The sequence below is a fragment of the Diadema antillarum genome, unplaced genomic scaffold, assembly GCF_040938485.1.
Source record: "Diadema antillarum isolate AM-2024a unplaced genomic scaffold, OU_Dant_1.0 scf00000167, whole genome shotgun sequence".
Lineage (NCBI taxonomy): Eukaryota > Metazoa > Echinodermata > Echinoidea > Diadematoida > Diadematidae > Diadema > Diadema antillarum.
Window position 1 is genome coordinate 904,160 of NW_027271056.1, and position 144,179 is coordinate 1,048,338.

At 39.3% G+C, this 144,179-nt stretch overlaps 7 protein-coding genes and 1 long non-coding RNA gene across 8 annotated transcripts; 3 read left to right on the top strand and 5 right to left on the bottom strand.

Moving 5' to 3' along the window:
- The first annotated feature begins 1,815 nt into the window (after positions 1-1,815).
- LOC139722590 (C3 and PZP-like alpha-2-macroglobulin domain-containing protein 8) lies at positions 1,816-55,602 on the top strand. Its single transcript, XM_071633893.1, has 39 exons — positions 1,816-2,534; positions 8,243-8,394; positions 10,288-10,310; positions 12,860-13,025; positions 13,665-13,717; positions 14,316-14,388; positions 15,422-15,535; positions 18,481-18,565; positions 20,851-20,959; positions 21,259-21,486; positions 24,514-24,681; positions 25,257-25,385; positions 26,138-26,309; positions 27,190-27,362; positions 27,913-28,062; positions 28,866-29,003; positions 34,617-34,674; positions 35,337-35,460; positions 36,334-36,565; positions 36,823-36,973; positions 38,047-38,165; positions 38,338-38,389; positions 39,673-39,876; positions 40,479-40,570; positions 41,148-41,289; positions 41,911-42,000; positions 42,576-42,752; positions 43,361-43,599; positions 47,848-48,094; positions 48,583-48,803; positions 49,204-49,365; positions 49,847-49,909; positions 50,790-50,989; positions 51,480-51,567; positions 52,207-52,387; positions 53,983-54,100; positions 54,788-55,023; positions 55,374-55,523; positions 55,574-55,602. The coding sequence occupies exons 1-39, from the start codon at positions 2,458-2,460 to the stop codon at positions 55,600-55,602; spliced, it is 5,385 nt and encodes a 1,794-aa protein (XP_071489994.1). The 5' UTR covers positions 1,816-2,457.
- Positions 55,603-55,639: 37 nt separating this feature from the next.
- Positions 55,640-57,509, top strand: LOC139722523 (uncharacterized). The gene is made up of 3 exons (XR_011710285.1): positions 55,640-55,754; positions 55,998-56,029; positions 57,421-57,509. It is a non-coding gene; the product is annotated as an uncharacterized lncRNA (long non-coding RNA).
- A 5,583-nt stretch (positions 57,510-63,092) lies between these two features.
- LOC139722524 (uncharacterized) lies at positions 63,093-65,346 on the bottom strand. Its single transcript, XM_071633810.1, has 4 exons — positions 65,264-65,346; positions 64,662-64,802; positions 64,032-64,221; positions 63,093-63,300 (listed from the first exon to the last, which is right to left on the bottom strand). Exons 1-4 carry the CDS (start codon positions 65,296-65,298, stop codon positions 63,214-63,216), a joined length of 453 nt encoding a protein of 150 aa, XP_071489911.1. The 5' UTR covers positions 65,299-65,346; the 3' UTR covers positions 63,093-63,213.
- An 823-nt stretch (positions 65,347-66,169) lies between these two features.
- Positions 66,170-70,246, bottom strand: LOC139722591 (SAC3 domain-containing protein 1-like). The gene is made up of 6 exons (XM_071633894.1): positions 70,206-70,246; positions 69,019-69,190; positions 68,465-68,527; positions 67,884-68,012; positions 67,208-67,369; positions 66,170-66,350 (listed from the first exon to the last, which is right to left on the bottom strand). Exons 2-6 carry the CDS (start codon positions 69,156-69,158, stop codon positions 66,170-66,172), a joined length of 675 nt encoding a protein of 224 aa, XP_071489995.1. The 5' UTR covers positions 69,159-69,190; positions 70,206-70,246.
- A 2,356-nt stretch (positions 70,247-72,602) lies between these two features.
- LOC139722525 (peroxisomal membrane protein 11A-like) lies at positions 72,603-82,726 on the top strand. Its single transcript, XM_071633811.1, has 4 exons — positions 72,603-72,794; positions 75,353-75,468; positions 79,404-79,567; positions 80,363-82,726. Exons 1-4 carry the CDS (start codon positions 72,709-72,711, stop codon positions 80,684-80,686), a joined length of 690 nt encoding a protein of 229 aa, XP_071489912.1. The 5' UTR covers positions 72,603-72,708; the 3' UTR covers positions 80,687-82,726.
- A 3,387-nt stretch (positions 82,727-86,113) lies between these two features.
- Positions 86,114-100,020, bottom strand: LOC139722526 (organic cation transporter protein-like). Its single transcript, XM_071633813.1, has 11 exons — positions 99,855-100,020; positions 98,325-98,585; positions 94,488-94,591; positions 93,748-93,902; positions 92,886-93,054; positions 91,435-91,570; positions 90,907-90,995; positions 90,007-90,215; positions 89,481-89,589; positions 88,868-89,077; positions 86,114-88,002 (listed from the first exon to the last, which is right to left on the bottom strand). The coding sequence occupies exons 1-11, from the start codon at positions 100,017-100,019 to the stop codon at positions 87,903-87,905; spliced, it is 1,707 nt and encodes a 568-aa protein (XP_071489914.1). The 5' UTR covers position 100,020; the 3' UTR covers positions 86,114-87,902.
- A 6,546-nt stretch (positions 100,021-106,566) lies between these two features.
- Positions 106,567-115,434, bottom strand: LOC139722592 (organic cation transporter protein-like). Its single transcript, XM_071633895.1, has 11 exons — positions 115,270-115,434; positions 113,071-113,331; positions 112,405-112,508; positions 111,442-111,596; positions 110,665-110,833; positions 109,795-109,933; positions 109,038-109,126; positions 108,183-108,391; positions 107,670-107,778; positions 107,082-107,291; positions 106,567-106,657 (listed from the first exon to the last, which is right to left on the bottom strand). Exons 1-11 carry the CDS (start codon positions 115,432-115,434, stop codon positions 106,567-106,569), a joined length of 1,701 nt encoding a protein of 566 aa, XP_071489996.1.
- Positions 115,435-124,489: 9,055 nt separating this feature from the next.
- LOC139722593 (cholinesterase-like) lies at positions 124,490-130,902 on the bottom strand. The gene is made up of 10 exons (XM_071633896.1): positions 130,726-130,902; positions 129,985-130,161; positions 129,101-129,266; positions 128,544-128,621; positions 128,152-128,270; positions 127,572-127,739; positions 126,808-127,235; positions 125,960-126,151; positions 125,051-125,235; positions 124,490-124,602 (listed from the first exon to the last, which is right to left on the bottom strand). The coding sequence occupies exons 1-10, from the start codon at positions 130,900-130,902 to the stop codon at positions 124,490-124,492; spliced, it is 1,803 nt and encodes a 600-aa protein (XP_071489997.1).
- Between the last annotated feature and the right edge of the window lie 13,277 nt (positions 130,903-144,179).

Genomic DNA, 144,179 nt, shown 5'->3' on the forward strand with positions numbered 1-144,179 from the left:
TATCTTCACCAAATCTCCCTTTCTGAAAGATGAAATTAAATCAAATTTAAAGTCACATCAAATTCCTGTTTTACTGTCATGTCATAACATATACCTTGAATATTACTATTAGGGGAAAAGGCTGCTAAATGACAGACCAAAACCATGACTATGGTTATTTTGTTTACAAAGCAGTGGAAAATTGTGAATTGATATCATCTCCTTGGGTAACTTGCGTAAGTGGATGCGATCAATATCACCGTTCGGTGAAAAAAGTGTTGAAAGTCCTTTATTTTTATTGACAAAATTAAGTCAACTTTATTTTGTGGTCATCACTTTCAGGGGTCAATGGTCAATGGAGCTTCTCCCCCTTATACCCCTTGCGAGGAGAAGAATCTCGGGCTGAACACTTGGATAGTCACGGGGTTTTGGTGTGGGTTTTATTTCAATCGTTATTTTTTTATGTTGTAAGAGACACAAAAAATGTGTTTCATGGCCCCTGTTATGTCCTATGTTAATTATAGTGGAATCTTCCATCTTTCTATTTGCTCCTATTCTTCTTATTAATGTCAAATAAACATGGAATAGAATATACTCATCTATTTTGTCAGTGTTTTCCTCTACTCAAAGACGCACGTGCACTTGCGTCTATGTGTACAGGAAAACAACAAAAATATGACACACACCTACAACATTCACACAATATTTTCTATTAATGTAATTATGGTCTATTGCAACGGAATTCTGCTTACATTCAAGAAGTTTACGGATTTAAATTTAAACAAAATATTAACAAGTGTTACATGTATTTTTCCCCACCATTGATCATTACTTCTATTGCCCCATACCACAATATTGCTATATGTAGTATCAACGGCATCGCTCTTCCCGCAAAACCAGTTCTCGTACTGCTTCTTCATGATATTTAGTTGCTCCTTCTCCTTCAACTTCCGCATATACTGCTACTAGGCTACTTGGCTTAAAACCAGTTCTATTTCCACTGCTGCCACACCTTACAACCACTGCGCCGCCACTACCATCACCACCAGGCAACAGTTGATACTGATCTGCCTTACCCTAGCCAGGGAGGTGAGAGGACCCTCCCTGCTAGCAGGCCTACTACAAGTTCCTTCTCTTTGTCGATAGGAATAACCAGCGAAGTTGGAACCTCCCTACTGAAAACAATTTAGTGCTGGACTTATTCTTAAAATGTCATGTGACTGTATTCTTGTAAAATATTGCGGCGGTTTCTTTTCTATTTTTGGTTGTTCGTAAATAATCGACGCCTGCACTGCTGCCAGAGTCTTAAGATTGTGTCTGAAAGGCGTCTGGATGCTTGTAAAGGTCTCGTAAACCTTGGCTCTTCAAGGTTGGCTAATTGATAAGACTTAACCGCTACCCTTCCAATCGTGATGGGCCTCTTCGTACGGTAGCTGGCACTAGTTATTGCGGACATCCGATTTTCCTTTCTTCGCAGCATTAGGCCTCGTTAACATATCACGTCACGACACTCCTCCGCAGCACAAGAAAATGGAAATCGAGGTCAATTTGTCAACGTCTTTCGCTAGTCAGGGACTTTCTTCGGAACACAGGGGCCCTGTAGTTCTCCCGTACAGGAGCTATTTGCTGCGGGACAAACCTGCCAAGAAGGTGCGCGGAATCTGACCCGCGCGTGAACCGTATCTCTGCACGGCTCGCTCGTACATTGCCAGCAGTATTTCTCGTTCCAGCGCACGCACACACACACCCCGTTCGCTCTTCCCTTTGTTCGCAAGGGGGAAGTGTTTATCTAGCCTATATCCGACAGTTTCTCTCAGTTGAGCGAGTGGGGAAAAAGGACTTATGACAGCAGGGTCATCATACCACACACAACACAACTTACATGCATCCACTAAGTACATGCTAAGCAGTCAAATCGCTTCATGCAGAAACAGAAGTTGGACGACGACAAGAGAATTCCGTTCTCTTCGCATTGGAGTTTGCACTCCTAAATTCGCTGTGTTTGTCCCGAACGTCGGTTTGCGAGAGAGTCCTGACAGCTACGAACAGAAGTCTCCAAAAGTTTGCCATGAACCTCTGACTTGAATCATATCGCCGAACACACGCTGTTGTTTTCATTGTGAAGAAACACTGCAGTGAATGACAACATGTGACTCTGGGACTCCGTCGAAGTCCTGCCGGTTCTGAAATTACCTCAAAATTAGCAAGGTCGAAAATTAGATTGTCTCTTTTTTTCATCTTTGTTCTTCAACGCATAACTCGGTGTACATCAGAAAAGGACACCCAACGCAACTTCATTTACCTCTACACTGTGCGACACAAGCTCAACAAGCCCTTCGCGGTACCAACTCCGAACCATGACAGACGGAGCAGTTGCCACAGTCTTTGCGTGATTGCTGCGATTCTGTCTCTCAACCCATAACTATTTCAAGACTTTTGCCGTCTCCCTCTGACTGATTTCACTTTTTATCTGTCGTCATGGAGCTGAGGGATGTCCGATTTGATCTTCTTGTTCTGACCTGTCTTTGTACTTTCTTATCAACTCTGGCAGACGGGTGAGTATATCAAGAATCTGTATATCTGCCAGTGCGTGGAAAGAGCGCAGTTGTAAAGATAAACAAAACATATACAACCAAACCATTAAGAGATAATAGAATTATCATGATAGTCTCAGCTGCAGCCCCCTTCCCCTCATGTTTACCTATAGAAATGGGGAAACGACTCCCTGGTCATCATCGGCCCTCCTCGGTCATGTGTGCCTACATATATCTTATTTGTGTAATGTAGTATATTTACCATAATTGCTAATGATGCTATGGAAGAAAATGGCATACGGAAAGGCAAAATAACTACTCTTAAAAAGTTATACTTTGATGTACTCACATATCCTAATAGTGTCTACATGATTTCGTCAAAATACTCTCATAATATCGTGAAAATTACTCTGCAAAAACACCAGATTTATCAGGTCACTAAGTCGCATAATCCTCATCGTTTTGTCAGTATTCTCGTCACTCTGGATTTAAACTTTTAAAGCTTAGAACTTGTGTGTAGCAATTAATGGGAATTGCAAACAGTATTTTTATACATGCCAGAGACTTATATTCCTTCCAGGCTCTCCAGTGTAAAGAGAAAGGAAAGGAGGACACTCTCGTAAAAACAAGAAATGTGTATTTTTATTACCATCTTACTTAAAAGATAGTTTTCTTGTACCAAGGCCATCACAGGAAACTTATTCTTAGCTAGCATACCCTTTAAATCTATTTCTCTCTAAGAGAGGTTGAATAATGCATAATTATCAAGAGAGAAGGAAAATGCTCATTGTTATAAAGATGTTATGAGACGATGAATACTCTACTCTGGGCATCTGGTACTGATGAAATATCCAACCGAGTGTAAGAAGCAGTCCTCCTGCATGCATGGCCAATGACTATCTGATGAGTGGACGAAGAGTTGCAGGAATCGGATTTAGCTAGACATGTTTTGATGCTACTGTTAACACTAATGATTCCAAGGAGAAACTTTTGACGAAGTTTATTTAAGGCAGCTGTTACGTTCGCCACATTCAGTTTGCAGAAATACACGTTCTTTTAACAGCGAGCACTTCGATTTATAGGAGAATATCAACAATTAATGAAAATAATATCATCCAATATCAGTACGGAGAAAAAGATGACTGTCTTTATCAAACAAACACACAACACGTGTCACGAAATGTAACACGTGAACTTTATCGTGGATCAGTGGTAGAATGCTGGATCCGTAGGAAGCAATGATTGTTACAATCGGCCATGATCAAAGGCCAATACGAACTCTTGGCCAGTCCAGCTGAGTTTTGTTCCAACCCCTTTACTCTTTGCATATGGCTAATGCCAACTGAGCTAATGCCAACTGAGAGTTTCATGAAAGTTTTGCAAAGAACAAAATACATCACTCGATATTACCAATCAGCAGTGTTTTCTTTTACAACTATCAGTGTTTCCTTTTACATGTACCTTTACCCGACCCTCTTTCGACACTTCTGATTTTCCCGGATGAAACTTTTGTAAGAAGGAGCATCCATTGTTGTCATTTTGTTGCCCAGGTATAGAAAAGATGGAGACACAGGGAGAAAAATAAAAGTGTAAAAGTCATAAAAGAAAAAGGTGTGTGTGGTCGAGCATGATCTGGAGACAAAAGGCAAATAAAAGAATAAAAAACAATTGTATCACCCGATGATACCCTCCCACGGAAGTCTCATTCATTGAAGTGAATGGAATTGATACAATTTCACTCTGAATGGGTTCTCTTTGAGTGACGAAGAATTATTCACGGTGGTTGGGCTTGAGGAAGAAGATTTGGGGATAATCTCGGCAGAAGGTAAGGCAGTAAGACGTTGATTTTCAAGGTACTTAAGAGTGATAGAAAGTGGTGATGGCTGCACACACAGTGTAGTCCTCTAAATAAGAGTGGGCTTAGTGATAATTGCATTAGCCTGATCCCGTTAACTCGTCGAATAATTGGCGGCCTTATAGTACAAAAACCGCGCCGCCCTCCCCAGCATTGTTGGTTATTCTTTGTAGACTCGTTCATATTTCTAGAGAATTGATTTTGCGATCTCGACAATCGCGGGATTAAAGCCAGCAATCCTCTTCATTGGCGGTAACGAACAAGGAGTGATTTGTTCGGTAACACGGCCTACTGGGGTGGCCTTTGTAAGATTCAGTCGTCTCCTTTCCTACTCAAAGAATAGGAAGCTGTGAGAGAACAGGTTGCTTACTGGCTTATTTTTGACTCATCCTATAGTTCTCGCTCTAAGAGCATTTCAACTGAAATCTATCCAAGAAAACGCTCACTTTCTCTCTCGACAATAGAGAAAGTGTTCGCGCGTAGGCTATACCTCCAAGCATTATATTGACTGCACTGCTGCTGCTAGTGAAGGTTTACTACGTGAGGACTTATGACTTCACGTGTGAGATGAAGACCGGCGTGCACTACTAAGTTATACGCGCGGTATGTCGCCATGGAAACGCGGGTGGAAGTTGGTGGTGTTCCTCTCCGGATATCCCGACTGAGCTTTGAATTGGTAGAGCTTCTGATAGACAGACATCTTATCCAACAAAACAGTGACTGTTGACTGTTATATCGTTCACGTTGCATGATTTGAAGCTGTAATCCTCCCGTTTCGGATAAGGCAACAGATAGTGGGAATGGACTGTCATATAGTGATTAAAGAAAACGTGAACATCATTGATATAAAGATTCTGAAAAAAAAAAAGAAATTGTGGCGGTAATAATGAAGTCATGTTGATAGTTGTATTGATAGGAATGGTGGTATGTGTTCAGAAAGTGAATGTGTTGACAATGATAATGATAGCAATAATGATGAAATACCAGTTACGATATAGTTATTGTAAAAACCTCTGCAACTTACACCATTAAATTTGCTATTTTTCTATTTTATTTAAGAATTATGTATTTAAGATTTACCGAGTGGCGTTTGTAGGTGAATGGCAGTATTAAAGAGACAGTCGCTAGCTCACGTTGAAGGGGAATATGTTTATACGTATACAAATCCATTCAATAAGTAAATCTGCCAACCAACCTATATGAGCTGAGCCAATCGATCAATCAGTACTGTTAGTCCATTAATATCTAATGCCGTTTCTTATACAAAACACCTACAGAGTCGGGGAAAACCATCTATCTGGACTAGTTGTTGAGTGATTTTCCACTTTTTTCTCTCTCTGTTATTGGGAATATAATCCAGATAAATGGCTTTTGTTTGACTTTTGTGTGTATGTATTGGGAATGAATCCAGATAAACGGCCTTTGTTTGACAGGGGTCGTACAGAATGGGGCTGCTGTTAATCAACGGATTTTCTCTTTTTTATCGCAAGATAATATCTGACAAAGTGAACAATAAAACCAGTGACTATCGTCAGCAAGTCCGCATTGGTTAGTCATTCGTGGTAGCTGGGCTAGAAATACTATTTAGTGCCTTAAAAGTTTGGTTCGTAACGAGGGTTAATCCTGTAACAACTAGCAGCGTAAGATCTGGATTGACAATTTGGATAAACATGTTGTCCATGGGACTTCATGATATCAGGATGAATGTTCCCTTTAAATATGAGTCTGAAAAGAAATAATGTTTAACACTTTATAAGCACAAGGGCAAAACGAAATGAATAAAATCCGATGGAAATCAGGAAAGATATGAAATTACGAGGTTGCGCTAATTTCTGCCAAACAATTTTCGAACAGTTGAGATTAATATGTATATAAATATCATGAAGATGAATATCTTGTATAAGGTAAGAGATCGAGAGAGGTATAGAAAGATAGGTGTAATTATGTGTAAATTAAATTAGAGATATAAGAAAGACGTAGAGAGGGGGAGAGATGGAGAGAGATGTGCAGAAATTGCGTGGGAGGTTAACCCTATAGCAACTGAAGATTCCCTATGTAATGGCCTATTGTTCCCTTGAAGGTACAGCAATATCGCTCTCCTTTCGCCAACTTTCTAAATTATGCAAAATAGATCATTGCATGTCGAAGTTTATTTGAAAGCCTATTAACACTTTACAAAGAGACTTATTTCTGACGGAAATAATTCTGACATGCTTTTGTTGGCCTGTAACCTCTTTCAAATAACGTAATTATACATTTTATATGAAAACAATAGATATAGTAAAACAATGAAATAGCGGACGGGCGGTTTCGGGCGGTTCAGTTACTAATGGGATTACACCATCTGAAAGAACAAAAACAGGTAAAGGTTGTGACGTAGTGCGCGTTCATGGTTATATTTCCAAATATTTGCAGCGCAGTGACTATGCCATTGCCATCTTCGAGAAGACATTCTTCGAGGATAAGTTATTATGTGCCGTGAATTACATCAACCCTCGCCGTTACATGCAGACCCGGCCATGTGATGTTTAGATGACACAGTATCACAACAATTGATTAATTTTGGTAATGCAGCGCTTGCCTCATTGAGTAGATTGATTTGCTACATTACGACATAAAATGTATTATCATCAGCGTTCTATGGAGAAACACCTATGAAATTCAGTGTTTACAATCTTCTCCGCTAATTTCGTATGTAGCGATAAGTTTCGACTCTGAATCCACGTGAGAAACCGTTATGACATCATAAGGAAAGTTAGCGACCAATCGCTTGTGAAAAGGGTTCACCACATTTGGCAATAAGGCCCAACCACCAATCTAGCGTACAATGCGACGTTGCTTAGCAGTTGAGTTTTTGCTCCCATTATTTTGTTAATTTTGTCACCTTTTCTGTGTATGTCAAGAGTCGGCTTTTCTAGCGTTGCACACCTATTCCAGCTCTCCATACATTGTTGGTTTGGCCCTTGCAATCAATGTGCAGGAAACGGAAAGGTTATTTCCTGTGTGGGCTCGTATTATAGCACGAAGCCTACCAAGAGATTTCCTCTGTGGAATGCCTAGAAAGGTTGCAGTACAATCGCACTGCTCTGCCACCAGTGCATCCTGGTGGTTTACGTATATACGTCAAACACTTGTAGGACTTAGACACTGGAAAATGCTGTATTCGTGTAGTCAGTTAAATAGTATTTTGTTCGAGTGATATCCACACGATTAGAAGTGAATGTTGCTGATTATCCCCCCTCCCCCCCCCCCAAAAAAAAAATAACCTTAATGCGCTGAAATGAAGGCAGCTGAATAAAAACTGTAAAAGGGCATCATTATATTGCTGTCCTTCATAATTGATATTCATTTTTATGATTGCCATTGTTCTCGTGGTTATTGGGATATATTGAGTGAGGCATTCATTAACGGTCAGGCAGAAGCTACACTCCTCATAAGTTTCTTTGACATTGGGAACGTCTAACTACATTTGATTCTGCCCCCAATTAATGTAGAATTCATTGAACAGGTCGCAGTACTTTTCTGACGGCCTATAGACACAAACACACACCCATTATACACATTGCATAATTTGATGCTTGAATAACGGTAATAGAAAACTTCCACAAATGTGACACAATTCACTGTACAGCATATTGTTTCCGTGATCCCACCGCAAGGCCTTTCTTATGTAACAAAATACTAAAATTAGATATTTCAGCGTGGTTTTTGTCATTTAAAAAAACACAAAGCGCGGAGAAGATGGGACAGAGAGAGAGAGAGAGAGAGAGAGAGAGTTTGAGAGAGATTTTGGTGGAGATATTCGTATGCTCAAAATAGGTACGGTCATAGTAGTGATGAGTACACTGTCATCATTTTCTCATCCCGGCTCCAGGGGCTACCTGGTCGCGTACCCTCTCGCCTTTCGGCCCGGAATGACGGAGCGTCTCAGCGTCACCATCTTCGACACCAGCGATCCCGTTGTCGTTGAGGCACGGATACGATGGCGGAACGAGACCCTGACCGAAGTCGGAGAAACGATCATAGGTAAGTTAAAACACGCTCCGACTTTGACAGATTCCGAAACAAGAACCCCCAACTGTCCTCTCAACCCATCTCATTGTCCAGAGGAGCTACGAGGTATTCTTTCACATCCGCGGTTCATGAAAGCCAGCTCGATGAAGTGTGTAAAAATACATCGTCTTTACCCTAAATTTACGGGGACTGCACATAATGTGAACATGAACGAAATCTGAGATGAAGGCGACAATCATTAGTCACGTATGAAGACTTAAACGAAGATGCAGGGACTTAAAGTGAAGATGCACACAAGTTGGGTCCGTCTGTAGGTAAACGGTATGATGGCAATTATGCACAAACCAGTTTTCCATTTGTTTAATATTCTGTTTGTCACACGGATGTCCCGACACCCGAGTCTGTTGCATTCAAGTGGGCTGTTAGTAGATTAAAACTATCGGAATCTTTTCCTATTTCGGCAGACGTTAATGACAATCTCAGGGTGAAAGGAAAGAAAATGATAATTTTCTTACTGTGTTCTGGTCGATACAAAGAGCAATTAGACTTCAAACTTTCTTCAAATCCGTGCTCGTTGGTGCGGCGGAAAAAAAACAAGTATCTTGCAAAAAAAACAAAACAAAACCGTAGAGTATGCTGTAATATTCGACTTGACAGAAACATTGAGATAAGAGAATAGGGAAAGGCGGTTATTGTCAGCAGAACAAAATATTTCAGTAACTTTTGTCGAGCAGTAATTGCAATCGTCGTGCGCGCAGCTGTTCACGCGACACAACGACTCTCCTGCACCTGTTGTGTAGAGTGTAGAACCAGACCGACATTTTAATTTTACAACGATGGTGTTGGAGTCAAAATGCCGCGACATAGTTTTGCACTTTACATATGTAAGTAGTGTTCATGAGTTTCCTTTGGCGTTCCTCTGCAGGTTTAGATCACTTCTTTAAGCCTTTTGATTCTCGCCTTTAACTCCCAGGCCACGGATGCGTAGCCTTGTAGCGCTGAAGATTGCACGGTAAACACAATATATAACGTGACTTTTACGTTCCAGTAGTACCACTTTTCACAATTCACGCGGCGTCTCAATGACCCGAGTTGACCCCATGGACTAATGGATCCTAGATGGTACACCGATGCCTGTCTGCTTTTACCCTTTTACGACGTCAGTGCTGCTGGGGTTAAAGTTCCAATTCGTAATATCTTCATTTCCCCCCATGAAACATCATCCCACCAATCTTTAGATTAAAAGTGACAGAAAAGAATCGTCCTCCATTTTGTTGATAATATATTATAGCATCCCCTCAGCCTCTGTTGAAACATTAATTTGACAACAGGGAGTTGAGATGAAACACATCCCTGATTACAAGTATTACAGACACAATCTAAGTATAATACAAGTAGTACACAAGCCTGGTGAAGCTATTCCGTTCTCAGTTCTTGTGCTCTGTTCATTGTGTAACTCACTTCTGTTAATGATACAGCCACATATTGTCTTGCTCTCTCTCTCTGACAAAGTGGTCTCAACCATCCGTTTGAAGTCGTTGAGCAAGGTGGAACTACATTCTCGATTTTGTGTGGAGTTGATAGAATTAGATCGGCAACAGTCTCGTGTCGTCTATCTATTTCTGTATTAAAAGATCAACTTTTATATCAGTCTGATGTAATACTTTAAAAAATCGTTGTCCCCAATTCAATCATAGACAGAATGAATCAGTAATCAACAATTAAGTGATGTCTTTAATGGAAGAATCAAACTATAGTGGGTTCAGTAACAGTGATCAATTAAGCATTCTCAGACACAAAATCGTGCCCTTTTTCCCATGCCTGGAACTAAATCGTTCCTCAAACACTGACTCAGTGTTTGATCATTTATGCTTCCTGTCTCTTCTTTCTTTCTCTCGAATCCAGGCAAAGGATACATCTTGATGAAGGTGAGTGTACCTACCACTCCTATTATACATCACACTCGTGTGACTACCTCGTCAGAATAGATCGAGATTTTGACTGAACTTCGAAAAACACATCAGGCATGTCTGGCACGGGGCACGTCCCGTAATTGGACGGCCAACCTTTCACTTTTTTATAGTTTTATACGAACATGAAGATCGTCAGTCTAATGACGCGTGCGTAGCACACAGACATAATCACACTCTTTGTTTTATCACAACATGGATTAGACTATCACTAGTAATAACTAACAGATAACAGATAGTATATTTTATTAGATATCAACATTTTTGTGCATCCTGTAAGCTTCGACCGTCAATCGAACCAGGGAAGTGCTAATCTCACCTTCCTGATCAAACTTACTCGTTGTATGCATCATAGCATTTAAAAATGTCCACGTCTCTCACCTCTCCTGGAAACGATTTTCTTTTTTTTTTCCGCCAATACAGTCGCTATACTTGTTTATGATAGATAAAAACACGACGAGAGTCATGTCGTGCGATCGTAGCTCTAATTGTTCCCCCATGGTCCAATCGACATTCCGTGCTACCAATCCGGTACCCTTTGTCCATATATCAGTCAAAGCGACAAGTGGATGCCCATAGCCTCACGCGAGTAAGGCGAGATTTTCTTACAGGTGACCGACCTCCACATTCAGGGATGGGCCCTGCCCTTTTTCTCCTTACAAACTCTTATGATAGCCATCAATACGGGATCCCAGGGTAACGGGGCTTTGACGGACAGAATTAATGACGTCCCTTCTGGCATCTTTACACACATGCGCACAAACTGACACACCCAATGGGATCGCAGAACATGATTTATAGAAGACTTTTGGGGGAACATCAAGTATTACCTTAATGCACCCCTGGGAGACACCGATAATGAGCTAAGTGTTCTCCGTAAAATGGGATGTGTATATGTATGTGTGTTTGTGTACTTTTTGTTATAGCAGCTCTTCATCTTAACTCGTTGAAGACGGACTGATTTTCGTATAACACGCAATTCCCATTTACCCAGCCCGAGAATATTTGGGACTAGTCTTCTATGGGTTAAAGTGGCACTTCTCTTCATGTTTAAGGTAAAAATCAAATGAGCAGAACAATGACATTTTCATTGCTCCAAGGCAAGTGACTGCTTGTTCTCAGAGGAGTGATATTTATCGGAATTGTTTATACAAATTTGTCGATGGGGTGTCGATATCTTCACCTCACACGCCTTCGTTTTGCTTACATGCAAACGTTCAATGAGTTTCATGCAATTTCAACAGCAAGAAGTTGAAAATCTATCTTTGTACAAACCAGGATAATATCTATGGCAATTTTCTAAAATCAACGTAGAGCTGTAGTCATCTGATATTGATGATGTATTTTGTGAAAGGCGGTAGAGTTGCTAAATTGCTTTTAAACGAAGTAATGATTTCATAACATTTATTCAAATCTGTAGCTTAGCTGTGAGCAGGTGAAATTATGGCCTCATCTTCCTTGCAATTATTCAGGAAATCGAAAGCATTTTTAAAGATATCTATAACTCCAAAAGAACTCAGGAAAAACAAACCTGTGAAGCTTTGAAATCATACTCTTTTTGTTTTATTCCATTATGGTTCTGTTCTTTTTTTAATGACCTTCCTCTTTTCCTCTTCCTTTTTGTTTACTGTTGACACGCTGTGGAGGATAGCTTTCATGTTCCCTTATTATCATTTTTAAACAAAATTGTCACTCTCCAAACTCTGTCTTTCTCTGTTTGATCAGGAGGTGCATGTTCACAAGTAATAGAATCATCTACGTTATGAAGGAAGACACCAAGATTTCTTCAAGATATTAATGGCTTTAAATCATCCCGTATTCATACATGATAGGTTCTTAGGAACATAAAAGACCTAAAACGCATAAAATAGGAAACAAGGAATAGAATTGAGTATTTTAACCTTTTTTTTCAAGGACCATCTCTAACCAACAACAGACCATGTCCATTGAACGTACGTTTCGTTGAGACAGTTGTATACCCCAGCCTGACGTTCGGACGTCCTGTAGAAGCTTTTCTTTTACATCCCACCTGCCGTGTATGATACCTTCTCACGTCTCTTCTTTACTGCATCTTTGCACGTCCCTGTAGAGCCTACAAGTCCAGCCATCAGGTCACATCACGTCTGATTTAGTACCAAGAGAGGCAAGGCTTGTCAATTGTTGTTATTGAAACTTTGTAGAATGATGTAGACAAATTGTGATGTGACGATGTGACAAGGTACGTTGGTTACTGCACAAGAGGTTAAGGTTAGGGCAGGGACAAACGCACTAACTCGTGACCCGGCCAGCAAACTTGATGCGTTCCTTTGAAAGAAAAACAAAAACAAAAACATACACGAAAAACACATGCAAATAAAAAGAAAAACAAAGCAACGTGATGCTTGGCAGGGATTTTTTTCTCCTCATACATTGTCATAATCATCTTGGTTCTCTCTGGTGCATACATGCCACGACCTCAAGTTGCCCTGTATAGATAGAGTGAAGCTGTTGTGTCTGTCTCTCCGCAGCTGCCAGATCACGTGAGAGGAAAAGCGGTTCTGGAGGTATGCGGGAACTGTCGGCTCGGAGCCCGGGGTTATCACTTCAAGAACTCCTCCGACATTACCATCCTGGAGAAAAGCACATCGGTCTTCATTCAGATTGATAAACCTGTGTACAAACCCAAACAAACTGGTGAGCGGAGACCTGTTTCATCTGTTGCTATAGCAACAAGACAGATACATTTTATTCCATTAGTATCTTGACTGTTCGCAGGGTTAGCAACTGCATGAGTTCGTTATTTTGTGATGAAAGAAGTGATAAAGGAATCGAGTAATTCTAAGACTGAATGTTGTTAATGATCGTCTTGTGTAACTCACTGGTATCTTCAGGCTTGTTGATACCTTCCCGTCCCGTCGACCAATTCCACCCTCTCGACTCGTCACCCAGAGGGGCGTGTCGGCTGTATGATGATATCTCTTCGACTCAAGCACCTCCTCGTAACTAACAAGTCAAGTACTTCATCTTACTCTTGACCCTTAAGATGTAGAGTAGATGTCAGTGTCCTCCAAATATGCGAAGCGATAAATCTCAGCTAAAAGTTACAAGCGCTTCAACAAAATTATTGATATCCAACTTGCGGTCTTGTCTCCAAAAGGACTGAGATAGGAGTGTTTGAAGTCGCCAGAGAGGCCCACCGAGATGACCTGTTCGACATGCTTACAATTTGTACATCGTAAATTCAGACAGTTAAGCGGCACCATATGAGGTGTCAGTACTTGAGTAACAATGAAAGGCGACACTGATTTGTTTCTATCTGTTTGATTTATCTAGTTTTCATCAACTTGTTTACAACGGGACCTGATCTAAGACCAAGAAACATTCCCGTAAGTGTCCTCTTGAGCATCGCAGTCTACTAAATAACGAAATTTCCGCGAATTCATTTTTTTCCTAGCTCTTTTCCCCCCGAGTATACTGTAAAAACAGGTCTCTGTCGCGTCTGATCGTTCATGGTCCTACAACTTTATTTTCAGTGCGAATATTCGTTACTCGTTATACGTGGATAGCACATCGTGTAGTAATAGTGGAATTTCTGGAAGGTGAAATTGCAGGTTACGGCATCCACCATTACGAGGCAAATATATACGCTCAGTGTATATATACATCAAACTTACTAGACTTTGTTTTTACATTAAACCGATAACTGCATATAGGATGTTTATATATAATGTGCATTTTTAGTCAAAGAATGCATTTAGACAACACATAGACACACAGGTTTAATGGCAAGTGTAGCTTCTCATAATTATTATGTGGAAATTCTCCTAGTAACCATCTTAACCAGTCGATGATCATGATGATGCCATTGTTACGTCACTTTTTCGTCCACTTTACCTTGCTTGGTTGTTTAGTGCATTTTACAATGAAAGATGTCATTTGTTGCTGTAAGTCTCCTATCCAACACTTTATCTCAATACAAACCAGATGTTAGTTTACATCTTGGACCCTAAAGGTTCTCGCATGATACAGTGGAACGGCCTAGAACCGACATGCTGTGGTAAGTGGATTTTTTCCTTTCTGTGTTTATCAAAAACCTGCCCAAATTTATTAAATACGTACCAACATTTATCAAAAACGTAACAAAAAATTTGCGAAACAAACTCGTGAAAGATTGTTCGGTTTTGTGGTTTTCTGTTTCCTTGTGAATTACTGTGCTGCTTTCAGATCGACATGTCATTCTCTTTACCTGCCAAACGTGTAGAAGGTTGTTGACTGTGTTGTGAAATATTTCATCTCATGCCACTATATGACAATACAAGGCTCCACAATGCATCATTATGCATTTTCATTGTAGCTACAACCAAATACGAGATGAGAAAATTAACACTAAATGCCTTTATCAAAGTACATATGAACGAAATGGTTACTGCGTCGTATAACAGTCGGCGTAACATTGATTATAAATTATTACTGTTGATTGAATACAAGTTGGCTAGTGCAGTGTGTATTTGAATGAAGAAGAGCTTAGTTGTCTTTGAAGCCTCTTGTGAAATGACTATGTTTGAGACAAAATATTGATCGGATTTGCAAAGTGGACAGGAATTGTGAAACACTTAAGTATAGAGATTTGTAAACAGAATGTCTTGAGTTCGTATTCTACCTGGTGCGTGCATCCTTAGTATTTGACAAAATGTCTTACTGTCTTACCCGCATTGTCCCTCTTGACCCAGGTCTTTCTGAATGAGTACCTGGCATCGCTGGGGTATAATAATGGTATTTGACCCTCTTGGAGAGCTATGTCAACTCTGAAGGGTCTGCCCAGGGTGTTTAAGACCAACTTATTGTATTGGGATGAAATGGCTTCATTCGTAAAGGTTATTCTCTTTGGCATTAAGACCTACTCAAATTTTCAGAATGAACTTTTCACATTTTCATCCGTCAACACAAATGGTTGTGATTTTTTTTTTAGTCTTCCCTTTTCAGTATCAATTAACAAATAAATGGGCTTGCTGCATTAGTCCTGTTATTCGTTGCGCATTGTATATAAACTGATTAAGTGTCTATAAACTTATCTTGTTCATAACTTCCAGGTATCGTCAATACAAGCTTTCCTATCTCTGACCAACCTGTGCTTGGAACATGGACAATTTTTGTGGAAGTTCAGGGACACACCTTCAACAAGACATTTGATGTAAATAAATACGGTAAGAATTGACATTTATCATTCTGTCTGACATGCTGTAAAGGCTTTCGGACACGCATTGTCGCTAATATCTGCCCACTATTTGTCGGCGTTTTGATGAAAAATAGCAACTGTCAAAGCAGCAGATACGCTCGTTGCACTGCCCACTGCCTCTTGTTATGGTACCTGCTCAATTGTAATAATTAAAAAAGCAAGTCTCTCTGTCTGACAATACTCGTTAGGGTGGGATTTCACGGAGCACGCGAACGATTTGCGAATGACGCGAATGGCAAAATCCAGCATTCGCATTTTAGTCTGCAAAAGATCGCCAAACAAACGTGAGGGTTCGGAAGCGTCGTAAATCGTTCGCGAATGTCGTTTTTACTTCGGCGAGAATTTCAAAAAAGTTTGAAATTTTTCGCGAACCTTTTCCGCACACTTAGTCGGGATTTGCTCGTGAATTGTTCTCGAAAGTGTCTTTAAAGCTTCGTCATATGCGCAAGACCTTCGCAAGACACGCGCGATGTTCGCAAAATGTTCGTGAAACCCCAAACAGACTCCGAAACTTCTGAGAATGTCTCGCGTATGTTACGCGAAATCTGCGAAGTTTTTCCGATCATTTTACGACGTAATCGCAAACTGTTCGCGTACCTTTTGAGACATTCTCGCGAACGTTTAGCGCACGTTTGGGGGATGTATGCCCTGTACGTTTTCTGCAAATAGAAATCGTAGCATACATCTAAACATCAAACAGTTATTAAAGGGTGTGTACAGTTCTGGTCGAGGTGAGGATTTAGCTTTTAACGTTTTGCGAGATATTCAGAAACCACTCTATGAGATGTCAAAGAGCATGCAGTTCTAAGGGGTATCAAAAGTTAATTCGATGAAAATTGGTTTTGAAATGGCTGAGATATCCAAAAACAAGGTGAAACAAAGAGATCCTAATAAAGTTGTGGCATGTCGCCTTTTATTATTAGCACTTTTTGGATATCTCAGCCATTTGAAAACCAATTTTCGTCAAATAAACGTTGAATCCTTCTTAAAATTGCATGCTCTTCCATATTTCATAAGAGGCTTTTCATTATCTCACTTAGGAATGTTCAAAACATGAATCCCCACCTCAACCAGTACTGTACAGTCCCTTTAACAACTATAGTAACAAAAGAAATTATAGACTAGCAAAGAGAAAGCATATTTGATATACAAAAAGAAAATCGCAGAATATACTTAAAATCAATCTTAAGTATGTAAATTTCATTTGAACTATAGAGATTATGTGTTGGAGGAACTGCAAAAAAAAAAAGATCAAATGCTTTACTAGTGGAGATACGTCCTAGGGGGAAAAAATGTAGGCAAACACACGATAGAGAAATGAGAGAAAACGAAAAGAGAAATAGAGGAAAGAAAAAAAAATCAACTCAAGAAAGCTGATTTGAGTTGATTTTTTTTTTATTGCTTCCACCTCTCCTTGCTACATTTTCTCCCATGATTATAGAAAATTGTTCGTTGTTCGCATTTCCGTCGCGTGTTTTTCGTGTACGTAACATGCTGTACTTTAGCAGTGATACACACGACAATCGCACATACGTCGTGGGAACTTCGCACAAATTGCGCAAGAATAGTTTTCGGCTTCATTGTCGGAACACATTCGGAGAAAAACTTTTCCGAATGTTGGATTTTGTCATTCGCGTCCTTCGCAAATCGTTCGCGTGCTCCGTGAAATCCCACCCTTACTTCGTAGATGTTCAAAAAATCCTTGAGTGCAGCTGCAGCAACCCACTGTAAATTGTATGTAATAATTTAGTGTGTGCATTGGCATTGTATGTGTATGTGTGTGCGGGTGTGTTTCGTTTGTGTAGCGTGTCCATGATTGACAGTGATAAAGTTTTCTCTGTCTCTGTCTCTCTATAGGTATTAAATCATATTACATATGCGGTGCGCAAACAGGGGTTTCTATTGTTCGCTCACGCCCGACACGTACACTGTTTGTCTATCACACTGAAATTATGTCAGTCATGACAGGTAGTGCGTAGTTTGACGTGTCCAGGTACACGTGTTACTTACCCTTCTGGCACAGTTTGTCGAACCCTGATTGATTGCCACGCGTTCGGGAACTTCCAGGGTCCTTCTTTTTCTTGTTCTTGTTCCTTTTTTTCATATAATCCAATGGGAGTGTGGGAAGGGATTAGAATAATCTTATATACCTCTCCCATACCCGAGAAAGATGCTGCCATGAGCAATTGCAGCTGCATTCTCACTTATTTGTTGAGAGTTAGTCATCTTGAGCATCGTGCAGTGAAATTCATCCTCATGTGCGTCACTATTTTCGTAAATGAACATTGAAGTATTGTACTGCACTTAGTAGTACAGACTTCGTGCCTTGATTGAATGCATTCAGAAGGAGGGAAGCAAAATTTCACGCCGATGGCAGATAGAGACGTTAAGGACTGTCTCTAACCTGCAGTATGCCATAGGCGATGGATGTAGGTTCTTTCCCCATAGCAACCACCTACTGTCTGTCGCTACATCATAGTTTATCTGTCTAGTCTCAATGTCATAATGGAATCAACACATTGATCCTTGGCGGTTTAACTGTTCCTTCCCACTTTCACACACTCCTTGTTATTCACCGTTTACCAGTCCCTCTTCTAGATTTGCGTAAAACCCGACTCTCAGCTCATCATACTTTAATATCAATATTCTTCATCAACGAGGAACGAGTTCAGGGCCCCTCCCCCACCCACTTTTGACTCTTGAGAAAAGAAAGAAAAAAGGAAGAAGAAGGGAAGAAAGAAAGCATAAGAAACCAACGACTGTCTGAGCGCTCCTCCCTGAGATTCTTTCCATCGAAGGGAAGGGACGGGGTCGGTTTTGTCCTTGAATGAATTTTGCTATAAACGATGTTGATATTCCGCGATTAAGATCATAATCATGGAAACATTCACGTTTTTTTTTGTCTTCCTACAGTACTGCCAAGATTCGAGGTCATAATCGAGCCTCCACGGTTCATCCGGGACATTAGCAAGTGCAGCCGTGCAGCGATTCACGCCAAGTAAGTCAATATTCCTCCTCCAAGATGGATGAGTGTGTTTGCTTTTGCACTTTGGTAACAAAGAAATGATATCATCAAACATAGTCTAAATATTATGTCAGACCTAGGACAGTACCCTCACTATATTCACTTCATTGTAGTGACTTGCGTGCCCTCAGCAGAAGCACTTTGTCATACATCTGTAGGTAGATGTAAACACTGCATCTAATTGTTCCTTTCCAAAGGCAAGAATGTCAAAATTGTGTACAGTACGAAAACTTTTTTTTTTCTCAAGTGTCAAGTAATGTCAAACTGTTCGTCAACTCTCGTTTCTTTAACCCACATGAGAGCACTGGACTGTCGTATTAGCACAAGATATACCAGTAACCATCACATTCGGAACCACGAGGACTTTGGAACAATTAGAATTTTCTAGAATTAGAGCCGTAACCCTTGGCGACAGCTGTCATTCTCATTCCTTTACACAATCCAACAATGGGCGCCAGGCGTGTGCAAGTATTCACAAAAAGCAAGAGCATTCCCATGTCTTGACATGTTTGTTAACTTTCGTACCTGCTTGCCCCTCCCCATATTAGCTAATTTCAGACAAATACCAAAATATTGCATACTTTTGGGTTTCGAGAAGGAATGTGTCATTATTTTCCCTGATTCTGTTGTTGTTCGGCTTCTTCTTTTTTTTTCTGTGACCCCTGACATGACATCTTTGTTTACTTTGATACAGTGTGATCATGACTGTATCCGTACACTCGGATTTCGTGCATAGACTTAGGCCTTAGATATAAGGAAATGAATATACTGTCCTGGACGTTGCCGATACAAAGATACAGGGTCAATTAGAGAAATTAGTCTTCTTATCTTTTCTTCTTTTTTTGTGATACGAGAAATATACCTCAACCGCTGTTGTATATTTCATTTCATTTATCTAATTTACACTATACTACACTTGAGGAATGCACGGCCCATCTGAGTTCAACGCCATCGATGAGTTCTAAAGTTTCCCTGACTTAAACGCGCCAATTTGTGAAGTTCACCCACACATCGCACGCGCACACACACACACACACACACACACACACACGCACGTACACACACACACACACACACACACACACACACACACACACACACACACGCACAACACATACACACATGATGTTCGAATTAACCCCTGGCCGTCCGGGGTTCAACAGGCAGCGAATGGCACAGCCAAATTACGGCCATAAGCAGCAAACCGACGATCATTGATGCAAGAATTCGATTCGTTGCATCCTTGGTGACCCAGTGACTGCGGCCAAAATGTCGACGGATATCATTCCGTAACAAAATTGTGGACCGCTGTGTCGGTCTTTCCTTCATGCTGTGTAACTTCCCCGAAGATGTCAAGTGTAGTTAGGTTGTGGAGTCACAGGACGAGAGAAATCTCGTTCATTTCATCCGTGCATACCGGAATGATCAAGATTAGACTCGAGTTCCTTGTCATTCTGAATCTTGATAGAACGTCAGAACAGAGTGCGTTGACCTTGTTTCTCTCTCTTTCTCTTCTTCTTCTGCCATCTCTTGCGAGTTATATCATTATCAGATTAGGGCCTGTACCGCTTTGCGTTATACTTGTGTGACCAATGATCAAAGGTGCTCGTGCATGGTTCAGTCATTCTCAATCCAAGTATTTTAGCCTAATTTTTTAGTCGCGTGTCATGATATCCTGAGTTTTGGCGGGATCGGTCAGGAAATTACACGGAAATGAGCTTTTGCAGCACATTTGATAGAATGATTTGGCAAATATAAGAGTTGATCTACTTGAAAAAGGAGAAGAAATCATTAGGGAATGTAGTTTGAAACTGTGCAGTGCTGCTTCCTCCATCACCAAAAAGCAAACAAACAATCGATTGTTTTTAAATAACAAAAAGGACTTGTGTTGTTCAAAGAGAGAGGTGACTGACGTCATAAAGTTCGCTATAGAAACAAAATAATGTAAACTGTCACAATATATGTTACCCAGTGGGTATTGGAATCGAATTCACATCGCATTTAGTGAAAAAAAAAAATTGTTTATTTACACAAGCTGTTTGCTCTAGCAACAAAATATCACAGACGATGAATAATGTGACCCTACCAATTTATTGAAAATCACGTGACATAATGACGAGGTCTTGACGCTTTATGAGGAAATTTAAGACCGATAGTTCGAAAGAATATTGTAAACTCAGTGTCAAGTACATGCGTCATAAGTGATTGATGTCGCGTGTTTCGTTCAACGTTGTCATGCCTCTTGTCAATTCCTCTAGGTACACCTTTGGGCAACCTGTTCGTGGAAAACTATCAATCAACATGAACCTCCATGGACTGGGTTACTATGACGACTATCTGGGTCAGAATATCTACCACTTTATGGATGTGAGTAAGGCATGAGAATTCCTCAGTGCTCCTACTTGTCTTCTGAACGTCGCCTCTATGTAACAGCACACTGACGTCATGTTCCCAATACCTGAATGTGAAAAATAAAATAAAGTAAAGTTGATTTACGAATTTTCCTTACTTGTGGGTTATGTCGGTAATATAATTTTGTAATACCTCGTTTTCTTACAGATGGTCAATAATTTACAAAGTTAAATTCACAGGAGTGATAATTGTTTTATTTTGTTCTGGTACACGGTATATGTTTCTTTTCTCTCTCCCTCTTTTCCCCTGCGAAGATAAACGGTACGGCCTATTTCAACATCTGCATTAGCGCCCTCACGAGTGCGCCGCTCAAGCCACACTTCAAGGGAGTCATCCGCGTGGAAGCCAGTGTCACCAGTAGCGACGGGAGTGTCTTCACGGCAATGGACGAGACGTGTATGGTTCATAAACAGCTGGTCTCCTTGGAGTTCTCACCCGATACCAAGAAACACTTCAAGCCGGGCCTCCCTTACAACGGCAAGGTAACAACTCCTGTCTTTGGTTTACTTGTTGTTGTTGTTGTTTTTTTTTCAGCTCGAGAAGCCCTCTCTTCCGGGTACGTCTACTTCCCATCTATTTCATTTGAAAACGCTCTTTAGGTGGTAATACCTTGCGTATCATTTGCCTTAGATTGTCAGATGTAGCGAATGCTACAGGAGGTCTACATGGAAGCTACACGAATCAGGACTATTACATGGTACAATGTAGTTGAATTATCACTAGGAAGCGAAACAGGTGTGCCTCAGTAATCTTCAATGTTAAAACGTAATAGGGTCATTTTAAGGTAGGTCATAATATTTTTGAAACCATGACGTTGATTTGGAAGCGAAGGGAAACCCCTTGGAACCATCCCTTTTCGGTACACGATGGATTGGGCATAAGACATTATTGAAGTGATCACTGAGTGATCAAGTTAACTATATCAACTATTGGATAATTTCGCAAAATAACGTCTTGATATGGCATTGAATCACTCGAATCATTAAAGAAGATTAAAAGAAGAGACCTTAGCTTAGTACTAAAAGTGAAAGTATAATAATCGTTTTATTGCAAGAGAGAAGATCGTTTATTACAAGAGAGAAGAGAAACAAAACAAAATATGTCCGACGTAAATCTGCCATCTTCTGTGACGACAGTAATACGTCACACACGTAACATAACACTGGGTTTTTCTACCTATAGACCTCGGAGGGAAGATTCTCCACCACAATCGCTCGTGCTCGGCTGAATCGTCATTTGAAATACGGTTTGCATGGTAAACCGCGAAAAGCGCGAATATACTTGAAAGTTGACGAATCGCTGAGTGATGGTATTGGTGTAAGCCACATAACAACAACAGCAACAATAATCCGCATTACATTAAGGACAACATTATGGCAAAGAAGAGTTTGAGGTGTGGTTTGTTGAATATAAAGAACATGCCGTTTGAGCAAAGGGGGCGGGGCAAGATTTGTGAACGCTTGCAGTATAACCATGGACCGGCCTTCATGACATGTACTCTAGGTAAAGAGTCAAGGTGATATTAGACTACTTCAAAACCTAAAGTTTGAGAAATAACAAAAGATGTAAACATGTCTAGCGCATTTTCATCTTCATAACCGTCTGTCGATTAGCTAGCTTAGTTAGCCAATCAGTTATCTTGTAAGTTATAGCTTTCAGTTATTCTAATACACAGGTGCTCAATAATTGCAGTGGACCTTACAGCGATTAGAAATGATATAGTTATTAGGGAAGATTTTTTTTTTGTTTGCTTTGCTTTGTTGTTTGTTTGTTTTTTTTTTCATCTGAAGTGTATCAGAACCATTCAGCTACACCCAACTTTCTGCCATGCCCTTACCAGTTCGCAATGGATAGCATTATATGAGATTGAGAATTCTTTGCTCAATTAACCCGATGAAAATACAGAGCTCAGGATGACTGACCAGTTACGTCTCTCTGCACCGGACAAGACAAACTCAGGGGCTCTATCTTCTCACTTTGTGTAGAGCCCCTCCCCCTTTTTTAATAACATTACTTTGATGGGCTAAGTTCCAGTATGGGCACACTTATACGGACCTAAGTAAAATGTACGCAGCGAAGAGTTGCTCTGAATTAAAAAAAAAACAATCATCAGATTGAGATATGACAGTTGCACATTACTTACGAGGCAATACATTTATTTCAACAACTCTGCTTTTACAGGGAATGATAGGCCAGGCTTAGGTAATTCCTTCCCGTCAGCCTCCGCTTTATACCTCTCTTCCGGTTTCCGAGTGTTTGATGAAATGAAGTCAACCTTCAAAAGCGATGACATAACCTTTACTAGAGGGTGGAAGTAAATTTATCGTGCTGTGCAACTGAGTTGCAGTTGAGTCTATTCATAGGTATTTGCCTGGATGAATACATCTGTACACACTCACGCATAAACTTTGCTCTCAAATACAAATAATAAACAAATAATCTTTGCTCTTAGTCGAATTGCACGTATTTGTTAATCACTCGTCTGGTATGGCCAATGAATATCACCCTGTCAAAGTACTGTTTGACTGACCTTGGATATCCATGTCAGCTATATCATAAGAGACAAATTCAATTTGAGCCCATAACAGGCATTCCTTTGAGCCGGATACTGGGCTGTGTGTTGCTGCGTATTCCTGGCTTCTTTGTTTATGTTTATTGCGCAAAATAGCTCGTGAAATGATTACGCTGAATTTCTTCTTTTTCGGGAGACGTCAAGAATATCTGTTTTCCTAGGGCCACATTGTGTGAATCCTGCTCTGTTTTCTTATACTATATATATATATATATATATATATATATATATATATATATATATAAATTGGAGAAAGGTTTTCGATGTCGATTTGTGTTTTTATGTGTATATGTTCCTGTATTTACCTGTATCATGTTACTTAACTGTTTTTTAACTTGCACACTTGTGAAAAACAACTTTGGCTGAAGCATGTACCCGTGTGTAAAGAAAATGAATAAAATGTAATGAAATGGATGTTATGACGTATTTTGAAGTTTCCCCGAAAGACTATACTGTATTATAAAATAAATATAGTAATGGCTAACGTTATTTTGCGAGCGTAATAACCCATACTTGTAGAGTATTTCAATGACAAAATAGCGTGTAACAGTTTTTGAAAAAAAGGAAACATCGACAATAAAAGCTTTTCACATGTCTGTCTATATGTGTATTTATACAAAATTTATTTTATCGCGTTATAATGACAATTGACAACATGATAGAAATTGATTGATGAACCGTGCTTCCATCACGTGCTTCGTTATGGACTATCACAGCCCCACCCAATGCTCTCTAGAAATGAAGAGCAATGCCTTACTGAGTGATGATACAACTTTGTAGTTTCTTCTAGAATGAAAGTGTCTGAACTGCATGCTTTCATGAAGTATGTGATACCCTCATACTCCTTCCACCCCGCAATCAGCAAAGAGGATTACCCAACGAAATACCCCGGTGAAGCATCATGACAAGTGATTTTCTGCTGTCTTCTCACGTCCAGGTTCTGCTGTTTTACCCCGACGACAGCCCGGCCAGCAGTGTCGTCGTTCGCATCAATGTCGAGAAGAATGAGCACGTCATCTTCCGAGACGAGTTTCTCGTCATGGACGGCGAAGCAGCGTTCGAGATCAACGATCTTCCAGACGGTGACGGCTTACTCTGGTTAGACGTGAGTGCTTTTCTTTGTGTATTTTTAAATTAGATGTTTGATAAGGGAATCATGTGAAAGAAACAAATAAACAAACAAACAAACAAACAAACAAACAAACAAACAAACAAACAAACGCCACAGAGGGCGCGATTGCTATGAAATTACTGCGATACCAAAACTCGCATTACGTCGGTCAAAATGACTCTGAAAGCGTATTTCACTTATGCCTGATGTTTTCTTTTCTTACTAAATAGATATTTTGTTTATTTATGCTTATTAATATGTGTATATATACCGCCAATTTGCGGGATCTGTATGAAAGTTTGAAAACGTATTTTGATAAGTTTTTACATCCCTGCAACTGTGTGGTGATGTCATTGGGGAATTATGTACGTCAGGTTGTTGCGGTATCGACAATAAGGCGATAAAGCAAAAGATAAATAGGCTCTCAAATGTTATTCTAATCGTTATCTTGTTAAACGACGCATGATTTTTGGCATTAACTGTCTGTGATGATCGTGTTGCGTGACTCGTCGTTAAAGATGTTTTGGTGTCTCTTTTTTTGTTTTTTGTTTTTTGCTGATTACGAACAGGCGCTGATCGTACGCGTGGATGGGAAACCCGCTGGAAGCAGCTATTCGATGCAGTACCTGTCGCTTGGAAGCTGGTACTCGCCTAGCGACTGTCACCTTCTGATGACTAGCGAACAACCACGGCTTAAGGTGACAAGCTCATTTCTGATTGATCCATATATCGGCTTCCATTCTCCGACCCCGCTATATGCAAAGGATTAGCAGAAAAGAAAAATGTCAAGGAAGACTTCCAGTTCTTGTGGACAATTTTCATTCAGCGAAGATTAAAAAGAAATAGACCTCTTATAAATTCCATTGACACTCAGCAGCAGTCGCTTTAAACTAATGTCAATGTATAATTATTATTGTCACCAAAGGGAAGGTTTATGCACCCTTTCTTGAGCCTCATGTGAAGAGATATTAGAGTATTATGTCATCATCTTTCTTTAACATGGGTAGCATTCCATCCTCTTCTTCCAGCCACTTATATTTTTCTTTATCGAGCATGTGTCTATGAGTCATTTAGGTGCATACTAGGAAAGGTAAACAAGGCCGACTTTTGGTAGCGTTAGCTCAATGAGCCCTGATGAGAGACCAAAGACATTTCGCGTTACGTGTCGGAGACAGTGTAATAACGATTGCTTTCTTTCGGACTTTTGAAGATTTTCTGCTGCTTTCCAAATACAGTGCTAAATTAGCATATAAAAGATATTGCAACATAGCTAGAGATTATTATGTTCCTAGTATATATCTGTATATTGCAACATCATCGACGTTGGCAAGTTGTCACATTGCCATTCCAAGAATCCTGATTTCCCGGTAATTTGTTGCGTGTGCAAATTGGTCCAATTTTAGTACTGTACATAGTAATGATCTGTTGCTGATATCTATTCTTTTGCCAGGTGGGGACGATGGCAACTGTACACATCAAGTCGACATGTCCTTGTAATTTCACCCTCCACTACGAAGTCATGTCGCGCGGTAACATCGTCACGTCCGGGCTTCATACAGCAAGGCGGAAGAGACAGGCGTATGAAATTGACGACCAGGACCCACCGATACAGCTAACCCAAGGTTAGGCCCAATGTTGACATCAAAGTTTGGCATTTTGACAGATTTGATAGTTGTTGATTATTAGAGGGGAGTTTGGTGGGGAGGGAGGGAGTTACTGAAGCAGACCTGACTCACAAAGACATGACGAGGTGAATGGCATTACACAGGTGTTGTGAGATATCAGGCACATGATAATATAATATTGCATGGACGTGGGTTTCATTTTATGCGTGTTTTGTCATAATTTTTTCGTTCTCTTGATACATTGGGTTGGTACTTCCAAGAATTCATTTCTTGTTTTCAGATTCTTAATCACCCAAACAGGAACCTCCTTCTTAGAGGATTTTTCCCCCAAGCATCATGCATTTCTGAAACAGCCTATTTTATTATCCTATCAATGTAATGAAGTATCTTTTCACGCCTTAAAACATGAAGATTCAAAGCATTAGTGCTTCGTAAGCAATCCAGGGTCATATTTCGCCAGGTTTTAGTCTTTGTAATACGTATACATTTCTAACTTTTACAAATCGTACATACCCGTCATGCCTGGAGATTTACGTCTACTACTCATGTGAGTCCACCATAAAACCATACGCATGTGTATACTCTTGAGGTGTCTGCACAATAAGTGGAAGACGGAGAAGTCAGCACATTAATACAAGTGTATGTTTAATACTGCAGACTTCATATTGACCCGTTATTCAAGAAAGGGCCGATTAAGCGTGCGTTTTTTAAAATCTGTCTGCATGTTTTATTAATTCATGACATCAAGTTGGACACTACATTGATGTCGTCGTGTAGACCTTTCGCTGAGACAACGTCTGTCCTGCCTCGTTTGTCACATTGTTGTTATATTCCATCTCTTCCTCCCCCCCCCCCCCCCCCCCCCCCCCCCCCGCAGGTGACGGGAACGAGACGCGATCTCGGCCGGAGACGTGCGACACGTCTCTGAGCTTCATGGTCACTGCAGCCATGTCACCGATGAGTCGCCTCCTCGTCTACTACGTGCGAGACGACGAAGAGGGCGTGGTTGACACGCTGCAACTGGACGTCGAACCCAGCTTTGAAAACAAGGTGAGAATCGGCGACACATAGTAATATCTGTGTCTTTCGAGGAGTATTACTACGCAGTGGTGTTTTGTATTAGTTGCAGAAAATGATTGCCCTTGTTAAGGCTATCATTCTATCCGATCTTTTTTGTTTGTTTGTTTGTATGTTTGTTTGTTTGTTTGTTTGTTTGTTTTTTTGCTGAAATGCAAGGAGGTGAGAGCATGTAGTGAATTTAGTGCTCAGTGCAATCCTAGCTGCGTGCATGCTGCAGCAATACGAGAAGGCGCTGTTTTGCAAAACGCCACTTAGGCACATAATGCAGAACGAAAAGGCAGCTAGGTTATAGCAATTTATCAAGACATTTGTATTTATGGAAAATGTTGGGAGGCGACTCTTTATAATCCGCGGAGGCTTCTTGTTTGGGACAAGAAAGAGAAGATGGCGATTCGTTGGTACACGTCGATTCGCATATTACTGTCCAATGTGTCTCGTTTGGTGCACGTCGCATCTCAGCTGGGCCATTGCCTAATACTATCTCACATGTACAACAGTCTGTGTTTATGCACTCTTTCAGGTGTCTGTGTCATGGTCCAGGAACGAGACGCTACCGAAGGCCCAGGCGACCATGGTGATCTCAGCCAAGCCAGACTCGTGTGTCTGTGTGGCTACTGTGGACAAGAGTGTTCAACTCCTCAAACCAGGATACCAGCTTACACCAGCGCAGGTGCGTGTATATCTGGCTGTGTCTGTCGCTGTACAGCTTATTCCGCACGATCGAAACAAAATTATGGGCACAGCAAAGGTTTTGTGATATCACAAGCAGTTGGAATTTTTGTAACTTAACAAACTAAAAAAAAAACAAAATTTTTTGAAGAGATTCTATGTGCTTTTTTGTACAAGAATATTGCAGCAACTATTATGCGCAAAGCTTTCACTGATTTTTAAAACTAAGTTTTAGTTTGTTTGAAGTTTGGATTACTTGAATGCCTATGATCATCTGCTTATGAGCATGATGTTCTAAGCGAATAGTTTGGTCCATCATATCTAAGTTTAATGTTAGCAATACGTCATTTGAATTTGTTTACTTATTTGATCATTTATTTGTTTTAATGGTAGATTCTATGCCGGGAATGTGTAGATTTCTAATGTAGTGGAATGTTTCACTGTATCTCCGATGTATTTGTTTTTGTCATGCGCTGCGATATGACGTCAGAGAATTCCCAAATGAAAGATTATGCCCGAGAAAATTCCGAAGCACACTATCAGCAAATTCATAATATTATGTAGGTCTGTCTAATAAGAAGGCATATATATTTTGTGAGATAATACAACTGAAATTACCGCAGCAACAACTTAAGTCTTCACAGTTGATTCGTCGTTGCTTGCAATTGAGTTGCAGTTACCGTTAAAGTGCGAACAGTATATGTAAATAGCCTACTACCCGCTCAAAAGTATGAATTGTTAAATGTTGAAAGGTATCGTGACCGAAAGGAAAAATAACAGTCCAGGAATGATACTTTTTAAAAGGTTTTCGCTGAGATGGCCAAATACGACCTGTCAGATGGAAGATACGAGGACACGTTTTGGTGGAGCACGTCCTTCAGAAGGAAACGATCCCCCATGTGGAACGCAATGCGGATGAGGGACGCAGATTACGCCTTTAGGGTGAGTGCAGACGCTCACCATGGATCGTTTTTGTCTTTGTGATCAGTTTGCATGCTGGTTGAGGGTGACATTGTGTGTTTTCCCTCACAAGAAGCTGACTATACTCAATAAAACGTATACCAGATCAAGCAAACAATGAGGGTAAAGAGAACATTGAATGGTAATAATAGAAGTGTCAGTTGTTGTTGCAGTAGCTGTGAAAACTGTAATAATGATTAGGATATTCCAAATGATGATGATGGTGATGAAGTTGATAATGTGATGATAATGATAATGATGATGATGATGATAGTATTAGTAATAGTAATAGTAATAGTGATAGTAATATTAGTGGTAATAGTAATAGTAATAGTAATAAGTAATAGTAATAGGAGTAATAATAATAATAATAATCATCGCCAGTAAATAAGGAGAAACATCAGACGATCTTGGTATATGATGTTCAAGAGTTTATTGGCCGTGACCGAGTCAGCGGTACGGTACAGATACACACGTCGGGTGTAACACGTTGCAAGCACAACACGTGGAAACCGATCAGAGTATGGAACGCCACTTGATACCACCTAACTATAATTATAATCATAATGGCGTGATCCCTTTCTTCATTCCTCTTGTTATTAAAATGATGGCACTACCCTGTACATACAATCTACTCAAAACTACTCTTTCTAAAATAACCTTGATCAACAACATACTGTACGCATCTACTCGAAACTGCTGTTTCTGAAATAGCCTTGATCAACAACATGGTGTCAGGCTATATGCATGAGCAAAACGACAATCATACACACTATCCTTCACATCACATAGGGCCCAACTCTGAACAATGTAGCAATGTATAAACAAAACAACTACATGGTATTAACTTCCTTCTCGCTGAATAACTTAAAACTGTTGCATGACTGTTATCTATAACGGCCTACTCTAAGAATAAATATTGATCACATACATATATAAAACAAATTAAACAATATCTAACCTAACATTAAAACAATTTAGGTTGATTACGCAACTAGTAGATAACTGCACTATCACAAACACACATAATCAGGCCTACCTTACACAATGAGTGAAAATAACATCACTTATAACACAACTATCATGCTGAAGCTCCATTAATCAAAACACTTTTTACCGCCATCAAACTGCTTAACACATCTATAATGTTTGAGCACACACAGTAACTCATAAATAAGTTACACTAAACTCCAAACTTTGACAGAGTGAAATCAATCACAAAATGTTATGTATGGGACTGTACACAGCAACCAATGAGAGAACATACAACTACACTTGTACAAACTGTACCTACATACATAGTTATAGTGTACCTCAATACGTACCCCTATCAAAAATACTCAAAAACACGTCATACCTCACTTCCTCTTTACTCCTTAAGCCAAACACATCCAATGAATCAGCCTTGCAAAAGGAAGAATAATGTGTACAAATATTAATATAACAGCCAAAAATGAATAATATCATCTTAACAACGATTACTTATACTGGGTGTAAAATACTGGAAAAGGGCCACACACATATACATGTATGTGTGTAGATGGGAGAAGTGTGAAAAAAAACACCTGCAGTTGCCCAAGACTATAATGAACAATAAATATAACCATATTTAGTACAGATGCCCACAAAAAAAAGGGAAAAACACTATCCAATATCTACCAATACTGGCTGTCAAATGTGAAACCTATCTAAATATAAAGATTGTCATGAAATACAAAGCAAACTGTTATGACATACCAAAAATGACATATACTGTATTCACATTCATGTAACAGTATGTTACAGATATCCGCATAGGATACTACAAAAGGTGGACAGCGGGTCAGGTCTGGAGAATGGGTACATGTACAGTACCTGCCCCACAGAAAATCTGTGTTCGTAAGCGAAATAGGAATACATGTATATCAAATCATGACAAGGAATGACTGGTATAAAAAGCAATGATCCGGCATGCAATACGGCAACAATGCCTAGAGATGATACAACTTAGAACTTACACTGTATATACAAATGTGCGAGATGTATGAAAATTCAATATGTACAGACGCCAGCATAGGAGAAGCTGGTATACAACCTTTTAGGCATTTTACTCCAGAAATAAAATAAAACCGACATCACAATGTGAATTAACCAGCAGTGAGTACCAATAGGTAATAAACCTAGTACGTATTAAAAACCAGCTCATACACTTTAAAAGACTTCAACACACAGTAGAAAGAGGAGAATGTGCGGTCCCTTCCGGAAAGCAAAATACACGTACAGCTGTACAATGTCACATTTAAAAAAAGAATACTCCCTGTGGACTTGATACTAAGGTAAGTATGGAAATAATGGGAAGTATTGGACTCTTCAATACATGTATAAAACATGCAGACTGTAAGATATGCTGCAAGGAGCTGGCAAATAAAAAAAATGTACCGGTAACAAAGTTATATGTTCATAACTTACTACATATGTATTGACACTGAGCCGCAATGAGACAATGATAAAACACTTGAAACATATAACTTAACATATTCCCTTCATCTGTTAAAAAAGAAAGAATTAAAAATTTTGAAAAAAAATGGCACACTTGTGACAATAATGAACACAATTAACATAACCTTAATGCCAATTTGAGAAACAAAATATCCTGCAATGCGGAGGATATAAAGTAATAGTCTCCCTACATAAACCTATCAGAATTATGTCTACAATTATACTGACCATGGTTTAAGGGAAAGTAAGAAACAAAACAACTTATAGAGTAATACACAGTAGAAGATGACACGGGGGTAGAATACCCTACTTAAGTCCTTCAACCTGGAGTTACTGGGGACAAGGGTGGGTGGTACGGCACTGCGAGGCCAGTACAGGCTGGGGGTGCTGGGGGATGCGCGATCCAAGGCACAGGGGAGCAGTTGACGTTCACGGTTAACCAGTCGGTGATGTCACTGGTAGGAGGTTGGTGAACAGGATGGCGCTTGGTGGTCATCATCCAGCTGGCAAGATGCAGAGCACCATCAAGGGGGCGACAAGAAGGACCTCCTTCAACAGGGATTGAAGGCAGGCGGTGGCCAAAGGTCCAGGGGAATGAACTCCAGGTTGGGCTAGCGTCAAAGCAGGCAGGGTCAGCACTATCCAAGGACAGGTGGAGGCCCAGGGTGTCATCATCGGCATTGGGGGTTCGTGACTGGTCAGCAGCGAGGACAGAAACCGCAGTCTGACTGGTTGATGGGCACACGTCTGGTGACGGAGTACGGCAATCCAGCTGATGGACAGGATCACGAGGCTCTCCAGCAACAACCAGGGCTGACAGCTGGTCACTCCGGTCAAGGGCAGACCGACACTGGTAGCTAAATGCTGCCATGTCACGATAGGCGTTGTGATGTAGCGGAGGAGAAATAGCCACACAATCACTGTTGTGGGGAACACCTGGCGTCTCTCCATCAGGGCTGATGATGGGCCACTTCTGATGATCATCAGGAGGGGTGGCGTTCCTGGGATACAAGGAGGGAAATGTCTCACCAACAGTGGCAAGACTTGCACTCTCAGGAGATGGGTGGAGTCCCATCAGCGTATAATCTATGGGATTCCTAGAGTGAGGCTCAGCACTAATCACAGGGGTACCAGAACTACATTCTGTACACACAGGGGGATCACAGCTAGGCTCAGTGATAGAAGTATCACAAGTGGGATCAATGACTAGGGATTTACATGTAGTGTGTGTACACTCATCTAACGAGGACCCAAAGCTATTCATGGAGACTAGCCCGGAGCACATGATATGTTCACTAGAAGAGGGAGCAGCACCAATTCCACGGGAGTCACACTCAGAGCTATGCTCAGTAACTATGGCAACACTACTGACCTCTGTACAGGGAAAGGCAGAGCTGGGCTCAGTGACAGGAGTAGCAGTGGGACAGTCAACCTCATATCCAATACATGAAGTGGTCAAAATACCAGAGGACCTGCTCGAATGTGTAACCAGACAACCATCCAACCAATCATCCCTATCAGCATGGTCAAAGCTAAGACTGTCACCTACATACACTTTAGTCTGGGTACTAATGCCACATTCATTTTCCCTCTCATTCTCGGGAAAGCACTCACGCCTAGCAGACTGACATACTTCTGACTGACCACCATTGTCACTTTCTTTCTCCATCTTACTCTCGAGAAACCACTTACAATCATCACAGGGCTGATCCCCAACACATTCATCATGTTGTGTCTCATACTCTTTGCACTTCTGTGCAGACACTGTAGGCTTACTAATCTGATTGCCGTGACGGTCAGACTCCATCGACTCAGGCTCATGTGTATGCTCACATTCACATGCACTAGCGATGCTAGTTGGAGTCTCATTCATCTGCACAAGGATATCACACTGCCCGTAAACTGTATGTCCAAATGTAGGCTCACACACACACTCACACTTTGTCTCCGTCTTCACTACGTGGACATCATCACTCATCACTGTGTGCACAGGTGGATCAACACAACCTAAGTTTAACGGCAAATCAGTGTATGTGAATACGAGCTCGTCACCAAACATGATCTTATGTTTTGAGGGTCTAATGGACAAATCGTTGTGTTCCATGAATGGAGCACCTGCTGCGACTGCAGCATTCATATACCCATCCTCAACCACAAAGCCGTCAAACCACATCTCATAACCACTAGCACTGTGGACCAGTCGGAAAGAAGTGAGACCTACAATGCATGATGGGAGGGTAAACGATTCATCACAATCAATGTAGTCGTCATAGCCAAAATCGTCAACGACGATATCTAAACCACACGCTTCAGCAGCCGATTCACTCACCAAATTAATGGGAGAACCAGAATGCAATTCAACCTGTAAAATCTCTTCATAACCTCCCCGAAGGGTAGCAGGGAAATGAGGGACCTTATCGTCAGGCTTGCGTGTCGCTTCGAAGTCCGAAGCGGCATTGCCAACCGGGCGCCAGGGTTGGGCTTTCTCCACCTCCGGCTTCGCGGAGGCAGCAGCGCAACGCCGCTCGCGCTCGGATGCCGTGCCGCTACGAGTGGGCTCGGCCACAGCCGCGCATCGCTGCGTCGACGATGCTGCGGGCATTGCAGTGCGTAGAGCTGCGGCAACTCAATAAACTCGAACTCTAGTGTCTTTTACCTCGATTGTCACACCAAATTATTTGGTGAGCGTCTGACCCCTATTGATTGGGCTGGATTCACCTTAATCTAGGATCCTGGTAGCGTCTATTGATGAATTCATGGATTCGAATCAGCGCTGTCACCACGCCAGTAAATAAGGAGAAACATCAGACGATCTTGGTATATGATGTTCAAGAGTTTATTGGCCGTGACCGAGTCAGCGGTACGGTACAGATACACACGTCGGGTGTAACACGTTGCAAGCACAACACGTGGAAACCGATCAGAGTATGGAACGCCACTTGATACCACCTAACTATAATTATAATCATAATGGCGCATCATCATCATCATCAACATCATAATGTAATCATAATCATAATCATATTTATGATTATAATGATAATGCTGATTATGTACGTATTGTTTCTGTGTCCTTAGTCTAAAATGCACACTGTATGTTGTAAACTCTTTACACAGGAAGCGGGCTTGAGAGTTATGACGGACAAAGTGCAGCTCAGGTTCCAAGGGATTCCGGGTACGTCACAATCACCACATCCTTCGAAAAAGCGCTTTCTTGCTCTAACGAGCGAAAAATTTCATGTGTCTTTTAGCATAAAACCACTGTGACGTTGATATACTTGACTACACGTGACATATGGACGTTCCTTAGCACATCAACATCGGATGATTGGCTGATCTTAAGACGATCAACCTTTCTACTGTTCTACGTTGTTTTTTCTGTTGGTTTACGTTTTGTTTTGTTTTGTTTTTTGATGCCTCCATTTATAACACCTTGTCATCCAAAAAGCTTTTCAATCGGTCACAGAGAAAGCTCGCTCATTAATTATGCTGTCATTAATAGCGTTGGATGAGTTGCTTTCTTGGTACTATGCATCTACTACTAGTAATTTAAATGGCACAAACCTCTCTAATGTTAATGTTTGCGTGGCCTGCAATTTCGGTTACATTTGCTATTGTTACGGTATGATTTTGGAGTTTCATATTTCTGTAAAGAATATTGACGAATGAACAATAATTTGCGGTGAAAAATTGAATAAGGTTTTAACAACCAGCTCTTATTTCATCTGTAATGTCAGCTTCTTAATCTTGCATATGCTTTTACTTATGCTAGTGGACATTCATCTAAATTTACATTTCCGACGTAAAATGATGGAAAATGACCATGTCTTTTTGTAGGATCGCACGAGGCGGACGGACCGGAAGTCACTCCTTTGAAGTCCTGGCGATCTGATCAGAGACTGGATAGGCGGAGACGTGCCTACTTCCCAGAAACGTGGATTTTCAACTGCTTTAACATCAGGTGGGCACTTTCACTACTCAGATTATCTGTTCTCTGGAAATGATTTGGGCTGTGAAAATGACATTATATGATATAATACTGTATAGATAAATCCAGAAGACGCCTAAATATGTACAAAAGTCAACAAGACACACGCACAAATCCGAATCATGATTCCATTCAGTTTTTACACAATACCATACTGTTTGGTCCAGAACTTACTGTGTTATTCTGACAATTGATTTCATCTGCAGCTGAATATTAGAAGGAAATACTTCCTCTAGATGGGTTATGTGTTGGTAGCACTGTTGCTGTTCGCATTTACACTGCAAAAAGTCCGGTGTTAAATAGTGAACACCGAGCTGGTGTTAAATTTTCGGTGCTCATTTATGGTGTTAAATTAACACCTCCGGGTGTCATTTCCAAATTTTAAACTGTTTTTTGAAGAGTTTCTTAGTAACTGCACTTCTTGTTGATTTTTAATTTAAACAAGACGATCAAGAATTTTACATGAAAATACTAGATTTTTTAAAATATGTGAAAATAAATTTACACCACAGTAACACCAGCTGGTGTGGTCTCTTATTGAAGCTGGACGGGTGTTAAACCATTGATATTAACACCAACAAATATCAAATCAACACCATGTGGTGTCATTTTTTAATTAACACCAGTACAGTGTCAAAATAACACCAGGTACAGTGTCAAATTAACACCACGAAGTGTCAGGTGAACACTTTTCAACACCATCACAATGCATTTTCTACACCTGTGGATGTGGTCCTGTATTGAAGTTTGATCGGTGTTAGATTTAACACCCGTGGTGTTAAATCTAACACCGATGTTTTTACAGTGTATGATCGTAAATCATTTCGATCTTGCTCTTATCTCCAGCTCGACGAGACGGGATCACTACATCCCTCTCCAGGTCCCAGATAGCATCACTACGTGGCAGACCGACGTGGTAGCCATGTCCCCCCATCACGGTCTGGGTGTGGCCACCTCGGTACCCCTGGTCGCCTTCAAGGACTTCTTCATCCAGTACACCCTCCCTTACTCCGTCATCAGGGGCGAACAGTTGCGAGTTCCCCTTAGTGTGTTCAATTACATGGACGTGTGTGTGAAGGTAAGATTATAGTATTATGAGAAACTTTTTGTAAGACTTAGTGCAAAAGACGTAAGATCAAATGTCATTTCTTCACATGCTGAAATGACACAAACGTCGATGCTCAATGCGTTCAAATGATGTGTGGCAAGATGACACTTGATTGTCGGGAATGTTTGTTTGTAATGGTTCATTGTGCTCATTTTGAAGCTCATCTCTCTTTCCATGCATTAATTTGGGTTACTAATGTGTGCTTGTCTCAATGTTTTAATACATAGGTGATAACGACGGTGCATATTCAAGAAGGGGTCAAATTTCTGAACTACGGAGGCCGGACACACACGTTGACCCAGTGTTTGCGAGCAAAGGAGAGCTTGACCACACAAATAGAACTAGTCTTCACCGAGCTAGGAAAGAAGAGGATACATGGTAAATAACATAACGATCAAAATGCATCTGTGTTGTCTCTGTGAACTTTATGTTATGACCCCCCATTTCCTCTCCCACCCCACCCCACCCTGTCATTACGGAACAGAGGATAAGATGAGCGAAGTATTTGTAATTATAATCATTATTATGTTACATTATAGGTATTAGACACTAATGTCATCACCATCAACATTAACCTAAAATGTGCTCATTTTCAGTAATTTTCATCATTATGACTATTTTCATCATTATCATCATTCTTGTGAAAATCATTATAAAAATGAACATCATTATGCAGGGCTCGACATTAGCGGTGGCTCGGTAGCCACTAAAAAATTGGTGTCGGGCCAGCAACTTTATCTTTTGGTGGCCCGATAATCGTCTAAAATTAAAAATGGGTTGTTGCTTTTGCTTTCATTTCGGGTCACTTCACATCTTTTTCGAACCACTAACAGTTCACTTTGTAAAGATTTTAGTGGCCCGCAGGGGCCGCCAGACCCAAAAAAAGAAAAAAGAAGAAGAAGAAAAAAAACAGAGGTTAATGTCGAGCCCTGTCATGTACCATCCCGTCATGGTTCTCACGTGTGACTGTTACGATGCTGCTGTTCTATATTTGTCGTGATGATACATGCTAGAGTATGTCAGGACAGGTGCATCACACTGAAAATATGCAATGATGAAAAAAATTTTTTTTTTTTTTTTTTACGGTCATGGAAATCAAAATTGTTTTGGTGGCAGCACCGCGACATAGCCAACATGTATGACCGTAGACTCCTAAACAGGAGGTCTCGAGTTCGATGTTTAAACCCACAATGCTCCCCTTGATCCTGGCATAAAAACTGGATACCCTATAATACTGATACCTCTGGGTAATAAGTGCTTCCAGCGCTAAGGAAACTAACATGGTTGACAAAACAATGAGGTCAAAGCAAATGAATGTCGAAGGTAGAAAATAAAGAAAGTCGTTCGCGAGTACGGAGACGATTAACCGGCGTCCTCATAATAATAGTAAATCAGAGTAGATGTCCATCTCACAAGAACTGACCTATCTCCATCCTGCTTCCTTTGACCAGCCGGTGCAGAGGCGTTGATGACGCTGTCGTGTGACTGCCAAGAGGAGCCAGGGCGTGGCGACATCCCGATGTCCACCCCGCTGGCTCGAGACAAAATTACCAACAGTATTCTCGTAGAGGTAAGACGAGTTCCTTGGTAGCTTTGTTGCAGCTATTTCACCATCCTATTGCCACCATTGTCGAGATAAACACTGACTTTCTTCTAGTAATCATTGACTCTACACTTAGGCGAAAGTGTAGACAAATTTATTCATTTTTGTTGTTTTTATTTATTTTTGTTTCACGTTACAGCCGGAGGGTATTGCCAGAGGATATACTTACAGCGTTTTCTTCTGTCCAAATGGTAAGTGCTGTTCCTAACAATTAAAAGCACAATTACTTTTTTGCAGTTTTTCTAGTTGAGTGTCCAAGCCTCATTAATTATACTATCGAGTACTTCTTTAACGATGCAAGTTCATCAAGTCACTTTCAATATTTTTATGCCGATTTTATTTGAATTTAGGAAATATTTCTTTTTTTTTAATGAGATGTCCTATTTCGATATTATGTGTACGCCAATGTCAATATGAACTGATCTTCATCAGTGAAAAGTGATTAGTCGAATTGGCACCACGTGACAGTCATTGTTTCGTCATATTGTACAGTAGTGCACTAGAACCATGGACCTAATATAACATGGACTATTCACGGCAGTCTTTCTTTGATGTAATGATCGTCACCGACACATGATTATGTGCATCTTAATGAGTACATTCAGGTGTCTTGACAATAACGATTGTGTAATCATGTATCGTCACTAACAAAAGAATCGTTTCCCTCATTTCAGTCTTGTTTCGCTGATGTGCCTTTTTCAGACGGAAATGTCTTTGAATAAATACAGATGATGAGGGGCGGCAAAACCTGAGATCATGACAAATTTTGTGTCAAAAGATGGGCAATTGCTGATTCGCACATTTTCGCACACGCATAAGACCTTGCCTGATGGCAAGATATACCTGTTCTCTACCATCACCATCCCTTTTTGCTCTGGAATAAGCTGCGGAAAAGTGAAATATTGAGATCAAGAACGACAAACATTCTGCCAAAATGTTAGAATGTTAAAAACTGCCTGCTTCTCCCAAGCAAAATTGTTTGAGGCATGATTTCCTAACATACACCACAACTGCACTTTCATTTTACCTGATTTTTGTGAGTTATTTTCTTCTGCGCATATAGTTTTATATTTCTCGAATCTCTGTCTTGTTCTTCTCCCGGCTTGCTGGCGGTGACAATCATGGGATCAAAGCACTGAAGCATGCTAAAAATGTCTTTGTGAGGCTTTTGAGATGTACAGGTGCATGAATTAATTAACGATACGATGAATGTCCTTGTATATTAGGTCCATGACTAGAACTAACCATGAATCATCTGCGGGGGAAACATACGTCAGAAATTCTCTTTATTCACGATATATGCTATGTGATACGTCATTCTAAAATTCTGCTCCCCGAATTCATAAGTAGCCGTCATGCTCGTCCAGTAGACATCTACCTTCAGCCTCGCTGAAATAACTGTAATTAGGCTCACTACATTCGTCATGTATCTTTGCTCGAAATCATGCTCTATCATTGATAATGTTATATGCAGAGCGCATTCACATTTCCACCCCGAGCTACGACGAGTACCAGTTCGTCCACCCGCCCGACGGCATGGAGTTCTTTACCTTCCTCTGTAAGGCTACAAGCAACGCCAAGATCGCCCTCACCGGCGATCAGACAGACAACATATTCTTTGAAATCGTCCTTGGTGGCTTCATTAACACTCAGTCCTGGATCTCGAGGGGGAGGAGAGGTATAGGATTTACACATAGATATATATACTAAAAACACATAGTCTCTATGGCTTTCCATCGCTTCCCTATGTCCACACTGTGTATCCTTTTAACTATTTCTTTCTTTTTTATATTTGCATGTGTTTTTTTCTCCTCGTCGTTCTGTAATTATGTAATTCACCATTTTCTCACTTCCCCTTCTTCCCCTTTTCTTGTCATTATAGATTTTAATAATTGTTTTTTGTGATTAGAGGTTCTATTTGTGTTTAAATGCAATCACTGGAGTATCACTGACTAGTCTTGTAATAGCGAATATTCGGAAGTTCCTGCACGCAGGTTTTTAAACCAATCTATGTCCCGTTTGTATTTAGTATTGCATTAGAGTCAAGTTTCTTAGGATGCCCTTGATAAAGCTGCAAATCACTCGAGTATTCACATCATGCATTTATATCATCAGATCTCTTGCACAAAATAACCAAAAAAAAAAAACCCCAAACAAACAAACAAAACAAAAACAAAACGTGCAATAGATGAGATGACGCCGAAACAATAGATATTTTGTATTGCCCGAAGACAAGTTTGATGACTATGGAATATGCCGTTGATATTGTGTGTGGTACAGGGCCGAAGATCCAAACGGCCTCTACGCCCGGTATAGTGAGCTGGGAGGAGTTTAGAGCATTCTGGATTAGTTGGAGTGATACACAGATACAGGTTTGTTAGTTTCACTCTTTGATTACTTTTTCACTTAAGTGATACATGATCATGCCAAATAACATGACGTACGGTTGTGAAACCAGTCAGTCAGTATTATGCCATTCCATCGGTTTGTTCGCCAGTTCAATTCATTTTCCCGTTTATACAATTTGTTACTTTACAACACGAAATATTGATCTACGCTATTTTTTCCAACAGTTTTCTTCTGACGAGTGTCAAAAGGTATACGAAGGATATAAAAAAAAATCCCCAGCAATCCAGACATTAAGAATATTGTGGAATAGAACTCTGCGATTAAAACATTCCAAAAGATTTCATCTCATTGTACTATACGCATGATGGTGAGTATAGTTTACCAACTCACTCACGCAATCCATTTTCGCATGTGAGTCTAATACCGTGTAGATATCATGAAAAAAACAAAACGTTGAACAGAAAGACTTGAACTTTGACATGCACTATACAACGAGTTGTGATTAAACAGATTTGATGTTAGTTTAGTATTATAACTTTGGAGTAATGATCATCAAATTTTGTTTTGTCTTTTTCGTTCCAATCTTTCCACATATTCTAGATCGGATACGGAGAGACGAAAGTCAACGAGTCTGTCATCTTGACCCTGAATGACCCTTCTCTGGCCACCATGAACGTCCAATATATTGGATTTGCCACCGGATCTGGGTCGCTTGGCGAATTCAGAATATGGAAGAGAAAGGGTAACTATATAATTCAAAGGGAATCTTTCAATGCATAATATGTGTTTGTTTTGACACGATGTCGATGAATAAAAACGTAAGCTGGGCTGCAATAGAGGCTGTTTTACATTTGGTGTGTTTTTTTTCCTTCGTCAAAATAGAAAAAGAAGTTATTGTACTTCACAAAAACTTCATTCAGCATGCTTTAACGTGCAGTTTTCTCATTTTAAAATCGAAATATGATTTTTGCATTTAAGAAGTTGGCAGCCCTGCGTCGAATGCACGTCAGACACTCGATTTATTATCACCTTCGACGTACGATTAGGAACAGCTTAGTGATAAACTTGAAACTCTCCTCATTTTACTGATTTATGATCTGTTTCTAATTTACTCTCAGTGGATGAATCACTCTTATTTAAAAAAAAATGTCTGGGTAGATTAATAGATACATGTTATTGGATTGAGAAAAGATCCCCTTTGTTTAAGAAGTAAAGCTCATACTGAGACAGTTATATATAACGAAAATAAAATGAATTTGAAGAAATTGCAGCGTAAGATCATGTGACACAACGTGCAAGTATATAGTTGCATCCTTTGACAGTATATCGTGTTTCTACGCATCGCATTCTCATCTCTTCTTAGGCAACAGCGAGATATACCACGAGGCATTTACGCTCACCTTACCGCTGAACTTTGTCCACGGGTCCGAGCGGGCTCAGGCCACGATGATAGGTATGTGAACGAGGTAATATAGGCAAACGATTTGTTGTGTGTGAGAATGCTATGCTAGGTACGCGGGTGAGATGATAAGTTTATGAAAAAAGATGTCTTGGTGTATTGATAAATGGATTGGTGTATGAATGATTTGATGATAGAGTGATATGTGTGAGTATTAGTCAAGGCACATGGTAATGAAAGATTTTTTTTTTTTTAATATGAATTAGAAAATACCGGTAAGTACTTTAATCATGGAGCATAACCAGTTTTTTATATGAACGAGAACAGAATCCTGAAGAAGGCAGAAAAGAATAATACAAGTGTATAACAAGGAATGTAGAAGTGCAGAGGTAGAACATAAAGTTTGTTTGCACTGAATATATATTAAAAAAAAAACATGAATATGCGCAATTGTGATACACACACACACACACACACACACAAAGAAACAAACCAAGATAAGTAATTTGCATGACATGTACGGGGATAGATGAAATATGTTAATGTGAAAATATTATGTCCTTCTTCTTACTTTTCCGTTTGTTTTTTTCCTCTCCTTCCCTTCGTCCCCGTTCTTTCTCAATACGAAGCTGACGTCATGGGACCCACCCTAAACAACCTCCACAATCTGATCCGACTGCCGTTCGGCTGCGGGGAGCAGAACATGATTCACTTCGCGCCCAATGTCTACATCATGAGATACCTGCAGCGGACCAATCAGCTGACCGATGACGTCAAAAGCGAGGCAACGAACTTTCTCGTCATGGGTAAAATAATATTACACTCTCCACAGATTTATCCGTAAATATATCACCCCCCCCCCCCATGCAATAGCCAATAATAAGGCTAGTCTCTATGACCTCTTTTAGGAGTAGGCCTACAGCGGATTACCGAACATGAATGACAACCTGTGATGTTGCAACAATAAAGGTTATTCTGCATAAAATGTTACTGGTGAAAATAAGAAGGAAGAAGAAGAAGAAGAAGAAGAAGAAAAGGGCACTCTTGCGTAATCCACTCATATGACTGTACACATACTTTTTTGTGTTGCTTGTACAGTTTTCAGTTATGCCGTGTGAAATTCACTGGGTTTGTTGTTCTTTCAAAATCACTGACGGTAATAAAAAAAGTGATGCTCGAGCAACAACACTGATTCAGTATGCAAACGGTTAGTCATTCAATAACAAATCATCCCCTAACATTTTCAGAAAAAAGTACTCGTCGATGTACGTACATCTCGATCGAACATGAATGCTGGATGATGAGCAGTGCAGACATCATCAAAGTTTGTATTCTGTGACGACGAATATTAAATAAACTTTCTGAAGGTGACTTGTGAATTCTATAATCGGTGTCAATTTCTTTTCTACTTCAGGTTATCAACGACAGCTGACGTATAAACGCCACGATGGGTCGTACAGTGCATTTGGGGAGAACGATTCGTCTGGCAGCATGTGGCTGACTGCCTTCGTCCTCAAGTCATTCGCCCAATCCCGGACGTTCATCTATATCGACCCCAGAGAGATGCGATTCAGCAAGAACTGGGTTGTTTCGCAGCAAGGCGCGGACGGGTCTTTCCCTCCAGTGGGACGAGTTCTAAACAAAGACATTCAGGTAATGACGGGAAAAGAACGATAATCTTTATTTCTAAATAGAGATTAGTATTGATATCAGAACTATTAATACTTTCTGATAATGTGATGATGTTATAATAAAGTAATGCAAGATAGCCCAATGCGCTTTCAGACATTATGGAATAGATATTACGGGAGCCTATGAAAGAGGATGCAACCTTTTGGAGCAAAAGATTAAAGTGGACGTGTTTTAAGATAAATATTTCCGATGAATAATAAGCCATTCTCCATCTGCCCTCCGAAAAAATCATATCTTCGTCACTAGATTATTGTCTGTTGGGTGAACTGAATTTTGTGAAACATGTGCCACCTGTGTCGTCATTATCCTATACTATAATACTCGAAGTTGTTGTTGTTGTCGCGGCCTTATGTATTTCCTGTTTTATTTCGGCGTTGCTGGTTTCTCTATCTCCTCCCGAGCCGTCGGCTCCGGGCAGTTGCGACCGGTGCCGTCGGCCGCAGGAGAGTATCCTACATCGAATGGCGCGGGTTTCGTCCCCTCTCCGCCTCCGTGTCGACGTCGAGGACGAAAAAGAAAAATTAATTAGCTACATGCATAATGCATTTTTGTGCGTGACGAAGGAGCCGAGCGTTTCAATATTCACGGAACCTGCGCTGGCCTCCTGCTTTCTCGATCTTCCATCTTTTAGCTTGCAGAGACACTGGGGGATACTAAAGATGATGGTGCAGCGAAATCTCTGACATTTTGCGGCGGACGCGCACGCGCACACACAATGTACCTCGCAGAACTCTATACACACTCTACACTGTGTGTATATAGTTCTGTGATGTACCTTTGCCTCCGCCTGTTACGTGTACTGAATGTATTGACGATGGTTACACGAATCTGTGTGTGCGTGATATGGACTACAAGGGCATTTACGTACAGTTCGCCATTATTGGCGTCCCCAAATGAAAACAACGAACGTTGGTTATGTAATTGTATTTTGCACAACTGCAGAATACTATATGCAGCTCTGGTACGTCATTTAGTTTGCTCGCCGTTTGCTCTCAAGTCCGGTGTCATTGTACGCAGACTGTTTAGGACGCGGCTAAATGTATTTGCCGATCGTACCCTTACATATCAGATTACACGCGCAGCTGTGTCCATTCGTTTACTGCAGAGCTGCTGTAATCATACATATTCATAAGATGAGCGGACGTAGAGGAAAACCTCGGTTTGCCGACCGCCTATTTTTAAAATTGCAAGTGGAAATAGAATGTGTGGTTCTATGGTCTATCAAACCAAGTTTTGGTGACAAAAAAAAAAGAGGGAGCAAATGAAGACGAATGCAGTGATGTATATATTCTTCTTTCTTCCATAACATGGGAAAAATATTAAAGAAAAAAAATACGAGGTCGTGAGAATCTACTCCCACGGGTGCCTATTAAACCTGATGACTATGATCTCCCCCTCCCCAAATAATAACAATGATAATAATGATAATAATAATAATAATGATAAGGATAATGATAATAATGATATAATAATAACAATAATAGGAGCAATAATTGTAGGCCTAATATTAATTATGATAATGTACAATCTGAAGCAGATGTAGTTCTATATTGATATGATATATCAAGCCAAGTTTTGGTGATTAAAAACAACAAGGAGGGAGCAAAATTATGAAGACGAAAATATCTTATTTTTCTCTCATAATGTGGGGAAAAGAAATATGAAAAAAAAAAACACAAAACAAACCGAGGCCTTGAGACCAGCCGTGGATTCCCGCGGGTGCCCGCGTGGATGCAAGAGCAGGGGGTAATCAAAGTCATAGTGTTAATATCTTCCCGTTTCAACGGGAACAACCTGTGGGCAGAACTTTCGGGGAATCTCATTTGCGTTTTTGGTAATTTTTCCCTGAATGTTTTTGTTTTTTGCCCTGCGGAGGTGGAAATGTGTGTGTGCGTGAGGGGGGGGGGGAGGGGTGAGGGGCAACAAGACAACTGTTGGACTTCAACGGGTGCAAATAACCCTTCGAAACTCAAGTTCTATAATAAAAGCAAGTAGTGGCGGGAATGATCCCTACCAATGGACCGGATCGCCTGGCATATACTACAAAAATGTATTATAAAATTTCTGGGAAGGGTGGTCATTTAGAAGACACCACAATTAACGAAAGAATGAGAAGACTTTTCTTTTTATTTCTTCAATAAAAATGTGCAAAATCGTATTATGAGAAAAAAAAAATAAAACCCCTCAGACCCGTGGATTTCCACGGGTGCTGCTAGTCCTATACTATAATACTCGAAGTTGTTGTTGTTGTCGCGGCCTTGTGTATTTCCTGTTTTATTTCGGCGTTGCTGGTTTCTCTATCTCCTCCCGAGCCGTCGGCTCCGGGCAGTTGCGACCGGTGCCGTCGGCCGCAGGAGAGTATCCTACATCGAATGGCGTGGGTTTCGTCCCCTCTCCGCCTCCGTGTCGACGTCGAGGACGACAAAGAAAAATTAATTAGCTACATGCATAATGCATTTTTGTGCGTGACGAAAGAGCCGAGCGTTTCAATATTCACGGAACCTGCGCTGGCCTCCTGCTTTCTCGATCTTCCATCTTTTAGCTTGCAGAGACACTGGGGGATACTAAAGATGATGGTGCAGCGAAATCTCTGACATCTTCCGGCGGACGCGCACGCACACACACACAATGCGATACATCTCTATGACACAATGTACTTCGCAGAACTCTATACACACTCTACACATGTACCTTTGCCTCCGCCTGTTACGTGTACTGAATGTATTGACGATGGTTACACGAATCTGTGTGTGCGTGATATGGACTACAAGGGCATTTACGTACAGTTCGCCATTATTGGCGTCCCCAAATGAAAACAACGAACGTTGGTTATGTAATTGCATTTTGCACAACTGCAGAATACTATATGCAGCTCAGGTACGTCATTTAGTTTGCTCGCCGTTTGCTCTCAAGTCCGGTGTCATTGTACGCAGACTGTTTAGGACGCGGCTAAGTTGCCGATCGTACCCTTACATATCAGATTACACGCGCAGCTGTGTCCATTCGTTTACTGCAGAGCTGCTGTAATCATACATATTTATATTCATAAGATGAGCGGACGTAGAGGAAAACCTCGCTTTGCCGACCGCCTATTTTTAAAATTGCAAGTGGAAATAGAATGTGTGGTTCTATGGTCTATCAAACCAAGTTTTGGTGACAAAAAAAGAGGGAGCAAATGAAGACGAATGCAGTGATGTATATATTCTTCTTTCTTCCATAACATGGGAAAATATTAAAGAAAAAAAATACGAGGTCGTGAGAACCTACTCCCACGGGTGCCTATTAAACCTGATGACTATGATCTCCCCCTCCCCAAATAATAACAATGATGATAATAATAATAATAATAATAATGATAAGGATAATGATAATGATATAATAATAATAACAATAATAGGAGCAATAATTGTAGGCCTAATATTAATTATGATAATGTACAATCTGAAGCAGATGTAGTTCTATATTAATATGATATATCAAGCCAAGTTTTGGTGATTAAAAACAACAAGGAGGGAGCAAAATTATGAAGACGAAAATATCTTATTTTTCTCTCATAACGTGGGGAAAAGAAACATGAAAAAAAAAACACAAAACAAACCAAGGCCTTGAGACCAGCCGTGGATTCCCGCGGGTGCCAGCGTGGATGCAAGAGCAGGGGGTAATCAAAGTCATAGTGTTAATATCTTCCCGTTTCGACGGGAACAACCTGTGGGCAGAACTTTCGGGGAATCTCATTTGCGTTTTTGGTAATTTTTCCCTGAATGTTTTTGTTTTTTACCCTGCGGAGGTGGAAATGTGTGTGTGCGTGACGGGGGGGGGGGGAGGGGTGAGGGGCAACAAGACAACTGTTGGACTTCAACGGGTGCAAATAACCCCTCAAAACTCAAGTTCTATAATAAAAGCAAGTAGTGGCGGGAATGATCCCTACCAATGGACCGGATCGCCTGGCATATACTACAAAAATGTATTATAAAATTTCTGGGAAGGGTGGTCATTTAGAAGACAGCACAATTAACGAAAGAATGAGAAGACTTTTCTTTTTATTTCTTCAATAAAAATGTGCAAAATCGTATTATGAGAAAAAAAAATAAAACCCCTCAGACCCGTGGATTTCCACGGGTGCTGCTAGTATTATAAGTAATAATGAGCCCATCTTCGACAAGACAACGTTACTTACACGTGACTTATTGATGCCTTCTAAATGGACAGGGTGGTATCCAGGGCAAAGTGTCCCTGACGGCCTACGTGGTGGTAGCTCTCATGGAGGCCGGACTCGACACGCGGGAGGAGCGCCTCGCCGTCGCCACGGCCCAGAGTTTCTTGGAGGACAATGTCCACCCGGAGGCCATCAGTGACCCGTACACCGCCGCACTGGTCGCCTACGCTCTCACACTCCGAAAGAGCACGTACGCTCCGACCGCTGAGCGGATTCTTTCCAACATGGCCATCAGGAGGGGTGAGACCATTACACTCTCTTACAGATGTTGAGAATAAAGAAATTAGTTCCGCTACGTACGAAATTAAGCTCTGCTGTCATAAACTCTGTCAATTAAGACTTACAGATGAAACGAAAGCGAGGAGCAAAATGGACTTCGCATATTCTCAAGACCCTCGAAATTATAGTGACATAGATCAAAGTCGATTACATATTTTTTTTTAAATAATCTCTATTCAACCGTTCCTTGTTGTCATGTGACTCATTCACGTGATGTCATAACTGAACGTTGTAAGAATTATGCTTATTTTGAGCCTTCTAAATGAAGTCAAACCCACACCAGCACTATCCAGTCCTGTAAGTCTCATTATTATCAGCCTTTGAAAGTGATCAACACCTGCCGAGGTTATCGTTAAACCATGTTGACATTAATGTGACATTGTACATTGAACCGATTTCTTTGCATGTTCTGCTTATTGATGACCAGTCCCTCTCACCATATTTTTAAGGTGGCATGACCTACTGGCGACTGAGTGACCAGCCCTTAGAAGCGTTGCCTTTCTTCGCCCACATGGGCAACATCAAACAGACTGTGACGTCAGCCGAAGTAGAGATGACGGCATACGCCCTTCTAACCTACACGCTTCTCGGCGACATTGCCTACTCACTACCCATCGTCAAGTGGCTCACCCAGCAACGGAACTCGCTGGGCGGCTTTTCCAGCACACAGGTACGTTTTGTTGTATTTTTCGTTGTTTGTTTTGATTGTGGGACGTCATGACGTTAAGGACGTCGTTCCAATCCAAGGTATGCTCAATTTGTCTGATTTTCAGTGTTGCTTATAGGAATATTCAAAGCAATTAATGGCACAATGCACAAACAAGTAAGTCCACTTTCAAGTTGGTTACGTAATTGAATACGCTGAATTCATGGCCAATCCTTTGTCATAAGCCACCCTTACTGCTAGGAAAAGCTAGAATCAACAGAAATAGTGGTGTCAACGTGGCAGTAACGTCATTAATGACGGTAGCCAACAAAGAAAGTTTCGTACTATTCTCAATCGCATGCCATGTACAAAGCGCCTTCATAGGGCAACTCCTAGTGTCTGCTTGAATATTGACTCTTCTCAGGATACATGCGTAGCTCTGCAGGCCCTCTCCGAGTACGCCACCCTGGCCTACGTGGGCCATGTCAACCTGAACGTGACCCTGGCCTACACCAACATCCTTGACGCAGTGGAAGAACACTTCTACCTCAACAACGAGAACAGCAAAGTTCTCCAGGTCATGGAGGTATGGAATCTCTTATGACTTTAACTTTGAAACATCTCACGCCATCTTTAGAGTACATTGCAGTGTGTGTCTTTTCCACGGAGAGATACAAGAACAGACAACATTACCAACAAAACTTGACCATAAAAACATCATTACAAACAAGAACTAAACCGGGCCTATTGCCACCTTTAATAGTGCCAGTAAGTTATTACAAAGACACAAAAACTGTACGCACATACACAATATCTAAATAAGCTGCTTTTATCCTTGTTGATTACACTTTTATTCGTTTTTCAGTATTTCATTCTACTTCAAATGATATTTACCGATGTTAAGGAATATTCCAATTACTGCCCTTAACAAAAACAAATTGCCCCATCGCATCACAACCACATGCATAAGTTAACGAAAAGGTGAAGTGATAACGCAAAGTAGCATTTTTTTTTCAAACCATGACAAAATACCGACTTCATGGAATAATCTTTTTCATTCTCTTCAGATCCCAGCTATGTCACATACACTGTTCATTGGAGCTGTAGGGGAAGGATGTGGTCTGATGCAGGTAAGAAAATAAAGTTATACCTTTTCTGGTTAGGAACATAGATTATGATGCTTTGCATTGGTTCCGTCCATCCCGGTAGGGTCATGATGTTATGATGTTAGTGTTTACTAAGAACGGCGTCTACAGTGTACTGAAGCAATGCTAAGTTTTAGTTCTTTTTTTTTGGGTGGGGGGGGGGGGGGACTGGGACTGTATCCTAGAGGTTCATGAGGCGAGAGTGTCATGCCGGATCCTATGGTTTAAACGATTTACAGACCTTGACGTTTTCTAAATTGCGCGCTACCATATCGCAGATAAAGTCTTCCGTTTAACCGCCATGCAATCACAGCTGGTTTTACTAGAATGAGCAGTGTTGCACGAAAGCCCTGTTTCAACAGACCTTACTCCGACAACGTCGTTACAACGTCCGGAGAATAAAATCTATCGCCTCGGGCAATAAAGTCGTAGGAGAAAGCGAGGAGTACTGTTTTAACAGACACACACCGAAAACCTTCATGCGCGAATTCCGGGGTGTGGTTACAATCCATACACGTGATTAGATACCGGTGTGTCATTTTGTTTGGACTATTGCGCAAACGTGTTGAGTGTATCAAAGAAATGTTACCGCAAGAGCGTTTTAAGAAGGGTTGTCGGGTTTATATCGGGGTAATTATCCTAGTTGGCTATAAGGGTAGAATTTGGCAAAGTTTACCGCGACAACTTCGGAGCAAAGATTGGCCGGCCATTGTCGCGGTAACTCTGGTATGAAAGTTTCTGTGAAAACGAGTCATAAGTGCCTCCGGAGCATCACTTCCTCCAAGATAAAGGCTCAATTTTCAAGACTAGTTTATACGATAAGTTGTAATGCATTGATCAATTTATCCATCCGCCGATTCCTTAGGTCGACATGTCGTACAACATCCCTGACCCCAGCAGCAAGGAGGCCTTCAAGCTCAACGTTAAGATGTTAGAGACGGCCATAGCCGGCAACCACATGACTAGGAGGCGGCGGAGGAGTTTGGTTGGAGGAGATGGAGATGGAGCGACCAATGAGGTCGGCGGTCACCATGACTACCGAGTCAGCATGGAAGTCTGTGCCAGGTAGGAGACCCTCTTCGCTAATTCTTTTGAAAAATTAAACAAAGTCATTCATGTATTACTCGTGTCCGTCAATACAGCTGTTCAACCAAACATTAATATCTGAAGAAAAAAATATATCACTGAAAACTTAAATTCATGTGAACCCACGGGGACAGGAACACTTTCCATCTGACACTCCTGTAGTTGTTACAGTAAGTTATTGAATGGTTTGTGAATGACAATACGATGAATCTGTTTAGCTTTACCGTCACGACAATAAATGATGATGTGTCAGCAATCACAGCAAAGAGAGTGTATTGGATTTATGAAGAAGCGTAGTATTCACACCATCGCGCTGCTTCCATAATTATGTCCAATCCGGGAGGAGACGCGTCGTGAACATTAGCGTCGGAGAGCCATTATTATAGTGCTCTGCAGTATACAATATGAGACGACACAAACACTACCCGAACGCACTGATAAAGACCCGTTATCTGTTTATATATTTCAGGTGGCTCCATGCAGGTTCTTCTAATATGGCTGTCATGGAAGTGGCTCTTCTGTCTGGCTTCTCTGCAGACATCGAGAGTTTAGAACGGGTGAGTGATGCTACTTGGCTGAATTGGTATGAATCATAAAATGTCACGTGCAAAATAGTCACGTTCCTTGCACTGCGATGACAAAGGTATTTACGAGTACCTTGGGATTATATCTCCTATTTGAGTATCAGAGATGGGGAACAGAATAAATGTCATAGAAATAGGGACTACTCTACTGCTCGGCAAGAAAATATATCCTGAGACACAGTCGATGTATTATGGACGGTACAAGGTTGAGAAAATAAATGTGTGATCTGCTAAACCTTTCATTGTCTTGTCCAACCTCAATAATGGCTGATAATGTGACAACCATATTCATGGGTAAGTATTGAGACTCTTGGATGAAATGCCAACCGTTTTTATTGTTACGCAAACATCGACATACTCTTTATCCGACTCCGACTCCAAAAGAAGTTCCCGCGTAGACATATGACGACGCTAAAACAAACACACACACACACACACACACACACATCGCCGTATCTGCACAGTGCGAGCGAACTTTGCCCAAATTGCCTCTCTCTGGTCCATGATCAAGTGGTTCCCTTCCTCCATAAAAGCCACTCAGTTTCCTCTTTATGTCCATGCCCATGCAAAGTCAACTTACTTATTAGTGCCTTCTTTTTATCCGTCCATCAGCTGACCCTAGACAGACAAAACAAGCTGAAGCGCTACGAGATCGACGGCCGACGGGTCATCCTCTACTTCGACGAGATCTCCAGCCAGTGCATGACCTGCGTCACCTTCGACGCCTACCGCGACTACGTCGTGGGCAAGATGCAGGCCGTGCCGGTCAAGGTCTACGATTACTACGAACCTCGTAAGTTCAAAGGTCACGAAAACTCACTCATGACACGGTAGCTGTGACTAAACACTACAGATACTAGGTGTTTCAAAAAACATTTCCCACTTTTGATTCTTAATAATTCATAAACTATATATCAAATAACACTGTCATTGATATGAGTGATAGCTGAATACTGTACAATTTGATTGAAGGTGGTTTAAATATGAAAGCATATATCAGTTTCATGAAATCCATGATTAATTTCACAGTTAGGTTCCAGATTTTGCTCAATTTTCAACCCTCTGTACAAAATTTCACTTTGCACAGGGGTCAATGGGTGTGTATGGGAGTGTGTGGTTAACACCCTGACAATGGTCCTGAACAATGGCCAGGGTTTGAATGCTTCATTATTCATTCATGAGAAATTCCACTGTCACAACTAGTCTTTATTCAGCCTCTGGCAGTATCTGAGTAAAGTCAAACATCTGCCGATACTGTCTTTGAGTCGCGACAGTGCTCTCCCTACTTCTGAAAAACGAAATTACAATGAATACCTTCTGTTCTATCGTAAACAAGGTGAAAAGAAGCAAAGAAAATCAATTAGAGTATACACTTGTGTATATGGAGCCTTAAACAAATCTACTGTGAAACAAATCGTCCCAATGATAAATGCTGCTGAACTCTTTACCAAAAATGATCTCTTTTTATCGAAAAGGCGAAAATTTGTCAGACTATTTAATTAGTAGACAGTTGTATAAAAATGAGGAACTTTAGATCATTTATGCTTAATTATATCCCAAATTTAGTGATACATGTATGTGAAGCAAAATGATTGCCAGCTGGAATGAAATGTGGTGTTTGCAAGCACATGGAAACATGTGCTTACTTTTTCCATGTACATGCATTTTACCCTTTACCGTGCATGAATTCAGACTAGCAGTGCCCAGGGCAATCAATATGAATTATTGATTAAGCATTCATGTGCCAGGGAGCGCGAGACTGACGCCTAGTGAACAGGTGGTTCAGGCATGTCCATTGTTCAGGGCCATTGTCAGCACACACTCACATACACATCATCGCTTTCTGTGTAAAGTTCATTTTTGTACAGAGGGTTAAAATTTGACCAAAATCTGAAACCTTACTTCAAAATCAATCTTAGATTTAATGAAACTGATTTATGCTTTCACATTCAAATTACCTCCAACAAAATTGTACACTATTCAGCTATTACTCATATCAATGACAGTTTTATCGAATGAACAGTTTTAGAATTATTAATGATCAAAAGTGGGAAATGTTTTTTGAAACACCTGGTACTAACTGTGTTATGATATGAATCTTTCGTCTTCGCGCTGTCAAGCAATTCTTGCCCATGCTGGTTTGAGTGATCATTCTATTTACAATCAACAGATTCAAGTATAAACCAGAAGTATGTAAAATACAGTTGTTTCATTAAAACAAACGTGATGCCCTTCCCTAGTGCTTGTCAATGATACCCATACGCTTCACAGACCAACATGATTCATCAAATATTTGACAGCATTATTTTGATAGAAATAATTTCATTTATCTGCTTCCTTCAGTTATCGAAAGTTGACATCACGATCTAAACTGACCTTCCGCCCTAGATTACGAGGAAACTCGGTTCTACAATGTGAGCAACGCCAGTCCTCTTGCCCGGGAGCTGTGTGAGGAGGAGCACCCAGACTGCAATCGAGTCGACGACCAGCCAGCAAGCAGGGAGGAGACAGTCGGTGGGTACATGGAGCTTCCTTGTCACCCTCCTCCTCCCATTTCCTCCATGTCCATGATTTGCTTCTCCACTTTCCTCCTTGCCTCCTCCTCCTTTTTCTTTTCTTTCTTCTTCTCCTGCTACTCATTGTTCTCATCCTCCCGCTTCTTGTCATTCTTATGCTCCCTTACTTTCTTATGTTTTTGTCTCTTTCGTCATCAGTTTCTCCTCCATATTCTTTCTTCATCCAACGTCAATCGCCTTCTCCGTTTCCCCACCTCATTCTTCTCCTCTTTCGTTCTCGTTGTTGTTTTTTTCTTTCTGCGATATTACAATGTATCCTTTGTAATATTTCGCTTTAGTTCTGGAGAGGGTCAAACATGATATACCATGTAATAGGTCACATATATTTGATATGACACAAAAAGGTTCACCTTGAAGTGAAATGCTTCATAACGTTTATGGAGCCTTTATACATTTGGAAGTTAGGGATATGTTATCAATACATTTGCATGATATTTATAAGTACTTTGACGGAAGGCGTGACCACAAATTCACAACAGGCCTCTGAGCCAACATCCATTCACTAAGCACCTGCTTAAGTGGATTCGCGTAGTGTGTGATTATATGACTGAACAAGCTCAACGTTCAGTTGTATAGCATGTCCAAATGCATTTCCCAATTTTCCGTCATGATTACTTCGTACCTATAGTGAATAAGAGCAACGCGGATGACGACCTGTGTAACACCGTGTTCAGCGACTGCCACAGCCCGGCCGATCAGCTCCGCTGCGGTTGCCACCGATCCTGCGAGCACGAGCCCGGGTCGCTCATCTGTGGCTCGGACGGCCACGTGTATGACAACTACTGCTTCATGGAGGTTGCTGCCTGTCAGCTGGAGCGACCAATCAGGGCTGTCCCCCTGTACATGTGTCCAGGTACGTTGGTCTCACTTTACTAACGAAACTACCCTATCCATTTGTAATAATCTGCTGGTATATAGGCGAATGTGGAAAGACCGGGAAAATGCGATAAAATTCATTTTGTATTATTCTGAACTGTGAAAGGGGATAACAATGGTAAATCGGTTGCTTTGAATAGCTCAGAAGTTCGAGCATTAATTGCCTCCAGACAGACATTTTATTGTAATGCTGAAAGCAATGTCATTCAAGTCTAGCAGTTTTATCGTTTGAAGTATCGTGAGATTTGATGAACCGCTAGGATAAATGATTGCGAAAGGAAGCATGATAATACATTCATCCTCTTCTGTACTGACTGATATATGCAGACCGAGTTCCAGCCAATCAGGGCAGACGAAAGGGGGAGACAACGTCCGAGGGCGTCCCAGTTCGTCCTACCAACACAGGTGGCATTTTCCCAGACCGTCCCAGGGAAGATGGTGATGTTGGTGGTGGTGGTGTCGGTGATGGCGGTGATGGTAACCAGGAGACTACCATTCACCTCCAGCACTCCACGTCTTCCACGGAGCAACTGCAGAGCAACAGTACCGCGGATAACGACACTGTCGGCAGCGACTCCTCGGAGTATGGAGGGTCTGATTTCTCGTCCCTAGATGCCGTCCTGGAGGGTTTGAAGATGGAGATCAATGGGAGCCTGGTGGCGCACTTCTGGCCCGCAGAGGACATGGGTGATAAGGAGCCAGATGAAGGTAAGCTGACAAGGTCTTATCAATCAACAGTACAAGTCCGTTCAAGTGATGATAAGTGTAGTATAAGAAATGTACGATCCAGTACCAGAATGGAATTGGAATTGAAATTGGAAAATAAGGTACATGTATTCAATTGTTTTTGACCCCCTCTGATGTTTATGGAATCTCTTGTTGATTTGGTCATTATCGTTGAAGTCAAATGCTCTCTTTTTCTCTTTCTTTCTTTCTTTCTCTTCCATACAGTGCTGCATCAACCTGTGCTTCCAGATTTCCAAGTGAGTTTCAAACAACACGAATAGCTCTCTTCCACTTTTAGAGTATTTTTTTCTTTCATCGTGCAAGCCGCGCCTTCCTGGCTGTAAGGATAGGAAGGGCAATCCTATCTATCCTCAACTGTTGATATGTGTTTACAGGGGATGTACAAGTGAGATGACACAGGAATTCGGGCATAAGGGCAATAATTAGTTTGTACAGTTTTGAAGGGGCACTTTTGGGAGTAATTCCAAGTGCACATTTTTGGATGCTGTACCAGGATGACATTAAAAGATGAGAGTAGTTGACATGTGCACGTTTGTTCAAAACTCACGCCTATGCGTGTGGGTGTCCGTTTGGGAAGGAAATAAACAAAACAAAAAACTTGCATGATTCTTTTTCAATACGAAAGACCCCACAGGGTACTGTATCGTTCTGGTACGAGGTAGTGTAGCCCAATAGAGATACAATGTATATATCTATGTGCAGCCCCTTAAAATGTGGTTGTGTTAACCCTAACTTACCTGGGGGGGGGGGGGGGGCATTATCCCCCCCCCCCCCCCGACGAATTCCGCGACCATTTTTTTTTGACCGCGCCGCTCGCTGACTTTTTACTTCCAAGTCTCACGCAACTTTTGAGACCAAATTTGTCGCGCCCGTTCATACCGTTCCGAAGCCACGCCCCTTCAAAAAATTTTCGTCAACCCCAAAATTGCTCAAAAACGTGATTTTGTGTACAATACAAATTGTGTTTTTTCAATTAATTCATATAAAGATTCATATTTCTAATTTCATCGCTGAAATAAATTTATTTTAGTATAATTATGCTTCTAAAGATGTGTACGACAAATTCTGCTGAAAAAACAAACAAAAGTTCGAAAAAACAAAGAAATACATAAAAAAAATGATAAAACAATGAAAAACATAAGAAATTAATTTTGACACTGAATTTTTTTTTTACTCACAAATGTTTGGAATGTCACTAGGAATATCTACACCAAAAATCAGCATTCCATAAGCTTTTATAAGCCAATTACAGACGAAAAAGAGGTGTTTGCATATATTTGCATAATTAATTAATTTGAAATAGAAAATGCAATTTTTTTGAAAATTTAACTTGACAGTCTTGTAGATTACATCCGGCTTTATGTTCATGCAAAATTTTGCGGCGATCGCGCGATCAACGGCTGAGATCTGACGGGGGGCCATAATGCCCCCCCCCCCCCCCCCCCCCGCCAGCAATTCAAGCTTGCTAAATAGCCCAGGTAAGTTAGGGTTAACGGTGTGGACAGGCTCCGTAATGCATGATTGTCCACGTTATTATAATTTTTGGAGTGAATGTGAATGAAGTAGCAGGCAATGCACTAGTTGTTCTTGTCTAATTCTTTTCTTCACACATAATTCTATGTCACAGAATGACGAGGTTCCACTGGAGGCACAAACCAGCATGGGTATTACAGAGGAAGACGACGGAGAGCTAGGTTCTAGGGATGTGAGTCCAGAGGGGGTTCAGCTACCAGAATCCTCGTTAACCGCCCTCAATTCTTCCATACCTCGCGCACCAGAGGACACACAAGCACCGGGGTTACAGCCTTCCAGCAGCCCGGTGTCTGTGCAAACTGGGTCATCAGAGACCAGAACAGGAACCGAGGATGGCGTCACCTCAGATCTTGGACAGCCCGCAGTGGGGAACGCTGGCCTGGGAGACAGTCGCGAGCCAACAGGGTCTGATCCACGCCCTCCCAGCAGACCAGTGTCGAGACCACTGACACCACTGGAGCGGAGCATCTCTCTGAGTATGCACGGTGTCCAGTCCGGCTCCACTCCCGAGCAGCAAAGTGTGGAGGATGTCGCAGATGGCGAAGTTGACCCAGTTACCATGGAAACTGCAGTGGGTGAGGTCGAGTCAGCTACCACAGACCGCGGGGCCGAACAGGTTGGTAGCGGACATTCTCAAGACCCACAGCCACCACCCAACTTCGAAGTACCAGTGCCAGCGATGAAGACAACGCCTGAACATCGGCACCACCACCACCAGCTTCCTCCAGAATCATTCTTTTCGAGAGGCATATTTTCCGGGAGGCGAAAAAGGGAGGCACGATGAGGACACCAACAAGGGTGTCAGCGGGACGAGATTTTGATTGCCGCTAGGACTACTGAGCCGTAGTGTGGTGGATTAAAGCAAGCCAAAATCCTTAAACTGATGGGCGTTCCTCTCCTCCCGTTAGATAATACAGCTCAGGGGCCATCAAGCACTCAGAAGTGGATATCTTCCCCTTACTGACAGAAATACACTCGAGGTATTAAACGGTTTTGTTTTTTGACTTCATTGATCCGCTGGTCTTATTGATGCCTAGTGTGGTAGTGGTGGACAATCGTAACACTTCGACAGTTCGCCTGTAGAGAACCATGTTGGCGTCGACTTTTTGGGATTGGTTTAACATTCCCCTTCATTCTACAAGTCCATTTGAATTTAAAAGAAGTTGCGTTTCTCCTTGTTCTATTTGTTCTTTTGTTTTTAGTTACATACTACCTGACTCAAAGGGGAAAAAAACATTGTGAAGTAACATTGTACTTATATAGGCCAACAATAAATGTCTTTCTGAAAATCCTTATAGTATCTCAGACTAGAAAGGTTTCTCTCCGTATTGGGATCCTTATAAAAGGATGTCATTGTTGAAGTGACACCGTTCTTATTCGCCCTATCAAACGACCAATACGTTCTCTGACCGATGCGTAGTTCTTGGGCAATGATGAACTTATTTAAAGGTAAATGATGACGTGAAGCAGAATCTGCATTTCACCAGTTTATGAAATAATTTCAACTTATCAAACTATACTGGACTGACAGTTATCATTCATTTCACGTCGATGATTTCACGTTAACACGGGAGAAAGAATACAATAATTGTATATCATTACCATATGTGATATATTTACAGGAAACATTATTCATATATTACTATGATTAAATAGTTCGTAGGGATATGCATATCTTTGTTGTTATTTTCGCTGTTCGCCCCTCCATCTTTGTTTCTGACGTTGGTTGTACAGATATTATGCATTTTGATGAAACAAACTGATTATGTTTTCATGCCAGAAATCTGGAAGGGTGCTCGTTTTTGTTGAGACATCGGAAGTAGTTTATATATGTACTTATTTATATTTATCCATGTCTTTATTTAAGTTACTTTACCAGTATTGTCGGTATTACAGGTACAAAATCAGAGGATAGAATTAACATGGCATCTACTCGTCTTTGAATTCAACGTATAGAATTTTCCACTGCGAATGTTATCACAAAAACAAGAGAAAAGTGAAGCATTGCCTTACAGTGGTTATATCAGGTAATTATACACGTATATTACATGTATAAGCAACTTCTTACGGGAACACGCCTAAACTGAATAAACTCGAGTATTAGAAAATTGTGTTGATTAATATGTTAGTCAATGATGAGAAGCTCATCAAAACCCTAAAATACCCGTATGGATTATGTCCCAACTTCCAAATATACATGTACACGTAATATCGTCCAAGAGGAGAGACTTTCTATCAGTGATAAAGCCATGAGGGTTATATCACTACGGATATTGGTGGATGACTGTAGGCTTGTAAGCCGTTCTTCGTTATATAAGATACATTTTTTTGTGGTTGTAGTGTCTACATCCTGAAAACTGTGGCTTTATTGATGAATAGCTTTGAAAGTCATATGAAATGCAACCATGTTAATTGGAAGAAAAGTATAAAGATATGATGAGTCGAGGTTTTAATCGATGGCAAAGTCCCTTGTGGTGATATTGTCATAATGTATATATGAAGGAATAGTATGTAATACTCTTATGTATGCAAAGCTGGTTATATCGTCGTTACTGTTGTCTTGCATGATACAAATCGTGCTCTCGAAATGACAAATACTTAAAACACCTGGCGTAAAAAGCAAGAATTTCACACAATAATTGTTCATTGTTATCATCACAATCACAGTCAGTTTTATCAAGAGTTCAATTTTTATTTGTGAGTCATTGATTGAAGTGGGCAACAGAATTAATATGTGTACTCTAGATTGTGCACAAGCGTCAGAAATTCAACATTTCTGCTTAAATGCAACCTGTATGGGACTCGTATGTCGTGTGATTTTTTTGTAATTATCACATACAAAAATTGTGGTATCGCATACTGTGTGCATGCCCATCACAGACACTCCTGAATAATTTCCTTCGCAGTTTCTAATCTTGTTGACGCCTTGCGTAGACTTCATTTCAGATTTTTCCAGTTTTTCAGTTTGTACATTACTAGAGTAATGATACTATTATATTGTAATTTGTTTTCTAATACCTCACTTTATTATCCGTTCAATAAATATATTTTGTACATATGTGATGACTTCTTTGTTGCCGTTATTTTTAAATACATGTACATGTACACTCATATAAAGATTTTCAAAGCACTGCAGCAGTAATGCTTCACAATACGGCTCTACCCTCCCCGACAAATCACACGTGTATACACACGCACCAGGTCACTTTCTATATTATCACTCCAAGAAGTGACAGTACATTTTAAAACATCTGGATGATCTGCAAAATGTGTTAACTTGAAAGCTTGAATGGCATCTTGAAAGGAAACAAACACATTAGTTATAATGGAATTTGAATAAAATAAAAAATGCTGTAAACTCTTTTGGTTTATTAGCAGTAATGGGACAGAATCAACCATATAGCTGACATCCATCTAATCCAAATGCTACATCAAAGAGTGTTTTTTTTTTCTTTCTTTCTTTCTTGGGGGGGGGGGGGTAGGGGGAGTGGTACAGGGGGAGTGGAAGCCAAATGCAATGGAAACTGAAGGATCTGTATCATTGCACTTCAACTGCAGCGTCAATCCATATTAATTTCAACTGTCACAATCACCGTAATTTCAGACAAACAGTATGGTACAGGTCTGAATAAAGGTTTAAAATGCATGTTCTCACTAAACTGTGATATTGGTGGCAACCACATGAGTAACGTGGGAGAGACACTCAAAATAATAATAAATCACACCAGAAAACTGTGAGAGTAAACCAGTGCTAGCCACTGGATTTAATGTCACGTAAAAGCAAAGTTCTCCTGTGATGGTGAAGTGTATGGAAATTGAAGTGAGTCGAGAAAGAACGTGTATTGCAATAAGTTAACATAACAATCTGTGTAACAATTTATTGCACAATATACCCACAACATTTATACAAGAAGGCCGAGATAAAAGATTTTGTGACAAATGTGGTTTGGTCATCTGCCTTTTAAGCACGACAGCAAGAGAAGAAAAACTTCCTTTCTGAGTAAGAGATGTCTTGCTCTGTCATACATGTAAACATTTCCACAAACATAAGATGAGGATGGTTTCGTCAACTCCGAATGGAATTGCCTAGTGTACATGGCCACAATTTGTGCCAAACCTGGCACTCTTGATGTGCAAGTAACAGCTCATCTTGTCAGTACAGTAACTCAAAATCGGATACCAAAAATGCACTAATCTACTCCTCAAAAACAAACAGCAGAACTAGGATATATGTATGATGAACTGATAGTCTGTACATAACAAACAACATGACAAATCTGTAATAGGCCCCACGTGTCACATCAATGATGTACCGTAGGCATGATCATATGCTGACAGAACTTTGTGGGTAAGGATACTTCTTACCATCTTAAACATCATGAATATCCCATGTGAGGGAGACACAGATTTAGGTGTGCAGCATATATGTGTCATCATATTTGGGTGGCTATGCACCGAGTGCCATGGAAACCGCATCAGATAAATGAATGGAAACAAATGATAAGATGAAGATTGAACTCAGGAGTTATTGCTAAAAACAGTACAATATGCCACAGATAGAACTGGACCTGGGCACCAATTGCACTCGAGTAGCGTAGCAAACTTCCCCAACTCCTCTCTTGGGCACCATACCCCAACCAGGGGGCCCCCAGGGGGCCCCGAACCCCCCAAAATGAATTAATCTTTAAAAATCTTCTTCTCTAGAACCAGAAGTGATAGAGCTAAGTTAATACTATGAGTTAGCACATCAGTGACTGAGTTTGTTCATGGCAGACCCAGGGGTGCCCCCCTTGGGGCGGGGGGGGGGGGGGGAGGGGGAGGTGGTGGGGAGGTCCAAATGGGGCCTAAATTGTACATTTTCATCACCTTCTTGAAAACCTCATGATGGATTTTTACCAAACTTGGCAGGTAGCATCCCTGGGGGTTAGGATCTCAATTTGTTAAAATGGGCACCATGCCCTCCCAGGGGGGCCCCCAGGGGGCCCAAACCTCCCGATATTAAGGTATCTTTAAAAATCTTCTTCTCTAGAACCAGAAGTGATAGAGCTAAGTTAATACTATGAGTTAGTACATTGATGACTGTAGTTTCAAGTTTGTTCATGGCGGAATCAGGGGTGCCCCCTTCGGGACCCAGGGGAGGGGTCCTAATGGGGCCTAAATTGTACATTTTCATCTTCTTCTTGAGAACCCCATGACCCATTTTCACCAAACTTGGCAGGTAGCATCCCTAGGGGTGTAGGATCTCAATTTGTTCAAATGGGCATCATGTCCCACCTGGAGGGCCCCAAGGAACCCAAACCTCCCAAAATTAAGGAATCTCTGAAAATCTTTTCTAGAATCATAAGTGATAGATCCAAGTTAATACTATGAGTTAGTATTACATTAATGACTGTAGTTTCAAGTTTGTTTCATAGCAGATCCAGGGGTGCACCCCCCCCCCTTTTTTTTTTTGCAGGCAGGGGAGGGTTGGGGAGGTCCAAATTGGGGCCTAAATTGTATATTTTCATCTTCTTCTTGAAAACCTCATGATGGATGTTCACCAAACTTGGCAGGTAGCATCCCTAGGGGGTTAGGATCTCAATTTCTTAAAATGGGCACCATGCTCCTGCCCCCCCCCCTCTTGTTACAGACAATTTCAGAAAATATCAAATATATTTGAACATAAAAAGTATAGGGACTTTTATCTTGAAATAATATACTATGCATTGTTTTTACTTATCAAAATGCACCATATTTGACCATACAGCAAACTCTTTTTTCAAGTGTAAGCTACATATCAGAACGGAGCCTAGTGAGTGATAAATAACATCATTTAAGGCAACACAATAGTTTCGCAGAATGCACTGCACAACTCGAGGTGGAATTCATAAAGCGGTAGAATTCCTCGCTATCTAACAGAACCTTGAATGACCTCAGGGATGGTCAAGACTTCCAGTTTACATCCAGCATAGGTCTCCCAGAAACTTGTCTGGGGCTGTGGAAAAAATTGAAACAAAATATTCTTAATTCATAGTTTCACCTTTTGCTCAAATGATGCAAAATACATATTCTGTTGTGTTTCAAAGCGAAAGGTTTTGTAATGATACTTTACCAAATAATTCAGTACATAGTTATACTACACACACGTCTCATCAGAACCCAGTGTCAATAAATGATTCCATTCAAAATGGAAATCAATCTGACTCAAAGTGACATGATCCAAACAAATGTTGATAAGTATCCTTTCACAAATTGATACATGTATGTGTATTGAACATCAAGTCATTACAAAAATTGTGATAAGAGTTATGACTAAAGTTATCACTAAAAGCAGAAATATAGTTGTGAAGAAGTACAGTCATAATAAAATGATTTCTCATAGTCTTGCTGTATACAGTACTAATCTCTGTTGAAGTTAACTGCACTGTGTATTTTTGAGGAATGCCTATTTTACAGGTTTTTAGTGTCTGTAGAAATCAGCATATTCAATTGTCAGGATTTTCATGGTAACGGGACCTTATAGGCCCCTCTCCAAACACCTAATCTTTGAATTGTGTTTACTTGAAGAAAACATGGGGGTCATATCACAAAACAATGCAACAAATTAATTCGAAAAAATAAATTAACTAAACATCAAACATATAAACAAATGCATACATGTGAACAAGACAAAGCATGCAATACATGCTACAGGATGAATTTATCAACGACATGACTGAAACTTACAGCTTTTTGATCTTCTTTCAAGGCACCCTTCAAGAACTGCACCTTCCCGTCAGCTACATCAAGCCCATAATGGCGGCAGAAATCTTCGGCTTCTTGCGTGCTGTCAAACATGAGCCAGTTGGCCAGCCGAGGTGTTGGGAAGCGGAGATTACGACTGTTGTATGCTGTGGTCATCGTCTTCAGGGCCCGACTAAGATGGGACCAATTAACATTGTTCATAAAGCAGTTTTCCTGGTTTTTCAGTCATCGCAGGAGAGGGTTGGCCATAAACAGAAATAGATTTAGTGCAAGTAACAGTGCATACCTGTAAATGTTGACTACATTACGAATGTCAGAAATAACTCAGGGTCATGATGTTATTATCGTTTGCATGATAAAACTGGGTGGAAATACAATAGAGAACAACAACATGGATATAAACAGTTGCAATGAATCTTAAATGAAGACTGATGGAAATGCAAAGTCATCATTTTGTAGGACATCAATGGAAAAGAAATGAAGAGATTTTTATTTGGGAAAGTGCAAAAGACTAATAACCACTGATTGATAGATATGTCTGTATGTGTATATAAACTAAAAGTTAAACACATTGCCAATTAGACAATAGCATCCCAACATTAGAAGACTTACCATTGTATCTCCCTGAGATGAATGTGAAGACAACACATCTCGATGGCATTCAGTCCAGTTGCCAACTTCTTGATTCTAATGAAGTTCCCTTTGAGGTAAGCTGAACTTAAAGCTTGAGCACACTTGACATTTGGACTTTGTCTGCAAAAACAATTTTGAATTAAAGTGCTGGAAAGGGCTATAGAACATCACATATTTTTTTTTAAAAACTTTTACTGGCACAAAATAAAAACACCACAATGCAACATTCTTGGAAAAGGATCATACTTGTACATGTAACTGAAATGTCTTGCACCATTTTTGTTTTTCCTCATAAGATATACACGCAAGTATCACAAAAGTTGCTTAAATGTGGAGTTGCCCAATAATCTATCAGTAGAAATCTGAAGTTGTAGTACATGTACTGTGGTTCTGCAATATTCAAAATATTCAACAAGTGCAATGGAATGACAATGAATAGCCAAACTTTGAACAGCATGACAAGTTGATGTTTGAAATAAATTACAGATATCACACACACAGACATACACAGACAGACAGACAGACACACACACAGACACACACACACACACAAGTTGGTCTACCTTAGTATATGATCTTACTGAATATTCCTTGGAAGGGACAGTGAGTGCATCATTGCATCAAAGGAACCTATGAGTGAAGAAAATTTATTTTGTGTGTTAATATTTTTTAGCTAATATTACATAGATGTGCAACATATTCTCTGTGACCAACCTAAAGTATGGGGAGATGTAAATCTTCTCCTATCAGTGAAAATTTTACTTTTGTGTAAGATATGCCATTCAAGATAAAGGAAATGAAATCCAACACATCATCCGTCTGCTACCTGAAAAACTTGGAGGCTTGAAGCATAGTCAAATTAGTCCTTTTTTTGGGGGGGGGGGGGGAATGTCTAATTGATATGGCACACCACACATCATTCAACTTTTGTGTAAATGTTACTAATCTTCAATAATTTGACAAGAATAAAGGAAACTTATACCTGTAAAAGTGGATATTTTCGCGTGACTAATTTTTCGCACTTGGCCGGTTCGCAAGAGTTTCGCATGTTTTTAATTCCGCGGAATCAAGACATCACGCACAGGCACATATGGCAAGCAAAAATATTCGTGTGCTTTTATTTTCGCGCTAGTTTCTGGTTGCGCGAAATGCGCGAAAATTTGAACACCGCGAAAATTTCCACTTTTACAGTATTGAAGTATATGAGAGTGATTAACAATTTATGTGTTATCTGTACATGGTTTCATTTAACTTTCCTTCTTTCAATCTCTCATGTATACCATGATCCTATCCCTCATCAAGATTGAAAACAATATGTGATGCTTCCATTTCAATTATATTTCCTTTTTTTTTTTAAGAATAAAGAAAACTCACATTGAAGTATATGAAAGTGATCAACATTTTATGGGTTATATGTAGGTCTATATGGTTTCACTTTGTTTTTATCCTTTTTTTTTTCAATCTACACGAATATATCATGATCTTACTTAACTCTTACCAAGATTGAACATAACATATAATGCTTCCATCTGAACTCTTGCTCTGTGCTGAGCATCACTTTGCTTGCAGTCTTGCAGCTGGTAGATGACTAGAAGCCGCTTCAAGCACTCCCTAGCATGGTCCATGTTAATCTTTGGTTCAAACTCTGAAACGGGGGCTCTGCACAGCCTTGGAAAGAACAATCAGTCCTGGTAGTGCTACTGATAATTAAATATTTTGTTTTCATATGTAATTTCTTTAGGGGAAGGTATTAAGTGAAAACAAATCCTACCTGTTCCAGCTGAAGCAACTTTACTGCCAAACCAGCTGAGCTTTGAAAATCACAACACCACAACTTAATACCAAGTGCATTCACTATAAGCAAGCACCTCTATAAAAAGCCATTACATCCAAAGTTAGAAGGGAAGGACAGAAAACCTTCATTAAACATGTAATTGAATCACTGAAGGCTTATAACCCTTGCTGCACCCATTAAGAATTCAGTCAGTGCTAAGGTGCTTATATGTATGCAGGTACAACATATATTTGAAGACAAAAGATCAATACATGTATCGCGTTAACTCAAGCAACAGATTTCTTGACAAACACATAGAATTGGGAGTCTCAGGTTATTATCCTAACAATTAAATCAGTCCTGCTCGTGCTACAAGTGACCCAAAGCAAACTTCATAGACAATGACTGTGAAGCAATTGAGAACACAAACTGGGCACTTTACAGTGTGCGTAGTAGCATTCCGTCACTGGAAAATACAGAACATCGAAGGCACTTAAAGGGTTAAATAAAAGTATCTCAAGGGAGCTGTAAATAGTTACACTAAGCTGTATGACATCTTTATGAAAAATACCTTCACTGGAATAGTGAAGGAGAAAATCTTATATTCTGCAGCTACTAAGGTATGAATATCAAAGGTTAAGGGCCTATGTGAAGATTGTCTCGATAAATGACTGCATTATGCTTCATTACAGTCTAAAACTGAACACCTATAAAGTTTAATGCCATGCTTTAAGAATATGGCAGGCATTACCTGTAGGCAGAATATATGTGGAAGCACACACAATGCTCTAAGATTTGTGTGCACTCCCATCCAGCAGCTCTTTGAATGACAAGATCTTGGCGTACTGCCCTCAGACGATCAAACACAAAGTTGTAGATTTTTGTCCATGGATGGTCTGTACGAGTCATGACTCTGAAAGAGAACACAGACACAGACACAGACACACACAGAAAATTGAGAAAAATGGACTGAAAAGGGGTAAAATTGACATCAGGATATCAACATATTAGCTATTTCCTCTTCATTTCTATTTACTGCAGTGACTTTGACTTGCTCTCAACTTATAGCAACACTTCTTAACTACTAGTGAACGGATGAATGTGTCACGTCAACAATATACCACAGTGCAGTTACTGGCCATGAATCCTATAGATATGACTATAAGAGCCATTGAACAGCACTCATTTCATTTCATTATAAAGGATTTACTGACTTTTATGCAGACAAAATGGTTTCACTAGGCATCTAAATTGGCTTGCACGCTTGCTGATCTCATTCACTTCCACACTGGATTAAGAGCAAAACCAAATGGCTATCAATAAACCCTAGACACATAAATACTGTAATGATACCAGATTAATACTAAACTTTATTATTCTTATGGATACATTGTAGATGAAAACACAGTGCGAAATGAGAGACTTACTTGCAAACTAAATGTTGAACTGTCTGTATCAAGACATGAGGGGGCCTCAGCTCACTGGTGTTAACTTCCTGTTTTCCAGCTGCAGGCCTTGAATATTCTTTGATTGTCAACAATTGGTCAGCTTTGGGCCTGAGAAGATACATGTACATGTATATGCAACATCGATAGGCACATGACATTGTATTACATAATAATTTGTGTACATACATCATCAATGTTGATTGACTTGTGACAAAACAAGAATAACCAGTGATGGTATACTTTAATTTGAGGAGTTAACAACTTAATAATTTAAATACTTAAGCGTGTTTGACTCAGTGTTGTGAATTGTAAAGCAATGTGGAAGTTCTGGATATGATGAAAGAAAATGCTCTCTTGATTGGGAGCTGCGATGTTGAATACCAAATGCTGAAACAGGCTAGGGATGTAAGGCCGGAGTAATTTTCTGTAAATTGACATGCAATGCTAGGCACAATATGACATGAGAGTTTTGACAAAGCAACATCGCCAAGGCACCCAGGAGTTAGAATAAATAAGTCTGGATTTGTGAAAAGTGCATAGGCCATAACAGAGGCACTTACCATTTGGTATTCTCTGTACTTTCTATTACTTCAAATGGGTGAAGCCTTCTGGTCTTTTCTCTTCTGTAAAGAAAACCCAGACATAAAATTTAAAGGGGGTGGGGGTGAGATGTTTCATTGATTCAATATGCTTTCATGGTGAATCATTTTAATATATAAAAATGTATCTGAATTACCTATGGTTGAATATAGTGGAACCTTGTTAGAAAGACGTCCAATAACGAAACCCTCTTCTAACAAGGTGATTTTGGCAGGTCCCAAATCTTTATATTTTACTCTCTCTTTTTTACCTGATACAGTGTATTGTGAGAAACCTGACATAACAAGGTAATTGTTATGGTTTATAGTTTTTCATTATTTCAAGGCTCCCCTGTACATTGAAATGTCTGCCATAAATTAATGACAGAGGATTTTTTCCCCTAAAATTTATTGGTAAAATACCCTTGATACCTATGATAGCCACACAACAGCCTTTCTACAAAATATAAATTAATGTCAAAAACAATTGATATGTCATTTTAGGCAAGGAAAGGGGATAATAAGAAAATACATACTCAATTCTTTCCCTTGCTGAACACATCTCCATGCACTGTCCACTGATAGAGTCATTTTTTCCTTCAAAATAATCGTAGTGTGAATGCTTTTGGAGACTACTCTGTAGCCGTTCAGAAAGTGGGGTCTGCTTTGAACACATGATGTACCAGGTAGCATGCAGTTCTTCACATCCTGAAGAAATAAGGGATACATTCAAGACTTCTGAAGTACTGTCATTTGTAGAATTCAAATAATTTTGTGTCAATTCTGGAAGTAAATCATTCGGGCTTAACACCATAATTCAGATTAAATTATATGAATCGTATCCTAAGTTCTTGTTGTTTTTACAGGTCTTCTTTTTAACCTTGAGGAAACATACATTACCTCGGTCATGCATGTTGCATTCTTCTTCTTCTTCTTCTTCTGGATAAATCTGCCTCCTCCAATAAGCTGAAGAAGATTCTTGCAGACTGTGTTATTTACAAGTACAGTTTATCTACAGATATTTACAAGCACCATAGCAAATATGAAGAACAAAGACCAGCCACAGGGCTGCCAACTCTCACGCATTGAGCACGAGACTCACGCATATTGGTCCTTGGCTTTCTCACTCTAAAAGTTTTTATTTCATTTGCATGCATTTCTATTGATCTCACTCATTTTGACTCCTAAATCACAGCATTGGCCTATGGGAGTCTCACTCTCAACTAGTTTCCAGTGTTGGCAGCCCTGCAGCCACGAGCACTGTGTCTGTGATCAACTGTATATTCCTTGACCTTGACCTTGTAAATGCACCATAAAACAAAAAGTTGATATCTCTCAATTTACACTTCATAAGACAATTCTAGTTTCTACCAAAAAAAAAGTTTTCCCTTGAGACCTGAACCTTGAACAGAATCCCCCCCCCCCCCCCCTCTCTCTCTCTCCACAGTGACCACACACACACACACACACACACGCCTCTGCATGCGCACCTCCGTGCGTGCGAAGGCAGAGCTCGCCTCAGTATACCCAACACTAATAACAGTATATAGGACTGCACGGTATCATCCTACCAAGGCAATTTCTAAATCAGTAGACGATCGAAGAGTTGAACAAAATTATGGCCATGGCAAGCTCAAGCAATTAATTGGTAATGTTCTATGAGCAAAAAAAAATGTACATAATGCATGCGATTATGACACAGGAATCTCCTTGGATTATTTACCAGGACAGCTCTCCCCTTGATCAGCGGACGACTGACGCTTCGTATCAGATCGTAGTAATTGAAATTGAGGATTATTTTCAGTTGTTTGTCGTGAATACATGTAGGGTAGCTTCAAAAGAACCATCAAAAGGCTGCAGCATAAAATTTCAAACATTTTGAAACATTTGAAGTAGGCCCTACAAAGTTGATCCATCATCATCAAATAGAGCAAATTAAGATATAAAACATTTCCCATGTCCGGCGGAACCGGGGGGGGGGGGGGGGGGGGGGGGGGGCTCGGCCCCCCACTTTTTGTGCACTATTCAAAGAAATACATACGGTGTCATCACTTTGGCCCCCAACTATTTTTAACCCGGAAGTACGTAAGTGGCACTGAAGAGAAATATAGTTAGATAACTTGAAATGTGAGCGCGGTAAGGTTATATTTTTCCGCTGAAGACCTTTTTTTTTTTTTTTTGTGCTTGTCAGCTGAAGAAACCCGGAAATGGAAGGAGAGAGATGAGGTGAGGACTTTTTTTTTTTTTTTTTTTTTTGCTTGTTATTTTAGCTCATGAAACCCGGAAGTGGCCCACTTTTGAAAACACTCCGCCGGCCCTGTTTCCAACCTTTCACTTGTTAAATAACGAGGAATACTCTTGAAGTTACAACTAAAAGATTCAGTATTTTCTTATTATTTTCTTCTTAGCAGCTGTAACTACCCGCATATCTCAATCAGTGTCATAACACGAATGGTAACTCGTTTTGTCTTATCAACTCTTCATGATAATACTCAGGGCCGGTGGAATGCACCATACATAGGAACACCACTTTTGCGCTGAAGACTTTTTTTTTTTTTTGCTTGTTAGCTGATGAAACCCGGAAGTGGCACCACAAGTTGCGCTGTACATAGCTGATGAAACCCGGAAGTGGCCCCCAGTTTTGAAAACGTGGCGCCGGCGGTGATACTGGCCTATGTAGTCACACTGACGTGTCATTTGCTATCGACACCCTTTTCAACATTGTCAAACCCGGCGAAAAAACATAACCCACTGAACTTTTTTGGACACCTGTACTCAGTAGTCCATTTTAATTGGAGTAGCTATAGGCCCTATGATAGGACCTAGACTTCAAAATGTTTATTCCACCGTTGAAGGTAAATTGTCAAAAACAACTTAGGCCTATAGCAAAATTGTCATTTGATGGTCATCCAATAATAAATTGAAGCCTTTCTGCAAATTTTCATACTGTGGATATAGCCGCCTTTGGAAAGAAAAGGACAGTAGCCTATTGATTGGTCATGTGGAATTAAAGTTGCCCATATAGTAAGGGTCATCTGGTGTCGGATGATTGATAGACCGATATAGTGATTCGCAACTTTGTATCTAAAAGTCAACACTTTCTTTCATGTCAATAGCATGGTCAAATGCATCATGCCCTACTTCTTTGTTCGTGTGACTTGTTAACAGTTTGTGATGTGTAATCTTTCAAAAGTCACTGGATCAGAGAGGAGCAGCAGTTCAATTTTGTTGGCCGGCCCATGCACTTAATAGGGCCTACTGGGCCTACTGATTACCTGTAAAGTGATGACAAGCCATGACAGGGCCGCGCGGAACCGGGGGGGGGGGGGGGTGGGCTTGCCCGACGGGCTCCTTAATTTTTTTTGAACAATACAAAGGAATACATAGGTTGCAACCACTTTGGCCCCACTTTTTTATTATTATTATTATTTTATTTTACCCCGCGGCCGGGAAGTGGTAAGCTTTTGGCGATTGCATAGTTGTACCAGGGCGATTTTTTTTTTCCCCAGACGATGAAACCTTGAAGCGGAGCTGGAAGGGTAAGGCCTTATTTTGTTTTGTTTTTTGTTTGTTTGTTTTTTGTTTGTTTTTTGTTTTGTTTTTGGGGTGTTTTTTTGGCTTGTAAGCTGAACAAACCCGGAAGTGGTCAGAAAGTTGTTAGTGTTAGTTTGTTTGTTTGTTTTTGCTTGTTAGCTGATGAAACCCGAAAGTGATAGCATTTAATATTGCACTGATCAGAAGGGGGGACTAAAATATATAAATACATACAATCATGTAAATATTTGCACTTTTAACTCAGTGGGCCTACTCGTCAAGCAAGAAAGACCACATTACATGCTGAATGCATGTGTGTGTGTGTGTTTTGTGTGTGTGGATTTATTTATTTTTTCTGCTTGCTGTGACGCTGAATCAATGAAGAATATCGGTACCAACAGCCTTATCTATTTCAGAGGGCCTGACCAGAAGTGAACGGACCCTAGGAATTATCAACCCAGTGACACGAGTGGTTACCCGTTGCTCTTTATTCTGTACCGTGTTTTCAAGTACATCATCAGTGGGGAATACGCACTGTGATAAAATTTGATCGCTGCCTTCAGTTTCTAGAGTACATGTACTTTGTCAAAGAGTTTACTTGTATAGCACTAGCTTCTTTACTCTTTGCTGTATGTACATATGTCCTTATCATCAGTCCATTAAAACGTGCACAAGTCACAACAGCAACCAACATGGCCAAGCAACCACCTTTCCCGGATGCTGCCCGAGATATAGTTAAATACCTCAGCTATACCGAGGGCAGAGACAAAGTGTACAGGTATGTACCCCTTTACACGTTTTTCAGTATTGTATTCTGGCAGCCTGTGTTCTTCCCGTACAGTTGGTAGGATTTCCGAACAATGGAAATAAAACAGATCATAAATACGGAAAAGGAGGGGCTACCGACTACACGTCGAGTGCTACCACTGGTAGTGCCTAGTGGTACCAGTGCTCGCCCTGTGATTTTCCCCCGCTACGTTCGGCTTGCACACGGTGCATTCCCAGGGTAGGGCAGGCACACCGGATGTCGGTGATTGTTCTGCCCGAAAAGCACGACTTGTTCACTTTTTCACGACGTAAAGACTACTAATCCACGGTAATTTCACATTGATTCCAGCACCTTTTCACAACTCGTTCACCACGTATTCATAGCGTAATCACGGCAAAACCACGGAGACAATATGTAAGTGCAAAAGCACGACTTTTGCACGACTAAACTCACAACAAAATCACAAGTGAAGAACGGCGTTTTCAGGGTGAAGAACGGCGTTTTCAGGGTCAAAGCACCACGAATAGTGTTGGTAGTGCTAGAGCCCATTGGCCATGGACTAACAGAGAGTCGAGCTGTGTCGAGAGGTACAAAAATGTAGGCCGTGGGTGGGGGAGGGGGCCGGGGGCATGCCTAGTTGGTGCTTGTTTTATCAACCTATTTACAGCTAGATTCTACAATCAACTGCATATCTTCTCCCTCAATAATAAACTTCATTTTATCGTATAGTAGACATACTACTTTACTAGATGTAGAAAATGGTATAGTACTAACCTTAGTTTGGAATCTCGGGAGTCATAAATGTTAGAAATTTAAATGCTTTAAATGGTCATTGTTTATAGCCCTTAAAGGCTTTATTGTTACTTAATTATGCCATGATTTTATTAGCTCTTTCAGCTCAATCTGCAGTTTTGTTTATTGAGTTTTTCCTTGTGTGTTGTATGTATGTTTGTCTACATTACAGTTTATGTATTCTTGTTTGTGTTTGTTTAATGTTAATGTAGATGTGATTGTGTGTGTTTGTTTTTGTTTGTTTAGTGAGTGTGGTTCTTCAATGTCCTTCCAAAGTAAAATGCATCCCTTGTGGAGCTGTACTTATTTGTTATGTACACTAAAGTCCAAAAAGAATTACGGCAAGTGTACAATAAGGGAGTTCATGGTTGTGATTTGCGCATGTGTATAAAACAAAGGTCAAATGAGACTGTCTGTGTATTTGCCACTGACTTTAAAATGAATAGAATCCTTGGGCAACTGGGAATCTGAATTATGTCATTACAATGTATGTGTTTTAGACTGAATTAGAACATACAGGTGTAAGTAATTCATTCATCAACACTTCAACAAGGAATTCTTGATCACAACACATATGTCCATGTTGTTTCAGAGTCTGTGGTGTAGGGGTCAAATGAGACACGCGCTAACCGTGAACTCCCTTATTTGGAACAAAACTCCATATTTCAAGTCAGCTGAGTGAGCTGCTGCTGAAGTATTTCAGATGATATCATGCTATCATCAGCATTTTACCACTCTACAGCCCTTGGCTGTTGTGAGAGTTTGATTGTCATTGCTCATTATGCCAGGTTCATCATGATTTTTAAAGTCACCTCAGTCATTGCTCGTTAGTGTGCACACTCAAGCACTTTGCTCAGGCAAATGTTTGCCAGCAGTCATTATATAGGGCCCACCATGCCATAATGTCAAAATTTCACCCTCTTAAAATGTGTTAGGACTTTCGAGTGAATGTGATGTTGATGCATTGAATGTTTGCCGTGGGGGGGGGGGGGGGGGGGGAGGGCCTCTGGGATGCACCAATGGTAGTACATGTACAAGAGAGTTTTTTGTGTTCTGTTTTTTTAACTCATTGTAATCAATTTCTTTTGAATACTCCATGACTGATAGAGCCATATCTTTATTTCATGAATGAAATACAGACAAGACATAATAGTATGCATTGTATACAGTTGAAGGTTGGACATTTCAGAGAGATACAACATCTTTATGATTTTCATCTTACCAATCTTCAGCTTCAACCATATTATTTTTTGTAGAAAAGTTATTATTTGTTCTTATTATAGGATTTTGTTCAAATTGAACATTAAAGGTCCAGTTTACCTTTTGGAGCAGTGATTTCAAAAACGTTCAAGATATGACATTTGATGCATAATGTGTAGGTCTGTTGTATCACAAAACATCCTAGCATATAAAATTTTCTCAATAAAGCCTAAAATATAAAGAGATATCAGTTTTTTCTCAATGAACCGTAACTGTAGACGGTTTAGTCTGGAAACATTCTTATTATAACTGTTGTTCACATCTTGTGTATTTAACAACACTTAACATTGATTATACAGATTCAGCTTTTTACAGTGGTTGTTTCTAGCCCTAACTCACATTCTAGAACTATTTTGAAGCACTAATGCTGGGTTTTTGTTTCATCTGCAAATGGTAAATTATGCCTTTAAAGACTTATAAATAGATCCTACATATATTAAAAAAAAACAGTGATTTTTTTGTTGGACGTTCATTGCTTTAATTTACAAATTCTGTTGCCCCTGATTCGCTTTCAGAATTACACAGTATACCACACGACTTCTAATATGGTACTATGGCGAGAAAGGGAGTGATGTCCTGTCTCTTGAGAAGATCAAGAATCTCGAATCAACCATTACAACCTCGAGAAAACGTAAGTGTGGATAGTGGACCATTTCTGTGATATCAAATTGGCATCCATAGGTCCTGTCATTTTGCTGACATTCAGGTAGAATGTTTATTCTCTGGTTACATAACCAGTGAGTCAACTAACTCTTCTGTAATCAGGAAACAAGTAGAAGAGTAGTTTGTACTTGTAATCAGTTTTAGGATGATGTGGCATGTATATAGTGGTATGCAAGATTAAAATCTGAAAGTAAACTACAGTGTATTACTGTATATGTGGGACAGGGAATCAACATTGAAGCTGATTTTGGTGTTTTTTTTTTTTTTTTTCATTGCAAAAGCTTTGCATTTGGTTAAGATATTATCAAGTTTTGTTTTTTCTTTAATGTCCACTATGACTTGATTGGCATAATTTACAATTTGTAAGGGTACTTCAGTGATTTTACGATGACACAATAGGAGTCATGTTACATTTTCAGGTGCAATGTAGGCCTACTGTGTTTCACTGTTTTCCATCTATACTAACAAGATTTTATTGCACCAGTTTATTGATTTGTATAGTACCTGATAGCTTCCTGTCAGTAAGTTGTAATTTTATCATAATGTACATTGTAGGAGGCATCCGACATTGTTCAGGGTTTATGATAGCAAGTGCAATATACATTGAACTTGAATTGTCACAGAATGTTCACATTTAGGAGAGGGGGATTCTTATCATGAGTAAATATGTGTAGAGCCATTTGTGTGTTCAATGTGACATCACAGGAGAGATATATTGCCAGAGAGTTATCAGGTTTGCTGCCTGCCTTTGCACAGCATAGTGAATATGCCGGTCCAAAAAGAATATGCAGTTATTTGAGTGCAGTTTTTTTTTTTTTTTTTTTTTTTTTTTGTGTAAATAATTCAATATTGAAAAAGCTGATGAAAGTGTCCAACACTTTTGTAATCTCAAAACTAGTTTGCAGCAACAGTGCGGCTGATGACAGGTATGCTTTCGAACAGTGGGAGATATTTTCATCTGAATATTTTAGTTTCACGGATAGACTTCAAAATAGCAGCTTCATTCGCTTTCTCTCTTGTGATTAGTTGGGTTTTTTACCTAAGCACAGGAGCTGGTAGACTTTAGCCTTCACAGCTGTCATTTTTCTTTTTTCTTTTTTTTTTTTTTCAGGTCCTTGTGTTTGTCGTCTTCATATCACACAGACTTACTGATAAGAGTTACTTGCACTCTGATGAGCCAAATATTGCATGTCCATCATCTGCATACCTTTGCAGATGTTAATTAAGTTGTTATCTTCTAAATTAATGGCAGAAGGATAATTGTAACAATATTTCTTAAAGGTAGGGGATACCTTTTACAGACCTCCCAAAATGCAGCAAAACATTAAATATAAATCTCAGGGGACTTGCTTAGGCCACTGCTTAGAAATTTGGAAGTCAACAGTTATCTAAAATTTGAATAATGCACAACACTCAACTACTCAGTAGTTCTGTGTGTCAGCCACACTTAAGCCTTTTTGTTGCATTCTTCTGTATTTGTGATCTATAAACACAAATCTAAAAGTACAAGAGCTGATGTAATAACATATAGAGTGTGTGGCAAGAATGTATATAGAAATGTTTGTAAGTGTTGATGAACTTTCTTCACAAAATATACATGATGGACACACATGCAGTACATGGGTCTGCAAAGGTAGCCTAGTAATGTACTGGAATTTACGGTGAGCCCCGAAAACAATTCAATTCAAAATCTAACGGTCAAAAAAATGTACTAAATGTTACCTTCCACTTTCAATACTTTATGGGAGTTTCTAAAATGATACTCTCTTCAACATACCACTGTATTTATACAACTCTTCATTTAAGGCGTGCAAATGGGATTCCCTACCTTTAAACAATGTCTCAGTTTTCTTATCTGTCCACAACTTGTATTTGCAGTAGTAGACAGTAGATAATATTAGTAATTGATATAACTTTAGCTAAATGCATGCCATGAGTGGATGACATGATTGAAGGAAACAGCTATGTTTGGAACTCCCACCCACCCCATGCACAAAAAAGAAGAATATATAGTTCAAAGCAGGATAAAAGTTTATCATTGAGAGTGCATAAAAAAAGATGCTGATTATATTGGATAAGTCATAAGGGTTTTCAAGAAATGACCGAAAGGCAGAAGGGAGAATTTAAACCCGCTTTACATGATCAGTGTCATGAATAGGTTGACTTTGATTATGTAGTGAAGGATATATGTAAGGTTATGTGGAATAGAATGTTGGCCTTTACTGAAAAATCAAAATGAATAGAACATTAAGACAGCAATTTAAGAAACATCAAGATAGCAAGTTACATTTTAACCCGCTCAGGACGAGTCCCGAGTATACTCGGGCAGGTATCTATTGGAAATGCATGTTGTAGCAAAATCAGGCCGTCCTCAACGGGTTGAGAAGTTCAGTTATTACATGAATGACATGTATTTTTTAACATCTCATTACTTTGTTCAGGAGAGTCACTATCGACAGAGGAAAGATGCTCAATGTTTTATTATTCTTAGTCTTATTCTTCTTATTATTACTATTTAATTATCATCATCATTGTCATTTTGATTATGATTATTACTATTATCATCACTGTTAGTACAATTGTATCATTATCATAAGCATGATTATTATATCATTAACTCCAGCATTATTGAATTCAGTAATGCAATTGATGTTTTTGATGTGTTTATCATCATTTCCTATAATTACTGTAATAATTACTGCAGTCATTGGTACCAATATTGTTATCCACTCACAGTGTGTGAAAGGAGTGAGTGGGTGATAAGTGTGTAGACAGAGCATAGCCACATACAGCGCTATTGGTACATTGTATGATATGGTGAACCTTGCACCACATACAATTTTACATTTACACACACATGTTCTCAACATATCACTATCTGTAATTTCCCTCATATTTTATCATTCATGCAATCAAGAAACAATTAGCAGCTGTAAGATAAACCTTTTTGCTCAACCGTTGTCATCCTCGTTTTATTCTTATTTTCCCATAGCTTTCCAGACACTTTGATTTCTATAAATTTAATGTACCCTTTTCAGCTAATCTAAGCCAAATTGCTCAAGTGAGCTTTTGCAATCACTCGCCGTCCGGCATCCGTCATGCATCTTCCGTAAACTTTTTCACATATTTGTCATCTTCTTGAAAACAGCTGACAGGATTTTGGTCAAATTTGGTAGAAATCAACAATGGGTGAGGGGGTCATAGTATGTGTTTATACTTATGTGGAATTGCTGTTATGACTAGGTCACCAGAACCATTGATTTTACCTTGTTATGACTCGCACCTTATTTTAAACATGCTATCGGGGGGAAAAAAAGAAAGAGAGAGATCAACTGAATACAGAAATAAAAAAGTTGGGACTGCCCAGTTCACCTTGTTAGAAGCGTATCTTGTTAGTGAGCTCCATTATAATGGGGTTCAACTGTGCAAGTGGTGGTTGTACATCCAAATATTTATCCAAATTGAGTATCCAAAATTGGGAGGATGTTGCCCGAGGGAAACAACCTGCTGCAGTCACCACATCTCAAGATCTTTTGAATAGTTTGTCTGGTGGAGTGCCATGAGGCAAGGTGCACTGCTCAGGTGAACATTAGACCCACTTTTCTCTTGTTTGTTGGTCATGTGATCAAGAATCAGTCATCGGGGCCCTATTTCATAAAAGATGTTAGGATGACAACTCTTGCTGGAATGACAACTTTCCACAGCAAACAGCCAATCAGGAAGCTGTATTCTTGTCGTTACCATGACAATAGTCATTCCAGCAAAGAGTTGTCGTCAAATAAACTCTTTATGAAATGGGGCCCAGATGTGAGATGAATCATTTTGTTCCAGTGCAGTGGTCCACATATTGATTTAGCTCTACCACATTTATCCATGTACTCTTTGATTTCCCTTCAAATGCAGTGTTCAGGATGTTCAGATCAGCGGAGTTCCTACAGAAGGCGCTCGACTCCCTGGCTTCAGCGGACATGACAGAAGCCAGTTTGCAGCTGGTTGGCTATCTCTGCAAGGCGGTGTGGCTGTTCCTTGACCACTTTATCTGGTTAAACAAAGTCAAACTCTTGGATGTAAGTTGTTCAACAAAATAATTCGAAATAAGTATAGATATTGACATCACAAACACCCAACAGCAGACCGATGCTCAAGTGTTCATTTGATTAGATACTTGCAGAGAAACATGATTGAACATGACTGTGTTCTCAGGGGAGATGTATTGCACTGTGTTACATTGTTACAGTGGTTTTCAAACTGAATATTCTGTTTCTGTTTTAATTTTCATATTGCAGATATTATATGAGAAATAGAAATTAAAGTTGTCCTTAAAAGAAATATGAAATGTTAACATGTACAATTTTTGGTTCATTAATCACATTGCTGTAAAAGTGGATATTTTCGTGCGACTAATTTTTTGCACTTGGCCGGGTCAGAAGAGTTTCGCGTGTTTTTAATTCCGCGGAATCTAGACGTCACGCACAGGAACATATGGCAAGCAAAAATATTTGCGGGTTTTTATTTTCGCGCTAGTTTCTTGTTGCGCGAAATGCGCGAAAATTTCAACGCCGCGAAAATTTCCACTTTTACAGTAACTTAAACTGGAATATGATTTCATAAGCAAATTCTGTGGATTTTGCTACTGAAACAAGCTTGGATGCAAATGTATTCGATGAAACTAATTGTCAGAAAGAATTTATTTTTGGTGTCAATGAATTGGATGCTTAACTAACCACAGAAAGATTTTTAACCCATTGCCAGTTTGATCTGGGAGTGTCACGTTTTAAATACTTGCTCCATGAGAAGTTATGATATCTAGTAGGCAGGGGGTTAAATGAATGGTTGTTGTACTTGGTTCCACTATCTTCCAGATGGACAGCAAACTTGTGGCACAGAGATCTGCCTGGTTCTGGCTGGTTGGTCTGTCTGCTCTCACTCTGAGGGACCTCTACAAGCTCCAGAAACTCTCGCTGAGCCTGAAGGAGCTCAAGAGAGCCGGGGAACCGGTCCCACGCCAGCGCCTGGAGTCGGACATCTTCAAGGCTCGCCTCCAGTTTGTCTTGGACTTCTGTGATGTCTTCATTCCCCTGGCCGCTTTGGGCTATGTCAGCAAGGGAGTCGGTGCCAGCGGCGGAGTCATTGCATCATTGATTGGTTTGTATCTGACGTGGCAAAAATATGTACCCAAAAAGTGAGTGTGCCACTGCCTGAAGCCGAAATACTGAAATTTGGCAATAATTGACTCTTTCTTCCATTGAAAGGTTCCTAATATGATTGCCACTTTTTTACGGTCAAAAATTTGAACCGTTGAGTAGGTTGCAGCTGATTGAAAAATTGCCTTTCATTGACATGAATGAACACCAAGTATTCAGTGTCCGAGTAATAGCCATGAAAGAATAATTGGTGTATATTTTTGTCAATGAAGGGCACTTTGTCAATCAGTTGCAATAAAAACATCTGAATGCCAGAAACATTAATTTCCATTGATTAGAATAAAAATGGATTTGTTTATATCCAAGAAAATCTTGAATTGGCAGAAGTGTTTCTTGTGATAGCAAACTCTGCTATTATATTGAGAGTAAAGTGCCTTGGAAAAGAGTAAAACTGCATGGGTTGTGTGAAGTAACAAGGAACAAGGTTGACATTATAAGGATCACCATTATTATGTGTGTTCTCAACTGAATATGTTTATCCAAGAAAGACTTTATCTGCATTTCTTCCTCCAAGTATTATTAACCACTGCCAAAGATGTCCTAAGCAGGTGGAGTGTATGCACTGTATGATAATAGTACCGTACATGATTGTCAAAACCCATCCATTACTAGCTCATTTATTTTTTTTTTTTATGGTAAAACAAGGGAGAAAAAAGCATGAAGTGGAACTTCTTGTGGGAAATCTATCGAGCAAGCAAAACTGAAATCTTATTAAAGGTGTTTCTGACTTGTATTCGTTGGGTAAAAGGACTCCAGCCATTACAGAATAAGGTTGTCAAAATTTTTGTGCATCTCTCTTTTTGCCAAACTTAAATTTGCAAGAAATTGCCTCTTGTGATCTGTTATGAATTGTTATCTTGACATAAGTACTAAGTATGATATTCCTACTTGTTTGTTCTTACTGATTGACTGTATTGTATGAGTGTACTCTACCAACAGATTTTGAATATCAAACTTCATAACTTCTCTTTCAAGGAGGGTCACTACAAGCCTGATATCCTTGGTAATATACATTGCAATGTGTTTTGGACATGTCCAAAGACTCCTACATGTACAACAAAATACATATATACAGTATATGCTAAGAAAAAATACATATACATATATAATTTAAAAAAAGGACGAATACATGTATAAGAAAAAATGATTGATGCTCCCATTTAGCAGTAACGCCTAAAAAGACTATATTGTAGCAACATGGTCAATGGTCAATATGTGAATGGATTAAAGATGAAAATTGCAGGAAACTCGAAAACACCCTGTAGAGTAAAATTAAATCATGTGAACAATGGACAAGAGGCATGCTGTATGTACAGTCAAACTGATACTCAGCTCCGGCACTCGAACGATGCATCTCAGCTAGATGCCATTTTGTCTAAAGTGTCATATGATTCATTCACATTTTTTATTAAGTTTCTTTGATTTTTTTCTAAAGTTTTCTCTCTCTTTTTTTTTTTTTTTTTTAAGTTTCGAAGAGGGTGTGGAAGAGACATCAATATCAAACATGCAGGCTGAGGCATGACCTGCTGCTTCATAAACTGCCTATGTTGTAAAGATGTATGTCTCTGTGTGTGGCAGCTAACAAAGAAAAAAAAATATATTGAATTATAGAGTGACCTTTTTATCTGCATTTGTAACATGCACAGTGAACCCATGCTTATGTTACTCATACATATTCCTCATGTACTGGTTGTGTTTCCATATGGCCACCTTATTTTCTCATTCATCTGATACTAGTATGCGATTGTGATTGTTCAGAATTCTATAATTTTCAACACAGAATTGTACTTGTGTCTAAACTCTGTACTTCTAATGGTAGACATTTATTATATACGTGTAGTCCACCATTGATTTCTGCACCAATAATTTTCATCAATGATATTACAAGGCTATAAATGTGTGTTATTTACTACAAACAAATTATGAACAGCAGGAGCATAATGAAGCTATGAAAGCTCCTAAAAATAGTATAACGTCTACAATATGACAGATGAATATTTGATGGAAGTTACAATTGTAGGGAATCCATGGACTTTGGTTTCTTTGGAAATCACAGATTATTGTCTGTTTTTATGCCTCCGCCACGAAGTGGTGCCGGAGGCATTATGTTTTCGGGTTGTCCGTCCGTCCGTCCGTCCGTCCTTCCGTCCGTCCGTCCGTCCTTCCATCCGTCCGTCCTTCCGTCCGTCCGTAATGAATTTTGTGGACAGGGTAACTATCAAAACCTTTTGAGGTATCCTAATGAAACTTGGCATGTATGTGTATCAGGGGGTGAAGTTGTGCCTATCAACTTTTGGGTGCACATGCTCAAGGTCAAAGGTCAAAAGGTCAAGGTCAAATGCTTAAAATTTAACTATTTCCCCCATATCTATGCAATACCTGAAGATATTTTCTTGAAACTTAGTGTATACATGTATTACCCAATTAAGATTCTCTGGTGAAAGTTTGGGGTCATGAGGTCAAAAGGTCAAAGGTCAAAAGGTCAAGTAAAATGTTAAAATTTCACTTTTTTCTTTGTATCTTGGAAATTGTTCAAGGTATCTTTATGGAACAAAGTATATATGCATGTACTGACTGGCAGTGGTTATCTAGGGAATTTGGGGTTCATGTGGTCAAAGGTCAGGGGTCAAAGGTCAAGGGCAATACTTCAAAATTTTGCTATTTTCCTTGTATTTATGCAATGCCAGCAGGATTATTTTTTTTAAAACTTGATGTATGCATGTATAACCCACTAGAGATTGTCTGGGATTTTTTTTTTGCCAAGAAGGTCAAAGGTCAAAAGGTCAAAGATCAAGTGAAAGTGCTGAACTTACTTCTTTCTCCATATCTCGGAAGTGGCTCAAGTTATCTTTAAACTTAGTACATATTTATGTATGTTCTGCCTGACATTGATTCTCTTATGAATCAAAGGCCAGATGAAAATGATAACAATTTACTGTTCAATACAGAAATTGCACTTTTTCTCCATACCTTGACAATTACTCAAGTGCGTAAACTTATGAAAGGGTCAAAGTCGAAGTTAAAGTTCTTAAATCCCCAAATACATGCTCTCCTATTCATCCAATTAAACATAGGTCAAAGATGGTGAACATTCGATACATTTGTGACAAACATGTCATTTTAATATTTTGCCAATTTTGTGAAAATGTAATCACACATTGTCCACATGTACTATAGACCTATTAGGAGAATCATGCATTATGGCGGAGGCATACCAGTCGCCATAGCGACATTTCTAGTTCATCATGAGATGATGCTTCTGACTGTGAGTACACTGCCTCATATGGTGCATAAAAATGTGCAATTATATTTTTGTTCTTTTTTTTCTATAGATAAGACAGAAACAGAACAAAGGCTTTGTTGTTTTGTTTAATGACAGTTGACAATTTACAGGGGAAAGCTCATGAACTTTCTGGCAAAAGATTGATTTATAATGTATGACTGTGTACCATTGATTGCTGGATTTATGTGATGGCAATGATTCTCATGAACCACAATCATATAATATGCTTTTTGTGATTCTATTTTCTATACATACACATGCATACCCAAAGTTCACATTATGTGTGCTTCATCGGCAAGCATAGCATGCCTCTCGGATTTAACAAGATGCTATCAAAAATGTAAAGTGAGTCTTTCAAATTATTGTACTTTTAATTAGTAGATAAGATATCAATGTACTAAACTGGTGATGAACTGGTTAAGAAAAATCATCACCTTAGTTTATGGATATTTTAAGTTGACAATAAAAACGTCTAAATACAAATTTTGATATTGCACAGGCACTTGCAGTATAGAATGCAAGTGTTAGAGGCATGCAGCTGTCATTACTTAGATATTTTAATCATGCATTTATCATACAAAGTGTTACTTTTTATTGTGCATACATCATGCATCCATCATGTATTTTTTTTTTTTTTGACATTTGCTATGATCATTTCTTGTATATATTCTTAATAAACTATACTGATCAGTCCATTTTAGTAGTGTGGTCTGGAAAATACAAGAGGTGCATATGTCATATCCAAGGTGTGTGTATGTGTGTATGACTGTTTAATATATGTACATGATAATGAATTTGTCGGACTGGCTTTTTTTTTTCCTTTTACTGAAATTTTGTCATAGCCATACAAATAACGTACATAATGATATGTAGATAACGATTGAGGGACCTGAATTTTTACTTTATTGTCAATGAAATTTCATCATTACCCTGTTTGTTATAATGGGAGTGCATTGTATGTTTGTATGTTACTACAATATATATGTTTGTATGTGTGTATATGATATACATGAGTATATATATAATAAGTCAAATATCTATGTACATGTATATGTTTGCATGTATATACATACATACATACATACATACATACATATAAGCATGTACTGTGTATGTAGTTACGTATGGTATGGTTTTATATGTATTTGTGCTGCAGGGAAATAATGGCTGTTGTAAATTTGAGTGTGGGTGGAACTTATTCAGGTCTGACAACATTTATAATATTTCTACCCTTGAGTGCCTATTGTGAGCGAAGGTTGAGTACAACTCGGCAGCAAGTAACCCAGTTGTGTGGGCAGATAGAAGCAATTTCTTTGGAAGGGATGAATCCACATATTCCATGACAGTTTATTAGCTCTGAAGCAAACACTCACATAAACCATATGCAAAGGCTGATGTTTACTTTAACAAAAATGAAAATAATAACAATAACAATAATAATAATAATGCTAATCAATATGATAATATTGATTATAATGATAATAATAATATTGAGAAAAAATAAAAATCTTTGTCTTTGTAAGGAATTTATTCATATTATGATCATGTGAATACGAGCTCTCAGAAATCGATTTTGGCAAATTTCAGATGTTTGATCGGAAGTTACGAGCATGACGTATCCAACACTGTCACATAATGTTCAGTTCAATAAAATGTTACAAAAATCATCATTTTTATTGATTCATCAGTGATGATGTTCTGGATTTTGTTTGTTTTGTTTTTTTGTGGGTTTTTTTGTTGTTTACAATGACATGTTGAGAAACGTGAAATTAATCATCAAATTCTGACTTTTGACTTGTTCACCCTGAGCTGCAGATAATACTGAAAGACAACACCATTGCTACACATTGTAGTGATTGTGTTAAATATCGTTTTTGTGTATAGAGGCATTATTTATATATTCTTTTGCGAATCAATGCCAGGACTTAACATTATATCCAAGATACTAATAGTATACATAGTATTACACTGTACATGTACTTTGAAATCATTTGATATGCATATCAATTTGATTTACTGATATGATTTCCTTTTTCAGCAGTCGCTATATTAATCATTATGATACCAGACATTCTCGTTTTGTAGGGCCTAATGACTGAAAAGAAACACATTGATTTTAATGGCAATTTGATTTGTCATGGGGCATATGCCAATATTTAGTTTATTTTGTTCTAAAATCTGGCATACATTCACAAGTTTGTATGTACATTGTACAGTGGAACATCGTTATGACAGGATTACACTATTTATATAACAGTGTGTATGTGTATGCACTGTTTCCATTACATAAATGCTTCAGTCTATAAATGTATAGGCCAACAATATCTTACAGAAAAGTAAAGTAGAACTAGAATAAAATGTCAGGCTGTATACAGGAGTAACATTGACACATACTGACAAATACTTACACATTTGATACATTAGGTACATCATTCTTTTTTAAAGAAAAACACTGTACACAGTGTTTGTTATGGTACATTTTCTGCATTTAAATGTAACATAACATTTGCTTGCATTGTTTATGAGCTAACCCTTCTACAAGGCTCGTCAATGCGGCCTCAGGGCTATATATGCACAGTAAATAAAAAAAAAAACGTTAGCAACGTTTGAAACAAAATTACGCGAGGCGATTGTTTCGTTCTTACGGCCAATGTCTTTATACTCGACCCCAAAGAGTTCTCATTAATGATAATACGTAGGCCGGGAAAACTTGGTAAAGAACGTCCCTCGATATCTCAGAGCCTGTTTCCTTTATAGGCTAAAAAAAAATGATAAACAGTTCACGCGAGTGTGTTACAAAGACAATCCTCCTCGCCGGGAAAAGGGGTCAAGTAGAGGTCTTATCTATGATCTGTGCAAGATTAAATGTGTACACCTACAACAAAGCACCACTTCGCAATTATCCGGTAAAGGCTGCTCAGAAATTCTGTTGACAAAAAAAAAAAAAAAAAATGAGACCGTATCATGTGTGACAGAAAAGCTAAACGTAATGAAACAACAATAAAGAACAGCTGCAACAACGACGAACGACATCTCGTCACGGACACATATTCACATCCGCAGAAGAAAGTATTTCAGCAACGTAAAAGACGGATCATAATTAGGAAATAACGTTCGTAGCAAATTCGCACCACTCAGGTATATAACAGCAGTTAAAGTCACTATTCTTGAAGGCCGACTTACTGGGATATCGGGTCTGAGTGAAACAAACATAAATATATTTCTTTGGAAATATAACAGTAGAGTAGGACTGGGCTATATTACTTCAGCGTTCGAAAAATTTTTGCAATTCATTTCAAACAGTTCTCCTACCTTTTCCTACCTTGTCTTAGTCGAGTTTTGTGCAAATCTGGTCATACAGGGAGACAAAGGAAAAGTGAATATTGATTTTGACCATTCCGCCTGTAAGTGCATTCTTATTCCGTTATATAAGTGCCAAATAATGTTCGGCCACCACTTCCCCTAACAGGAACAATTTACATGCTTTACCTCCAGGAAGTGCATGATATTGCTCTGCTTCATTACCTCTAGAAGCAGATCTTTAAACTTCCAGCCAGTTTTGTATTCAGGAATAAGCGTGTAACCCTTGCCACTAATACCGATTCCCGCCAAGTTACAGGTGAGAGTCTGACTGTAGGTTATACAAAGGAGATTTAAAATGTTTCGGAATCAAAGTGATGATGACCGACGTAATACGGCAGACTACTCTTGGTGAAATATAATTTCAGAAAAATAGAAAAAAAAATCTGCATGAATAGACGCGAGCTGATCTATACATTCGTTATTTTATATTATTTGGTAGCTATGCTTTTGTATCACTTCATAAAATTGAACACAATACTGGTTATTTAGAATCGCATGTAAGCGCGAATGTATTTTCCCCTCTGAATTGCTGTTGTCGAGCATCCTCAAGCCTCAAACCGGATTACCATTCGCCATTCCATTTGCTTCTTGATATTTGATATTAGCGTATTCACTTCCCTGTACTCCTTTCCTCTGTCTTGGGCCGGCTTTCCTGCAAAAACATTATGGAAGAAAATACACATTCAGAATATAAACGATACCAAGATGGTAATCATTGAAATGGCAAAAAAAAGCAATTAAACCATAATGAATCCTAAGGAATAAATATGTGGATTAAGTGAATGCAGAAGCATTGCTAGAACACATCAGGGAAAGTTTGAGGAAAATCCGACTATCCGTTCAAAAGTAAAGAATTTGTGAAATTTTTGGGTCGCCATCTCTGGATGAGAATACTACAATATTCGTATGACGTCAAATATGGACAACAACATAACGAAAATATAAAGAAAATTCAACATAACTTCACTTCTTTTCGAGTACATGGTATAATGAAAGAACACTTGATTTACTTCTTTTAAAAGCAGGGGGAATCATCTATGTCAATGACCATTAAAACATGTATTTATATTCCTTAAAGAAAAATAGCGGAATTCTCTTAAATTTCTTCATATCGTTTTCACATGACGACACGAATTGTAATAGTCTTCTCATTCAGCAATTGCTGCACCGACCTTTAAAAATGCATAACTTTTCATACAAATTGTCCGATATTCGTCAAACGTTTAATGATGTGCTTATAACAATATTGCTGCACTCTCTCAATACTATTCATTCCTCTTCAAAAATGCTTACTCTGGAATTTTAAATCGTGCTGTCAGAGTCATATCTTCTATCTTATGCAATTGTATTGCGGCACCTTTTATCTTTCAATCAATCTATATCCATCGATCTATCTGTTCATATTTCTATCTATCTACCTGTAGTCTGTGTATCCATCTATCCTGTTATACCTGCCCATTTGTGTATAATATGAAGCTACCCCTCCCCCTCTGTCCCTCTCTTTTAAAGAAACTTACCAACCGATGTTTTCCCCTTCTTCGATGGTTTCTGGGATCTTCTTGCCACGTGTTTCGGGCAGGAAGACAGACACAATGCCGGCGATGATGGACAGTGAGCCGAAGATTACCAGAGGCATCGGATCCCAGACTGACTGTAGAGCTATTATCTGCGGTCCCAGGATGTTCGCCATGTTAGAGAAGAGAGTACAGGAACCCAAGGCCGCATTCCTTGAGGTTAGAGATAAGGACAGACAAAATTTAATATAATAAATAACCAATAATCAGTATCTGATTTGTACAGTTTTACACGACCTTTATCAACAGAAAAGGAAAGTTGTAAATCCTCTATTAGCATTCAAGGACATATTAATTATCAACATAAAGTATATCCAGGTCAGACTGAAATGCATGCGATAAGGATTACTTGTCAGGTATCTCTTATTTGCAAAGTAAAATATGACGTCATGATAACCGTGAAAAACAAAATCATCATCGTCTTTCTGTTCGACTCTGGTTATAATGAACGAGACATTTTTATCACATCATGGCTTTGTACGCTTTTGTACTGAGGAATCGACAGAGATACAAGGAAGAGAGACCAGGGGAAAAGAGAGAGATAGACACTACCCACCTGACTGGGGTTGGGATAATCTCCACGGCGTGTAGATAGACGATGCAAAAAGACGATGTGATTGCAAGCTTGCCAACCATGGCTACACAGGCACGACCAACGCCCAACGCTTTTGTCATGAAGACAGGATGTGAAAGAAAGAGATGGAAAGTGGGCACAAGGGAGAGAGAGAAAAAAAAGAAGATGGCTACAGCAGATACGTACTGTATTTTGTGACGTGTAATAGCAATAAAATTCTCTTGACTAAAAAGAACGATAACATTTTGTGAGCACTGCTAGCACACGACATATACATAGACGCAAGTATCATAAACTATAGAAATAGCGATAGATTATAGGTTAAACTTTGATACCAAAGCTGAATTCATTGTAACAATTGAGTGATATTTGCATTGCAACTATAGGTTTGCTAAATTGTAATAATAGCTTGTATACGTATTACATACATAATTCATAGGGCACGCATATACTATTAATGTCAAATATATTCACTTATTTATCTAGATCAAATGCTGAATATTCTCACGAATGAATATTGTTGCCAAGAGGGCGATCCCAGCAATAAACATGCAGGCCATGTACGATGGTCGTCTGCCAAAGTAGTCGATGGGATGAATCACGCCGAAGCACGCGGGAATTTCAACCGCACCTGCTATGGCGAAGGCCATGTAGACATTGACGCCGAGACTGCCGGTGCTAAGCGAGACTCCGAAGTAGACTAGCGTATTAACGATGCTTCGAGGGAACATACAAACAAATATGATGAGTCCATTAAATTGTCCTTATGGCAATCAAAAATAACAGCTTTTACATCACCAATTAATGAATCTTGTTCAGTGCATGGTCTATACACAGCGTCATACAACTAAACATAACATTGGTATTATTACTATTTTGCGGGATAGCATACCACTACAAGGGTTCCATGACATTTGCTTCTGCGACAATCATTGCTCCCATGAAATATATGCACGCCAAGCCAAACATAAATTCTACCCACAAATATATCCCTGTCCCTAATCCTAATCCTCACATCGAACTAAGCATAAAACCCTATCACAACCCTAACCCTAAGTGCTTGGGGAAAATAAGACCGGAACAAATTGTCGCAGGAGCAAATGTCGTGTCACCACCACAAGTGTATCTCTATCGGTAATCTTCATGATGGAGACTTTTTCATAGGGATGCAATATTTTGAAATGAAGCCATATTAACGTATGTAATGATATATATTCGCGATGATGTTGGTAATGATAATGTTATGATATCGATAATGATATTGATGATGCTGATGATTATGGCATAATAGCATTTATCAGAATCATCATCACTATTATTATCATGATGATAATAACGGAAACGAAGGTGATAATAATAGATATGACCAACTAGAGGTATTATAACAGTAATAGAAAATTATACTTACAGATTGAACATTATGTTCAGGGTGTACATCCGCAAACGAGGCTTGCGCAGAATATCCATAAACGTTTTCTCATCCTCTTTCTCAATATCCTGTGATAAAGGATCATAAACCTTATAGGTAATAAATGTAAAGTCACATTATATATATATTATATATAATGTTTGTTTATATATAGATATATATCTGTGTGTGTGTGTGTGTTTGTGTGTGTGTGTGTGTATGTTAATTGTGTTGGTTTGTGTGGAAAAATGGGACCTACAATAATAACTGCTTATGTATGTACCCTGGAACATTTTGTGTCAGTGAGTTTGCATAATGGTCCAAACATTACAGGTTTACATCGCAAATAGTACCAATATATACGAGCCGAACCATTCGCTCGGCAATAGTTCGTCCATTTTCCCCATATTGATAGGATTTAGTCAAAACTCGAACAAAACGACTGCAAATATGCATGCCCATGTTCATGTCTATTATGTCCATTGTCAGTAACAGTGAAAAAATAAGAATGAATCTACTTCAACTTACCTTCTCAGTAATATCAGTGAGGGTAAATGTCTCTGTAATTGTGACTTTGTTGACCTTGGCCAGTTTCCTCACTATTTTGCGAGCTTCTGTTTCACGGTCCCTGGACAGTAGCCATCTCGGAGATTCAGGCACGACTCTAATAAAAATCAACGAGAGAGAGATAGAGATAGATAGAGATAGATAGAGAGAGAGAGAGAGAGAGAACATAAAATCAATCAACTCTGGCCGTCAGCGATCATGGGCAAAATGGGAAATAGTGGAGACATCTTTGACGGAGCAATACACACTAACAATAAATCCAGTGATTGCACCCGTCCTTTTTTTCTACTTCAATTCATGTGAAGAATAACATGAATTTGCATTTATTTGAATATGGAACACAATATATATTATTTTCTCAGTCATAAAGTAAGATGTAGGCCCTACGTTCGCACACATGATACCTTAAACTCTATTTTCCTTTTTTGAAATTGAAATTGCGTATAACCAAACTTGCCTCTCATAGCAATCAATACTGCATTGATATAAACATTCATCAATGTGTTCAAAATTACAAGATGATTCTCTTTTTCTCTTCCTCTCTGTCTGTCTATCTATCTATCTATCTATCTATCTATCTATCTATCTATCTATCTATCTATCTTGTCTTGTCCATCGCTATTAGTTCGAAATGAATACATTAATTCCTTGTCATAATATGCTAACCGTAAGTGATCATAAGATTATGTACTTGCGTGTGTTATACACCATACCATTGCATCACATCACAGTTACTGGTAAAGAAGAAGGAATTTTACGCGTTTTCAAAAATGTTAATACCACTGTACGTGTCATATATTTCATAAAGAATCAAAATGAATTAAGATGTAGAATGTGCTTTTTTGTTCTGTGTTGTTAACTTTTTTGTTTGCTGGCAAAAGGAAAGCTACTGATCCAGTTATCAACGTTGGTTTGTGATACGTAAAAAGAAGAAAAATCCGCATTTTAGGCTATTTCTCATTTGAATACTCATGAATGGTAATAGACCATGTACAAGTATCAGCCAATGCAAAGGGAGTGCAAAGTGTTTTTGCAAACAAACATTACATGCTTGAAGTGCACTATTTGGAAGGAATTCTAGCGACAAGTCTGCAGAAAGAAGATCTGTAGACGATAGTGTTCAAGCTGTTATCTTAGTTTCAGTAATTACAGGGGAGAGAACTTCCTAATATTTGTGCGATGTTTTTTATGGATGTTCCCACCTTATAATCAGAATTAGCAATCCAACTGACGCTTAGCTGTTGTACCCTGATCCATGGTGCATGTTGTTGTCTTTATTTTGCCGAAAGGGGAAAAAAACCCATAAAATTCGTTTTTGCTGTTTTTTTTAAATATAAAAGTTAGAGCAGAATATGAAATTTTACAAATAATTTCATAGACCTAATGAATGATATGTCTTGAAAAATGCTTACAAAGACATCAACAACAGGATGGCTGGCACAGCGGAGATGACGAGGTAGAAGTGGCGCCAATTTCGGATAAAGAAGGCGATAAGGGCTAATAACATGTATCCGAGTGCGTAGTAGACCCAAATGACATTTCCCGAAATGCTACGCTTCGACGGACCTATAAATTCGTTTGCTGTTGATGGGAATGAGAAAAACATTCCGCATTACGGCGAATATATTGAGAATGTTGATTAGAAACGAGAGAGATAGAAAGTGATACAAGGATTATCAGCAACGAGGATAACAACTGTAGTAGTTACTAAATAAGACATCCCCCAAACTTGAAATGCTAAGTTAATGTCAGGTACAGACTTGTAGATAAATTACTATTTACGAAGACATGGACATTAAATTTGATGTACTAAATACACACACACACACACACACACACACACACACGCACACACACACACACACACAAACACACACACACACACGCACACACACACACACACAAACACACACACACACACACACACACACACACACATATATATATATATATATATATATATATATATAATTCAATCACATGAAATGAATATCAGATTGCTAAACACTTGCACTGATTTTAACACCCATACTATATCTTACTTCTGCTTCTACTACTGCTATTGACAATAATGATTGAAATGAGAGAGGTACTGGTAAGGGCGATAATGATGGTGGTAATGATTATTATGGTTTGGCGGAAGATCATATTCAACATCAAAACTTGTTGACTGAATGTACTAGTATAGGAGACAGATATGCATTTTACGAAGGAACTTTTCTTTGAAACAAAGTATGGCTACATAAATCAGATAAGTGGAAGAAATGGGTATACCCAGGACGAAGGTGGCAGCAATCATGGCATTAGAAGCAGCTCCGGCAATGAATCTTCCGGCTAGAAGAAGCCAAATGTTGGGCGCCAAAGCCACCAAGATTCCACCCAGACTGACAATTGCTAAAGCAGCGAAGACGACCCTGTGGCGACCAATTCTGAAAAGAAGAGAAGAGAAAAAATAATGTCCGTTACCACGTTTGGCGTTGCTCGATTGCGATGCGTACGATCTTACTCGCCTTTATATTCACTCTCCAAAGAACTGCCCTGCTTTACTTATATGATAAAGGTACTACATGTATTTGGAATCAACACATGCGCTATAGTGTAACAAGTTAGTATGTGCAATGGACAGTTAACTGCCCAATGATTCGCTCAAACTGTCGCACAAAAAAAAAAAAAAATGTCTATTGACCAATGTAGGAGGACCAATTATGAAACAACAATGGGATTGCACATTCAACGCAACAGCTCGTTATGGAATATATTGAACATCATATAACTGCGAGCATTAAGAAACAAAGGGATCCTAATAAAAGGCGTGGCCTGTCGCCTTTTATTATTATCACTTTTTGGATATCTCAGCCATTTGAAAACCAATTTTCATCAAATAAACGTTGAATCCTTCTTGAAATTACACTCTCTTTAATATTTCAGAGGAGGTTTCTCATTATCTCACTTAGGAATGTTCAAAACATGAATCCCCACCTCAACCAGTACTGTACAGTCCCTTTAAGCCTTACTTATCAGAGAGCGTTCCTCCCACTATCGCTCCGATTGCAGTGCCAGCAAAGAACAGGGATTGTTGTAAGGTGATGATGTATTCTCCTCCGCAAACCAGATCGAACTAATATTTGGGAAAGGACAGAAGAAACTGAACATATCCAAACACGCAGTGAAACATACTTGATGTGTTATTTGACGGGCTAATTGATGAAGGAGTCTTGCCCAGGTACATACAGTATGTACAGGCGTATGTACAGAAACTCCCCTTCTGTGGTGCTCAATAAACTTTTTTCTTTTAATACATGATATTTCAATAGGACTTGCTGTATGTAAAAATCACTGGACACATGCCATTGTACGAACAAAATGTTATGTTCCATATATCTTGTGTATGTGCGTTTATGATCATCCTATATTCATTAATTGATTGATCTTACTTTATTTCTGAATTTCTTTTTTTAATACATGAATGTAATACAAAGTCAATCGAACGAACTAATTGAGCACAGTATTATTCGAATCTGACAGTTGAAACAGATAAACGATTTATTCAAATTTTCATCATTGTTCTATCACAATGCAAAATGAAAACGAGCAGGCGTTATTTTATGCATATATGCAAACACTTGTCTATCCAAGTAAACATAACTGCGCATGACATTTCAATATCAGTGACCTTCCTCTTCCTTCTTTTCTTCTTTTTCTTTTCGGTTAGAAAAAAATAATACTGATGTTTTTCTGAAGAGCTAAACCTACTCCCCTCTTCATCATTAAATGCGTCGCGTATGATAAATTATGAGCTATACACCAGTCAGGAAATTCGAATCATTCACTTTGCCAACTCTCTCCTATATCCGAGCGGCAATAACAGTTTTGCCTGAATTCTTCCTCGTAGATCGGATGAAGACTCGGCCTAAGTCTCTCTTACTACCATGCTACAGCAAAGACATTTCTTTCTCTCTCTCTCCTTACGTCAAAACGTTTCCCTTTTCCAATATGGGGGAAAAAAACACTCCTCTTGATAACGTAGCGTGAAGACATGGGACACTCGTCTTCCGCGATCAGAATCACAATAATTTTTATGTGAAATCGGACTTGGAACAGCATATAATGGCGCTGCCATCGAATGCGCTGGATTCATGACCTTACGCCAGCAATGTGAAGAATTCAATTTAAACAAATGTTTGAGATGATGGTATGCCGAAGTGCAGTGTACATTGTATTATCACAGCTGTAATAAAAGGCGCTCTCAGTATTGACAACAATGTCTTTGTTTGTGAAGTGATAAGAACATACTGTGTATTTAATCCAGGCTGGGCGTCTTTGGACTTTTCCTCTCCTATTTGTTCTTATCTTTTACTCTTTCCCACTCCTTATCCACTGAGTGGTTTGTGGCTCAGCGGATAAGACAACGGACTGTCAGTCAGTGGTTCGAGTCCCCTAGCTGTGGCGGTTGTGCCCTATATAGCATAGGCGAGGCACGTTATGCCTCTGGTCCTCGAAGAGAGGACGTTGGTCCAGTCCTTGCTTGCCAACAAACATTCACTGCTTTCTTATCACTCACGTAAAGCAAATAATATAATACAATCAAACCATAACACAACAGTTCTCTCCAGTCTCTGTACTCTTCTTACTCTTACCACCTCTTCTCTTTCTTTTCCCCTATAAGCCTCGCGGTGCACCAGGACGTTGAAAGTGATGTAGAACAATGGAATCCCCATGTAATTGGTAAAGGCTGCCTTAATGTGCCATTAAGTGCGTTGACACACATGTACTGTTCATCAAACAACTTCTCAATCCTCTCGTCTCAAGTTATTAATGATTCTCTCTTTTTTTTTCAAAGAAACACCTGTGTAAAAATTTACTCTCAAAAGCTGATTAAAAAAAACACCGGACTTACAAAAGAGAAACCAAACACTTCACTACAGCTGTCTTATAGACAGTGTCACCATTAACCGTGCAATTGGTAAATAAAAAAAAAATACATTTTGTAGTATACGGATTCCTGGCAACTGTTGTCGCATGATATCTTCAGAATACGAAAAATACTTCCACAGATTTTGAGGGAATCACTGCACAACATTGCTGACGCAAGCTAATAAAACAGGTTTTATCAAATGCGTGTTTGTTTGCTAGGCTTTTTTTTTTGTTATCCAGAAAGCAGTGACTTCGCCCTTAAATAGGTTGTGATTAAGGACATTTTGAGACATTAGATATGCAATTTGATACATGAGATATGGTTAGGCTCGTTAGAATTTCGCAATGGTCCATTAAGCAGCCGACGTTTGTTTAACTGCACATCCTGCGGCCCCCCCCCCCCCAAAAAAAAAAAGAAAAAAAGAAAAAGAAAAAGAAGAACGGTATCGAACTTTGTACAATCTCCTTTAGATATGGCCAGCGATCATTACCCAGTGGTCGTCTGCGACCTGATATCAAGTTTACTACATGAAAATAAATATAAAAAAAAACAAAACAAAAACTCCGCCATTTCTAATGTGTTAAAAACAGACTCTGATATTCAGAGTGCATTTACCGATCCTCAGTAGCACTTGTCGAGATTGCAGTCACGGGTGCATCCCATGATACTTTTCGTGCAGCAGCCGTCGTTCTGTGGTTCATCGATTTTTCACTTGTATCATGTTGAGCTCAGTGGGGTGTCACTCCGGTTTTTTTTTTCCCCAGGCTAATGGCTGTTATGAAAGAACTGTCATTACTTACCAGGGATCAACACAGATTCCCACATGATAGGGACATCTTCTTTTCTCTGTCCTTCCTATTCATATTTTTCTTTTCATCGGGAAATGTTTGCTTTTGTGATGATTTATTCTCTCGTAACTTAATTTCCTTGACATTTTGATTGGTAATGGGAGGTTCAATCATTATCACGTTCTATTTGAGTACTTTAGGTCCCTTTGTTAAAGCTAGAATGGAATGAAATCGTTTAATCTATGAAATATAACAAAATATACATTCTAGCAGCCAACATTTGAAGACCGAGTTGTTTAGATGAGTTGCTGCTTCTTAAGCTCCAAAGGTGAGTTAATTACACTCAATTACAATTATGATGAGATGTAATGTGCCAAAACGCCACGATACGTTTATTATTCTTTTTCTTCTTCTTCTTCTACTTCTTCCAATACTGTGCAGAAACCTGTTGAAGTATACTCGCACGAATTATGAAAGGCTCTCATTTAAGCAGACAGCCTTGACGTTTGATTTTTGCTTTTTTATGATTTATGTACAAGATTAAAAAGTCTATAAATAGATGCTTTGATGAATGACTGTATATGTAGTTGTCAAAGTCAAAACCTCTTAACTTCTCCTGGAAAATGTTGACCGTAGGTGAGCTGATGGTACTTTGGGGCAAGGAGTTCCATAGACGGATGGTAAAAATGTCCCTGTCAGCAGTGATGTGCGGGCCTCAGGGACAAAGAATTGACTGTCATAACTTTTTGTTCTTGTATTCAGTGATGAGATGATGTGTACAAATGTGTAAATGAAAGTTGTTGGTGATCTTGTACATCATTGTGACCTTGGCTATGGAGCGACGTATAGTATCCCATCCAAACATGGTGGTGACGAGAGAGATTATGCTGAATTATAATATGCCGGTGTAGTTCTATCAATGTAGGCATAATTGTTATAACCAGATGAAATAGACCTACTACTATAAACTTTGTTATGACTACCGAATAGAGCCTAAGCGCGTTCTTCATTTGCTTGTTGGATTCTTGTTGTTGTTATTTTCTTCCTTCTTCTCTCCCCTCCCTCTCTCTCACGCACACACGTGCACACATTCTCTCTCCTTCCCCCCTTTTTTTCATAATCATTTTATGTCGTTCAAGAACACTCACATCTTGATTCATTGTGGTGGTCAAGGGGTCCTCGTTGTAGTACATCCAGCCGCCATTGCAGCCAATTGTCTGAAGACCCTTCGGATTGAGATCCGGCGAGAACTCAATGCCCGTGACGTTGTATCTGTGGCAGCGGTCGTAGACCTTCTCATTTTTGGCGCTGTAGTTCCACGGGATGCCCACGTCTCTCTTGGCCAGGCTGCACTCCCATGTGGTGTTGAAGCCGTGAGCGTGGCAGTCCACGGAATCCCATTCCGGTATCTGTGCGATGGCGAGAAATTGTTTCACTGTGAATCCATCTCTTATTGTGACTAAATCTCACCAGGTGCTCAACCATTTTTCATTCAAGCTGTAAAATGAATGTCATGAAGCGGCGAATGTTTAAAACACAGAAGAGTTCACAAATAAATCCGACAGTCCTTTCACATTGACTTTCCTTAAAATTGCTTCCTATGCGGACCTCACAATGATAATGAACATCATTATCATCTACCAATCGCACTGCCAGTAGCACTCAGCTCGAGTACGAATATATTCAGTTAAATACAACAATCTTCAACCCCAAAATGTTGGCGTACGCGTAAACTTATATCAAGTTCTCTTGAACGTTTTTGGTTTATTTATCCTCTAAACACAAGGAAACGCCGCGTGCATTGTCTCTGTATCATGAGACTAAAGAAATTGTAAGTCTAAATCACTCATGAAAAAAATAAGTCTACCTAATTGATAGTTTCAAGAGAATCATAGTAGAGTTACTAGAGGTATGCATGACTTTGGATATCATATAGTTGCTAGACATTCTTTCAAAATGATAACAGTTTGACAAGATAAATAGGGTTTGAGCGGTATAGGTAAAGAACAATAATATTTTACACACAGCGTTGAGCATAGTCGGGAATAAATTGCATACTTAAAATCTTCAATCACTGGCCAGCATTGTATTACTCGTCTCACTTATCCTAGGTGTGCTAATGGGTCTAGGTCAATTACCCCCTATAGGCAATTACCCCGGACTCTTCCCCTGACCCTAACCATAATCCTAACCCTGAACCTAATCCTAACCCTGACCCAAGCTCTAACCCAAGCTCTAACCCTAACCCTAACCCTAACCCTAATCTTTACTCTAACCTTACCACAACCAGTATTTAGCCGGGGTGGGGGTGAGGGTAATTACCTTGATGCGGATTATGTCCATGATTTTCATCTGTCTCTGTTCGACTGTTATACGCTTACACAAAGTTTAAGACTCAATTATCTAAGAAATTCCACAATCAAATAATTTCATCAAAGAATGATTAGTGTAAAAAAAAGAACAGGAGAAAAAGCTCGGACTGTTTGCATAAGTATATGGTGGAGAAAGTTGTCATAGAAAACTAACAAGAAACATAATACACTATTATGTGTGAGACATTTCTACGGACATTCATAATTCCTCATTTAAGCTTGATATACTCGATCTCTTGTAAGTTTAGAGGGAGATAATAATTTCTCTGCTGCTTACTATGTGCCATATGCTAGAAACCAACCTACCTTACACCAGTGGTCCGTGTCGCCGGAAATAAACACTCCTCCAAGAGTCTGCCATGGTGCTATGAATTCCAGAAGACATAGCAAGTTGTATATCACTATCTGATAGCGACCAAATTCCCCGAATTCGTGCAAAACATCGTCAAATTTCCGCTCCCCTTCCTTCATGTTGGCACTTCAAAATGTGAATGGTTCTCCAAAATATTCTCCGTCAGTTTATGAAGGGAAAATCTAATCTGGGCGAATGATGACGCACTTTTAAGTGAATGTGGCTATGACAGAGAATTCTAGCTGAAAGGGTCCAAGAAATTTGATTAAAGCGATGACTCCCAGGGAAGTGAGAATATCGCCTGAAAATTGCCGGAAGAAAGAGACGCAACCTGTATACCCGCATGAAATCCCCCCGAGGCCCCACGAAATTATTACTTTACCGTGGCATCAAACTATTTCGACGATATCATTTTGACTGTTGTAAGTGGAACTTTGCGTTTGAGTGAATAGAAGAGCACAGGAAGAATGATGAACTTTGAACCACTCAAAAGTATTATTTGTTGACATGGCAAGATGTTATTACATATCTCCTTTTGGGACCCTACGGCGCACGGCTAATCTTGGATGGGTTCATTCGCAAATATAATGTAAGAAGTGCGAGGGATGTTTGCAGAGCCATTAAACAAAATCCAGATGAAAGCGGTATGGTTGAGCATATTGTGTGTGTTCTTTTTTTTCTCATATAAAAGTCAAACTCTACTTTGAATCCACATCTGTTTGGCAAAGAATGAACAGATGGATCTCTGTCCTAGAAATATTGCAAGTGACTGGCTGGAAGAGTTTGGTGCTATACTATAGAGTTGCGTGAAACAGAAGCTATGCATTGCTATAATGGACATTTCTCTAATCTGCCATCAGATATCAGTCTAACAAGTATGACAATCTAGGCGTCTGTAGAGGGTAGGAGACGGGCAGACCGCAGTACAGCTGTCTGAATCCAATACTAGTAATAATACGGAATCCTTAACCTCTTCTTCATACAGTTTCACACCGCATATTATATGCCTAACTGCGTAATATGATACATGTGATGGCTTGCAAACATATCATACTGTATGTGGTGTGGAAGAGTCATCAATTTTTTTTTTCAGCCGTGTTCTCACTATTCATGGTCCAAGCGGTTGTGATTCTATAAGTAAACTTCTCGTGGGCTATAGCCAATGGCAGAGCTGTGTTGTGACGTCATTATTGCCGCATCTGCGTTGCATGTGTGTGACTGCGACGAACATCACCGCGATATAGGAAAGCGTTTGAAACTTTGACATTCAGTCAAGAACTTTCAAATACCCCAGATTCTAATAAAGAGGCACGCTACGTTATTTTGGTCACAAAGTATTCATTGAAGTCAATTTGAACAAGAAATGGAGTTCTCCCTCGACGATTGCTTGTGATTTCATCATTGCTGATGGTTTGTTTTGGGGGATGGTTATAGGCAAAGCTACTTTACGATACACGAATCTTCAACGTGTTGTTTGGTGTAAATATACTCGGCTGCTCTATCTCGGGTCACGGGCGTTTGCTTTACCGAAGTTCAAGTGTCGAAGTGCCAATCAAAGTTACTAAGCATAAACACTATGAGCTTAATCATTTTGTTACAATCCTGGGGGCTCTTTGATTGTTTGTACATGCTGCGGCAGCCTGCTAATTCGACTCATGATTAAACCACGTGCGTGACTATGGCTTTTAGGACTTCGGAGTTTCACCAATTATAATGTTTAGTGAAAGGATAATACACACTTTAGTAAAGCTGAAAATGGGGATAACATGAACCTATCTTCAAGATTTTGTGATTTCACATTAATTAAAGAATTTCGATCAAAGTGTAAGTAATTTGAGTGTCTGCAATATCCACCATGATCAAGTTGTTGTCCTTGATAGCGTATCAGGGCAAATACCCCCGCCCCCCCCCCCCCCCCCCGGCTAAATACTGGTTAGTGATAAAGTTAGAGTAAAAATTAGGGTTAGGGTTAGGCTCAGGGTATAGAGTTTGGTTAATTGTTAGGATTAGGTTCAGGCTTAGGATTATATAGGGTTAGGGTCAGGGGAAGTGTCAGGGTGTAATTGCCCTAGACCCCTTGATAGAAAGTACCAAAATAATTTGCCTCTCCACTTGTGATGAAGACATATATTCTCATTATTTGAAGACAAACCGATCAGGTGCTGGTGGTACTTGACGTGATATCTGTAAGCAAATTTATTTTTGACCAATTAGAAGTATGTGCCAGACGATACCCAGAGTAAGCTGACCAAGGACGACCAGTCAGAAGGGCATCCATTCATAAGACAACACAAGCATTCAAATTGAACTTTATTATTGTCGGATTTCGCTCAGATTTTTGCTGATTGTGTTTGTCCATGATAATTCTTATCAGGAAGGTTTTTTTTTTTTCCGATACCAGTACTTTTGCCCTCTCTGCATCAATTTGGCGGTATAAAAAGAAGTACTGACTGAAGTACTGGAATCTGTGTGTGTTCCGTTGTTTGCCAAATTGATTGTGAATAAATATTGTAGAACACATTGCACACAACTGAATAAAACACCGGTGGGTGCACATGACTATCTGCCCTATATGTACGTGATGGCTGTACTGAATTCTATATAAAAAGTAAACAGTAAATCTATCTATATATTCATTATAATTATATATATATATATATATATATATATATATATATATATATATACAGACAGACAGACACACACACACACACACATATACATATATATATATATATATATATATATATATATATATATATATATAATCCATATATATATGTACATACATAATGAATAACTCCTTCTGTTACATCAAAGCAGTCGAGACGGTTGTTTTTATTTCACTAAAACAAGATTTTGCGTTGACCAAACAGTTTATTACAGATCGAAATTGCAATGTGACATGAAAACAATTTTGTTATATACGCTTACTGAAAATATCTACCACGAAAACAGATTTTGGTTTCCATCGCAATGAAGACCTGTATCCAACACTTGCTCATAAGGGAATTTTGTAAGAGTGATATTAAAGCAGATAGTCCCATACAACAGCATTGTTAAACAATCTTCGATCCCCATCAACGTAACAAAAAAAAAAATCAACAACAACAACAACAGCAGCCTAGCTCAGAGAACAACATTACTTAATAACAGTGAGAGCTAAGTAAAGGCCTACAGCATCTTTTCTGTTAGCATCTGATAAACCTTTCCCGTATTTAAACACAAAATCAATGGGGATAGAAAAAAAAAACTGTACAATGTACTTCACATGAAGTGATGAAAACCTTGTTTCCTGTGTAGCAAAATAAACAGGCAAATTTTGACAGTTACAAGCAGACCTACACTTCTTCATAAATCCACCATTCCTATTTGGAAAATACAATATACTGTGTTATCTAGCAATTTGAACTGAACTTGATCTTTTAATGTCTTTTGATTTTAGGGAAAGCGTCATATGCTTGAGCTTTTTTCCCCGTGTTCCTTCTATACACCCTCTGTGCACGTACACGGGTTATGCGGCGAAGTGGTCTACGTTCTGGTGACGTTGATGTGTCAAGCACGCGGATGACCCGATTCTTTTCCTTTTTTATTTATTTTTGTGCACAGGGCTTAAACTACCAGAAAAATAATGGTTCAGCATCAGAAAAGAAGCCTAAGATTACTGTTTCGTGTGCTCTTACCTGGATTTTATATGCACATCCTGCTTCTAAGTCCAGAACTGCGAAATTGATCACAAAAGTACGCTGCGATGGACATTAATGGAGCGATGTCTTTTCAAAATCTCTACATTTCACCTGTTTAATGATATTTGATTGTACTTTAATACAATACACATAAATATTGGCATCTTTTTCAATTTACTAGTCTGTGTTTTTATCATATTTATTCTTCAACCCATTTAGGACAGGCTGATTTTGCTACAACACGCATTTCCCATCACGTGCAAAAGTATACTCGCTACTAGTCTTCAACGGGTTAAATGTGGATACACGCCAACATGCATGAGTGTCACACAGACTATAGATACAAGCTAATACTACCCACAATGATTACACTGAACTCTTTAGAAATGCACAACGCGTACAAGTTTTGCAGACCAAACAATAAGTATACAAGTTGCTAATATGTTTCAATGAATGTAACAGATAAAATACACTTTTGTACATGAATCTATAAATATCAAGACCAGAATTGATCTTATCAACACCACAATAGTCGGTCGCTCCCACAGTTCTTAAACCCATTGGATTGTTGTTGTTCAGAGAGCGTTAAGGTGTAACACCTGTCAGGTCCATGTTATACAAACTTGCTCAATAAGACTGATAGAATGAGAGAATGAATATATTTCATAATTGTGTTCTCTTGAGTTTAAAAGTAGGAGGAAATCTAATCTTCAGCGAACAATTCTGTCACCCATTCAAATGCATTAATATGCAAGTTTTGAAAATGCTGCTTTGTGAATTAATGATCTGCAGATAGTGCATACAAGATTTGAAGATATTATCAATCTGGCTCCTGAACTTTGTGTTGAGATCAGGATAAAAATAAGACGATCTATATACTGTCTATACAGTGCGTATCAAGACAAAGGTAATCCAACCTTGGACGGCTACCATTTCATAATTGTCAGCTATCGAGAGTGCAATTTTGATTGTGAGGAGAGAAGAACTCTTCTTTCAAACTTGGAAAAGTGCAATTTGTCATTGTTGTCTTTAAAGTTCATGTGCTCACTCATGCATGACATTTGTCAACATAATCACAGGCAACATTTTGCTCTCTATAGCTAACAAGTATGAAATAGTAGCCGTCCAAAGTTGGATTACCTTTTTTTATACGCTCTTTATTTTCAGGTATGTTAGATCTTTCACACCCCATTCGTATCAAATTGGCATTATTCTCCCCAGAATAATATGTGCGATTCACAGAATGATGTAAAATATGATTCTAAATTCAATACATCTCACTTTACACTCACTTCGGTATTATACCTGAAACTTCTAACCTATACACAAATCACCATTATACAAGTATTTCGTCAGGATAACTCCGGTTGCTTTTTCATTGATAGAAACAGAAATAGCCAGCATCAAAAAATGGATGACACTGAATTTGTAAAACTATTACACATTTATCTTTAGAAGTAAAGATATGACATCAATATTGAATAAAAAAGTTTGTCCCCTTAATTGAAAATTGTGGTGGTTATCGCTGGAGCGTCGGCGTGTTGTGGGGGAGGTCCCTGGAATCTTAATCAGAAGAACCATGGTTCAGTATACGTACAGCAATGGATAGACTGTAAAGACCACTAAGATTCTTTTGACTCAGGTCGAAAATAGGTGTAGCTGCCAAAGCCGATATTATAACAATAACAATTTATACTTCTCTTGCAAAACACTTTGATTGAATAAGATCAGAATTCACCGCAAATAACTAGTATGGATATTTGTAATGGAAATGATGGATGGAAGAAATGAGATCTGCAAGACGGGTAAATAGTAATGACCGGGCAGCTTCAAAATCTCATATGATTCGTTGTTTAATGAAAATGTTTATTTTCTTTATGACTTGCGATACTCCTGAGGTTTCTCTTATACTATAAGGTTCTCTCTTGGCAGGCACTGAAACATAGCAAATACGAGACGAGTTTATAGAGCTGATCGAACTTTAGACCTAGCATTGTTAAAGAGTGACCTTTCGACGGCCTTTCTTTGGGTGAAGTGCGATGGACCCTTTTCCGATGAGACGCCATGAATCGAGGACAGCTTTCTTGGTCAAAGGATCACACCGTCCCCCACAATTTCTAGCTCTCTCCACAGCGCCGAGTGAGGTCGTCCTTTTTGAAGTAGAACTGATTACAATCGACCTGCCAGGTGTTTCAGTTTGCTTCAATGTGCTTCAATCTACAAGCGATTGTAGTTTCCTTTCTATTTTTGACAGGCTGCATGATAATACTGCCCTCAGCAACGCGCAACCCAACAAGCCGATGTTCTATGTTCTACTCGAGCCATTGGATGTGTAAAGTCTGGACGTCCTTGAATATTAGCATCCCTAACATAACTGCCGTAGTAAGTGATTGTGGTCCGGTTAAGGATTGATTGATTGATTGATTTGATTTTGATTGATTTGATTTGAATTTATTTCCACTTTGAGTACACGAAAGTACGAAACAAACATAACCGAGTTACTATGATTATTACAAGTCGTATACTGTAATATTATGTTCATTTGTATACAAAAATAATCGAAACAATACATCAGTAGCAACACTTGCAGTCGTAAGAACCAAAGTGGGGGAGCCTAAATCAAATGCATAGCTTGTATTACTTAGGGCCCGCCCCCCCCCCCCCCAAAAAAAAAAAAAAAAAAAAAACGAATAAAAAATCTCATCATAATGAGACACATTAACAATAAACAGAATATATACATTGTACCGGAATGGCATAAAGAACCACAGCAATAACTAAAAATGAGAGAATAAGATAGGGGCGTGGCACGTGTAGCAACTGATTCATAGTCTGCATTTCTGTGAGTAATGATGATAATCGCGGCTTTTCAAGTTGGAACACTTTGTGATCAATGTGCTTCATGTACTTTTGCTGATTGTACCATCCGGCCGTTAAAAAAGGACTGTTCTCGTAGTGTCTTGTTCGTGGCTGAATGTTTTCAAACATGTACCTCCAGTTCTCCGCCAGAAGCTTTTTGATACGGATAGGAAGTCGCCTTGATTCCTCGTCTTCGTCTCCGCCCTCCTTGCCTGCAAAAATTGGACCAAAAAAAAAAAAAAAAAAAAGATTTTAGTGAGAAAGATGCAGCATCAAAATAACAAGTTTGTCTCACTCTAATATATTCGGGTTTTTTTCCTGTATCAACATTGACTATATCACACACGTATTACATTGAAAGTACACAACATTGCTGTAAGTGAATACATTTACACACTCAAAGATGTACCAAGGAATGTTATCTTTATATAAATGCTATCTTATACGTAGTGTATGTCTACATTGTAGCGATAGAATTAACTATCTAGTGCTCTGCTTCCAATAAGCATGCAATATCTCTTACGTTCCTGTGTTCTGATTCTAAAATTATCTACGTTAAACCTAATACCAAATTAGACAAGGTTTACGGACAAGCATCTTCCGAGGGTTTGTAGGGTAACCGATACAAAGACGTACCAGCCAATGTTCTCGGCATCGTGCAGGGTCTCTGGAATATTCTTCCCCTGAGTCTCCGGGAGAAAGAATGCCGCGGCACCTGCTAGGATTGACACAGACCCAAAGATGAGAAGAGGAAGCGGTACCCAGACCTTACCCAGTCGGAGGAACTGTGGACACAGGATGTTGGCCAGGTTGGAGAAGAAGTTGGTGGTCCCTATCGCTGTGTTCCTGATAAAGACCAAACGATACGGTTACTATGGCAACGATCAGTCTGTTATAGCTTATAACATTGGTTCTGATAACATTCTTATTGACATAATATCAAGGTTAATTATATTGGCAGTGTAAAATAAAGTTTTATTCGAGACCTTTAGCGTGAGAAAATATTATAAAGACTCCATGAGTAATATGAAAACAATTTGCCGTAATTATATAAAAAATGAACATTAAATCGTTTTGTGACTCCTAGAGGTAAGCTTCTAGAACCCTGTCATCTCATTCAATAACTAAAAACAAAACGAGCTTGTGAAACACCTCACTTCCTTGATACCCAATCTTTGCAAATTCACTCCACCGTGAGCGGATACACCGGGTAGAGCCGCATACCTGACTGTTGTCGGAAAGATTTCTGCTGCTTGTAGATAGATGATACAAAATGACGCAGTGATGGCAAACTTTCCCAGCATAGCAACGGTAGCTCGCCCAATACCGTATGCTGCGACATCCACATGCAAAAAAAAAAATAGAAAGATCATTATGATAAATAATACATCTTGATACTGAGACTTTCATCATCATTTACATGAAGAACAAAACAGAAAAGCCCTAAACATGCCGAGTATCAGGTATCATGGACGTCGTATATATCTGTCCGATAGGCATTAATCTAATGAAAATTCAATTTCACCTTAAAAAAAAGAAAGGTGAGAGAAAAACATAACCCATCTACAAAATGAAATTACTTTCCTCTACGAAACTAAGGCACATGCACATACAAACACACACACACACACACACACACACACACACACACACACACTCCAACATGCACAACCGCTATCAACCAAATCGGATAACACAAGACAAGCTAAGGATGTGCGCGCAACCCAAGATACTTACGGATAAATATAGTGGCTATGATCGAGAGGCCACTCGTGAACATAAAAAACATGTAGGTGGGTCGTCTGCCCCAGTATTCGATAGGATAGATCACGCCACAGGAGGCGGGAATCTCCACTACTCCAGATATGGCAAAAGCGATGTATTTGTTCACACCGAGAGTGTCCGTGCTGAGCGATAATCCGAAGTAAACGATTGTGTTGACGATGCTACGGGATGTTAATCAGAAACCCGGAAAGAACAAACGTAATGATTTACAAATGTAATGATTTATAACAACAGGAATGAAACCTCTAGAATGGATGTATGGTCATTTGGTCTGTGTATTGTATTACTCTGTTAATCACACCTTGAACCCGGCGCCAAAGAGGCAAAGGATTACACTCACAAGGGTGCCATCATCTCAAGTTTGCCGATGTAATCATCCAAGAGACCAAGTCATGTTAGTCAGACAGTCATGACAAGAAGCGCCCTCTCAATGTTAGCTGTATAATCGTTTCTTCTGCACTCATAGCATCAGAACATATACGACACAGGGTATAGTATAGAAAATCACATTATGTGTGTGTAAGTGGCATGTTTGTAGAATATGTGTATATACATGCATCATCATGTATGTATATGTATGTGTGTGTATGTTTATGTATGCATGCATGTGCATATTGAAGGATCTTATTCAAAAGACTGTCAAAAGAGAAATCGCCTTGGCAGTGATGTCTCTGTAGACGATTTGAAAAGTCGATTATGAAATAACTGCTGTGTTGTTGCATCAACATCAGGTAGGGCTAAACAAGACGTGATGGAAATGGACAGACAAAAATGTAACGTTGAGGAACCCAAATATAACCAACTTACATTTGAAAAACAATGTTGAGCGAGTACAGTCTTAAACGTGGCATGCGTAGTAAATCGAAAAGTCCCTCTTGCAACTTGACCTCATCTCCCTGCAGGTAAATAAAAATAAAAGGCAAGTAAAGGCACGTTCTTTGCATTGTCAACACAACAGTGAAATCATTGGGTTAAAACGCTATCACAAGCCATACCAACAAAAGGCTGTGAAAATTAAAGTAACAAAGAATATAGAATAAAGAAAACAAAAGGAAAGAAAGTCATTGTCGGGGGGGGGGGGGGGTGCGCGCTCAAACTTCCTAATTGACCGGCTTATCAACCGTCACGTGATCAAGGTAAAGAAGGGTCAGTCTGCTGATGAAGGCTGTACATAGCGTCGACAAATTCCGGAAATTAAGTAGTGTGCATTAGGATCAAAGTTACTGTATAACACCAATCTTAGATATGAAAATTTTTAATAATCATGTGACTGGGACCACGGAATGTAAATAGTTCCCCTGGTTATTTGGTTGGTTTGTTTGTTTGTTTGTTGGTTGGTTGGTTGGCTCAATGGTCAATGCTCCCTACCCCCGTCTCCCATCCCCTCTCCGATCTAGTGCTCAAAGCGCTGACTGAAATCTTTACGATGCTTTATGAGGAGAGTTGGAAGTTTCTTGGTTTCAGCCAGAAAATGAACACACTCGACATCTTATCAAAACTTCTCGCCAAGTATATCATCCACTAAAAAACAGCAATAACAAATGATGATATTGAAGAAACTCACCGATTCAGGTACTATATCGCACATCGTGAAGCTTTCGCTTAGTTTCCTTTTGTTGCACTTGGCTAACCGTTGCATTATTTTTCGGGCTTCAGGTTCGCGCCCTTTTGACACCAACCATCTGGCGGATTCCGGAATGATACTTGAAAAATCACAGACAGAAGCACAGAGAAGAAACTCACAAACTTTCCTAAAATATCTTATGTGAGCCAGCTGACAGGGGAATTCACCCAGAATGTATGGATTTATTGACAGTATAGCAATTAAAAAAATCGAGTATGTACATTCAAAACTTATGAACAGTTATCAGTTTTGCTTAAATCCATCATCTCTTCATAAGAAGACTTCAACCATTTCTGACGTTTCAGTAGGGCCAGATATAAAAGATATATAAAGAGAATTCAACATATTACGTAATATATTAACTTGTAGCTATTAGCATAACGAAAAAGAACTTGAATACTTCGTTCAGAAGTCAGGGGGAATGATATTACTCTGATCATAATTTCGAAATAATTCATATGCTATTTTCACCGAAATAAAATAATGTTGACATCATTTACTAATTACAGTCTTCTTATTACAATAGTGGGACCAAAACTTTACAAAATATCAGATTTTCCACAAACTCCACTAATGTGCATTACTACTATTGCTGCATTCACCCGATCCATATTATATTTATCTTAAATTCAAGGGGCGTGCTTTCAATGTGAATGTGAGAGAAAATGGTTTTACATAAAATATTAATGTTATGTTATTTTGAAATCCCATTTTAAAGATTCTGAAAGCATGTTTGTCCTCCTCCCCCTTCTTTTTACACCAAATTGTCAGAATCATTGGTAATATGAAGGGGCATGAAGTTTGTCCTACCAGAAAAACAGGAGGAGAACAAATGGTACCACGGATATGACCAGATATAGCTTCCTCCAGTATCTGATGTAGTAAGCAATGAAGGCCAATGACATGTATCCCATGGAAAAGACCATCCAAATCACGTTTCCCGCCACATTACGCTTGGACGGTCCGACGAATTCATTGGCTGTCAGAGATGGAAAAGTCGCAAGAGGTGCATTAACATCTTTGAATAGTGTCATTCTACCCGGTCACCCATGTAGGGCCTACTTATACTTGACATAAAAATTCAACCATGATATAAAGATTTCCGATATTGAGAAAGAATGGAAGCTTTGTTACATCCGCAATCACTTATGAATCTACTCATAAAATGATAAATCTTGGGCTACAATACATAGCATGAGTAGGCACTGGTTCCCTCGTCTGTAATTTAGATTTAAGTCTTATACTAACGATGAAAATTGCCTTCCAAAGTGCTCGCTCCGGGTTTATTTTATTCGCCTAAGTACCTACTGCATATCCTCTTTGGTCAGATCAATTTCTCTCGATATTGATCTTAACCTAACATATGGTTATATGTCTTCATTGCCCCCCCCCCCAAAAAAAAACAAAACAAAACAAAACAAAAAAAAAAACAAAAAACACACACACACACAAACAAACAAACAACACCAACAACAACAATCTTTGTGAATCAGTAACAGGCTTGTCATGAAGATAAACATCCTGTAAGGACCAATGACGTGAGTTCGGTACGCTTTAGAAGCATTGTTCTGTAAAAGCAACACTTACCGAGAACAAAGGCAGAAGACATGACTCCCATGACGGACGCTCCCGCCACAACTCTGAAGATCAAGAACATCCACATGCCCGTCGAAAATGACACCGCCACACCCGCTGCCGCGTGTGCGACCAGACACAGGAATAGGCTGCGATGGCGACCGATTCTTGGGAAAGCGGAACCAAACAAAAATGAAAATCTTCGAGCTTTTGCAATATTTTCTTCTTCTGCCTCTGTTTCTCCTGCTTGAACTGTTATACAGCAACTTTATCCCACTGCTTCTCATGCTGATCAAAATGTCTTATGCAAAAGCATCTAAATTTACTGACGTCAATATCCGAAACAATAATCTGTCATTACTGCAACCACTAGCTCGGCTTTACGTTGTATCTTCAACACCTTAATTTTCTCCACCCGATTGGTTAACTGCAGTCTTGGAAAACGCATCCTAAACTTGTTCCTTGGTCCTTCTTCATCGTATTCACATTGTGGTACCATGATTGTCGTTGTCGTAATATTTAGGCTTTGGCTTGGACCATGCCCGCCACGGTAATGTACAAAACAATAATTTGAGGAGTGATTTATTATATTATATTACATGTAATATCATATGTAATTTCGCATCCGGTGAAAAAAAAAACACGCATCATTGAAATCTGCTCTGCCTCCTCAGGAAAAAGGTCTCCTTTCTCATCTCGTGTTAAATCGTTTACACAGCAAAACTGATAATCACACTAATTGGACTATATTACGTTATTTGATCATATGTTTTTTTCTTATATTATTTTGACCATTATATAAAAAAGACTTTTAAGTGAATGTGTATGACTTCTCCTTTTATTTCAAGGTTGAGAGAAAAGTCCTCTTCAGTACCTGAGTTATACTATGTTATATTTGCAGAACAGATATCAAACAGTTCTCACCTCATTGGCATACATTCTGTACTTTTGATATTTGCGATGATATACTCTCACCTATCTGCCATTATTCCACATAGCACAGCACCAATAGCATTGCCGGCAAAGTACAGGGATTGAGAGAGCGGTTCCAAATACTCACTTCCACACACCAGGTCAAACTGAATTGCAGAAAAGAGAGGATTTCAACTGTGAAATATATCTATAAGAATAATATATATGTTTATATATATATATATATATATATATATATATATATATATACATATATGTATCTATAAAGATAGATAATTATATGATTATATCTCTATGATGGCCTAATTGGTGAACTTACTTTCTTACAAAATATAATTTGCCTTCATTTCATATCCAGGCCTCGTTTATCTTTAGATACGGATATATTCGTTATTTGTATATCTAAAAAAAAAACCTCTACAAATAAACCAATAGACGAACGACATAGACTTACGAAGTTTCATAAGACAATCTCCACTTCTAAATCACCAGAGACAAGTTGCAGTTTTGTTAGACATCTGATGATTTTGTCGTCTTCTTTTAGTGGGTTTAGAAAATATTCTAACCTTATCAGGGTTTCAAATGTTATTTCAGCGATGTTATATACTTTCCTTGCCTTAGTCTTATATCTCATATTCCCTCCTTGAGTATATTTTAAACCCATCGGATGGAACGCTCCGTATGTTCCCATCCCATTATCAATCTCACTTCTTGGTTGACGGTCAAGGATCCGTCGCTCGCTTCGGCGTATTCCCAGCCGGCGTCACAGCCGACGAGGCCGCTACCGGTAAGGTCCAAGTCCGGACTGAACTCCACACCCGTCACATTGTACCGCCGACAGGAGGCGAACTGCTTTTCACCATCTTTGGTATAGTTCCAAGGGATGCCGGCTTCTCTCTTCGCACTGGAACAGCCCCAAGTCGTATTGAAGCCATAAGAATCACAGTCTACTGAGCTCCACTCTGGTATCTTACAAAAACAAAAACAAAAACAAAAATAAAAAAACGACAATACGAGTTAGAAAAATCTAAATAACACAATCAAAAAATGCTCCAGACACGTTAATCGCTCTTTGCCGTCAAGATATAGGCATTAATGAGGAATATTTCAGGTCGAAGTAAATGGGCTTTCTCTATCTCCATTTGGCGACATTTAAAGCCTGAATGAGGTTCGGAGTCCGTGGTCTGGGGCTGATGTCCAGGTTTTCTTCCAAACATCTTGTGGATGCTGTTATATCCTAACTTAACCTTTAGTCGACATTGTTTGAAATCGCGGCTGTGGTGTTGTCCTCATGGAGTTTGTTGCTTCGTATCACCAAATAAGACCTTAAAATCTTGAGACGATATCGACCTGAAAACTGATCACAATAAGCGTGACAACGCTTTCGAATATCCCTTCCACTTTGTATCAACTGGGACAGCATCAGTAGAGAACTATGCATGATACGAGTCTACCAACAGAAGAAAACGGATTTGAACAGTTCTCATGAAGCAAAATACTGTCCAATATGTACATATACTAATATATTGCACAACTACTGCTGCTCGATGTGCTCTTGTTGCATTTGCGAATTGGTCACTTCACCATACCTCATCTCCACCACCAAAAGCGATCTGATTAGAACGTGAATGTTCCCATACAGTATGTACATTGTGTTCCTAAAAAAACCCAAACAAACAAACAAACAAAACGAAACTGAGTTTCATATTGCAACTTTTTGTTGTCATAATTATTAATTTGCTCTATAAGATGTACATGACTGGAAAGATAAGCTTCTATTCTTTAATTTCATGCACAACTCAATGTTCATTATGAATGAGTTAGAACACTGGACAGTGGTGCCACCAAATTTTCATTTGCACGCGCAAATTGTGACTTTGAGTGAGTTTTTTTAAAACAAAGTTCTTGACTAGAATAACTTTCTTCTTCATATGAGACCTTATGCGTAAAATACGAATGACGCATACTGCTCGAGAGAAAGTTGCATGAAAACATGCTTCATTGCTACTTATTTGACGGATAGTTGAAAAACAGGCATTCAGCTTTCCCGACTAATAAAAGCAATATATAGACAATGAGCTTAATATCTGTGCAAGTGAATTCCTTTATCATCATCCCCACCCTCATGTTTGAGTAAATTCATCGAAGCCTGAAGGCCAATGTAATCTGCCAAGTCGGGAAAGCTAAATGGTTTCTTATTTAACTATCCATCCATCTGAGTACAATTGAAGAATATTTTCAAATTAAGTTTTCTCCAGCAGGCGTTAATAATTTTTTTATTATTAGTGGAGATGAGGATTGGGCTTATAACTTTTTGCGGGATACCAAAAATGATCTTCTTTTTGCAAAAGACTTATGCAGATACACAGTTAAGATGAAATAAAGCTTGATACGTACATACAGAGAAAAAGGCTGTAGTTACAACTGTTTTATGAAAGACACGCTTATATGGAACACAAGAAAAAAGAACGGATATCCAATCATGGTAAAAAATTAACATACTACATAAGTACTTTGCAACAGTATTAGACGACAATAAAAATCTGAAATAATTTTTTCTTTGTTGCTTATTGCTTTTGTGCCTTTTCACAGCTGCTGTCCTTTACAATGGTCTTTAATTTTGTTGTGCCTCTAAGTTTAAAGGGTAGGAATTCTTGAGGTCTACTTCTAACACTCGGTTGATAAGTACATGGTAAGTGCTGAGACCATGAGGATAGTTTGCTCAGTGTGCGAACGGTGTTTGCTCCAATTCTAGACAACTTGTGTCTGCTCCATGATTATGTGGGTAAATTGTTTTGATTATTTTGATGGCCGAACTGGACACCAAATTACAAAATGTTGTGAATAACTATTGTAAGTATATCTATTGCTGACCAAATGAACATTCGTTGGAAAATGTTAACTTACTGTGCACCAGTGCTCCGGTTCGCCAGACGTGAATACCGTGACAAGGGTTTGCCATGATATCACAAATTGAAAAAGGCACAGAACTCCGTATATCACGATCTGATAGCGACCGAACTCTCCAAGCTCGACCAGGGTGTCATCAAACGTCCGTTGTGGTTGTGTCATGTCGACCCGTTGATGACGAACCTCAGGGTATCTATACTCGTGGAACGCGTTAACTGGATCAAGGAGTTATCTCCTTGACTGGAACAAGACGTTATGCATACACTCCAGGGAAGTGTAAACAGGAGTCCTGAAGATGCGGAGCAGGAATATAAAGTACGTACTCTTTTTTTGTTATTCATGTCACCGATGCGATGCGGTTGACCGGGACTACTTCCCGCAAAACAAAAATACTACGCATCGAAGTGTTTCTCGAGATTATGTATATGAACCAAAAAATATATTATACATGTGCATAAATCATCTTGCCGTTGGATTTGCCCCAAACTATTTAATCATTGCATAATGTTCGAAACGGCGACAGAAACATCATTATATCAAGCCATGTAAAGTCACTGTTTTCATCTGAGCATCCATTGGACGGGGATAAGTCACAGTCTGTGTTTGTTTGTTTGCTTGTTTGTTTGATTGATTGATTGATTGATTGATTGATTGATTGATTGATTGATTGATTTTATTTCTGCAAAATAAGAATATGTACATTACTGCTCATGAATAATACAAAGAAATTATCAGAAAAAGTACATGAAACTGGATGGCCCTACTCAGCAACCCCTCATGGTGGTCCAGCGGTTCAGAAGAAAACATCCTCGGTATATCCGATATTAGCATACAAATTTATGTTAATATAAATCTTTATGAAATCAAAATAACATCCATTATTACACTCTATTCATTCTATACAACACTATTACCATGATTACAATGAGCCAAATCAATGAATTCAACAAATGAATAGGCCTACATCTATGCTTCAAAGAAAAAAATGTATATAACCTCATACAAATATACTCATTTTGAAAATTTAATACTATTATATAAACACTATTCTCTATAACTAAAAGATTTTCGGCAGTATTAAGCTTTGGGTTGGGGTTTGGGTTTGGGGTATACTAAAAAAAAAATCTTTAAAACATGAATTAGTTCATCGATGAATCTTATATGCCCTAAGATATGATTTATATGTTTATGATTATGTTTGTTTACGTAAACTATCCTTGTTTCACATCATCTTTATTCAAATCATGAATAAAGAATAATCGAATAAAGAATAAAGATGATGGATATACAAAAACAATTGTTAAGTTTTTGGTTGAAATGGCTGGGTCGTTTTCTCAATGACTCAAGAGATATATGGAAAATAATGTGTTCATATTGGTTTGATTTGCTAGGGGGTATTATTTTGCTGTTGAATTGTAACTACAATTATTAACGTAGTATTATTAACGATATTGATACAAAAATCCCAAAGTTTTATAAAGAAATTTTACAGGCATGGGAACAAATACGATATTGGAAGATATCAACAGTGCAAACAGTAGGTCAAAAGAAGTTTTGAATCAGATCGTTTGGTATAACAAACGTATATTATTTGACAAGCATTCATTGTTTTATAAAAATTGGTATGAAAGTGGCATACTCTATTTTGGAGATTTAATAACAATAAATGGTTTCCGGTCTCTGGAATACATTATGTCAGAAATTAATTTCAGAAGAAGAAAATGTATTGCGATTTTTGATTATGCAACATTATAAAAAGCAATACTATTAGTATAGATTAACATGATAAATAAGGAAATGTTTGATACTTATATCAGAAAAGAAAATGTATTGTGTATACCAAGTGTGTGTGTTTCAAAAAAAGTAATCCCCATTATGGATTTAAGCAGTTAAGGCTTTGTACAATTTGATACCCTCAAAAAATTTGTTAACCAATACATGCTCCTCATATTGGGAGAACAAGTTTCATTTCCGAGCTGATTGGGCCAGTGTATTCAGATATAATTTAGAGTATATAAAAGAAAACAAACTATGAGAATTTGATTTGAAATTGTTGTATAATTCATTGCCAGTGAGAAGTAATCTATTCAAATGGGGTTTAAGTTATGATGATTTGTGCCCGAGCTGCAACGTAAAAGAGGACATCGTTCATGCCTTCATTGAATGCAAACTTAATGAAAATTTGTTTCTATATTATGTAAGGAGTCTGTTACAAGATGTACCATGCAACAGTAACAAATATCAACGTTTCACATTACTGAAAATATAATGCAAAAGTTTTTCTAGTTTGTTTTTGACAATAGCATTTTGGAGTATTCATAAGCTCATTTTGAAACGGAATGAAACCAGTAATGATAAAAGAAGCGGTTCTTTAAAGCACGTGTTTATGAGAGAAATTAGAACGAGAATAGAAATACAATGTTATATGAAACATAGAAGAACATTAAGGAAAAATGCACAATTGTTACCAATCGAATTGTTGAACCTCTAATGCACGATTGTGTTTGTATCACTTTTATGTGACATTGTCATGATAATATTACTTTGATTGTGTATTTTGAATGGAACCCTGAATAAATCCTCGGACGAGGCAAAAGAAAAAAAAGTCCTTGTTTCACATACTCATTGATATACATGTATATGTATAGACCTACGTTTATAAGGTTCTTCCTTTTTTTCAGTAATGAATGTAAAGATTTGACCTCTAATCAAGTTCCATGAGGAATGCTTTGTAAGAATTTCAACCTTGATATAGGCACTTTATAGTGTCAAATCATTGATTTTAATCTTTGATAAGAACATGCATGTACGACTGCGCCATGTTTGTTTATTTGTTTTTAGTTTTAAAGTAAAGACAAAATAGTAGATTACTGTTGTTGACTTATACACTTATGATACACTTGGAATGTTCACACATGGTACTGTATTCTAATTTCGTGAATAGTTACACAACCACAGTTTTTGGCTTTTTTTAATATAAACAAACAGGGATTTTTCTTTTCATGACCACTGACATGTTTCTTGCTTTTTAGGCACTCTGATTAGTTGGACATGTAAAGAGTGAAACATAACTTGTTTCACTTTTTTCCATGATATTGAAGAAATGCTTAGGTGTTCTTTATCTACATACATTTTGGGTGTATGCGTAAGATAGTGAACCTTTCTTATATCCCGAACAACACACAATCGCTTTCTTCCTTACGACATTTTATTACGCTCAGACAATTATGCAACAACATCATTGCATAATAAGAAATTAATACAAAATAAGGACCCTTGGAATGGTATTTAATGATTACATCCACTTCATCCAGTTATGAAACTGTACCTTTGCGTCGAAGAAAGAAGAACAAATACAGGGATCTAATGTATTTCAATTCAAATTTGATTGAACTCATATCGTGAATTCTTAGGACGTAATAAGAATAGCAATATCCACATGTGCACAGTCTCACTATATGAAAATATAAGCGATGGTTGATATCAGCTAAAGATTGTTGTGCAGCCATGTTGAAAAAAAAAAATGAGAAGGGTCATTAAGTAATTTTCCGCCATATGCCGTCTGTCATATTCCTGTCCAGGAAACATAAATTACGACTTGAAATAGAATAAAATATTAGTGGATTTCATATTGAGGTCGGTGTCACATGGGTAGTGGTACCGTTTTTCGATTGGCATCTGTCGATATTTGCTGAATTCAAACGATCGAATAATGGTGAGACGCAAACGCGGATAGGAATTGAGGACGGTAAATATGACATTATTAATCAACACTCATTATCTATTCGAATGTTACATCCTCATTACTTAGAGGAATCTTATAGGCTCCTTCGTAAATTCACTTAAATCTTGATTTTGTATATTTTCATCATTAGCCGCATTTACACTTACTAACATCGCGATTTTTAAAATCGCGATATTTTGGTTCCACCGTTTACACTTGCGCAAAAGCACGCGAAGTTTGAGCTTCACGAAACATCGCGATTTTTTGGTCGGTAGTACGCATGCGTAATTTACCTGTTTTCAACACGGTAGCTGAGTGGAAGCGCGCGCTATTCTGTTCGTTTTCACTGCAGTGGAGTGCAGTATATTTTGATCACAGCTGGCTGGTTGGAACGTTGAGCCAGGGCTTTTTATCAGTACAATGCACACATAAATTTGTGCTTCTCGAGACTGTTTACATACGGTAAAACTATATAGCTTGCTATATTAGATCACATACGTAGTAGGTGTGTAAAACTTCATCTACAGCAGCATTCAGGAGGATCATGAAATTTCGCCGATATGACGAAAGTGGGAAGTAAGACTTGGAAGTTAGGACTGGTGTTTTATCAGGTGACAGCAAGAACTTACACCTGTTACGTACTCCTGAGTCCTGTATTCCACAAACAACGTATATATATCGAGAGCAGTACGGGCACTCCCACAATCTGAATCAACGCATTTCTGGGAGAACATTATTTTGTTAAGTTGTCATGGGGTGATGATACGTGGTTGGAGAACTTCAGGTTTGCTACCAGTAGTAGTTTTCACGTACAGTGTACTAGTTTCATCAGGGAGGGGGAGGTGAGAGACCACGAGCCGACCGAGGATCGGCCGTTTAGACCTGTGGCTGTACACAGCTGTCTATACCGTGTACTAGTACAGTACTCTGGCCAGTGACCGACGTGCTCTTTACACGTTCCAAAGAGGGATCGGGAGCGCGCGTAAACTCCCGGTGCAATCCGATACCGAGAGTCACGTGATTAAAAATCGCGATATTTCTGCAGCTTGGGTTTACACTCGCTAACTTCGCCTCAAACTTCGCGATGTTTCAAAAAATCGCACTCCGGCTGGCGATTTTTCTGGCGATGTTTCGAGGGCGTTTGGGTGTAGTTGCTTAGCAACTTACACCCAAATGTCGCGATTTTAGAAAAATCGCGATTTTTCCAAGCAAGTGTAAATGGGCCTACTGAAGATCATTCAAGGATGTTGGCACAAGGCGATTTGAGTTATGTATATGTTGTGATTGATATATAGTTTTTTATTAAAGTATAATACAAATCATTCGTCCTGCACTCGCATTTATGTACCCCCCCCCCCCCAAAAAAAAAAAAAAACCACCACCAAACAAAAAACAACCAACCAACCAACCAACCAACCAAACAAACAAACAAACAAACAAACAAACAACCAAACTAACCAGGACATGAACCAGAAAACAAAAAACAACAAAACAAAACAAGACAATTCTCACATTTTGAGTAGATTTCAAATTTACTTGTATTTTTCCGTTAGAAGTATATTTCATAGACATTTTATTAGAAAGTAAAAGAGGGACATTTAGAAAACAACGACAGCAACAGCAATAACAGAGACAAAACAGGGGAAATTAGTTTTAAAGAGAGTTCAGTATATGTGGTGATCATGGGCTTAATAAGCTCAGTGCGTTTCCATGTAGGCCCTACTCATTAATTAATCCAATACTCTTTGTAATTGTACCTCTACCATTTTTTCGTGAAGTTAATAGACTCTTGTTAGACGTTCATTATTAATATTTCATAAAATATTTCAAGATTTATAAATCATACACTACTTCCCTATATTCATCTCTATTGAGAGCGACATGTTATGACATTGTGACTGATGAAAGAACGAAAACAACTAAAATTCCCCTCCATTTTGAATTGTTTAGAATTGTTTAGTGTTGTAATAAGTATATGGGTTATATTTGAAATTATAATACTGTGCAACTAAACAAATTCGTTGGGAGTGTATTTTGCTTTATACGTATATACAAAGTACAAATACTTTAAACAATCTCTTACAATACTATATGCACAAAATACCGCCCCCCCCCCCCCAAAAAAAAAAAAAAAAGTCAGGACATTTTCCTTCAGAAGAAAAAAAAATGCTTTGGGTGCACAACGAATAATGACGGACCACGAACAAGTCTCTTTTTTTTAATATGCTCAATATCTTGACAGAGAGAAATAGATGCTAAACTTATAAATTCCATGCGGTATTCACAAGTCATAATTCATTAATGACCACACACAGATTGAAAATTTTGTCCAATAAATATCTGATATACATCAATATTGGATGTAGCCGAAGTACCTGACTATGCCTGCCATATGGCAGCCATGACTTGATCTATACTTCTTGTCTCAGCAAGGATATTTACGAACTAATGGAAATCCAAGGAAATGTCAAGTTTCCTAAAAACACTAAGGCAGACAGATGAAAAAACAGACAGATGTTCCTGTTGTTTGACTTGCTCTGTTGACTACAGGGGGCTGGCTTGTTAACATGATTCAACTACTTCTTTTTCATCATTGCCACTACTAAAACACTACATAATCGGTGCTTATTTACGTCGATGAAAGCAAATTTGTCAATCAGTTGAACAACAGCAACGGCAACAACAACTCAGCGCAAAAATTCATCAATTTAAATACTTTTTAAGCAAAAAAGATAACCACATGATCTCTTCTGAAATATACTATTTTGGAAATATATATGTGGAAAATATTGAGCAAAACAGTCGGATGGCCAATCCTGGAATATATTATATCAACATATTTTTTAATCATTCTATATCAAAATGATATGGTAATGCTTTCGTCGTTGCACGTAATAACATGATCCGTGTCTCACTGCTTCATTGTACACCAATGCACTGAATTCAACAGTTCCAAATTTGGGACAAAATAAACTGCCGGGTACGTTGATAGTGGATATAGAGAGTGTTCCGGCCTTCAAAGACAATGACCTAACTTAGACGTGATGAGCCCACGCTTGGCACTCGGAGTAGAGCCATGACCGTGTATATACCTCACGCGACCTCATTATTATACCTCACAGCTAAAGAAAGTCAAGTTGAATGGAAAACAACATATGTCCAAAAATTGAACGCTACAAGAAACATGATGACCACCAGGAAATGGCTACCTTTGACAGATAACAACTGAAGGGAGGCCACTGAAGGGATAAACAAATGTTTAAAAAGGAAGATAAAACAAGAAGCTTTTAAGAACCAAAGTTAGATTCTTATCTTACTTAGAGGCTATATCTTGTAGTTCAGGTCAATTAGGTGATAAAATGATGACATTGCTTGGAAACTCTTCCTCTGGTGTGGAAATCTATTCTGGTCATTTATTGTCCACGTTGAAAAAAAAAAATGTCTTGTTTTTTTTCAACGAGCGAAATCTTTCTATTTTGCTCAACTGCTCAAGGGACTTTGATGATACGTATTTTGCTGTCTTATAGAATTCTATACAGAGAGAGAGAGAGAGAGAGACTCATATATATGTATATATATATATATATATATATATGTATATATATATATATACGCGTGTGTGTGTGTGTGTGTGTGTGTGTGTGCATTCATACGTTCTATTGCTGAATAAAAAAAAAACATGCATTAGGTCATTCTTAATAGCGAGAGATATGTTTATATACATCCCATAGATGTGTCTGAACGTCGCAGTCTACCATGTCTGCGATTTTTCGGAGTAGATTCTGTTTCTCCAGAGAAAAGGCAAGTTTAAAGCTATAGCCTGTGTTCAGAAAATGCACGAAAAACCACACCAGTCACCCATGCTTTCTTGTCACCAACTTGGCGTATCGCGTGGTCGCGACGTCACGTGTTCGGACAACGGATAGTGTGTGATGAATCTTGATTCCAGACGATCTGTCGCTAGAATTATCCCAGTTTTGCATATGCATAAGTGCATAGGTTATTGTCTGAGACGTACGGAACACTACAAACATTTTCCTGCAGTTATAATGCAATTCCACCCCATGCCATTTCACATTAGCTTTCTGAAGAAGAGTAAATTCGAAAGCGTGTGTAAAAACGAGTGGTAAACTTTCACTCAAAACGTTTTCACGAAACAATGATATTAGTAGAAATCACGTAATTTAGGATTAGACGAGTTGGTGATGATAAGGTCGCACGAGTGTCCCACTGACCTATACACATCAGTCTTTAATTATTTCCCCTTTGTCCGGAGGACTTCGTCATTACGGTCGGGAGTTGGACAACTAGCATTTGTTTGTTTGTTTGTTTGTTTGTTTGTGGGGAGGGTTGTAGTTGTAACGTTCTCGACCAAACAAAACAACAATAAAGTAGCATGGACACCATCCATTGTGGGCTTTTGGAGGTATAACTTTTAATACAGCATAACGCGGGGTAGAAAAACTAAAGTGTCTGTTTGTATACGTTTGATAAAACATTTATTTTTTGAATAACTATATTCTGAAAAGATAATGGATTGCAGACAATAATGTCACTCGCTGTAGAAAAACAGACAGAAACGGGAAAAGTTTCGTACAAAGTTTTATTTCGAACAATATTGAAACAAATTAACATGAGTTACAGACTGCGTTTATACAAACATATTGTGCAGGGCCTATCTGCAACTTGCGCATGATTAGAAGATTGTTTTCAATCATAGCTATAATCGCAGTGTAGAGACGTGTCTTTCCACCTCCCTGATGACCTCAAGTTCTCTTCACTGGCGCATAAAATTCCACGACTCTCGAGCAAAGAAGTTATATTTCTGTGACGCAGGGATTCTTCATACAGCCTTCATGTTATTTTTCTCATTATCATGGAGGCAGGTTGGGACACAACTTACAAATTTAATATCGCCCTATTCCATCTTGGATGGAAAAATTAATTCTCTTTATACATTTCCAAGAAATTTTAGACAACTAATCATACGGCGACCTTGCTAATTTCGCTTCCGCATTGTGTATTGAAAATTTGGCCATCACATCACCAATCATGCCAATATCCATCCAATCCCATCTCTCTCTCTCTCTCTCTCTCTAACACACACACACACACACACGCACATACACACAGACACAAATCATGACCAAACCAAGACCATAAATTAATGGTACCCCCTTAGTGATATTCCTTTCAGCAGACTCTTCAAAATATGTTAAGCTAACAACATTATTGTAATAAGGAAAAAATATATCGTATACAGTGTACTACACTACTTAATTATGTAATATACTGTACAGTCATAACATTTGTTCATTCCGTTGATATTGAGAAAAGAAAATGGTGTAGTTGTGTTTGACTGTGTGTGTGTGTGTGTGCGTGTATTTGTGTGTGTGTTTTTGTGTCTACGGGGATGTATAATATCACAAAATAGCGTTTATCATTTCATGTGTGTCAGTTCGCATTGCTATAGGTTTGGGAGAGACCATCACATCAGCAGTTTACTATTTCCTGGTATTCATCGAATGCTGCCCTCCACTGTTCCGCATCCTCCTGCCACATCTCAAAATCGCTTCGCCACTCCTCCTCGTCTGGAGGAACGCTTTCTGCACAAGGGAAAGGAAAGAACACAGACAATGACAGTTTTCTTTGCAATTCTTTGTTTTTGCGATGTCTTTCTCTTCTTCAAAATGAAGGTATTTGGTTGATTGTATTCTCACTGACACTCAGCAACCAACTGACACATCCTCCAGAGCTCTACACACACAGCGTCATATAGACATACGATATAGTTCGTAAAAGACATAAACGTTTACCATGCGCAGCTACACAAGGCGTATCCGGGCAATTACCCCTAGAGGGCAATTACCCCCCGCTTAGATACTGGTTAGTGGCAAGGTTAGAGTAAAGATTAGGGTTATGGCTAGGATTAGGGTCAGGAGTTTGGGTTAGGGTTAGGATTAGGTTTATGATTAGGATTAGGATTACGGTCAGGGGAGGGGTCCGGGGTATATAGACCCATACAAGGAGCAAAGGTACATCATTCATACTCACGAATAAACGAGATGAGTTCGGGAAGATATTGATTCCAAAAGGCGCAATCACTGGCTCTCACTGCCCTGTCCGTGTTCAGATCCAGCGAAAGTTCCTTATATTCTAATTCAGGGATTGTGTACTGGGGCCAGTAGAAATCTCCTGACGACGCAGGGTTGGAGGTCATATTCTTCTTTCCGGGATGCCTGATCGTGAGATACGATGAAAGATCATCCACTCTGTAGCACGGTCTTGTATTTAATTTGCTATCTTTGGTTTTGTTATGAGGGAGAGAAGTAAACAGCCAAGGGGAGCATTCTTCCAATGACAAGTCACATGCAGGGTATGAGTCAATAATACCCAAACTATAGTGTACGCCATTACGACCGTCTACCAAATCTCACCCCTTTTTTTGTGCTATCCTGACTTGTCATATTTTGTGCAATCTAAAGGTGATGAAGTGAAGACATTACATAATTGTGGAAAAAAAACGAATAAATTTGAACTTGAACTTGAACTTGAACTTGAACTTGAACTTGAAGACCGCGGTCTCTGCAATAGCATTATGAAATTATGAAACATTAAATTTTAGTTATGAGTTACTTCAAAATTTCAAGGAAATAGTATATTTTTATAATTTTGTGAGTACGACTGATTTGTTCCATGTTTTTTGTTTCTTTTTCAAAACGCATCACAGACAAGGTAGTCAGCTGGTAGTTAACCGGCTGAAAAACACGCATATACGTGTCAGAAATTACCGTGCCCATGTAGGGCCTAAACATTGGGCTGCCGAACGATATATAATTAGTTACCACATAATCTATATTCACATGACTAAGTAGCCAAAAAAAAAAAGGAAGTGTCGTTATCGTTTTGCATTGCAGAAGCAAGCATTAGCTTGCAAAGTTCCTACATAGGGTTTATACTCACGAATATTTCGCGAAATTTGTCCACATCTTCATGACTTTGACGGACAGCTCGATTTCCTCGTCTAGAAGAGCCCGTCTATCAGCCATCCATTCCGGAATAAACGGCCAGCCAAACACAAACTGGATGTCTTCGGTATGAGTCGCCCCCAACCAGCCAGGACCGGTTCCATCAGGTCCAAACTGGAAGTAAGACCTATATAGATATTTACAACGGATGGAGAAGCACATACACAATGTGGTTAGCTAAAAAACTTATCAAGTCATTCATGCAAGCAAGCATGTTTATGATAAAAGGTACCTGAATAAAGACAGGCCTACATGTACATCAATTCATCTATCGATCAATCAATGAACATTCAATCACTCATACTGCTGTTGACGAAACACATGATCTCGGCGAGATATCTTTATCTTTGGTTAAACCAGACTACATTCATGACTCAGAATGAACAATATGTGCGTATAATTATCTATCAAGTACATTTACTAGTCAGGTTACATTGAAATGTCGTCATTTAAAATGATTTAGTTGTTTGGTTTTATGGTCAGCATTAGTTTCAATTATAAGGACATTTTTTTTAAACCATATACATGGAGCATTAAATGCCTTTTGTTTCGTTTTTCATAACTGTACATATCATTAAGGAACATGATTATTATTCTGATGAGGTTAGGAAATGATATAACATACTTAATATAGATATCAGTATTGAATAATTTGCAAGAAAGTATATAGAAGTATTAAAGCCATTTCTTCCTGATGTGCTCATCGCAAGACAAAGCCAGGGAACATGATTGGGGTAAAAACTTGTATTAGTGGCAGCCAATTCATTCAAGGTGTTAACCTACGTGCTCGGAGCATGTGTCATGAAATACTGAAACACAACATCTCCTGCAGTAGCATGCGCCCGTATAGTCAGGTCTGCTGGGCACTGAAACCTCTGGCCACCCACAGCACCGGCAAAAGCCCACAAGTAATCGGCGCTCGCGTTGTCGGCCTGCGTCCAGTCAACGTACTGCTGATCGATGGACTTCAATACAAGATCATCGGTGTAACCGTAGAGGGCGATGGGGAGCTCGTCGTCGTATTTGGAGCGGGTCATTACGGGAGCTACGTCTTCGTTGTCGGGAAACATGTCCTTAGCTGCAATAGTTCCTTCGTCGCTGTTGTAACCAGCCAGGATTGGAGCTTTCTTGAAGGAACCCGCTGCCATTAAATTGGTCGGTGTGTCCTCTAGGAAGGCTCCATCAACACGAATGTAACTCCTCGGGTAGACCTGAAGAATAACCGTATTTAAATAATATACAACAACTAAAAGGTACATGGAAAGACTGTCTTACATGGTCTCTAGATTGGTAATCATACAGAACGTGCTCGCGAGCACACACACACACACACACACACACACACACGCACACAAACAAGTAACGATATTTCATAAAAACATCAGCTCATAAAAATACAAATGATTTTAAATTTCGTGCAAATACAAGGTGATAGCGAAAAGTAATGAAGACAAAAATAATAAAAGTGATACTACGTACAATTTAAAGAGAGATATAAATGAGATGCATAAATCGTAACTTCGAAACTGGAGGCTTTAAACACGCACCTGCCAGAAAGCTTCCATAAGAGCATTGCTCTCTACCGTCCGCAGACAATCCACAAGCTGCTGGGAGTCCGTCTGATCACAACCAACGAGTGACCCAAGACTGAGCGCTTCCTGTCTATCTGTTTTCGGGTCATGACGAAATGCCCATGGTGACAGCGATGTTCCACTCTGTTTGGGGATATATTTTAATCATAATCTTCTATGAACAACTATTGAATTCGACCTCATAAAGAGATTGGAAATGGAGAAGGGAGAATGGGAGGGGGGGGGGACAAACGATCTCGCAGAAAGAAACCGCCCATATAGCATCTGGTCCGTGTCGCATTATGACTAGTGACCTAAAGCAGCTATAAAGGTCTGCATAAGATGGCACCGGTGTTATCTAAGTGTTCCTCATGCAAACTGGCAAAGCTTGAAATCGAAGTCCAAAATGGAGAGATTTTACATTCCGACCAACAACGATAAAAAAAAAATCAATGCTATCTTCATATATTACAATGTCATGTATAAACACATAGTGTTGCGAAAGAGGGTAGGTGGCGCACTTCAGCTCTCATACCAAGTCACTCAGCTACGATACCTGCATGATTGCCTGGCTGAAGAGATCCTGACTGCCTTGTGATAGGAGGTGGAAATCTACGCTGGCCGCCCCCGCGCTCTCCCCGAAGATGGTAACCTTGTTAGGGTCACCTCCAAAGGCTGTAGGCAATGAGTAACAATGGGAGAAAACTGACACCGACAACTCGTGAACTATAAGGAGGTCCCCGGATATAATTATTTTTCGTACTGCCGAAATACTCAGCTGTAGATATATTACACCTGGGGGAAGATAAAGCGATAAGGCGGTCATATACATCACGTTCTATTCTCATCCAGCATCTTATAGCAAGACAATTATGAAATAAAAATATCGATAATCAAGAACCTGACTAGCATACGTGGCGTACGTGTTTTACGTGTGACGTTACTTACCTGCTATGTTGGTTTGAACCCATCGTAAAGCCAGCTGCTGATCAAGCAAACCGTAGTTACCAGTAGCAACCTCGTCTCCTATGGAGTGAAAGAGTAAAAGCATAGTGAGTAATATTAGACTGATTTTCGCATAGGCCATAGATATGAATAAGAAATTAGATGCATAATATCTAGATCGACACATCAAGTACCAGGTATCAATTCTAAAGTCTGGACTTGCAGAGACTTCAATTTCTGCTGCTCAAATCATACATGTTATGCCTAATAGGCCTAAATGGAATAAATATGGACTTTTCATAAACGATAAAAATAATCGTTATTATACTGTTGCAAAATCTTCGTTTCAGGAACTCTCTTTAGAATAAAAAAGTCAGACATTACAATCATGTAATATAACATCTCAATCATTCGCTGACCAGTCCTGAGTGACGAGAATGAAGAAACAGCACCCTAATGAAATGTTAAGGTAGTGAAATATACTGTATTTGCAAAAGGCACACTCTAATATAGTGTTTCTACAGTAGGATTGTACAGATACAAACTTGGGATGATCTCACCCGTGTTGAAAACACTCCAAATCATGAGACGGTAGTTGATAGTCACCACGATAACGTCTTCTCCGACAGCAACCAGAGGGGCCCCATAGCGGCCGTACGAAGCACCGGTCCCGATAGAGAACCCGCCGCCGTGAATCCAAACCATCACAGCAGCATTCCCGCTTGGCTTTACATGCGACAAAATCGGGAAAAGAGAGACAAGAGGACTTAAAGGGAAATAAAACACCCAAAACATGTATAGATTGATACATGCAGTGATGTCAGCCTACAGATGCCAGTTACAAGTGGAAGGAATATTTACTTTTCATAACATAAAAACTATCGTTGTTGCTGATTTTTCTCTTGCTTTCATTAATGCCTTGTCCGCCTTATAGACTACTTAACATAACAATGTTGGAATTTCGGAGTGTATTTGTTCCAAGATCATCATGTCATTGCCGGCAACCAGGGACAGCCTGGTGGTATAGTGTCGCTACCCGTAAAGCAGTAGATAACAGGTTCGAGCCTCGTGGTTCCTTTTTTTCCCCGGCATGTTTATCAAATTACAGATCAGCAGTTGCGATCTTACAAAATCTAATTTGTAAAGGGAGACAAATGGAAGAAAATTCACACCTAAACCTTCACCCCTCTGATTAATAATCTCTTGCTATCGCTGTTTCTATTGTAAAATCTTCGTTTCTGGAACTCTCTAGAATCAATACATTGAAATAGACATGCATTTTCATCTCCCCTTAGAAATTTGTTACCACAGAGGACGAAAATTTGTACCGCACATCAGAAAGACGAACCAGAAAATAAAATCATATAGCTTATACAAAGGTATTCCTTAGCGTAAGCCAAATAAGAATTACCGAGTATGCTTTTGGTAATCTAGCTAAACTTACAGCGGGATTGTTGACAAATATGTTGAGATAGAGGCAGTCTTCGCTGTACTCGTCCACTTCGCTACTCAACTGGGCACAAGCTGGCCGGAAGTACGTGGCGTTCCATACTCCTCCCCAGGGGTCCACTGGCTGTGCCTCTGCGAAACGGACAGGTGGATTCTGGGCAAAAGGAATTCCCTGGAAACAAAATGGACGCCGAGTATGAAATTATTATTTTTTAACCTGCATCGAAAAGTGAACCTTACGTAACGTGTATCACTTTTATTCCAGGAGAACCTTCGTTCTTCCATTTGTAGAGGGAGAGAAATCGAAGAAAATTCACACCTCAACCCTCACCCCTGTGATAAATAATTCTCTTGCTTTCAACCTTCTCTCAGATTCAACTGAAGTGAAGAAAACCACAAGTCTGTGTTCGTTAAACTTGAGTCCTGAGTCAGATCATATCTTTGAGTCATTGTAATTGACGTTCGACGGCCTACTCCCGTCTGCATTACACTATCGAATTGACCTGTATAAAGTTAAGTCTTCAAAAACGCTTACCAACAATACTATAATAAATCTTTTTCAATTGACATTTCTGTTCGTGGATCAAACTCGATCGTGGCACGATCACTCCATCTATGGCAAGTACTGCATTTTGATAAAAAGTGTAGATAAACATTATCAATTCAAATCAAATTAATCCACGCAATAGTTCATTATCTATACTTACATGATAATTATGTCTTATACTCTACGTACCAAGAAAGCATCTATTTGTGTATCGACTCCAATGAACTTGTCCTCTTGGAAGGGAACAGCTTTCCCGAGTACCCTTCCTAGGCCAGGTATTTCGACTGTTGTCTGAGATATCCCTTCGCGGATAACTGTCAGCAAGATACAGACTACTGTCACTCTCAATCTCGGGAGAGGAGCCATTTTAGTCCTGCACTTGGACTTGACTCATGAATGAGAGCTAAAATGGTTTATAATGATTAGTACCGAATACAGTACATGTACTTGCTGTCAATCGACAACAGACAACGTTTCAAACACCTCTATTCGTCTCCAGGACTTATCAAATAACAATGGTCAAAGTCCGCATGCATGTAACTATATCAGCTTGAGGTGGTATCAGTTCAATATAACCCTGTTGACCAGCCTCTTAAGTGGTCTTTACTCAGAGATAATGATTTTATTATTATAGAGCACTATCGTGTTCTTTTATATTTTTGATATTAAATTTGGTTATCATAGCTGTGTGATCAATGCACATCAATATCGTTATGTACATAATCCTCAACTTTGATTTTATATGGATTTTTTTCTCTCTTTAATGTCAACATTTTGTTTTCAAAATATGTAAGAATTACACAATAGGTCCTACCCAGTTCAGTGTTATATTTGTATTCCAACGTTTTTGCTTTCTATTATGTAATCTTAGCAACATTAATTTATAAATGTTATTGCAAGCAGGTGGAAAAAACAATCTACATTGGCTGCACAAATGCAAACTCAGGGGTCATGCTCAGCGATTGTGAACATTGCGTGTGATGTGTGACAATTACGTATCTATTTATTTAATTAATTATTATTATTTTTTTTTTTGGGGGGGGGGGGGGGTGGGGGATTGGGACTTCATTGCATGCCTGGCAACCCCCCCCCCCCCCCCCCGTCCATAACTTACAACAAAACAACAACAAAGGAAACAAACAGAGTGGCGAGGGACATAACTGTTTTCATGAAAATATATTAGACATATTGCTGATACACGCTTTTTTTTCTTTTGATAAAAAGAACAAATTCTCTCGAGTTATTGACAAACCTATATCTAAGAGCAATATCATCCCCTGCCTTCTGAAGGAGGTAAGTCAAAAAACCTTTCATTATGCTAGATAGACTGAAATAGGTGAAATTCGCTTGATATTCCTACTGTTATCGTTTCATAACTGTCACATCACGATCTTTTGTCGTCCAGCAATAAAGCAGCAAACCTTAAAGGCCGTGTCACACCATAACGCGGGCTTGTGGCGAGGAGGTAGTTTCCAGCACGTAGCAGATTTTCAGCGGGCGAACAAGAATGTTTGCAATTTTCATTCATGCCTTGTCATACCGTACGGGGGAACTTCTGCGGCTTGACTTGCGGGGAAACAAATTTACTCCAAGGAGCTCTCCGCAGTTGGTCCGCACCTGACAGTATCTAGCGCGTAGTTGCCCGGAGGTGCTCACGCAAGTCCGATTTAACCGCAGCCAAGTTTTGAGCATGACCAAAACTTTTTTTTTCCGGGTGAGTCGCGGGAATGCCCGTAGAGGTCCACGCAGAACGCCAGTAGGAGACCCTTAGCGGCAGTACTTCCCAGGCAATTCCCACGCAGGTACTTCGCAGTCCCGTATGCAGCCAAGATAATGAAATTCTGTGAGATTTCAGCCATTCCATTGGAGGAATTCCTTCACTAAGTTGTCAGCCCCCACGCGACTGGTACAAAGGTCACACAGTATACTCGCAAGTATAACGCGTCCAACAAGTAAGACACATGCGCTGACTCGCTCAAATCCTTTTCCGCCCTCAGGAATGTCCGGTATGCTAGAAAATCCCTACACGTAACAAGCCCGAGTAGCTTGCCCGGAAAGGTGTGACAGGGCCTAAACACGGTTGCGGGTAAAAAAATATGCGTGCGCACCTCCGAGCGACTACTTTTGAGATACATGCAAGGTACTGTCATGTGCGGATGTCTACGGGGACCTCCGGGTAGTTGTTGTTGTTGTTCATTTTCCATCTGTGAAGATGGCTGGATAGCCCATATTCAGCTACACTAAGCTGGTCTTCCATGGGGTCCAGTTGGATGTGGGGTGGGACCACTTCACCGGGTTAGACACCCTGCTCTTTTCGATGAATGAATGAAGCGGGATCTTTTACGTGCATGAGCTGTGACTCTCTCATACACGGGACCTCCATTTTATGTCCTATCCGAGGGACAGAGTGTTTTGCCTCTTGCTAGAGGGGACGGTATGTTTACACACAACATTGCTCAGTCCAGACTCGGGTTCGAACCCGGGCCGCGTGATCGTGAGGCAGACGCGCTACCGACTGAGCCAACTCACCGCCCTAGTCAAAATATTGTTCTTTGCAAGTCGCACGCAAGGCTGGTGTGACACGGCCTTAAGGCCCTGTGACACCTTTCCGGGTAAGCTACGCGTGCTTGTTGCGAGTCGGGATTTTCCAGCACGTAGGAGAATTTTCTGCTGGCGGACAAGGATGTTGGCGAGTTCCGTACTTGCGTCTTACCTGCTACATTCGTGCTATTTACCTGTTATTGGCGTGTATTCCGTGTGATCTGCGTGAGAGCTTCGAAACCGATCCTTTTTCAGTTACGAGCGACTATACGGGGACTGCGAAGTACCTGCGTGGGAGTTGCCTGCGAGGTTTTGCCGCTAATTGCCTCCTTCTTGTGTTCTGCTTGTAGCTCTGCGGGCAAGCCCCCGCAACTCACCCGGAACGAGTTTTGAGCATGCTCAAGGCCTTGTGACACCGTGTCTGGGGAAGCATTGCGGGTTGACTTGCCGGGAAATTTTTTTGCTTCCCCGCTACCCGGACGTCCTAGCAGTTGACCTGCACTTGATTGATTGATTTTATTTTCCGTATAAAAACAACAACGGCTGGATGGCCCATATTCAGCAATGCCAACGTGGCATCGCTGGTCTTCCATGGGGTCCAGAACATGGAAGTTATACAAGTACAATGTGACATTATGAAATACATAACTCTTGTAAAAATGTACATATTTGAAGTACAGTGTACAGTACCTAGCGCGTCTCTCGCCCGTAGTTGCCCGGAGGTGAGCACGCAAGTCCGATTTATCCGCAGCCAAGTTTTGAGCATGACCAAAACTTTTTCCGGGTAAGTCGCGGGGATTGCCCGCAGAGGTCCTCGCAGAACACCAGTAGGAGGCCCGTAGCTGCCGCAAGTCACAGGCAGTTGACCCGCTTGAAGAACGCAAGTTGCCCGTGGATCTATGCTTATGCGCCGGAAGCGCGTGTCATCGGCGGGCATTCTACGAGCATAATACGTGTGTTAAACTGGCAAGGATAATATCTGTGTAGTTGGTCAGTTCTGCGAGCGTGGAGCAAGCTATACGAGCGAATTGCATACTTGCTGAGGGTCACTTACTGCCTTTCTGCTGGTTAGTTGAGAGTTGGCTGCGGCCAAGATAATGACATTCTATGTGGGACTACTGCCATGTCAAATTCCTTCAGAAGGATTCCTTCACCGAGTTGTCAGCCCTCACTCGCCACATATATGCGTCTGACATGCAGGTCACACGGAATGCACGTAAGTACAACGAATTGATAGCACGGGTCCAGCAAGTAAGACGCATGCGAAACTCGCCCAAATCCTTGTCCGCTTGCAAAAATTGTCCCGCGTGCTGGAAAATCCCCGCGCAGCTTGCCCGGAAAGGTGTGACAGGTGTGACGAGTAACTACGGGTGAGATACGTGATAGGTACTGTCATGTGCGGGCCATCTGTGGAGATCTCCGGGTAGCAAAAATTGTTCTCTTCGGCCTTGCTGACCCTACCTCAGTAATCTCACGCAATATAAACCTTACACATGGTCATGTGAAAGAATTTTACACCATAAAATAACCCCTTTCATTATTTCTAATTGTTTAGTGTTTTGTTTTTTAATTTCATGGTACCAACTTGAAGCGATACAGAAAATAGCCGACAAATTTCCTTTTTTTTTAATGGTGGAATAATGACATCAGGACAGCACTGACGCAGTTGGGCTAGAAAGTGCCTCCTTGATACAGAGCCTTCTATTGCCTTGATAGTGTAGATAACGCCCTCTATCGGATAGTGTTTACTCACTCACAGCCGCCGGAATCTGAAAGACGACCAGGCGCACGAGAGAATTTATAACAAAAATCGGCTCTATCTCGAAAAGCGGCATAAGGCTGTAACAGCTGTTTATAGTGCCAGCTCGAAGCTGAATTTGACACACCATTTTAGGGAAAATGAATGATGTTTGCCTTCATTAACCCTGCAACACATTATGAACTTCTTTTTACTACGTCTTATGAAAATTCATAAGATTAAATTTTATTATGTAAGACCTTTACCAGTAAACTATTCCTTTCTTCGGAAACTGCTGAGAAATGTCCCATAGTTTGTTTGTTTGTTTTGTTTTTTTTTAAACCAGTACCTAATCCTGCAGAGTGAAATCGTGTTTTCAGCGTACTAGTTCTCAGTTTTGTTTTGTTTTGTTTTCAGCAGAATAGGCACACAAAAATAAGTAACGTAAAGATTATTTGACAAAGAAAATACATAGATTAAGCGCATTTCAGAGGGAAAAATACACAAACATCTATCAAGAGTTTCAGAAGAAGAAGAAGAACAAAAAACAAAAAATGAAACAGAAAAACCCTGGCCATCCAATATGGTAAGTAGCACAGCACTCGTGCTTTGCCCTATTGGTTCTTTGAGCAGCGCGCGCGCAGTCGGCTATTATGACGTCACACTGACAGTGCGCAATAATATCGAGCATTGTGTGCGTTTTTGTTTTGTTTGGTTTGCTATGGTGAAAACATAGAGGGGTAGGCCTACACACCGTTGTATGATATTCCCTAACACTGTTTTTATTTTTCCGAGTCTGTTTGAAAAAAAGCAAGAGGAAGGCAATCTGCCTATGATATACTGCTGCAGACAGCTTTAATACTTAAAAAACAGGATTCAATGGGTGCTGAAGTAAGCAGTAATCGTGATTCTAACCGAAAGCCCACGGTATCACCACGAACCGGGAGAGGGAGGGGTGATCGAAAACTCGACAAGCCATCAGAACGGGCAAGATTGTGAGTAATTTTATCATCTTTTTTTTTAAAGGGATTATTGTAATAAAATGCCAAACTCTGCATTCAAATACCTCCATTTGATATTAGTTTGTCAAAGCGGCTCGGTATGGTATACCTACTCTCTAGGGGTTCTGCACAGTACAGGAAGAAGAAGAAGAAGGAGGAGAAGAAGAAGAAGAAGAAGAAGAAGAAGAAGGTAAATCAACAAAATTAATGACGTGATTAAAATGAGAGGCTCAACAGAAATCATGACATTTAATATTAATTTTCGCCTTTTTTGTATACAATTTGGAAAGTAATTACCTTTATTTTCCTTTCGGGGGATTTTCCAAATAGGCTAAAAGAACTATAGTAACTATATTGGTTCTCTTTTACGGCTCGGAAAAAAAGGTGTGTGTGAAAAAGAGAAGAAAACATCTTGAAACTGTTTTTGCACAATAATACTATAAGCCTACACAGAAAGCAACCTGGCTGTCACGCCCTGTTCTGGTAATCGGGGAAATGAAAAGTATCTGTTTGTTTTTGTTTTTGTTTTTTTTCCGTTTGTCTGCATGGTGCGCGATGCATTGGCAACTAAATTTCACAGTGCGTTACCCTCTGCCTTTCGTATATAATGACCTCGTCGATCGATTGAGAAGTGTTATCATGATATCTATATGGTAAAAACCGACACAAAAGGAAAAGCTGACATCAAAGACTTTTATATCATCTGTCATTCATGACTTTTATATGTGCACATAATGAATTCAAATGAAAGGAAAGGTTATCATATATCCTGAAAACAATGCACAATTTTGCAATAGAACCGAAAGAAAAATTGAAGCAATGAAAAAGAGTGATCTACTAAGAAGTGTGTAAAGTTTGCATGTCGCTCTACATCGTAGATCACTCGAAAGAAAAAAAAATAAGAGCAATATCCAAGTATTGAATACAAGCCATAACACCTTTATACCGTAAGATTTGTCTTTTCTTTTCTTTTCTTTTTTTTTAACGAAAAAAAATACGACCAGTTATCTTTTGTTTGTTTGGCTGTTGCACCCTTTCAGCGGCAACAACAATGTGTATCCTGTGGAAAATCTCCATCGCTTTCGCGACGGTCCTTCCCGCCTTTTTCCGACCCATTCTCAACAGTCGTCTGCGGTCTCAAACGAAACCATCCTGACTCTGGAAGACAAACTTGAAGGTATACAGAGAAAATTAGTACATTCTAATCACACATCATGATGAAGTTCATCATGGGGTCCTTCCAATTTCGAGAGAATATTCAGCGTATAGTATAAGGTGAAACTCCACGTCATGCTCAGGTTGTTCAAATTTTATGAAATTCTTCGGTCGAGATGTTTTCATTGCAACTGATTGACAAATTGCCATACATCGACGTATATAAGCACTAAATTGATCAGTGTTTTAGTAGTAGCCATGATAAAAATCGTGGGCGTACATACTCGAGCAGGATTCGAAACTACGACCTCCTACGATCGCCTGTCCCGGGATCAGGGACATGCCTGTCCCGTGATCAGGGCAATCATAAAGTTATGTTCGATTCGTATGTTTGATTTCGCCCAAAGTTTTGGGCTACAGTACCCTGCAGGTTTCTTAAATCACGTTCTGTTCATAAAAACAAAACATAGCTCAACAAGAACATTGACGGAACCACCCACTTTTCCTTTAGAGAAGAGGTTTAATCTTCGTTCTTGTTATCAAACTTTTACAGTCCCTGTCCTAGTGCGGATCCAACAGTTAGCCAGAATAATCACAATATTTCCAACATTGATGTGTGCTAACTCAATAAACTTAATGCAAGAAGTTGCTCTTCTCTTACAATGGTACTGTAAGACTTCGCATAATCTTTCAACAGATTTATTGACAAAAAAGCAGTCATTCTGCTTCTCTCTCTCCCTCTCTTCTTTCTTTCTTTCTTTATTTCGTTCTCATTTTTTTCTCTCTGTCTTCCCTTCTTAACGCTCCTTCTTCCTCTGTCATAATCTAAAACTGCATTCTCTTTATTATTATTTTTTTCGTGTTTTGTTTTGGGTGTGAAAGCGGAGTCATTGGACAGGTCGACGGGTCGCGGTAGAGTGGCCTACATCAAGGCATCGCAGAAGGCCCGAGGGAAATCCACCACTAAACCTCGAAAAATCCCACACCAAGCAATGGTGAATTCCATTAGCGTGGTTGGCGGGGGTCTAGGGGGTACCACGCCCATGTCCACCATTGGCACCGGGGTAATTCTGTCGCCTCCAAAAGCGGATGGTAACACCGGCACAGGATCATCGATAGCCCCAGTCGAACAAAAAGTAGCATTAGATGGGCAGTCTACAACGGTGAGGGCGTTATTCATACTTGCGAAATAATACACTTTGGGGTTTTGGGGGGGTTTGGGTTTTTTTTTTTTTTTTTTTTTTTTTTTTTCCCACGGACAGAGTTCCAGCATCACATTATTTACGGCTAGTCTTGATGCTGTTATATTTCAAAGTATTTCATCGAGTGTTTCCATTGTTCAGTTCTTGAATATTGCCTTAAAAGTAAACGTTCTTTATAGATTTGCACAATGGTGCTGTTTAACAGAACGCTTTTCGTAAATGCCCCAGTGCCCTTTATATACAAATCAAATTTGTTTCGCTTTAAATTGTGATATAGCTCTGTAAGTACATTGGCACTACATGAAATAACACCGAACTTTCAGTATTGTTGTGGTCATAATAGATAAAATCCTAATTTGTCAGTGTGTCTGCTAAGATTACCACATTGCCCTCTTCTCTCCCCCCCCCCCTTTACCTTTGTGATCGTGCAGCAAACGCAAGTGATTATAAATCTACATATAGAGCGGTATTGATTTAATTCAGCATGCAAAACACAATATCACGTTATAACTAGGACAAACTTTCAAAACGATGAGGGATATATTTCTTGTCCGTGTGTTTCTCTCATCAAGTTCAGTGGGGTATTATTCACAAGTAATGGATTCTGCCCTGAGACTGCTTAACATATAATGACCACTTTCTGAATCTGTGCTTGCTGCCATCAAACGTTCAAGTTGTAACAGTGAGCACATCAACGTGTTCTGCAGTATTTCTACTCGTGTATTTTCAGACGTGTGTTGTTTCTGCATGAGATAAACATGCATATTTTCAGCTGAAAATTACATTTGTTATGCAAAGACAGTTTCAAAGACAATGTCACATTCTACTTCTCTGCTATATATTTTCCAAATCCAATCAAATTCAATTGTAGAGCCACATACAATAGGAAGATACATAATGTGTTAATTCAACTAATCTAGATCTAAAGCTCTTCGAGAGTATTTCCCGGCTATTAAGCAAAAAGAGGCCAGTGACAATCGAGTTATTTCTTGTATATAACGAAGTGCAGTAATTTTACATTGCTGTCAGTGGGAGCACTATGGCCTCGTGGATAAGACTTTGGATTTGTAAACAGAAGGTCTGTGGTTCGATTGTCTCTCTTGACCAAAGTGAATGAGTGTAATTATATTGGTAATGGGCAGGGCCTTCTTAGAAATCACTGTCTACACAAAAGAGGCTATCTTCGGTAAATGAGACCTCGTATCTTAATTGATAATGGTTATGTAACAACAATGACAATTCTTTTCTGCTTCTTCTTCCTCTTCTTCTTCTTCTTCATATTATTATCATTATTATTATTATTATTATTGTTATTATTATTATTATTATTATCATCATCATCATTATTGTTATTATAGGTTTTCCTGGTCAATTTCATACTTTTGTCAATCAAGTTCCTATTCCGAGCATTCGATTTCACGCATACCACTCTTGCAGCACTGAATCGGCAATCAAATTCAAAATCCGGTCATTCGAATTCACTATCGGAGCATGTTAATTCATCATCAGAGCATTCAAATTCACTGTCGGAGCATTCGAATTCATTATCTTAGCATTCCAATTTAAGAGAGGTCACAGAGGAGCACGTATTTCAGCAATGAGCATTCAAAGTTATGTCAAGCTGGCGACGGAATCTCGTCGGTCATTCAAATTCGTAAATAGGCAACCATGTTCCAAATAATTGCATTCAATTTAAAAGAAGTCCTGAATTTAGTTAGCTTGGGGCGTGTATTGTGTGTCTTTTTCATTTAGCTTTAAATATATTGGGATTTATGATGAAGATTATTTATTTTGCAGCAGAGGCCCGCCTATTCAGTGAAAAATTTGAACTCGGGCTTCACGAAAAGGAATATACAGGCACATGTCCCTCGGATAGGACATAATAATGGAGGTCCCATCATGCATGTTTGAGAAAGTCACAACTTGTGCACGTAAAATATCCCACTTCATTTATTCATCGCAAGGTGCAGGGTGTTTAACCCAGTGAAGTGGTCCCACCTTACATCCAACTGGACCCCACAGAAGACCAGCTATTGCAGCTGAATATGGGCTATCCAGCCATCTTCTTTTGATGGAAAATGAAACAAACAAACAAACCTTAGGCACTGTATAGGCCTACATACGAGATTAATACGGAAGATTGGTTGACACCTTCGGGGGAAAAATCGACTACATTGAAACTGATAACATGAACATTCTACACGTCTTGTTTGTTTTTAATTGCTATCTTATATGGTTTATATACTTTTGCGGGACTATGTTAGATCATTGTGTGTCAGTTTGTTTTTAAATTGATGCATTGGCATTATGTGGTTAATGTTGGGGCGTTGTCAGCATGCAGTTTTATCAAGGAATATGATTAGATTGTCGTTTTGTTGTCTGGATACACTGCTGATTGGACCTTACAATTTAGAATTCTATTAAGATGAAAAACAAAGAATACATGAAGAGAGAACGATGTAGAACCTTTTAGGGCCTATGCAAGCCTTCATTGGTTGTGTATGCATGCCCTTCCTCCTTTCTTAAAAAAAAAATTACTCCATTTTCCTCGTTAATTGCACGAAGTAGGAACTTGATCGACTGAAAATGAAATTGAATGCTCCAACCAAGCTCATCGGGACTAAAATATCACATGACTATCGCATGAATTTGAATTCACGAGTAGGAAATGCAATGCTCGCATTTGGAAATTGAACGTCCAAGCGTGAAGTTGATTTCATGAAAGCGAAATAGAACTCCCATGAATGAAACTGATCGCTCGGATTCTGAATTTGAAAGCCCGAATATTTTTGCGTGCGTGCGCTGTGTGAATTTGTATGCACATTCATGAATTTGAATGACATAAGTATGAAATTGACCGGGAAGACCTATACTATAGTATACAGTAGGCCGATAGTATGGAAGCATCAAAATAATCATCATTATCAATGTTTTTGTCATTATGATCATCATTATTGTCAATATAGTTTTTATTCGATAACTTGTCACTTTGACTTGTCTTGCATTAACTTTATGACCCTTCCCTCTGTTTATTTGTTTTCTTTTGCTTAATTCCCAACCACAAATAAACGTTCACATCGCAATAAGTTCTCATTCCAAACAGCATTTAATACTATGATCTGATTTTGAAAACACTTAAAGATATATAAAGGTCTTGGACCACAGTAATGCTACAGGACCTACCTCGCTGTCATGACGGACAGGGCCATCACTATGATTGACTATACCACCAGATCTTTCGAAATTTTTTTCAGTGTCCGATTCCTTTCGTTATCTTTTTTTATACTAAAAATAAAGCATTATAACTATGATCGTCTGTGGCAGGTTCTGAAACATACAGCATTGAGCCAGATGGAGGACAAAATCACCAGAGAGGAGAAAAAGAAGAATGAGAAATTGCGATTCGAAGACCAAGGAGGCGTTCAAACACCAAAGGCCCGAACCCAGGCATACACCTTGCCGAAATCCCTCCATGTCATTCCCGAGCAGCCCGAAGACGAGTCGAAGAATCCCGAAGACTACTCGTATTCCGACATCAATATCTATTTTTGAACATGCGATCCTACTTTCCAAGAAGATACATCTTCAGGGTTAGACCAATCCGGATGATATAGTGACACTTGAACGCACCATGAGAACGTTAAGAATTTTAGTTATTGTGCAGTAACTGCTAGAAATAGATTTCTTCCATTACCAAAGCATGATGAGGAACGTTCAGCATGTATATTATGAGGGCGCTTTGACTTTTCTTACATGAGAATGACAAGTGATTGATTCACAACCTATAGTTGATGTGACGAGAAGCAAAGGAGCTGGCGATGTCCACCGAGAACTTTTTGACAAAGTTTTAAGTATATAAAACTGCGGTCAGCGGTAGATAATAATTCTTGCTCTTTTTTGACGAGGTCAAATGCTGCAATGTTATAGACTTGAAGAGGGTTCTCCTACTGATATCCTATAAATGTGGATGAGCAACCATTGGGCCTATATATCTCATTAAAACTACAAATTTGAGGTATGCACTTTGCATATAGAAATTGGTTGTGCTCATGCGTTTGATATTTAAGTAAAAGAGTCTAGTTTGTTGCTTAATGATATCTTAGGGAGCGTTATTCCCATCTATCATGGAGACTTTGTAATGGTGGATAACGTATGAAGCTATACATAGCAACCATAGAGGCAGCGGTTGGCATGCACGGCTTAGTGGCAAAGTATTGATACTCGTGTAACCCGCGGTTACAGCTTTTTGCGCATCCTTCATATATTATTTCATATATAGAGAATTGCCTTTTATGTACATTTGCTGACACACTTTCTAGTCATAACCCACTTTATATCATATTTATATATATTTTTTTTTTTGGCTTAGTATATGTATAGATGTTAAGTGAAATGTGTTGGAAGTGTTCACTGTGTTTCGAGTGTCTAAGACCAGTGCAATTTCAGTAATTTAAATCAATTCAATTCAATTCAATTCAATTCAATTCAATTCAATTCAATTCAATTCAAAATTTCATCTTTTATGAAAAGTACATAATTCCCAATCATGATAATTTATAGACAGACATAAGATGTTAAGAATAATGTAATTCCCTCTGTTTGCTGAAAGTGGTATAAGTGAACGCTTTTAATGTTAGGAAAGGAAAATAGATGTTGAATTCCCTTAATATTTTCTTTCCCGAAATATATCATTGTCCGTGCACGACGTCATGAAATGCTGAAATCTTCTCATCTTCTCATCTTAGCAAAAGCAATGGCGGTATCGACGATCTAAAAACTTAAATTTTTTGAACAGCTCTTAAGATTTTGCTCAAACTTCACAAAACAATTTAAAATACTGTTGCACTCTCTCAATCCATTAAGGCCCTATTATATTTTGGTTCTTCATTCTAATTTGAAGGGATGATAGTGTCGGGTGAGCTGGGGATTCATGTTTCGAACGTTTTTTGATGATGACTTTTTGAGACAATGAGAAACAGCTTATGAAATATGAAAGAGCATATACAATAATCTAAGAGGAATTCAACCTTTATTTGATAAAAATTGAATTTGAAATGGCTGGGATATCCAAACAAGAGCAATCCTAATAAAGGTGGGACTCAACTTTTATTTTGACAGCTTTGTTTTCCTTTGTTTCTTGATATATATCAGCCACTTCGAAACCTATTTTCATCAAAGAAACTTTGTTTTCCCCTAGAATTGCATGCTCTTTAACATTCTATAAAGTGCCTTCTGTAAGTATCCTCGCCTCAACCAATAACATATCATACCTTTTAATGTCATCTTAAACACGGAGTGAGCTGGTTTGTTTGTTTGTTTTTTTCAATGAAAAGTTCAGCACTTTCATATCACATTTACACTCATAATTATGCTGGGGCCGCGGAATCGGAGGGACTCTTGACTTGGAATGATACAACTCCCTCCACATGCACACATACAAATAGACGAAAAAGACACACATGCACACATAAATAAACGAAAAAGAAAGCGAAAATGTCTGTATTATGGTTGAAAATAAGATAATCGAGAAAATGGGTGCATGAGTTTATACGAGGGAGCCGCGGAAGCCGAGGAAGCCGAAGATTTTTCCACGTCCAAGGGGGGGGGGGGGAATCATTGTCTTTTGATCAAACCATGAATACATGCACAGACACAGACACAGACACACACACACACACGCACACACACACACACACACACACACACACACACACACACACACACGAGCATCTTATTAAAACATGTACACGTGTTACTAAGGTCATAACCGACAAGGAAAGATGGCAGAAAATGGACTATCCTTCAAAGGTATGTTGGTTGAGTTGAAACGTTAAAAAGCATACAATTCTAAGAGGAATTCAAAATTTAGTTGATGAGAATCGCTTTTGAAATGACTACTGGGATATCAAAACACAGAGTAAAACAAAACGATCCTAATGAAATGTGATTCCCACTTTTTATTACATTATCGCTTTATTTTGGATATGTCAGCCATTTTAAAACCAT

What these genes read in the sequence shown, in the direction of transcription:
- LOC139722590 (XM_071633893.1), top strand. Translation starts at nt 2,458, where the DNA reads ATGGAGCTGAGGGATGTCCGATTTGATCTTCTTGTTCTGACCTGTCTT. An exon ending in AGGAAAGAAGAGGATACATG is followed by an intron (nt 36,974 to 38,046) that starts GTAAATAACATA and finishes TCCTTTGACCAG; the next exon opens with CCGGTGCAGAGGCGTTGATG. An exon ending in CCCCCTGTACATGTGTCCAG is followed by an intron (nt 55,024 to 55,373) that starts GTACGTTGGTCT and finishes TGATATATGCAG; the next exon opens with ACCGAGTTCCAGCCAATCAG.
- LOC139722524 (XM_071633810.1), bottom strand. Translation starts at nt 65,298, where the DNA reads ATGATGCACTCACTGTCCCTTCCAAGGAATATTCA. An exon ending in CATCTCAGGGAGATACAATG is followed by an intron (nt 64,222 to 64,661) that starts GTAAGTCTTCTA and finishes GTCCCATCTTAG; the next exon opens with TCGGGCCCTGAAGACGATGA. An exon ending in TGAAAGAAGATCAAAAAGCT is followed by an intron (nt 63,301 to 64,031) that starts GTAAGTTTCAGT and finishes TTTTTTCCACAG; the next exon opens with CCCCAGACAAGTTTCTGGGA.
- LOC139722591 (XM_071633894.1), bottom strand. Translation starts at nt 69,158, where the DNA reads ATGTGTTCAAAGCAGACCCCACTTTCTGAACGGCTACAGAGTAGTCTC. An exon ending in GTTCAACATTTAGTTTGCAA is followed by an intron (nt 67,370 to 67,883) that starts GTAAGTCTCTCA and finishes GTTCTCTTTCAG; the next exon opens with AGTCATGACTCGTACAGACC. An exon ending in CACATATATTCTGCCTACAG is followed by an intron (nt 66,351 to 67,207) that starts GTAATGCCTGCC and finishes GTTCTTTCCAAG; the next exon opens with GCTGTGCAGAGCCCCCGTTT.
- LOC139722525 (XM_071633811.1), top strand. Translation starts at nt 72,709, where the DNA reads ATGGCCAAGCAACCACCTTTCCCGGATGCTGCCCGAGATATAGTTAAA. An exon ending in CATTACAACCTCGAGAAAAC is followed by an intron (nt 75,469 to 79,403) that starts GTAAGTGTGGAT and finishes CTTCAAATGCAG; the next exon opens with TGTTCAGGATGTTCAGATCA. An exon ending in ACAAAGTCAAACTCTTGGAT is followed by an intron (nt 79,568 to 80,362) that starts GTAAGTTGTTCA and finishes ACTATCTTCCAG; the next exon opens with ATGGACAGCAAACTTGTGGC.
- LOC139722526 (XM_071633813.1), bottom strand. Translation starts at nt 100,019, where the DNA reads ATGAAGGAAGGGGAGCGGAAATTTGACGATGTTTTGCACGAATTCGGG. An exon ending in ATCCTGTTGTTGATGTCTTT is followed by an intron (nt 91,571 to 92,885) that starts GTAAGCATTTTT and finishes GATTTTTATTAG; the next exon opens with AGTCGTGCCTGAATCTCCGA. An exon ending in CTGAACATAATGTTCAATCT is followed by an intron (nt 90,216 to 90,906) that starts GTAAGTATAATT and finishes GTTCCCTCGAAG; the next exon opens with CATCGTTAATACGCTAGTCT.
- LOC139722592 (XM_071633895.1), bottom strand. Translation starts at nt 115,434, where the DNA reads ATGACACAACCACAACGGACGTTTGATGACACCCTGGTCGAGCTTGGA. An exon ending in CTCAACATTGTTTTTCAAAT is followed by an intron (nt 108,392 to 109,037) that starts GTAAGTTGGTTA and finishes AACATCCCGTAG; the next exon opens with CATCGTCAACACAATCGTTT. An exon ending in GATGCCGAGAACATTGGCTG is followed by an intron (nt 106,658 to 107,081) that starts GTACGTCTTTGT and finishes CAATTTTTGCAG; the next exon opens with GCAAGGAGGGCGGAGACGAA.
- LOC139722593 (XM_071633896.1), bottom strand. Translation starts at nt 130,902, where the DNA reads ATGGCTCCTCTCCCGAGATTGAGAGTGACAGTAGTCTGTATCTTGCTG. An exon ending in TATTTGTCAACAATCCCGCT is followed by an intron (nt 129,267 to 129,984) that starts GTAAGTTTAGCT and finishes TCGCATGTAAAG; the next exon opens with CCAAGCGGGAATGCTGCTGT. An exon ending in TCAGCCAGGCAATCATGCAG is followed by an intron (nt 127,740 to 128,151) that starts GTATCGTAGCTG and finishes ATCCCCAAACAG; the next exon opens with AGTGGAACATCGCTGTCACC.